Source organism: Brienomyrus brachyistius, chromosome 23, assembly GCF_023856365.1.
Source record: "Brienomyrus brachyistius isolate T26 chromosome 23, BBRACH_0.4, whole genome shotgun sequence".
Classification (NCBI taxonomy): domain Eukaryota; kingdom Metazoa; phylum Chordata; class Actinopteri; order Osteoglossiformes; family Mormyridae; genus Brienomyrus; species Brienomyrus brachyistius.
The window spans coordinates 21,026,568-21,132,931 of NC_064555.1; the positions used below are offsets into that span (position 1 = coordinate 21,026,568).

General features: G+C 43.5%; 4 protein-coding genes and 1 long non-coding RNA gene across 13 annotated transcripts; 3 read left to right on the forward strand and 2 right to left on the reverse strand.

The window, feature by feature from the left end:
- Positions 1-7,855: 7,855 nt before the first annotated feature.
- LOC125718756 (uncharacterized) lies at positions 7,856-9,069 on the reverse strand. Its single transcript, XR_007384921.1, has 2 exons — positions 8,758-9,069; positions 7,856-8,150 (listed from the first exon to the last, which is right to left on the reverse strand). It is a non-coding gene; the product is annotated as an uncharacterized LOC125718756 (long non-coding RNA).
- Positions 9,070-9,148: 79 nt separating this feature from the next.
- col1a2 (collagen, type I, alpha 2) lies at positions 9,149-32,458 on the forward strand. Its single transcript, XM_048992790.1, has 50 exons — positions 9,149-9,358; positions 10,733-10,734; positions 12,586-12,621; positions 13,220-13,312; positions 14,805-14,861; positions 15,162-15,206; positions 15,317-15,370; positions 15,466-15,519; positions 16,075-16,128; positions 16,535-16,588; positions 17,158-17,211; positions 17,455-17,499; positions 17,688-17,786; positions 18,032-18,085; positions 18,495-18,593; positions 18,695-18,739; positions 19,448-19,546; positions 19,857-19,910; positions 20,001-20,108; positions 20,680-20,733; positions 20,988-21,086; positions 21,216-21,269; positions 21,382-21,480; positions 21,738-21,791; positions 21,904-21,957; positions 22,056-22,109; positions 22,442-22,495; positions 22,719-22,763; positions 23,115-23,213; positions 23,469-23,576; positions 23,780-23,833; positions 23,959-24,012; positions 24,863-24,916; positions 26,061-26,114; positions 26,320-26,427; positions 26,635-26,688; positions 26,781-26,834; positions 27,091-27,252; positions 27,821-27,928; positions 28,026-28,133; positions 28,352-28,405; positions 28,602-28,709; positions 28,824-28,877; positions 28,996-29,103; positions 29,413-29,466; positions 29,575-29,682; positions 29,907-30,153; positions 30,259-30,443; positions 30,708-30,950; positions 31,523-32,458. Exons 1-50 carry the CDS (start codon positions 9,289-9,291, stop codon positions 31,667-31,669), a joined length of 4,068 nt encoding a protein of 1,355 aa, XP_048848747.1. The 5' UTR covers positions 9,149-9,288; the 3' UTR covers positions 31,670-32,458.
- Positions 32,459-35,524: 3,066 nt separating this feature from the next.
- casd1 (CAS1 domain containing 1) lies at positions 35,525-46,486 on the forward strand. The gene is made up of 18 exons (XM_048992882.1): positions 35,525-35,980; positions 37,716-37,812; positions 37,926-38,046; positions 38,135-38,176; positions 38,580-38,642; positions 38,867-38,911; positions 38,999-39,122; positions 39,501-39,709; positions 39,897-40,319; positions 40,807-40,896; positions 40,982-41,101; positions 41,212-41,368; positions 41,553-41,632; positions 41,732-41,833; positions 42,850-42,990; positions 43,185-43,262; positions 43,396-43,488; positions 44,730-46,486. Exons 1-18 carry the CDS (start codon positions 35,647-35,649, stop codon positions 44,988-44,990), a joined length of 2,580 nt encoding a protein of 859 aa, XP_048848839.1. The 5' UTR covers positions 35,525-35,646; the 3' UTR covers positions 44,991-46,486.
- A 1,168-nt stretch (positions 46,487-47,654) lies between these two features.
- On the reverse strand, positions 47,655-59,631 carry sgce (sarcoglycan, epsilon). Of its 4 annotated transcripts, XM_048992883.1 has the most exons (13): positions 59,474-59,630; positions 58,948-59,037; positions 55,669-55,791; positions 54,729-54,886; positions 54,327-54,399; positions 53,443-53,641; positions 51,027-51,189; positions 50,410-50,630; positions 49,679-49,705; positions 48,948-49,136; positions 48,395-48,438; positions 48,156-48,193; positions 47,655-48,019 (listed from the first exon to the last, which is right to left on the reverse strand). In XM_048992883.1, exons 1-13 carry the CDS (start codon positions 59,508-59,510, stop codon positions 47,969-47,971), a joined length of 1,413 nt encoding a protein of 470 aa, XP_048848840.1. In that variant the 5' UTR covers positions 59,511-59,630; the 3' UTR covers positions 47,655-47,968. The 4 variants fall into 4 exon arrangements, with proteins under 4 accessions (XP_048848840.1, XP_048848843.1, XP_048848841.1 ...); XM_048992886.1 differs by lacking the exon at positions 58,948-59,037 and having other exon boundaries at positions 59,474-59,631; XM_048992884.1 differs by lacking the exon at positions 49,679-49,705.
- On the forward strand, positions 57,768-101,389 carry ppp1r9a (protein phosphatase 1, regulatory subunit 9A). 6 transcript variants are annotated; one of them, XM_048992878.1, is made up of 21 exons: positions 57,768-57,822; positions 58,023-58,152; positions 65,427-66,809; positions 78,182-78,314; positions 78,510-78,630; positions 79,766-79,870; positions 82,172-82,307; positions 86,919-87,071; positions 87,566-87,619; positions 88,854-89,083; positions 89,560-89,656; positions 90,461-90,581; positions 92,066-92,223; positions 93,902-93,992; positions 94,430-94,505; positions 97,224-97,272; positions 97,456-97,500; positions 99,620-99,733; positions 100,038-100,061; positions 100,558-100,755; positions 100,950-101,389. In XM_048992878.1, exons 3-21 carry the CDS (start codon positions 65,520-65,522, stop codon positions 101,157-101,159), a joined length of 3,405 nt encoding a protein of 1,134 aa, XP_048848835.1. In that variant the 5' UTR covers positions 57,768-57,822; positions 58,023-58,152; positions 65,427-65,519; the 3' UTR covers positions 101,160-101,389. The 6 variants fall into 6 exon arrangements, with proteins under 6 accessions (XP_048848835.1, XP_048848834.1, XP_048848832.1 ...); XM_048992877.1 differs by having other exon boundaries at positions 57,806-58,152; XM_048992875.1 differs by lacking the exons at positions 57,768-57,822; positions 58,023-58,152 and adding an exon at positions 63,647-63,876.
- Positions 101,390-106,364: the final 4,975 nt, after the last annotated feature.

Consider the following 106,364-nt stretch of genomic DNA (forward strand, 5'->3'; position numbering starts at 1 on the left):
AAATGACCCAATATACCCTAAAGAAACATTTCATTAGATGATATGCTTATTTAGTGTTGCTTCTAATCTCTGCTAACACTTAACTCTAACCCAGAATGCATTTATGCTTAACTCGTGTGCTTTTAATGATTACTCTCGAATGTTTCAGGTATATTGCATTTTTGCAATGTGTTTCGTAATGTATCGCTGCTCCGTATCTCACTGCCGTCTCTTCTGTCTCTCTGCTGCCGTCTTCCCTCAGACTTGACGAATTGTATGGAAAGTTCATTACCGAAGGGTCCAGCCAGTAAAAGGATATGTATCTGCCTGCAAGCACAGCCTGTAATTTCAAAACCTCAGGTTCCCCAGACTTTGTGTGTGCGTGTGTGTGTGTGCGTGTGTGTGTGTGTGCGTAACTTTTTTTTTCTCCTGACTGCCGTCAGTGAAACGAGTCCTAAATTAGGGAGCGGGTGCTCCTCCTGTCTAATAGCCTGCTTCCACAGGCCTGGCTCCGCCAAGTGCTAAACGGCTCACATCAGTCGGAGCTCAAACGACCCCAGAATTCACCTTCTTCATGTGCAACTGAGCTCAGCAGAGATACTGCAGACAAAGAGTTTCTAAAGTGAAGATGAAAAGTGCAACACTGTCTTAAGCATGGCTAAGATTTCATAGAAGAAACCCAGAGCTTTTCCTTATTTACACTTTAAAAGTGCCGGCTAGCAATGTTTTCTAGGGTCTATTGAGGGTCATTTTCAATGTCTATGCTCCCAAATCCATTCACTATGAACGTTGTCCTTCAACAGACACTCATTTGATTTAGTCATTTTTATAAACAAACAAAAAGAAGACGTGTAAAATACTAAAGCCAACTTTTTTATAATAAAAGAAATTCTTCCACTACACTATCATCATAATTGTTTCATGCAAAACTTCCGTGCAGAAACGAAGAGCTCCACAGCACGCAGCAGAAAAATGCTACTTGTGAAGTACTTTCCCTGGGCGTGTCAGTCTGGCAGTGACCAGAGTGCATCGGAGTTCGCTTTCCCTAACCTCGAAATTCTGAGAATGGTCTGCTCCATGCTTCAACATAGATATTATTCATCTGGGGCATCTTCTGGGGGAGGGGGTTATCACTAGCCGACCCTCCTCCCCAGTAAAGATCTTTTTTCCATCACCCATATTACCGGTTTTTACTTACTGACAAAGTAAAATAAAGCGGTGAACTTTGCCGGGGAGTAGGGGCAGTGGTGAAGCTTGCATAGGGGTCCACATAGACTTTAAGGCCCTGATTTTCACAAGGACTTTAGGGCCCTGATTTTCACAAGGATTTTAAGGCCCTGATTTTCACAAGGATTTTAAGGCCCTGATTTTCACAAGGATTTTAGGGCCCTGATTTTCACAAGGACTTTAGGGCCCTGATTTTCACAAGGACTTTAAGGCCCTGATTTTCACAAGGACTTTAAGGCTATAATTTTCACATGGACTTTAGGGCTCTGATTTTCATAAGGACTTTAAGGCCCTGATTTTCACAAGGACTTTAAGGCTCTAATTTTCACAAGGACTTTAAAGCCCTGATTTTCACAAGGACTTTAAGGCTCTGATTTTCACATGGACTTTAAGGCTCTAATTTTCACATGGACTTTAGGGCTCTGATTTTCATAAGGACTTTAAGGCCCTGATTTTCACAAGGACTTTAAGGCTCTGATTTTCACATGGACTTTAAGGCTCTAATTTTCACATGGACTTTAGGGCTCTGATTTTCATAAGGACTTTAAGGCCCTGATTTTCACATGGACTTTAAGGCTCTGATTTTCACATGGACTTCAGGGCCCTGATTTTCACAAGGACTTTAAGGCCCTGATTTTCACATGGACTTTAAGGCTCTAATTTTCACATGGACTTTAGGGCCCTGATTTTCACATGGACTTCAAGGCTCTAATTTTCACATGGACTTCAGGGCCCTGATTTTCACATGGACTTTAAGGCTCTGATTTTCACATGGACTTTAGGGCCCTGATTTTCACATGGACTTCAGGGCCCTGATTTTCACATGGACTTCAGGGCCCTGATTTTCACAAGGACTTTAAGGCTCTGATTTTCACATGGACTTCAGGGCCCTGATTTTCACAAGGACTTTAAGGCCCTGATTTTCACATAGACTTTAAGGCTCTGATTTTCACAAGGACTTTAAGGCCCTGATTTTCACAAGGACTTTAAGGCCCTGATTTTCACAAGGACTTTAAGGCCCTGATTTTCACAAGGACTTTAAGGCCCTGATTTTCACAAGGACTTTAAGGCCCTGATTTTCACAAGGACTTTAAGGCCCTGATTTTCACAAGGACTTTAAGGCTATAATTTTCACATGGACTTTAGGGCTCTGATTTTCATAAGGACTTTAAGGCCCTGATTTTCACAAGGACTTTAAGGCTCTAATTTTCACAAGGACTTTAAGGCTCTAATTTTCACATGGACTTTAGGGCTCTGATTTTCATAAGGACTTTAAGGCCCTGATTTTCACATGGACTTTAAGGCTCTGATTTTCACATGGACTTCAGGGCCCTGATTTTCACAAGGACTTTAAGGCCCTGATTTTCACATGGACTTTAGGGCCCTGATTTTCACATGGACTTTAAGGCTCTAATTTTCACATGGACTTCAGGGCCCTGATTTTCACATGGACTTTAAGGCTCTGATTTTCACATGGACTTTAGGGCCCTGATTTTCACATGGACTTCAGGGCCCTGATTTTCACATGGACTTCAGGGCCCTGATTTTCACATGGACTTCAGGGCTCTGATTTTCACATGGACTTCAGGGCTCTGATTTTCACATGGACTTCAGGGCCCTGATTTTCACATGGACTTCAGGGCCCTGATTTTCACATGGACTTCAGGGCCCTGATTTTCACATGGACTTCAGGGCCCTGATTTTCACATGGACTTCAGGGCTCTGATTTTCACATGGACTTCAGGGCTCTGATTTTCACATGGACTTCAGGGCCCTGATTTTCACATGGACTTCAGGGCTCTGATTTTCACATGGACTTCAGGGCTCTGATTTTCACAAGGACTTTAAGGCTCTAATTTTCACATGGACTTCAAGGCTCTGATGTTCACATGGACTTCAAAGCCACCAGCCACAATTTTCATTGTGCTGCCGACGACAATCAGACGCACGGCAAAGAGAGATTCTGAGAGGCGTTTTGCTGGCACCGAACGTGCCCAGTCATCAGAGTGCCACCCCCATCTCTGTATTCCGCTTACAAAGTGTGTTTCTCTGTGACACTCATCTCAGAAGAGTGAACCTCTTAGTGCTACATCACATACTTATCCTGACCTTCAACAGCAGATAACCAGCTTTATGGACTTGAATTCTGCAAATGGATACAAAGAAATACAGTCAAACTCATAGCAAATAAATTTATAGTATTTTCACTATTTGTGTACCTTAATAAGCAAGAAAATGTCATATCTTTGATAAATCAAATTAACATCCTCTAGCAGTTATAACAGCAGAGAAAATTCAAGGCATTCTTTCTACAAGGGACATTAAATCCTTCTTTGTTTTTTGGGATGAAACACTTAATTAGTGCATTTAAAGTTAAATGACAGCCTAAAATGTGACTATGCCATCACCGCACAACCAGTTAAAAGGATGTCAGACATGCACTGTTACATACTCTCCATGTCATAAAGGAAACTTATATTTTCATTTATAGTTGTTCAACTTTCCAATGCTTAACAAGAATAACAATTTTATGCAGTTTATGAAATAAATGGAAAAGTGGTAAAAACCTGTCGCGTGCAAAAAAGCCTTTTGACTGGTATTATATAATCTATGTCATGTAAGTTACTGTGGTTATTCAACTAAATAAAGGTGACTCAGCTTTGTATCAATGTGGCCTTTTTATTACCTAAGCAGGTATAAAAATGTATAGATAGTTACTCAGCCCTTTTGTTACAGGGCTGCCAACTATAGTCAGCTGGCTGCAGTGAGATTTTCCAATATGAGACAAGCCTGCACACACATGTACATGTACTGTACGTGAGACTTTTATTACCTGGTAAATTTTCTGTATGGTTTGCAAACTACCCCAATGCTTTTGATGCAGACAATTTTAGGCTTATAATGGAATAACATGGATTTGCCGTAAGACTGAGAGCCTGAAAGCAGGAGGGTCACGCCAGATGCATGAGAATCGGCAGCCCTGCTGTCATATACTTAGTGCCTTCGGCTTATTAAGATTAGCTGGGTTTCCTGAAGACGGCTAGTGGAGCAATGATGAATACGAACTACACTTCCATTCCACAGAGGCCTGACCTCCAGCGCATTCAAACGCACGAGTTCAGCTGGAAGGCAGGTGTACACATGAACATGACTGGCTGTGCGCTGCACTCCTGCAGCCGCCCTGTTCCAGGACATTGTGTGAAAACACAAGGAAGCCAGTCGGAGGTCAGCAGCACCAATCGGATGGAAGCACATCTGGAATCTGACGAATGGCAGAGCTCTGCTGCTTAACCGGGAAACAACTGTGGAAAACAGATTTGTGTAAAATGGCCGACGCAACCCACTCAGTTGTGTGTGTGTGTGTGTGTGTGTGTGTGTATGTGCATTTTTCCTCTGTGGTTCTGAACTCCGCCGTTTAGCAGAAAGAGAGGAGAGTCAGAGTGAGTACTAAGAAAACCAAATCCTTCTGCAGGCCCTGGAGCCTGGGCCCTGTTTAAGAGATGAACCTCTGAGCCGATCTGCCCAACACACTTATATAATCTATCCATGCGGCAAACAGCAGTGATATATTACCAGCAAAGCATTATGTTATTCTCCACATTATACTACCTATGCTGGTATAGCTGTTGTACCATTTTGTCAGTGTGATTCAAAGTATCTTTATTGTGGATGGATGGATGGATGGATGGATGTACAGACAGATGGATGGATGTAAATTATGACATTATTATAATAGCTAAACAACGTAATGGTTTGTATATGCTTGGTTATTTAATGAATAATGTAAATTTATAAAGGCACCGTCCATGTTTAAAACATTGAGCCATCATTTCTGTCATGTTAAATTTCATATGAAATATGCTGTAATCATGGGGGGAGTCTGTCCCCCTGTTGTTCTTAAAAATATATTTATTTCCTACAGTTATATTAATCACATTATATTAATGACATTCTGGATCAAGAAAGAGTTTTAATTTCACAATAAGAAAAATCAATGATGATATAACAGATTTCATTACAATGAATTTCATAACATTTAGACAGTTACGTCGGCTGGCTTTGAAATCGTGGTCCTGTTATAATCATGGGCCACATATTTTGATACATAAATCGACAGGCATCCATTTTTTATTTCTTACGGCCTGGACGGTCTCCCCACCTGGCAAGCTGGACGTATTCGCATCTGCAGAGAACCATACCAGAGCCCTCATTTTGAGAGGTTAGTCTTTGATTCAGATCGGAATCGTTCTCTATGTTTTTTTGCTTGAGACACTTGCTGATGCAGCCTGTTCCCCAGCATCCCCACCGCACCGTTTCCTGTTAATCTGCTCTTCAGTCCCCTCTCTAGTATTGATGAATATTCCTGCTTATTACACAATAGCCGCCTGCAAATGCTGCTTCAAAGTGCTTTCCTATCTACCGTGGCATATTACTGCTGCTACATATTTTCCTTTTTATTAAAACAAATAAAAGTGAGTAGTGTAATGCATGGGACATCTTCCGGTGTTCGCGTTAATCAATGCTTGTTTTTCACAAAGCAGTTTTTCCAGCCTTTCTCGTGCCGAATGCTGGTCTCCCTGATAAACATGTGCTCCTCATAACATTCTGAACTGTAGCCATCCTTAAAACATTTCTTTTTGCCTGTTCTCTCGACTCCGTCTTACAGCAACCCCAGGCAAGATGTTGGCTTGGGCCGTCTGGATAGCTGAGCAGTGACTAATATGTTTCTGGCGTACAGCAGTGTGGGGGGGGTGGGGGGAGTTCAGTACACATGTAGAAAACAAGGGCTGAGAGGCTATTCTTAAGCGTAATATCTCCTTTTTCAAGGTGAATTTAGCGGTTTGTACCTGGGATCAGCAGTCTGCTAAATGCATGGGACAGGCTGGGGGATGACAGGTCCACTGTGGCCGAGGGCCTATTTGCATGGGAGAGGCTGTGGGGTGACAAGTCCACCGTGGCCTGAGGGCCTATTTGCATCGTAGGCAGAAATTTCATTTTTAAATTCAGCAAAACCACCCTCTGAACCAAGATGGAAGATAAATTGCTATTTTCAAAGCAAATGAAAAAGTATGCTTTCTTTTAAAGTACCCTTTCATTTACACCAAACATTATTTCAGACCATTTCCCATTAATGAGTAGTAAAACCGACAAAGACAGCTTGCATTCAGATTGTGTTGCTGCCGCTCACTGTCACTGGCCGAGTGTCGATCACCTTCCCTGTTTCGTCGCACATGGATCTGAGTTCCCCTGCATGCACCTTTACTGGGGAGTTTAAACGCATGAAATGGAAGCATCAATGCTCTTATCCTACAGTGATATTATAATTAGTAGCAAATACCACAAGTTTACTTATTTAAAAAAATCTACCTGGTACAAAAACAAATATCCATCAATAATGTGTGCCCGGTGGCAGGCAGAGTTCTGGAATTCTGAATATATAATTTACAGTTAGGCTGGGATGTATTTTTGAGAATGTTACGTCAAGCATCACCTTAGACTTGGCCAGGCAAGAGGATCCCTGGCTTCATTGTTCCTGTTTCCATATTTAAAAAAATATATATTATTTAGAAGTTGTTTTTCTGTGGGAACCAAAACAAAAGATGTTCCCAAGCTTCCATGTTTTGCAAGGAACAGCAAAAATACCCCCAACATTCTGTTATTTTTCTCTTCACAGACACCCCCATCCCAGTAACCAGTTTGGTAACAGGACACTTTGCATGCAACTCATTGTATTAAAATGAGTGAAATCCAAGGGTAGATTTCTATTAATAATGATTTTTCAAAGGGCAGCCTAACATCAACCCAGCCTCAACAATCAGGAATTACATCCATTCCTGAAATTTCAGAGCGGATTTCACGTTATAGATTTTTATTTCCTCAACTGGGGAATTAAAAACTTGGAGACACACTACAGACACTGGCCTGGATTCAATTATACGCAAACTATGCTTAGTCTTCTAGAACACAAAACACAACAGGGGCTTTTCGTACTTTTGACCAGAACTTTGGTATCTTCGAATGTGATTCTGCGGCTCACTGGCACACAATTAAAAAGTGAGCGCGGAAAAAGCACACAGGCATTTTCCTGCGAAGCAAGCTGGCTGGGTGTATTCAGACCGATCTGTGTCATGACCATCGTGGCAAAGGAGACCCATCTGGGGTCGGTCTGTGTGGGGGAGGGGTGGGAGGGGGGCTGAGTGGGAGGGGGCAGTGAGAGTCATGGAGGTGCTACGTAATCATTAGAGCATAAGCAAAGCGGCTGTACTGTTTATGTGCTGTAATGATCACATCCCCTACGACTAACCCTTCCCTCCCTGGCCAGTAGATGCTGCTTTTCCACTCCTACTTCCTCATAATGATTTACTTCTCTTCAGATTTCAGTACTTTGGTGCAATATTGTGCTAAATTGGCTATATGCTAATTTGTAGCCAGTTGTGTGTCAGCAGATTGTTGTAATATTTATTGTTATGAATGTGTAACTGTGGTACCTGTAGTCACATCAACCCTAATCCCAGCATTTGGGATACCATCCTGAAAATACTTTTAAAATGTTCTACACCGTTGTTTTCCACTTCAGTGTTACTCGTATCTTGTTAGTTGAATGAAATGCCAGATTCCAGTCCATACAAGCAGGAATATTCAAACTCCATAAACTCTTTTGGGCTTTAATGGCAAGAAGCAAGTTCACAAATTGTGCATTTTTGAGATTTTTTGCAGGAAGCGCCGTATGGCATAATTTTCCAATCACTGCAAGAATTAATTGTATGTTTAAAACAATGACAAATTTGACATAATGTGAAATTTATGAATCTGTGATTAATTTCGTTCATTTGCACTGTGGGTTCTGGTAGACTCTGAGGTGGCGTGCCCCTCCGGTTTGAAGCTGCACAAGATGAAATGCCTGGCCTAAAGACATGTCGAGTCCTGCTTCCAGGTAAGCTTCGCTTTGGAGAGAAAGAGAGCTGAAATTAGATCTCACTCACACCTGTCCTTTGCACACTTACTCCAAACCGTCTGCGGCAGAATCTTTCAAATTCCAGCACAAATTGGGGTTTGCCCCAGATTATCTTATTGCGATTTTCACAATATACCCCTCAAAACTGAACCGTGCTGTCATATCAATAAGCATCGGCCCTGATTGTGTTTAATGGGATGCTGTATGTCAATATAGCGTCCAATAATAACATATCAATACAGTCATAAATTGCATTACATATTACGACCTGCCTCATTTTTTTGCGAAAAACTCATAATTTGTATGATTTTCTGAAATATTAATATAACAATATTTTTTCCTTTTATAAAACTTGATTCATTTGAACCCTCAATTCTAAACACAATGTAAATATTTTATGAAAAATACAACGATTTCGGCGTATTATGTAATAAAACATAAAGACAATATGACATATATAACGGTATAAAATATCAAATTAATATATATATTAAAGTATAAAATATATAAATGCCCTAATATCCTTTTCAACGAAAAGTTTTCTTTTTGTAAATCCGACTTATTTCTTTTCGGATCAGGGTTATTCTCGCGCGCACAATCAGAAGCCGGAGTCGCTGGACGGGTGACGGCGACGCTCCTCTAGCAGCTGGACAGCTCCTGCAGTCCGAGCCGGAGAAGCGAGCCTGAGCCACATCCCCATCTGATGAGACCGGAGAAGTCGGAGAAAAAAAAAATAAAAGCTTTTCCCTTTTTAACAGAACGGTACTGTCCACGTCCTCAAAAGAATGGATCTAATTAAAACGTTGCCTTCGTCATCACAGTCCATCCATTGGCAAAGGTCTTGGAGGAGGCTGGAGATAAAGCACCACATGACCATATGAAGTTGTTCTGGGATGGGAGTCATCTAGGATTTCTCTGCTCCTATTGGGCCAGAGGCTGATCCTTGACACGCAGACAAAGGACCCTCCTGCCGTATAAATAGAGCAGAATTGACTTTATTATTCTAGCATCACGGCAGCAGGTTTCTGCTCATTTGGAGTTACTCTTGTCACCAGAACTGTATGTCTACTTGAAGTAGTAAAAAAAAGAGGCACTGCAGCACAAGGAGTCTGCATGTCTGACTAGACATGCTCAGCTTTGTGGATACTCGGATTTTGTTGCTGCTTGCAGTAACTTCATACCTAGGATCATGCCAGTGTAAGTCTGAAATGTGCTTTTGTGTTACGAAGGATTTCAGGGTTTTGTGATGTAACTCTGAGGGATCTGTCTGCGCATAAGCTTGTGTTGATTCTGGGGGACTTGATTGAAAATGTCCAGGACAACTCTGGTTCTGAGGTCTTCCTGTCGCAGCCCGTATAAAAAAAACAGATGGATTCACGTTTTTCACGGATTTTTCATTTGTTCAGAGGATACAAGTTCCTGTAAATATTGATACCTTTGAAATGAGAGACGGGACGTTGAATAACAAATCCTGGTTTTGAGTGTTAAGAACAGTGGAAATGTTAGGATGAAAAGTTTAGGTCTAATGACATTTCTTCCAAGCGATTAAAAGTTTTGGGCGTTGTACCCCTTGCCTGCAGCCCGAAGGGGATGCTTTTTATTATACCGTTACTGAGAAGTGCCCCCTGGTGGCAGCTTCACTAAGAAGTAAATTTAGCAAATTAAACCTTAGGCTAATAAATCAGAGTAACTTTATCGTTACATATATCTTTATAAATGTAGCATACATACATTTACGATATATTTTCTTAGAATCCCTTAAAATGTGTTTTAGTACTATTCTTGTTTGTGTTCTTAATTATATTTAGGACTAAACGTGTAGAAGTAGAATTGGCATAAGACAATTGGCTAGCAATAGATCTGACGTGTCCTTTTAAAATTATTTTAGAATTATTACATTTATAACAACTTATATAACAACTCAAGGTGATTTGAATTGTTTTAATAGCGCCACCTGGTGGCTAAATAGGAATATCGTATAAATGCCACCTCACCGTCTCTTTTAACTCTTCAAAGCACTTGCTTAGCCTACTTTCCACATTATGTAATATTCATTGTTATGAATTTTAGAAATTGATATAAAGCTTATTGTATAAAATGTATGAATGTCGTTTTTTTCTCTTTTTTATCATTTTGGTGATTTATTCATTTTGGTGGTTTTCCTCCAAACAATTATAGGTAGCATAACCGTAATATTATGGGATATGTCTAAATACGGTGGTGACCTAACCATAGATCCAAGCACAGTATCCCTGGCCTGTTATTAAGTGTTAGCCGGAGGATGTGATGTCTTTTCTTTTTAAAGAGAGTGAGTAGCGCTAGACGCTGATTAACCTCTGTGAAGATGTTGTTTAGTGTTTAATTGTACTTGGCGGCTCCACAAAGATCCATGAAATTTCCTTACCACTATTTCAAGCCTTGGATTTGCGCAGATGCTGCTCACTCCTGGAGTCTTTCTGAAGTCCCGAATTAACCCTCGCAGACCCAGAGTTTAAACCTCTAAACTGAAAACAGACAAAGGAGTTAACAGGGCAGGCCTAGACACAAATAGTCTTCTTTTGATTTTCTAAGCCGTGCTGAATAATAGCAAGAAGCCGCACGCCGAGTCATGTTCACGGGACAATGAGCTGAATCCTGGCAGCGAGGATGCCGAGATGTTGACGTCTATGACAGCCAGCTGTCTCTGCCATTAATCATTCCTCTGATTCCTTGCTCCTGTAACTTGTCTAGCTTAACACATTTTGACAGCAATATAGATATTATTGAATAGAACAGCTGGCAACCTGGAGGTTAAGAATACAGATTACCAAGCTGACGCATCAAATCCCAGAGGGCAGAGAGCATCTGCCAAACACCTAATGACTCGTTTTTGCAACTGGTCTAGTTATGTTTATATACAGCTAGTGTGTGGAAACTAACCAGGAAATGAGTCACATGAGTCAGTTTTGTCTTAATGCATTTTTTATTGAAAATGTTATGTTATAGCTTTTAAATAATGAAAATAAGCATAATGTTGTAACTGACTTTGTGCATTTCATTTCTATCAGTGTTATGTCACATATTAAATGACATTTTCCCTTCTCTTCTCTCCTCACATTCATTTTCACAGTGAGACGGGTTAGTACATCAGAGATCATTTTACTTATGAGAATATCATGGCTGAAATGCATTTACCTTTGCTCACGTCTGTCCTTTTGGAATCAGTCCATTGTGATATTCAGTGGCCGATTCTTGCAATCTCAGCAATGAAAGCACTGAAGAAGAAGAAAATTCTGGCCAGCTGCCTTTCTTGCCATGTAGGAGAAAAGCAAATGCTGATTGGCTACAGCGAGTGTCAGTAAACTGAAGTACCACCCACTGATCGTGTCCCTGAGGGTGGGACCAGGCATTTTGAAAAGAATACACCGGACCTTCTAATATGAAATGCCTTGATGGAGATTGCAGAAAACTGTTTATTTGAATATCACAAAAGACTAGTAACAAATTGCAGCTTATAAAGGGGCAAGATACATTTCTGCATGGTTAAGCGACGCATTGCTGCATATGAGTTTTCTAGATTCAGCCACATACGTATTACCCGGGGGTCTCTGACTCTGGTCCTGGGGGGCTACCGTCCAGGAGGTTTTCTATCCTAACTGGTTTCTGATGAGCCACACCTGCTCTCAGGTGAATATCAGGAACAGGTGTGGCTCATCAGAAGCCAAGTGGGACAGAAACCCTACTGGACGGTAGCCCTCCAGGACCGGAGTTGGAGACTCCTGGTGTAACCTATATATCATGCCCCTTGAGGTGTATTTCTGTAATTATATTTGCTTTGGCCTGTACCTGCATATGGCTATAAATACCCAGAGTTTTATTCTGTGCAATGCGATTAATGCATGCATGCTTTTTTGGGTACAAACAGGCTTGCATGGTGAAAGGCGTACATTGCATGTGACAATGGTAAATAACAAGCCAGCATATTCCGTTACATAAGAAATGGGCAAATTAAAACAAGTCACAGTTGTTTCTTTGCCTTTCCTAATAGGATGGATTGATGGTGAGCATTTCTTATGTACAACACAATATGTGAAATATGGCTTGAAAGATAGTAAATATCGTTATGGTGTTGGGGGTATATCATGCGGCCCAAACTAGTATTATGATTGGATATTCCATTTTACCTCCAGTAACTCTAAATCTGAAAGATTTTATGTTTACTGTTGAGGGTAGGATAGCCGCAATATATGAAGTAAATTATGTTGATTAAATGCAGTTCAATTCAAATGAGCAACAGGATGCTACTGAATTTTAACGCATTGGCTGCAGCATGCTAGCATTTAGTCTCTGAACCACAATATGGATTTCATACATTTTTGTTCTTTCTTCTTTATGTGCCATAATGTTCTCTTTTTAATCTAATTATGTATAATTATCCTCTGCAGGGTCCCCGTGGGGACAAAGGTCCTGTAGGTGACAGGGTAAGCATGCAAAAGCCCATTTGCACAATCGCATTACAAGCGAATGAATCATAGCTTGGAATTGTGTCCTTAGTTGATCTCAGCCTGGGGGAAATGTACTCGATTAGGCGTAGCTTAGTCGCGTTTTGTGAGACCTGCAGTGCTATTGGCAGTAACTTAGTAAATGCCTGTGAAATACAGTCCCAGAAAGGACATAAACACACTTAGATTGAGATGATCTTTTCAAGGTTCTAAACAAAAATTGGTTCCACGCCATTGCCTTAACACTGAGCTCTGTCTTTCAAGCTGAGCTTTATAATTGGCTAATTATGTAGCTGAGAACTCGAGTATGTTACGGTTCTTACTTCTGTAGAGTACTGCATTATACTTTTTTGTTCAATAAATCATTGGATTTGCGGATGTGTATTGCCTCAAAATATGCTATAAAAAATATTTATTAGCATATAGAGCAGACTATGGCGATGGATGTTGGTCGCTAAATTCACCACAATGTTTATTTCAGAAAGGAGCTTTAATCACAGGCCTAAAGCAGAAGGAGTTCTGATCATATTGCCTTGGATGTTCTTAAGGTCATTGCTTGTGCACTTCTGCCGTTTAGGGTCCTCAAGGCCCAAATGGAAAAGATGGCAGACCCGGAGATGCTGGCCCTGCTGGCCCCCCTGGCCTCCCTGGCCCCCCCGGCCTAGGCGGAGTGAGTATTTGCAATATGGAGCTTTTACATACAAAAAGGCGTCAAGTGTCTGGATGTAGTCTGCAAAATAAGTAACATATTGTACCGTCCAAAAGAGAATCCCAAGAGCGACCTCTCTGTTTTACCTTTGCTTTTCATCATGTTTAATATGATTATTGTACAAAACAAAACAAAAAATTGTGGGCATGATAAAGAGTTGAGACTCATCCAAGCCTCTGCTGTATCAATAGGGATAATTGTTATTAATTGCTCTAATTTGGACTGTTGCCTATTTTGTGTTTACACTGTAAACCCCTTTGATAGTCATGACAGCTTCTTGACAGCTAGCACTGCGCTGACCTTTATGAACTGGAAGTAGAATTGCTTTTGGCAAGGTCATCACATCCGGTTCACTGTTATTGCCTTTTCCTGTCCTCCATAAGTTCCAGGCCCATCATAATTTGTGACGTGAAGTTTTAGCTGTTTACATCAGCAGTACAATCCTTCCTAAAACTTGGTGCTAGTATATTAATAGGTTTAGGATTGAAACCCAAGTTATGAATGAACCAAACAGGTGGATTTCCTCAGCAAACCATCCAGACACCAACATTATATTATGTCATGACATTACAACTGCGTTTTGTGGGCAGGATCACTGGAGGGCCAGAGCTTATTCCAGGTAGCACAGGGTGCAGTGCAACCTACTCAGCCACCGTAACACTGACTCTAGTCCTGTACTTATTATTCCGACCATTTTATTTCTGTCTTTAACCCATCATCTAATTCGGGGACTGTGTTTGTAGGGTCGTAGGTCTGAAGGTTAATGTGATTTTTTTTTTTCAAAAACATTTTTAAAGCGATTTATAAAAAGTAATATTTTCATAAAGTTGTGCTTCTGTAACATAGGATGTTGATGGGTGCAGAATAACCAAATAAGAATAAATGTCCCTAATGTAGCTATTATGTGACATTATTACTTTTGCAATATGCATATTAATTACATTACTATTATAATTCACACAATTCAGTAATTGCCAAACACATAGGCCCTGGAGGGATGTGGGGGGGAGTGTACCCCGCAATATTTAATTTGGGTTTATTCACCCCCCCCAATAAATAGACATTTGTATTAAAATGATCAAATTGTGTTCCTCCCCCAATATCATATTCCCTCCTACACCATTGGTAGTAGCTGTTATAGACAATTATATGTAGTTGAGATGCAAAGCCATATCAGCTGAACCAACAAGTAAATATATTTGTGTAAAGTTAATTTGAGCTCTGTGATCGGCTTTAAGTATAAGTATTTCTACATAATCCTCCATGCTGGCTAGACTTTTGACCGTAGTGTCAGACAGAATACTGGAAAACGTCATTTAGCAAAGCAAAGTAGTTCTTTGAAGTATGTGACTCGATTTAACAGCAATCAGTAGTCAGGCCGTGGTCATGTGTTAAAATGTGCACTAAATGCATCTGAATAAGGACATCTGCTGATAATCTCCTTCTTTTACAGAACTTCGCTGCTCAGTATGATGCATCAAAAGCGGCTGATCCAGGTCCTGGAGCTCCGGTGAGGTCACACTCAGATAACCTGCTCAGATAACAGTCAGATAACTCGCTTCGGCGGTATTCTTCGTCTTCTTGGCCAACCATCATTTACAATGAGTGAACATTTAAAAGCCCAATTACTAAATACATTTCACTCTGTACTTAAAGCCTTTCATGTTTCTCTTGCAATACTGTAATAAACAAATCACTGCACTATTAGTACTTTATATACATCATAATAACTATGTGTTTGTGTCCAAATCCATATTTAATACTGGTTTGAGAAGTGTCCATCAGCATGCCTTGTAACTGGTATCAACAGGGCCCATCAGGACCAAGAGGTCCATCTGGACCCCCTGGTCAATCTGTGAGTATATAAATATTTTATTTGAACTTTCAGATACAGTTCAAAAGTCTTTACTTAAGCGACATATTTCTCTATGCAATTGTACATACATGTGCTCTCTTCTTTGAAAGGGATCCCAAGGTTTGCAAGGACATGCCGGTGAACCTGGAGAACCAGGCCAGACAGTAAGAGAGACGTTTCCTTCCCTCCTGTTCCCCGGCGTCTCACTCAGCAACCCAGTGAACCCGATAACTGACCTCGGTCTTCTCTCCCTTTCAAGGGCCCCGTTGGTCCCCGAGGGCCCGCAGGACCCCCAGGCAAATCTGGAGAGGATGTAAGTTGACCTTCAGCTATTACCTTTAAAAAACAAAACAGTTGTGTTGTTACTGAAATTCTTTTAGCTGTGACCAGTTCCATGATTTTTAACCCTTTTGCAGGTAATTGTGATAATGAGTGGATGTAGATCAGGGGTCTCCAACTCCGGTCCAGACTACCGTCCAGTAGCTTTTCTATCCTACCTGGCTTCTGATGAGCCACACTTGTGCTCAGGTAAATACCAGGAACAGGTGTGGCTCATCAGTGGGACAGAAAACCTACTGGATAATAGCTCTCCAGGACCGGAGTTGGAGACCCCTGATGTATATAAAGATATTCATCTCTTCAAGTGCTTCCCAACCTGCTCCTCAGGGACCCACAGATGGTCCACATTTTTGCTCCCTCCCAACTCCCTGCCAGGGAGCCCACAATTTTGCTCAAAATGTGGACTGCCTGCGGGCCCCCAAGGACCAGATTGGGGGGCACTGATCTGTCCAGTCAGGCAGCTTCTTCTGATGAGGATCATGGCTGATTACGGCAAAGTGAATCTCATGGCATCATTCTCTTCTTTTAGGGTAACAATGGCAGACCTGGCAAGCCTGGAGACAGAGGAACTCTTGGTGCTCAGGTAACATGCTCCTTCAAACGATGGCACTCATTGTGTGCAACAATAACACAATCTTATTGTTATTTCTTAGATTTGCAGTTTGTAAGGATTGTGTATCTCCATTTTAATTATATTTTTGATTACCATTGTAAAAGGTGTTCGAAAGTACAGTGTGCATTCATATGTAAAATTCTTCGTGGAAATCTTTCAGAGACTTTTACATTTTATCTTTTAGGTAAAAGTCATAAGACGTTTCAATCAGGATATCAATATTTAAAAAGCGAAGTTATGGGGCTGAAATATTAATTGGTCTATCAGTAGATAACTAATACTGAAGGTTGTCAGTTACTTGATGTTAAGACATTGTAAGGTTCTACATGCCCGTGATGGGACGAGCATCTCACTCTCTTCTCTGTTTCCCACCAAGGGTGCTCGTGGTTTCCCTGGTACCCCTGGCCTTCCTGGAATGAAGGGACACAGAGTAAGTATTGTGATTAATTAATGGATTCTGAATAATGAGGTTCCACTATCCCGAAGCAGGTGACCATTGGGGTCCTCAGGTCACATGACAGCTGTGATAGTGAATGAGCGGTGTAGCTGAAAATAGCTTCAAGGGAATGAAGCAGTTTGAATGAACCATGCATCCAGCCATCTTTTATCCACTTATCCAGATCAGGGCCTGGTTAGGGGACTTGAATTTTGTCCCTGACTCCACAGGGCTCAAGGCTGGGGGGCACCTTAGATGGGATAGCAGTCGATTGAACCAGCGAAACTGAAAATGCATGTGTGCGTTAACATTTGACAGGTGCTAAGCAGCCTCATGTCAAAGGAAGCAATCAATCAAATCCTTTATCTGTGCTATAATACGAAGCTCTCTATTGGGCAAGCAGAATAGCAATTGGCGCACAGAATTCAGGATGTTTTTAGTGTTGAATCACTTTAGCAGAAAAACAAAAGCTGTCCATGATTTCCATGCCTGGAATTATTTTGATGAAAAGAGCAGCACATGCTTCTGATGACCCAGACCTATAACTCAGTCTTTCTCCCCAGGGCTACCCTGGTCTTGATGGACGCAAGGGGGAGAATGGTGTTGCAGGTGCTAAGGTGAGGTCATACCCAGGATGCCCCAACTACAAGGCAGAGAAAAGAAAAAGCCTGCCTCAGCTCACTGTGGATGGAGTACAACGTTAAAATGCTTGTTTTATTCTCAACCTTTTAATAATAGGTTCTTATATCATGAATGAAAGGGTCTTATATCAAATTTATAACCAAATTCTGCTTTAAACATTGATATACTGATAAAATTGCCTCTAGACTACTCAAAATACTGTTACTGCTTTGTCACAGGGTGAAACTGGTGCTCATGGTGCAAACGGTACTCCAGGACAGATGGTAAGTTATTTAACATTCTAAATATTTCTGCCTTAGTTTGGCGCCAAGATGGCTTCCCATTACACAATGAATGCAGCTGCATATGGCCATATAATACATGGGCATCCTTTTAAGTGCAGATAATGTTATAATACTATGAATGTGCGTGAGTTTTGCTGGTCGCTGACTTGCGGTGTGTCTTTGCTCAGGGTTCCCGTGGTCTCCCCGGTGAGAGAGGCCGTGTTGGCCCAGCTGGTCCCGCTGGTGCTCGCGGTGCTGATGGTAACACTGGTCCTGCCGGTCCTGCCGTGAGTATCGCTGCTGTTAGACACCATCACATGACGATTAAAATAAAAACAACAGTGGAGACAATTTCTGGAGTAAATTAAAATAACCCATAGATTTTTTTTCATAGCCTTTTTTACTGTAATCCGATTGTTAGGGACAACATGTTGCATCACAGCATAATATTTAAAGATGACATCATGATTAATGTTAAAAGTTCCATGGTCTGGTATGAATGTTGTTGATGATGTTGTTGTATTTTGCGCAGGGTCCTCTGGGATCGGCGGGTCCTCCAGGATTCCCAGGTGCTCCTGGCCCCAAGGTCAGCATCCCCGTGACCATTACCGATTTGAAAACATCAAAATCAAAAGGAGAAAATGCCTACATACATAAAGTCAGCTGGTCATACGCTCTTGATCAGTGTTTCCAAACCGGGTCTTCAGGGACCCTCAGTCGGTCCATGTTTTTGCTCCCTCCCAGCTCCATGTCAGACAGTCTACCTCCTGGTAGGCAAAATTGCAAAAACATGGACTATCTGGGGGTCCCCAAAGCCCGGGTTGGTAAACACTGCTCTAGTTTAATGGATTTAGGTGAACGGTGCCTCTATACTCTATAAAACAATAGGATAAACCTAATAATTGATTGTTTCCTTTTAGTACTATTGTAAATATTAGCTTCTGAATAATGAAGTGCGACTCTGATAATAATAAAGCCCGTCTCATGTCCACTAGGGAGAGATTGGGCCTGTTGGACCCACAGGTCCAAGTGGAGCTCAAGGCCAAAGAGGTGAGCCAGGTTCCAATGGCGCTGTCGGCCCTGTCGGTCCTCCTGTAAGTATCCAACATCGCAGCAGGTATACATTAATTTCCCATCATAGGAATTAAAAATGTTCATATTTTTATGAACATTGCTGTCTTTCTTTCATTTTTAGGGAAACCCCGGTAACAACGGTCTGAATGGTGCCAAGGGTGCCGCTGTGAGTATTATGTCTGTAAAACCAATATTTTTCCCCTTTTTTGGTGAAAATTCTATCCTGTCTCAGTTTTCCTTAGTTTTTATGTTTCCCTGCTAAAAATGTACGAGCTTCCCCAGAATTCCTTCAGTGGAGGGACCGAAATTAATGTAATTGGTTGTAGGTCAGTAAACCTAGCACAAACTTCAAACCTACAGCAAGACATTAACCTTAGGTTTAGGAGAGGTGTGCATAAAATATCACCATTCAAATACTTAATAGGTCATTTATCTGTGAAGAAAAGAGACTAAAAAGAATTTATATACTGAAACAATATTTCATGATCATTATTATTTTATTGTTATTTAAATTATTGTAAGTTTTCTGAATGGTGGAGTGAACAGGTGTTGGTAAAGGTTTGGTTCCTGCCTTCACTAGGGTTCTCCTGAATAGGTGTTGGTAAAGGTTTGGTTCCTGCCTTCACTAGGGTTCTCCTGAATAGGTGTTGGTAAAGGTTTGGTTCCTGCCTTCACTAGGGTTCTCCTGAATAGGTGTTGGTAAAGGTTTGGTTCCTGCCTTCACTAGGGTTCTCCTGAATAGGTGTTGGTAAAGGTTTGGTTCCTGCCTTCACCAGGGTTCTCCTGAATAGGTGTTGGTAAAGGTTTGGTTCCTGCCTTCACTAGGGTTCTCCTGAATAGGTGTTGGTAAAGGTTTGGTTCCTGTCTTCACTAGGGTGCTCCTGGCATTTCTGGTGCCCCCGGATTCCCTGGCCCAAGAGGAGGACCAGGCCCACAAGGTCCTTCTGGTGCCGCTGGGCTCAGAGGCCTCACTGTAAGTAGATGAAGAACATGCCAAATGTCTTTCATGCTTCTGTGAGATTTATGAGACATATTTCCATGAACATAGATTATATTTGTCCTTTTAATGATCCTCAGTCAGCCTTTATTCTTATTTTCTGTGCAATGACTGCTAATATCTAATATCAGAGCCCAAATATTACTTAGCAGCCTCAGGAACATTAGATGTTGGAATAAACCAATTTTGGCATCATTTAGACAAGCAATGTGACATGCTGAAAACTCACAGATCCTCTTTGAGTGTTTGGACGATTCGCCCGTAACTTTTCTGCTTTTCCATGCAGGGAGATCCTGGCCCTGCTGGGATAAAGGGAGAGGCTGGTGTCAAGGGTGAGACTGTAAGTGCTTAGTTTCTCTGCCTTTGCTTATGGATGCAACCCCATCGACCAACTGTCATGGCTAAAATGAGCCCCCTGCTTCCCATACAGGGCTCTGCTGGTCTCCAAGGTAGTCCTGGCCCGGCTGGCGAGGAGGGCAAGAGAGGTCCCACTGGCGAGCCCGGGCCTTCGGGTGTTTCCGGAGAGCGTGGCGAGAGAGTGAGTGTGAAGCTTAGATGGAACATCAGAAAATCGGCTGCAGATAAATTGTTATTAATTACCATGGCCGTAGCTAAGATACATTGATGAGAAGTGACTCAAATACAGGCAGTCCTTGGGTTAAGAACGTTTGACTTATAGACAGATGGCCATAAAGTCTATTACATGAGAAATTCTGGTTAAATACGATGGCTTGCGATAATGGACCCACGCACTGCTTGGTGATGCTTGTCAAAACATTGCACGGCTTCAGTGCTTCGTCAGCTCGAGGTTCAAGACAGTACTGTTTGTAGTTACTTATTTAATTACCGTATAATTATTATTATGTGCTGTATTTTTCTGACATACCCGCTAATTCAGCTTAAAGACACACTTAGGGAAAGGATTTCATTCCTAACTTAGGGTTCTCCTGTAATGACTGACTTAATATGATATATAAGCTGAGAACTGTAATCACACAGATGTTCTAGGTGAAGCAGGCACCGCAATCCATGAACTGACCAAGCACTGCGGTTTGGTACGCTAGGCTGAGGGACCTGATTGGACCCATGAACTGTTTTTCTTTCTGCAGGGTGTTTCTGGGGTCCGTGGTGGTCCTGGTGCTGAGGGCAGAGCTGGACCCATGGTAAGATGCTGAGAACATGTAAATTGTTTCATAGAGTCCTAGTTAAACTGCAATCCCTGAAGGGTTTGATGTCAAGAGGCTTCAGCTCCATTGCCTACATGTAACGTGACAAGAAAATAAGATATTGCAGCAAGTTGGTAAATTTGGATTATTCTGTATTAGTAGAATCATATTTGCCTACAGGAGGTGGAAATGTAAGTGACATTCTGTAGATCAGGCACGCGGCGCGGTTTGACGGTCCTTCTCTCCTCCAGGGAATGCCTGGAAGCCGCGGCCCAACCGGCGGCCCTGGCGCCCGCGGTCCCCCCGGTGATGCTGGTCGCGCTGGCGAGCCTGGCCTCGTAGGCCCAAGAGTGAGTACCAGCCTTTGACTTTTATAGGACACATATATTATCCGGTGTGTTGATTTCTGCTAATGGGAATGATCCTTTTAATGTTTATTCTAAAAATGTGCCCAAATTTAAATGCTGCTCTCTCATCAGGGTCTTCCTGGCAGTCCGGGAAGCGGCGGTCCCCCTGGAAAGGAGGGTCCTTCTGTAAGTGTCCCCACATTTTGGCACCACGGCTTTCAGCATGAGAAATGAACCTATAGCAATGCACCAGAGCTGTAACTCTCTGACCAGGGTTGCTTTGTGTCCTCGGATATAGGGGGCTCCTGGTCTGGATGGCCGCACTGGCCCCCCCGGCCCCTCTGGACCCAGAGGACAGCCTGGTAACATCGGATTCCCTGGACCTAAGGGCCCCTCCGTAAGTACAAGCTTGTGACACATTACAGTCACGAACTCACCCATAAAACAACGATTATAAACATATCGGAATGATGACAGATATGATTTTTTTTTTTAACCATATTATTTTCCCACATATACGTCATTTGTGAATCATCGTATTAATTAATTCTGAAGACTAGTTCTAAAGCAACACATATACTGTAGATTCCGAGATGCTGCTTATGTTTTGCGGTTCTCATAGTTACCGCCGATGCCTTTTTATCTCCTCTTTAGGGCGAACCCGGCAAACCTGGGGACAAGGGATCTGTTGGCCCAACTGGTTTAAGAGTAGGTACCTTCATTTGTGTAGCACATGCACGTCCTATGACATCAAAAGCAGATGGAAAATTTCTAAATATTGACAAAATAATCTACAATTCCTCCTTCTCTCTCTGTTCAGGGTCCTCCTGGTCCTGACGGTAACAATGGTGCTGCTGGTCTACCCGGACCTAATGTAAGTACTAACACCAGAACCGCCGTGTCTCTCACAGACAGCAATTAAACTGAAAGGAAAATAGCTTTTTGGTTCCTGACACACTTGTTCCTTTGCAGGGTAATGCTGGTGAGAAAGGAGAACAGGGTCCTTCTGGTGCTCCGGGGTTCCAGGTTAGTTTGAGCACACAGCATACAAACAGCATCTAAAGCAGAGGTCCGCAATCAGCAACACAAAGTAAATGTCCTCTGAATCCGGAAAAAATAGTCGACCGGGTGTAATGATCCCCAATGATTTAATTTTCCAACTGGGGTAGGGGGGGTCGATCATGCTTTTGGATGTGGATCGGAGATCCCCGGTTGGTGATCGACAGTGAAGAGTAATTCTACTTCGTGAAGCACAGGATGACTGTTAACCATTGTTATATTATCACCCGTTTTGCACTATTAAGTGATGGATTCGTGCATTTTGTTGCCAGATAATTCAGTTTATTCTGCATTCCTAGGGTCTCCCTGGACCTGCAGGACCAGTTGGTGAAGCTGGCAAACCTGGTGACCGAGTGAGTGATCCTCAGAACACAATAATCAGACACCCCCTCCCAAACCGAAATGTCCAAAAATGTTATGTTTTAGTAGTTAGTTTCCCAACCTCATGGTGGCAGACAGTACAGATAAATACCATCAGTGCTATATGAGTAAGAAAAATATAAGTGAGACCTCTATTTAATCTTAACTCTTTCACATGAAAAAACAGCAACACCAATAGCTTGGTTCTCTGTTTAGGGCATTCCCGGTGACTCCGGACTTCCCGGACCTGCCGGCCCAAGGGTAAGTCATCTTTCGTCATCTTTCATTTTATCTCTCAATGACTCCTTTTGATTATTTTGTACTCTACAAATAAATTTACTTGGTTTTTGTAGGAAATGTAACACATGTAAGCCCTATAATCAGCAGCATAGCTTTGGAGCCGAGCGTAACATGGAATCCTAGAATTTATACAGCCACTGTAGTCTGACAGTACATTTTTTTTTTTGATAGTTTTCCTGCACACCTCTCAATCAATTACATAAGATATCTGGAATGCTGTAAATCGTTGATTCAGCAAAGTAGGAAGGAACATGCATCAAAATATAGCTCGTGTAAAGCCTAATTTTTAAGTGCCACCCCATTTCATCCTAGGGAGAGCGTGGTACTCCTGGCCCTGCAGGTGCATCTGGTCCTCAGGGTCCCATGGGAATCCGTGGACCCTCTGGAACTCCTGGACCTGATGGAACTAAGGTAAAAACCATTAACATCCAGCAGTATGTACTTGTAATATACACTATACTATACTATACTATACTATTGTTCTGTACAGTGCTGTACTACACTGTACAATACTATATTACAATATATACAGCATATAAAATAATAGATATTATAAAAAAACTCTTTCATTTAAAGAAACCTGTATAATATTACAAATTTCATAGAGTCCATTTAAAAAGGCCTATATTTTTTGCTTTTTTGCAATATTGGGATTTTGCCCCTTAGGGTGAGCCTGGAGCTGTTGGACCTGCCGGCCCTGCCGGTCACCAGGGGCCCTCTGGCATGCCCGGTGAGCGTGGTACGGGTGGTACTCCTGGACCCAAAGGCGAGAAGGTATGAAAACTCCAACCAAAGAGCACAGATGACCTTTAGTCTGCAAGTGGTAATCAGTGTAGAGCATTAATCATGCAATTTCAACTGTTAAACTAATTTAACTCACCTGTCCATAGCCACAAAGACAGCATGTGATCAGTTTTAGATGTAGCTGGTTGTCGCAAATAATGCACACAGGCTGAATTTCTTTGCCCTGTGTTTAGGGTGAGACTGGACACAGAGGTCCCGATGGTAACATGGGCAGAGATGGTGCTCGCGTAAGTATTTCTGTTCTCAGATTGCATTCTTCTTCTATTATTATTATTACTATTATAATTTTTTTATTATTATTATTACTCATTGTAGCAGTAGTATTAATGAAATTTTGTGTTTTATTCCATAGGGTGGTCCTGGACCCAGCGGACCCCCCGGGCCTGCTGGTGCTAACGGTGACAAGGTAACTTAGTATAATGTGCATAATAAATTTTCTGGAAAATTAGACGATATTTAACAAGCGTTTATATATATATATATATATATATATATATATATATATATATATATATATATATATATATATATATATATATATATATATATAATTATCCCAGCAAAGCCTGAGAGAAAATGCAGAGAAAACCCAATATATTCCAGTCTAGCCTCTGCTAGCAGCATTTATTGGATTCCCTTCAGTTTAAAAACCATACCAACATTCTTCAAATGCGTTTCATGTCTAGGGAGAGTAAACCTGTATTGGGATTCTATTATAGTTGTATTTTTGTAGCAGAAATGCCAGATAAGAAAGATGAGTACAGATCTGGGGTGAGTCCACGTGGGTGTATTGAAGCAGCACCAGTCTCAATAAAATGGGTCTGGAAATTAGCCAACAGTGTCCTCCCAACTGGTGCCTTTGAAAAGGAGTCTGTGTAGTTTACTGTACATGGTGTCCAATCAAGGAAAGGCTTAATAGCTATTAATTACACAAAATTAGTAATTTTCCAGCCCTGTGTCTTTGACATTAAAGCACAGTTCTTCACTGCAACATCAGAAACACACAGTGGCATTTTGTACTCGGAACTATTTTATCAGCACCAGAATCTCTGCTCGCAAATGTGAACACGTCTATTCCCTTTAACCGCAACCCTTACTACCATTACATTGTTACTGTGCCATAGCGCGCAGGTGCCCAGATTCCAGCTCATCAACATGACAAATGACTCTGTTGGCTGTGATGTCTCTGATCACAGAAGAAGGAGAAAAGCGCTTGAATCTTGTGTCATCCCAGTAAAACATCCCTCCTTTTTCAGGGTGAGACTGGTTCCTCTGGTCCTTCTGGTCCCTCTGGTGTCCGTGGTCCTTCTGTAAGTATCCTGATCCGTCGCAGTTTTGTATCGCAGTGTATTAAACTGAAGTCGATTTAGCTGGTGATTCTTCGGTGTATGTGAGCCAGTGGTTTTTATGGCGTACGGCATTCATCATAAGACGTACTGCATGCATCACAGATGCACAGTCTCAGTGCAGTGTATTGAAAACTATGGAACCATTTCTACATTTTGTTTTGTTACACCTGACAGACACTGAATTAAAAATATATGTACTACCTAAACGTAAATACTGTAAATACATTAACTCTGCAAATTCTTCGCCAAATTAGACAGCGGTTGTATCTGTGGACAGAAGTTTCCCAGTCATACTGCAGATTTCATTTCCAAAGCTACTCAGCTGGGCCGTTCCATATTACTTTTTAAACCGTCGGTAGTTTGAGATTTGTGTTGTGCGTCATAGTTCTGCTGTAGCATGAATCTGAACCTCTAAACATAGCTTTCTTACCGAGTGCAAGAAATGGTGCTGCAGGAGGCTGTAAGTGGTCCCGCCCACATTGCCGTTAATGGCCTCAGATTCCTGCTGACACAGTGTCACCATACCAGGACACTTTAGATGAAAGTACTTCGTTGAAATGTGGCTGCTTTTGGTTTGCACCAATTACAGAGTGTTGCTTTCAGCGCCGAAGAGCTCAAAACGTTAATTTCTACAAGCCATGAAATCTTTTCTGTTTGTCTGGAACTCTGCCAGATAGCTTTTCGATTTTGCTGAAGCTCCTTGGCTTTGGCAATATTTACATCCCGTGCTTATATATTCTACTTGTATACTTATATACTTACACACTCAACTCTTTGCCTTCTATTTAACTTATAAAATAATAGTTACTTTGTCTTTGTCACTGGTGTGATATGCAGTTTGACTTATGGGACCTTACAGTGTTAGTGGTAGTAATACTCAGGTCATGCAGAACACAAATGGAAGCCAGATTAAGAACAGTAGACCTTGTTTAGGTTTTCATGTGATCTCTAATCAGAATATACCAGGTCCTGTTTGGGTTTCTAGTACAATGAGTGGGGGTGGGTTACTTTTCAGTTTGTCATAAAAAAAAATCCCAAAAAAAAATTTTTCTTTATTTTTAAACTATAGAGTTGCTTGTGACATGTGACTTTGTGACTGCTTTAGGGGGAGCGTGGTGAGTCAGGCCCTGCTGGGCCCCCCGGACCCGCCGGACCCCCTGTGAGTACATACATCTTGTGCAGTGGTTATATAAATAAAAAAGATTAAAAAGATACCAAAGATGAATTTGACTAGTCTTAGACTAACTGTGGAGGACAACACACTGTGTTAGTAGATCCTAACAGAAACCCTTACCTCCTTGTCAGTGCGTGTTACGTTGTGTAAACCTTCACCTGGATCTAATCTACACGTGGATTTATTTCAGGGTGCTGATGGCCAGACTGGTGCCAAAGGAGAGAAGGGCCCCGCAGGAGCTAAGGGAGATTCTGGGCCCCCTGGTCTTTCTGGTCTTTCTGGGAACTCTGGCCCCCCTGTGAGTTTCCTTGGCGTCATTGAAGACAGACAGTTTTAATCTAGTATTGATTTATAAATCTTCATTCAATTAGAAAGCAGTTATGTTTGAGGATGGCAATACTGATCATTTCCAAAGCTACTTAGCTGGTTCATAGACGACAGCCTTTATATAATATTAATTTATGAATAAAAATGTGCCCTATAACCTGTTTCTCTCATTTTGAAGGGCGCCGCTGGTCCTGGCGGCCCCCCTGGTATCCGTGGTGACGGCGGCCCCCCTGTAAGTATTCTTCCTGAGTAGGGATTTGGCACTGCATCACACATTTATGCGGTGAACTTGCTCTGAATGTGACGTTTCTGTCTCGGAGACAGGGCCTGCCTGGTTTCCCTGGTGCTGCTGGCCGCATGGGAGCTGCCGGACCTGCTGTGAGTATCTGCTTATCTCCCTCATGGTCCTCACCAGTCAACAGGGAACGGAAAGAAACTTCACGCTTAATTAACCTTTTTGTCATGATATACTAAACGAGATGCAAGGACATGAAAGTGCGAAGTCTGCGAAGCCGTCTTACTTGGTGTTAGATTTAGTAGTTTAGTCAATCCAAGGTTTGCTCCTGTCCAGCACCATCCATACTACTTTCACCATTTCACCCTCATAGTTGATGCTTCTCTTTTGCATCTGCAGGGCATCGGTGGTCCACCTGGCCCCTCTGGCTTCCAAGGAAAGGACGGTCCTCGTGGTCCCAGAGGTGATTCTGGCCCTGTTGGACCTCAGGGAGAGTCAGGCATAGTTGGTCCCCTTGGACCTCCTGGAGACAAGGGCTCCCCTGGAGAGACTGGTGCTGCTGTAAGTCTGCCGTCTATGTGTATCCTTCATGGGTGTCGCAAGGGGAGGGATGGGGGTGACACCCCCCGTTTTCTCTGAAACGATTCTAACCCCCCACTTTTCTGTTGGATTACTATGTAATAGTAGGACAAGATGTTTTTAGCATGTCACGGTACAAAGTCACATCGTACACCAATACGTGATGTAATTTACATGCTACTAATGTAACGGAAACGTAGAAATGTAGGAAGCTAAATATGGTCTGGTAATTTTTTTTCAAGGGGAACTCACTCGCCTCCTTCTCCTAGAACCTGAAAAGGTTGACTTGCCCCTGGTTTCCACAGAGAGATTGCAGCTTAAATAACTGCGTCTAACTATCTGAAAAAGGATGGAGAGAGGAAAAAAGTATCTGTAATAAAATAAGCAATTCTTCAAGCCTTCGTTAGTGTCATTACGTTGAAAATATCTGACTCGATTACTCTATGCTGATTTATCTTTTGCAAAGATATACAAGAAGTCTTTCCTTCAGTCATATTGAGAAAGGCCTTCAAAGTGGCAGTCATCTGAAGTAAGTTTCCCGTGTTTGCAGGGTCCACCTGGCGCCGCTGGACTCCAAGGTCCACTTGGACTTCAAGGTTTCATTGGTCTTCCTGGTTCCAGAGGTGACCGCGGTCTTCCTGGTGGTACTGGCGGTTCTGTAAGTGCGTCGATCTACTCATCCACGCTGTCGACAGTGATGGTGGAGGCTCACCTTGATGCTGTCCTTAACTCCAGGACCGTTCTGTTTCACCCAGGGCGAGTCTGGAAAGCTGGGACCCTCAGGAGCCCCCGGTCCCCGTGGTGTTGCCGGAAACATCGGAATGCCTGGCATGACTGGCCCCGCAGGAGAAGCTGGACGTGAGGTCAGTGTGGGCCCTTGAGAATGCCGCTGTTTCTTTATTTATTTTGACCTTATTGTTCTCATGTCTTCTTGCTGACAGTTTATGAAAACCCATGAATATCTGCAGAACTTTTAACAGGAAATAAAAGTCTTATTATAAACCTCATTCGCCTCGCAAGAAATATTGATTATGATCATGCCAATTGTAAAATTAAAATGAACTGCTTACTTCATTCACAGGGTAGCCCTGGCAATGATGGACCTCCTGGCCGTCCTGGTGCTGCTGGCTTCAAGGTACCACTCACTGATTGGCTGTGTGATTTGCTTACCCACTCACTGATTGGCTGTGTGATTTGCTGACTCATCACTATCATTATCAACAAGATGGTTCACTTCAGCATCTGTAAATAAGCTCTGTTTTAAGTATTTACTAGAATTCTACCACATTGATAGGCAAGTAAGAATATTGCCTGTTACTGCTCATTTTCAGGGTGATCGTGGTGAGCCTGGATCTCCTGGTCCTCTTGGAGGTGCTGGTGCTCCAGGACCCAACGGGCCCACTGGTGCAGTGGGTCGTCCTGGAAACCGTGGTGAGACTGTAAGTGTTCTCTATTACTTAACTGTAGAACTTGCAGCGAAGTATTCAAGGACAAATCAGCAGAACTCTGCCCTTCCCATTTATACTAATCAATAAACCAATGGTTCTCTATAGGGTCCTTCAGGTTCTGTTGGTCCAGCTGGTCCTGCTGGTGCAAGAGGTGCTGTTGTAAGTATACACTTTGGCACACGTTTGACCAGCGGGAGTGCAGTTCAAGACACATTGGCCTTCTGGGAGTTTTCATTATCACTTGGTGACAGGTCCTCATGGTTGATGCTTTCTATAGGGCTCTGCTGGTTCTCGTGGTGAGAAGGGTGTTGCTGGAGAGAAGGGTGAAAGAGGTATGAAGGGTCTGCGTGGACATGGTGGACTCCAGGGAATGCCAGGACCCAGTGTAAGTACAGCACACCGTCTCCTAGCATCAATGCAAGAGCACCCAGGAAATACTCAAAAATCTTTGTATATTTAAAGAATTTGAGTATATTCGTCAAAGAAGAATATGTATGCTTGCATAAGATTTTCTCCTGTTCACTAAAACTTTAGGCCAACCAAGGACGTAATACACACGCATACATACTATAGATGTCTGTCTTGCTTCCATTATCAAAACCATTTGCAGTATATTTATATTAAATTGTATGCATGGCCTATTCAGGACTCATTTATTTTCTATTCCTATTGTAAACCTGATTCTTTCATATAGGGTCCTCCTGGTGACCAAGGTTCTGCTGGTCTTGCTGGTCCATCTGGTCCTAGAGTGAGTACCATTCCACAAGCACTTCATATGGGTATATGAGTATACTCTGCATAATGTTGTGCAGAAGAACAACATCTGCAACATCTCCTGCTATCTCCTACCTGACAGGGCCCAGCTGGTCCTCACGGTCCTCCTGGAAAGGATGGAAACAGTGGTCAGCATGGTGCAGCTGGACCTGTGGGCCACCGTGGACCTCCCGGCTTTGTTGGTCCCGCTGTGAGTATGCTCTTCATATCGGTGAACTTCACAATTTCGCCTTACCAGACTTGCCGTAGGCCTGTAAGTGTATTATACAAGAATTGTGTATAATGGATCCAGAGAATTGCAGTAGTATTCATTTCAATGTAGCTATTTAAAATATCTTGGTTTCTACATCATGTAAAAGCTGTATAAAATGACAGCACATGTGTCTGACCCATCATGGTTGTGGTTGATTCCAGGGTCCTCCTGGACCTCCCGGTCCACCTGGCCCCCCTGGTCCATCTGGTGGCGGATATGATGTCTCTGGTGGCTACGACGATTACAGGGCCGACCAGGCTGCTCTCAGGGCAAAGGACTATGAGGTGGACGCCACTATCAAGTCCCTGAACACGCAGATTGACAACCTGCTCACACCTGAGGGCTCCAAGAAGAATCCAGCCCGTACCTGCCGTGACATCAGGCTGAGCCACGCAGACTGGAGCAGCGGTGAGTGCCTGCGCTGCCCAGAAAACAAGCAACGGCTAAACTAACACAGGGAGCTACTGGCTTACACACGCTGGGTTTAATGATGCGGTTTGTCGCCACCTACAGGCTATTACTGGATCGACCCCAACCAGGGCTGCATCATGGATGCCATCAAGGTTTACTGTGACTTCACCACGGGACACACCTGCATCTACCCCAATCCTAGCAGCATTGCCCACAAGAACTGGTACAGGAGCTCTCAGGAGAAGAAGCATGTCTGGTTTGGAGAGACCATCAATGGTGGCACTGAGGTAAGCTTAGAAAATGGGCGTATGACCTTGAAAGAATTATTATTAGCATGCATACATTGATTTAGATGCTTTTCCTAATGTGGACTTTATTAATAGCAATAAAATTCTGTAGAATATAATACAGTATAACAGTGGATCTATTAGCACGTGCTAAAATATTTGAGCTGTCGCTCACCAATGGCATCTTGCCAGTAAGATCCAGTATATCAGCCTGGTGGTGTGTGTAAGCATAACCTCAGACCCCGCGCCTTATTCCCTTCTCAGTTTGGCTACAACGATGACAGCATTAGCCCTCAGACCATGGCCACTCAGCTGGCCTTCATGCGCCTGCTGGCTAACCAGGCCACCCAGAACATCACCTACCACTGCAAGAACAGCATCGCCTACATGGACGCCGAGAATGGCAACCTGAAGAAGGCAGTGCTGCTGCAGGGCTCTAACGACGTGGAGCTGAGGGCCGAGGGCAACAGTCGCTTCACGTTCAGTGTGCTGGAGGACGGGTGCACAGTAAGGGCCTCGCGACGTTCTCCGCCGAGTCGAGCTGGCCCGGGCCGAGCGGCACCGGCAGTTCTGCATGGACTAACATTCACCTTAGATCCGGGCTGAAGTTACAAGACAGAACCTGTTACAGTAACCCTGACAGTCCTATTTAGTCTGTGGTTTGTCTTGGATTATGAACATTTTCTAAAACGGACTCAATCAAGATTAAATCCTTGACCCTAAATATATGTTCTTTACTATTATAGATACTATTTAATCTAATTTACTTCACATTTTTGGTCCGTCTGCTACAGCAGTGGTCTGGATGCCCTCCGAAAAAAATTTATCAAGGCACAAAATTTGCCAAATCGTTACAGGGTTCTCCCGTTATATAATTTCTCAAAAGAAGCATGTGTCGATAAAAAAATGATCTTACAACCCCAGGGGTTATTTGCCGACCCCCTGGGGAGTAGCTTCTCACAGTTTGTGAGCCACAGTGCTACAGTATGCCCTGATTATTCCGTTACAGTAATCACTCCAGTTCGACTCAAGTGGTGTCCTGCGTCTTTTCAAAACACTGGCTTCTTCTTCCCTTGCAGAGACACACAGGCCAGTGGGGCAAGACAGTCATCGAATACAGGACGACGAAACCATCTCGCCTGCCCATCCTCGACATTGCACCTTTGGACATTGGTGGAGCTGATCAAGAATTTGGCTTGGACATTGGCCCAGTCTGTTTCAAATAAATAGACTCATGATAAATTAAAAAAGAGAAAGAAAAAAAAAGAATCTCTGCCCTTTCTGTTTTTATACTGAATGCTGATTTCTTCCGCTCATCCACTTGCTTAAGCTGGGACCTATCGGAGAAGACAATGGACTGAATGGAGCATTGTGCAATGCAAATTAATACAGAGGCCCAAGACACAATGGGAAACACCTTGTTATCGGACGTGTCACCATTTGTAAAAATAACAAAGTGTAATAAAAACCCTGAAAGTATGCATCACTTGTGGTCTTTGTATATCTTCCAAAGAGGAGGTTTAAAACCACAGCTTCCAAAGGTTTAAACTACCTCATGCTTGTATTAAAACCTGATCCACATCCTAATGTTTCAGTCAGGAGGCTTCAAGATCACTCCTGTGTCAAAGGTGCTCAAGTACTTGAAGCAGTAATATGGTGCTATACATGCAACTGCAGAGGAAACCACTTTACTGTATTACTTTGTATTGTCTCGTAGATGGTGTCTTGCTCATTCTCACTGATATGCCCCTGTTAAGCAGGTGGAACGCTCCTCAATCTAATGTTTGTTCGGTTAACCTTTGTCTGGTTTTATTTTCGTTTAATTTTGTTTGCCCCCCCCCCCTTTTTTTCAGTCCCAGTGTTCGTGCTTTCCGCCACGTTTCATCCATTTGAATGAGAGGCCTCTTTCTCAACAGAACAACAAAGTTTATTGTACCTATTTTGTATATGTGAGATGTTTAAATAAATTGTGAAAAGTTCTGAAATAAAGCATGTTCCAATGTTCCAAAACACAACACTAAGCGAGTTAAGTGATTTTATGCTTATGCACGTAGCGATGCTGGATGTGCGAAATTAGCTACAATTATATGTTGACTGTTACTATATTTACATTTAAAGACTAACTCTAAGTGATACCACGAAAGAACATCCTTCTGGTCCTAGAAAGTAAGAGCATACAAATCTGCTTGAACTCTTTATGCACAGTCAATGCTACAAGCCTGTTTTTTAAAAGAGTATCTCAGTTTAAATATTGGGTAAATTCTCTTCAGGTTAGTAATGGTTTTAGTTTGCTTGTCCTATTAAAGTCTAGCCTCCTGCTAGAATTCAAAATTACTTTTTGTGGGTTTCTTTTATCTTTCATTCTTAATTTTCTCATTCCCCTTTTTGGGATATTTTTTTAAATCTATCATTGTTCAATGTTATATACTGTTACAATAAAAAAAAAACAACAAAGAAGGTGACTTGTTTTCCTGGAAAAATATTAAATAGTATCTTCCTGCACACAAACATGTAGATCATTTTGTACAATTTCTTCATAAATAATGTATAATGCATTATAACACAATAGTACATTGAGTATTTACCAATTTTTAGTGTTAATGATTTTTATATAATTAAATAGGTCTGTTAACAGAGAAGTATGTTAAATCTTCTCATACCTCCAGGGCTGGGGATCTAAATCCTGTTCTTTGCGTGTGTGGTCACCCTGATTACTCAGGCAGTCCAAAAACATGCAACCAGGTGAATTCCCCATTCTATGTTTTTATGCCCAGCAATCAACAGCAGCAAAAATGCGTCCAAAATGTAACATGTTAAATGGAAAATCCTTTTTTTGCCAAATATGAGCAGGAATCACATTCATTCTTAAATCAGATTTGAAAATTGCTTAAATACTTCTTCAAGTCCACCAAAGAATCCATAAAGCCATGCTAGATTCTGAGGTTCAGTGTCAAAGCTATTAATTTTAATGTGAAATAGCCTACTTAGCTGTTAAAACATTAAACTATAACCATAAATCATATTTCAGTTGCTGTAACTATTTGCATTATATTTTACATGCCAGAATATATAGAATATAAACTCTGATAAATGTTGATTTTAATGACTTGCATAAATAATATTAGTCTATTTAATTAAATAATTTAATGAAAAAACCTTCTTAAGCCACTCCTCCACTGTAGGATACATCAGCAATCAGAGTACAGAGGACTAAGTAAAGGACTTCATCTTGTGGTGCAGGAAGAACAACCTGCAGCTCATTATCAGTAAGATAAAGGAGTTTGTGATGAAGTTCCTGGCTGTCCAGGAGCCCTGAGAACAGTCCCCATCCGGGGGGAGGGAGTGGAGGTGGTGCAGGGATACAAGTACCAGGGTGTCCGTCTGAACAGCACCTCTGAACTAATGTCCGGTGCTACATTTTTAATAGAATTTAAATCATCCTTTAATTTATTTCCATTCACTTCCTCAATAATCCTTTTTAGGACATTCGGTTTATTCATACCGGGTGCTTTTGAAAAAATATTTGCATTGTTTATTTGTTTGTACTATGTGCGCCTTAATTTGCACTTTGTCTTGTCTTGTACTATATGTTTGTTTGTGTGCACTTTACCTACCTACCTTGCTGTTGTATGTACAATAATTTCCCCTTGAATTCAATAACATTTTATCTTAAACAATATTTGGTCACATATCGCCACCTAGCGGAAATAGTACTCTGTGTATTAAAGTTTTCGAACTATTATATCGACAAATCCAAGACAAAGAAATGGTAATACAGTATGCTGCCTTGCATGCATTGTCTTGTTCTGTTCATTAAATCGATTATCGCAAGATACAAGGTAAATTTTTATTTACGGATTACACGGCGCTTGTATTATCTGAACAACGTGCTGCACATGAACGTTGCTCATAGACAATAAGCAGACTTTCATCACAACTATGTGAAAAGTAGTATTCAGTTGGTTCCAGTACTGGTATATGGGCAAAAAATACTTGTCTTCAGTCTTCACTCAGTAACCCTTGACCGTGACAAATTTACTACCCATGTGATTGATTGCAGCACGTCCTTCATTTATGGACTTAAAGCAAATATGCTACTTCCCAAATGTAAAACATTTTTGTAAAACAATACAAAGAAGAAAGGAATATGGATGATAGAAAAAATAAAATAAAGAATACGTGTGTTACACACACATACATAGAGGTTGGCCAATGAAACTGAAACACCTGGTTTAAGATCACAATAATTTATTAATATGGCCTCTTTCTGCGAGATACAGCATTAATTCATCTTAGCAATAACAGACACAAGTCCTGCACAGTGGCCAGAGGGATTTTGAGCCATTCCTCTCGCAGAACACTCTGAAACACTCAAAAGTGGCTCATTAATATCCAGACCAGGTAACTTTGCGGACCATGGGAGATGTTCAATTTCACGTTCATGTTCATTGAACCACTCTGTCACCAGTCTTGCCGCGTGTATCGGTGAGGTATATTTCTGATACACAGTACCATCTTCAGGCTATATGTTTGAACCATTGGGTGAACACGGTCCTCCATAATGGTTCAGTAGTACTTAGCAGTGAGGCATCCATCAAGAGGTGGGCCTACAGAATGCCATGATATTGCAGCCCAAACCATTACTGATCCACACCCGTGCTGCACTAAAGGTCTACGACTGTTTTTTAAATCATTAATTACTATTAACTGGTTTTCTGCCCAAGATGACAAACCCACCTGATTTGATCCTCAGCTGTCAACTGTAACTTACACCTAGTTATAGTTCAGTTTCACTTTACATTTTACTTGAAAACTGGCGTTATAAGCAAATGCAGATGAACGTATTCGTACTAGTACTGCTAAATTAATTTCTTTGTGTTAATCGAAAGTCCGGGTTCCAACCATCTCCTAAACAATTGTTGTGTAGTTTGTTTCGTTATCAAGTTAAGAAATCTGAAATACAACTAAAACCGTAAAACAATATAGAGTGCCTCTGAGTCTTTGAGCTGACAGTTTTAAAACTATTCGAGGACTTCGTTCCATAACCCGCACCTTCTTGTTTACAGTTTGGGAATGGCGCAGTTCTGTAATTTGGGAGGACAATGTTGACTTTCTCCCCCTTTATTGGTCGACAAACCTGAAACGCAAGTTAGTAAACTACAAAAAGCAAAGAGGCAGGTCCGCCAGTCTGCTTTCGGAGTATATGGCAGAGCACGAGTTCCTCGAGCGCGTCGGACTACCGGCGCGTGTCCCCGCAGCACGAGGAGCAGCATCGCAAAGCGGCGAGCAGCCAATGCGCCCCGCGGCAGCAGCGGCGGACGGCGGACGCGACGGCGCACCGGCGCCCTCTCCCTTGCACTCCGCCGCGGTTCGCCTGTCTGCCTGTTGTCATGGAGGAGCCAAGATGGCGGTCCTGGCCTACAGCCTAGGCAAACGGGAAATAAACCACTATTTCAGCATCAGGAATGCGAAGCTGCTGTCGTTCGCCGCCGTCGTGCTGCTGGTCGGCTTCCACTCACTGTCGCGATATTATGGCGGTAAGGTGGACGGACTGTTCGCCCCGGGGTGACTGGAGTGATCAGCGCCGCTTTCAGCGGGACGCGCGGCTCGGCGAGCTTCCCTTGTTCCGCGCTGCGGGGCAGGAGCCGCCTAACGCTGCGGACAAAACATTTTGTGCAAATTAACGAGTTGCAGGCAAAGCTTTATTTGTTGTGCAGTGTCGTGCTGGGGATATGTTTTTAAGATCGCCCGACTAGTGAGCTGAATGCATTCCAGCTTATCTACCTTGGCAGGTGTAGTGCAATTAAAGACAACAGCGCGTTACTCAGATTAATGTAACCGGATTTTCTAGTTTCCAATGAACCAAATGAATGCATAACATTCGTTTCCATGGCTGATTATGTTTTTTGACTACGTGCTGTTGCATTTTAGTCATGAAAAATATGCGCGTGGTTTCGGTTAGTACAGTAAGTCCTGCATTGTGTGTATAGCACGATATGTACATCTGATATAAATTTTACACTTAACCCGTATATTCCAAAAATGTGAAAATGCTGGACAGCATGTTCTCGTTGTTACGATAACCATAATCTATATTCTTAAATAACAGGAAACGGAAATCAAGTTCAGTTGGTGATATGTTTAGCAATTCGTTTTGCAAAGGGTGATTTAAACGTGTTGATTTTATTTACTGGTGTTTGACAATAGATGAATGAAAAGCGAAATAAGCAGATGCTAATCCGTCATTTTAAAATGGTTTTGCACATCATGCAAAATGCACAGATGAACTGAGTTTAACATTACCAAGGTAGCACATATCTCGAAGAATAACCCGTAAGGATGGGCCAGCAGCGCAATAAAACTTAACCATGCTGTTCCGGGGGAAAAAGGCAATGAAATGTATTTTGAAGAAACTGGTTAAAAAAAAGTAATAATCCAAATCCGTTAATTCGATCAATAATCATCTCATCCCTTGGCAAGTATGAAAGTTGTTGTTCATACTACTTATGAAGTCAAGCAATTTGTTTATACTCTATAGGGAAACTTTCGATTACAATAACTGAATCATTAACTGTATCGATTACTTTCTGCCGTTGTGCTTTATTTGTCAGTGGCCTGTGGCTCAGTGACTCACTGGGGATCATTGTTCTATCATGTTGCACTCTTCATGCTTAGTTTGCGGATTCACCCTTTTTTGTGCATTTCCTTTTCTCTGAGCTGCCTATGTAAATAAGTGACTCGTTTTCACATAATATGACTGTCAGTGTGTTTGAGTGTCCTGGTTAAACTCATTTATGCTTCTGTGCATAGAATCTGGTTCATCACAATCCTTTAATGAATAGTTGTTGATAATAGCTAGCTGTTTTTTTAGTATGACAGCCCAGAGCTGAGTTTACAGGCCTATTGGTTGATGATCTGATCATTTTATTTGCTGCTCTTTCTCATGGGTTGCTGATTGTCATTCTTAATCCCCATTGCTCCTGGGGTGCTGGATGCTGGGTGATCCCGTGCTCTGACTCAAAAACTTGCTCTCATTCATATATGTGTCTGTATCTCATGCTGAGCAAGACGGGGTTGATGGGGGGGGAAAAACAGTTTTACATTAAGCTAAACCTCATACAGGCTTTTTAGTGTTTGGCAATTGTAGACCTTCGTTATGTGCTTGTTTGAGTCTGATTTCCATTTTTGCTCTTGCGGTCGCTCCAGTTTACACACCGAGGCGAATGACCTGTGATTCCATAGCTGTACTTTATCCGCCTGCCTCCTTCCCAGGTGAGGACAGCTGTGACTGGCTACAGTCCAGCGGCCGGTTCTTGGGGGACAACGTTTGGCAGCCCTATGGCTGCATGATGCATAAATATAGAAGCAGGTGAGTACTGCCCGTCACTGTAGCTGTACAGGTGGGCTGTAAGGTTTTTGTAAATAAGAAAACATCAACGATTAATGTTGCTGTAACCTACATGTCTGGTGTTTTTTTTCCAGTGAAGCAAAAACCTGTTTGGGGAAGAAGAAAGTGGCATTTGTGGGGGACTCTAGAATTAGGCAGTTTTTTTATTCTCTGGTCAAAATAATCAACCCTGAGGTGAAAGAAGAAGGCAGTAAGGTTTGTGTTCCTTATGCTGCTTGTAGTTTGAACCCACATGATGCCAATTAATAAGACTCGCAGCTGATTAAGTTATTCTCCTCCTTAGCATCAGAATATCGTTTTTGATGATGGTTCATCAGTCAACGTGGTGAGTTTTTTTTTCCCAAATTCTTCCTTTTTTTTGCACCATATGTAACCACAGTGATTGCGTGTTTTTGCCAGAAAAATCCAAAAGCTTTATTTAATGCTCTTATTATTTTACTCATATGCAATGACTCGAGGGTCTCGTTGGAGGTAATCATTGGCTAAACAAGCATGAATGTGTTAATTTTACCCTCTAATGCCGGTTGATTGGCTATGGATGACATCATGATAATCTGAAGTGGAACTCTGGACCTTGCTTTGCTGTGATTGACATAAACTGGATGTGAAAGAGTATTCTTAAAAATAAAATGAAGAAGCAGGGGGACTGCATCAGTGATGTGTTGACTTCAGAATGCCACAGATCTATTGAGACTATATTTTGTTGTTGATGCGGTCTTTGCATGAAGGACTTCCTATGGTATCCGGAGGTCAACAACTCCCTGAAAGAGCTGTTAATGTCATGGACTGAGGTAAGCAACAAGCACGACGGCAGAATATCATCGTTTTCTGCGATAAGTGATGCAGTCGAACTAGAGGTGTTCACCTTGTGTCACTGTAACCAGTTTGATAGAACCGATTATTCTTATGTCTATGGAAAGGAAAGCAAAATACTAATGATGGCGTTATCCATGGGAATGTGTACGCTAAGTTTGTTGTGTGATATTTTTTTCAACACATACTTTGCCCACTGCAGGGTAGCTTGGCAAAGCCAGATGTCATCGTCATGGGCGCCGCTACTGTAAGTCGAAGGAGAACTTCATCACTTGCATGGTCGGCCTGCACCTACCCTGGCAGCCTTCTGCTGACACCGTGCTCTCTTTCCTAGTGGTCCATCAAGCTGAACGGCGGCAGCATGGAAGCTCTCAATCAGTACAGGAGCAACCTTTCGGCCATGGCCAACCTTCTGCAGAAACTGGCCCAGGGAAGCGATGTCTACTGGGTCCTGCAGGGTAATGTATTTTTATTGCTGGTCATTTGGGTGACGATCACAGTGTAGTTATGCCTAAATGTAGCTTGACTGTGGATATGTTCTGGGGTAATGGTACGGATGCTGACAGAAGTGAGAGTCTTAGCATACCGGTAGCTACTTAATTGCTAATAATAAATGGCAGGGGCTTAGTGGGTACCAGGGAGGGCTCATATCAGCTATGGCTGTGATAACTACCCTGTTTGCACATTCTCACCTTGAGTTCATGAGGTTCTTCCAACACTTCAGAACTTATCAGTATGTGTGTGGATGTGTGCCCTGAACTGCTTGGCATTGGATACAAAGACCAAATTAAATCTTTGAGCACGATGTAATTTCTGGTATGTCTCCTTGGCCTTAGAACCAGTATATGAGGAGAAGCTGAGTGACAATCGGAAGATGATCACCAATGAGCAGATCGTCCTCTACAACGAGGCCGCAGTGAGTTCCCTCAATGGCAGCAAGAAGAACTTCAGGGTGAAGATACTCGGTGCAGCCCGACAGGCTGCGACGGAGACCATCTCCGAGTCAGAGGACGGTCTTCATGTGCCTCAGAGTGCCAGGAATGTGGTAGGTGTATCGGGGCCATCTTAACAATACTGCAACTCACTCTATCCGTTTATGACATCTGTAGGAATATAGTGGAGATCCCTCCTCTGTACTATAAAGTAAGGCGGAGCTATTAGCTTCTGATATTAGGACATGGTCATAGGTAATAATTAAACTTTTTTAAAATTTTAAATTTCTTCCATTTCAGGGGGCCATGGTTTTGATGAACTCCGTGTGCAACAGGGTCCTAAAGCCTATTGACGGCTCCTGCTGCTATCCGCTGCCCCCACCGAACCTCCTGCAGCTGCTGACTGGCTGTTTCTTCCTGGGCGCCGCCATCTGCTTCCTGGTGCTGCATGTGCTCGGCCACAACCGGCACCACAAGAGCAAGCTGGCCGCCGACGTGGAGAGCGGAGAGGAGAGGAAACCGGCGCTGGCCGGCCCGGGGGGCAACCTGGGGACACCGCTCCTGGCCGTCTGCAAGATGGGCCTCATCATGGCCTACTTCTACCTGTGCGACCGGGCCGACCTCTTCATGAAGGAGCAGAAGTTCTACTCGCATTCGGCCTTCTTTATACCTCTCATTTATATTTTTGTCCTGGGAATATTCTACAGTGAAAACTGTAAAGAGGTAACCATGATATTCTCAATACCCTTCACCCCCCCCACATGCGCTTCCTTTGTAAAGCAGGGGTGGGCAATCTTATCTGCACAGGGCCAGTGTGTGGGGAGGGTTTTGGGATAACCTTTAGGTCAGCTCTCCAAACCCATGTGAGAGGACTCTTCAGACAATCAGTCCTCTAATTAGTAACGATTAGTAACACAGCGGCCCTATCTGGATAAGACTGGCCACACCTGATGTAAATCTTGAACTTTTGTCGCATTGGGGATAGACCAGGGGCCTGTACTACGAAGCGGGGTTACTGGCTTATCGGGGTAACTTCTCGGATTTGCAGTACCACAGTTTAAATGGACTTCATATTCGTTCACTTACATTTTGCCCGGACTACCTTAAATCCGACAAGTTACCCCGATAAGCCAGTAACCGCGCTTCGTAGCACAGGCCCCAGGAGAGGCACTCCTATTTCAGGACACTGTTGTTTACTTTTGCATTTTAGACTAAAGTACTTAACCGGGAGCAAACCGATGAGTGGAAAGGGTGGATGCAGCTGGTCATCCTGATTTACCACATATCGGGGGCTAGTGCTGTGAGTACTCTTCAGGAAATCCGCTTCAGGTGGTGCCCTGCTGTCTTAAAGCGTGCCTGTTCTAAATGTCCGCTTTCTTTTTCAGTTCATACCGGTCTATATGCATGTTCGGGTCCTGGTAGCAGCGTATCTCTTTCAAACAGGCTATGGGCATTTTTCCTTCTTCTGGCTGAAGGGCGATTTTGGGCTGTATAGAGTTTGCCAGGTAATTCTTAGTGGCACCGCATTTGAGTTGTATTTCTTAACTGATTAAGTGCTGTGTGGGCTGGCTCTTTGTTTCATACTTCTGATTTGCTTCTTTTGTGTTTTCTTCAGGTCCTTTTCCGTTTGAACTTCTTAGTGGTCATACTCTGTCTAGTAATGGACCGTCCCTACCAGTTCTACTACTTTGTGCCCTTGGTGACTTTCTGGTTTGCGGTCATCTACGGCACGTTGGCCATGTGGCCCCAGATTCTCCAGAAGAAAGCCAGCGGTAATAACCGGACCCTCCCCTTGTCACTTGGTTGTCTGTCTGCAGCACCGTGGTCCTCGGGGAATGTCGTCTCATGCCTGTATAGCTCTGTAGGAATGGTATGACGGCGATGCACGTCTGATTCAAGGAATGACAAACAGGTCTTGTAGTCTGAGGAAGAATGTTTGTTTGTTTGTTTTGGCAGGGAGTGGAATCTGGCACCTGGGGATTCTGGTCAAACTGCTTTGCTTGCTGTTGGGAATATGCTGCTTTGCATATTCCAGGGTAAGTTGTTTTGTTCTGTTTTGATGACGATCGCCCTGCCGATTTTGTTTGTCTGTCTGACCGTTTCCCTCCCAGTAACCCATGCTGATCTGGTTTCAGGGCCTGTTTGAGAGCGTATTCTCCATGTGGCCGGTGTCGACGCTCTTCGAGCTGCAGGGCAGCATACACGAGTGGTGGTTCCGCTGGAGTTTGGACAGATTCGTAAGTTAACGAAGCCTTTTGGCGACCAGTTTCCGTATTCCCCACCACCGTGGATGTGATGACACTTGGCATTACACCTGTCATCTTTAGAGGGAGTGTTTATGTGCCCCGGAACCCTGGGTGCTGTTATATTTCGTTGTATAAATACACTCACTCGCAACTTCATTGGCTGCACCTGCTAGTTTATTCCGCTGTTTGCATTTACACAGCATGTCGGCAGAGTCAAGTTACTGCGGGGGCTACACATTAGAACAGCTGGGAGGCATGGTCTAAATCACAGGTGTCAAACTCCAGTCCTGGGGGGCCAGACCCCTGCACATTTTTGGGTTTCCCCTCATTTAACACACCTGATTCAACTCCTTGTGCTAATTACCACACAGCTCTTGAGCTGAATCACTTGTGGTGGAACAAGGAAAGAATTAAGCTACACAGGGCTCTGGCCCCCCAGGACTAAATAATGATAAAGATTGTCGGTGTCGGACGCGGCAGAAACGGCCCACCCTCCTGGGATTTTCATACCATGCTGGGTCCAAAGCAGGGGTCTCCGACTCCGGTCCTGGCAAGCTAGTATCAAGTAAGTTTTCTATCATACCTGGCCTCTGATTGGCCACACCTGTTCCTGGTATTTACCTGAGAGCAGGTGTGGCTCATCCGTAGCCAGGGAGGATAAATAAACCTACTGGAGGGTAGCTCTTCTCGACTTGGAGATGCCTGCTCCAGAGGATGAGAAAATAGTGTGCTTGACAAACGAAACACCCCCAGTGGCAGTTATATGGGGAAAAAAATATCTTAAGAGAATATTAAGATTCAAAGTCATTCAAAGCTAACAAGTGGAGCTCTGTCAGAGGCAGAAAGTAACCCTCCGAATGCCATCTCATCAAACCTTGCAGCATTTCTGGAAACATAAGGGGCACCTCAATGATGCATACAGGAAGTGGTGGCTAAATGCATGTTGTTCTTATAACATTAGATAAAGCTGTTTCTATACAGAGACTCTTGTGTTGCCCATTTTACAGGCCATCATCTACGGCATGGTATTCGCCTTCGTTTACCTGGTCCTTCAGAAGTGCCAGGTTCTGTCAGAAGGCAAAGGAGAGGCTCTCTTCTCCAACAAGATCTCAAACTGCCTGCTGTTTGTGTCCGTGGTGGCATTTCTGGTAAGGAAGCCTTTCACCGCTAATACTAGTGAATTAGAACGGCAGGGTAGCATTTATTTGCGTATCTGTTGGCACAAGTGGGTGCATTTGGCAAATGGGGGGTTGCGTGTGGCAGCTGGGCGTTCTCTCAGAATAGTTATTGTCCTACTGTGAAGTGCTTTTGGGATAAAAAAATACCCTGAATTCTCTTACAGACTTACTCCATATGGGCAAGCAGCTGTAAAAATAAGAGTGAATGCAATGAGTTGCATCCTTACATTTCAGCAGTGCAGGTAAATACCTCACCACAGTCGTCCGTTAAACTGATTTCTGTATTAAAATGTATCTTTCTAATACTTTTATTTTGCTAAAATTTGCTGAACTGTTTTTCATTATGTGCTATATGTTTCTTCTGTGTTTCCGCAGATACTGGCTTTTGTTCTAATCAGGAATATTCCTGGTTACGTTCGCTCATTATATAGTTCATTCTTCTCGTGGTTTGGCAGGATATCCTTAGAGGTGAGGAACACCTGGGCCGTCGTCGGTGTCGCGCTCGTTTGTGAGGATGTGCTGCTGGAAGTGATTTTTTTTTTTACGCACTGAGGAACCCTACAGCGTGTAGCCTAGTTTTACGCAGATGGAAACAGAACCTTTTTGCTTGATTAGTTGCATTTTACTTCCAAATGCTGAAGAATTTGACTTGCTTTTTTTTTTTTTTTCAATGTGTGACCTGACAAAATGCAAAAACATGAAGTATTGGGGAGCAGTGACTGAAGACGAAACATTAGGGATGTACACTCAACTCGCGATTCGATTCGGTTGAACGATGCGATTTCCTCACGATTCCTTTAACAGAATGAGCTGCGGACAAATTTATAAAAATATTTTTCTTTATCTTTCTGAACTGTGCAAAACGCTTCCTTTTTCTTAACAGGGCAACTGAAATTGAATAAAATAAAATACCAAATCAAAAAAAAAAATATTCAAATAAACGGCAACATTAACTGCACCTTCATAATGCTTATATTGCATTCATAAAACGTTCAGAAATCATTCATAAACATCATGCATGTATACCTTTACATCCTAACGTCCCTTAACAGCTGTAATATACATTAATAACAAACATTGTATAATAACAAACATTATAATTGTATAATCATGTAATGTTTATTAATGTATATTAAAGCTGTTACGGGATGTTAGGATGTTAGTGTACTTGCATACTGCTTATGAATGTTCTATGAATGCATTATGAAGGTGTACTGAATGTCCTATACCTGCATAATGAATGCATTATGAAGCTGCACTTTAATATAAAGCCTTACCAAATAAACTAAGGCTTGCATGTGCAGCTTTTTAGCATGCTTTGCCCTTTTAATAATCTTGGTGAATTGAGCTCACTGTGGTGCCGGTGGACATGCTGAAGCATGTTCATTGTGCTACTTGTGTATGTTATCAGTCTTTTACAGTGTTTGCACGCAGTTTTTGTCTTGTCTCTGCTTTTCTCGCCGTTTTCGTTTGATTACCGGAAAGCTAAAAAGCTGCCACACTGCGGGGGGGTGGGGGGTGGGGGTGTTCTGTATTCCAAATGCGCTCGCCATCTCACGATTCACGATTCCTCGTTACATGCCTACAACACATGCTTGAAATAAGGATGGATGGATGGATATTCCTCTCATTGAAGGTTTGATCCAGCTCCTTTTAAATGAATAAACTGCAGCGAACCCTGACAAGCTGTGTCTCCTGTCCCCTTGCAGCTGTTCATCTGCCAGTACCACATCTGGCTGGCCGCGGACACCAAGGGCATCCTGGTGCTCATCCCTGGCAGCCCCATGCTCAACGTCATCATCAGCACCTTCATTTTCGTGTGCGTGGCCCACGAGATCTCGCAGATCACCAACGAGCTGGCGCAGCTGGCCATCCCCAAGGAGAGCGGCACCCTGCTCCGGAGGCTCCTGGGCGTGGCCGCCTTCCTGCTGGCCGTACTCTTGTTGTCCACGAAGCGGAGTCCGCACTGAAGGCAAGAGGAGCGGTCCAGGTCGGACAGGATGGGGAGGGGGGACGCTGAGAGCGGCCGTGTCCCTGCGGTACCAGATTGATAGTACCTTCTTGTGGTGGCAGGAACCGGCCCCCGTGCTCCATGACATTTTCACAGACAGGAAGCCGAACATTGAAGGAGAAACTTTAGCACTGACAGTTTACCGCTGGGGCTGAACCCCCTCCCCTCATTTATCGTCGGAATTGTCCTTCGGCAGAATGCAGATGACGATGCCCGCACAAAGGCCGCGCAACTGAGCCAGCTTATCTGTGTGCCAGCGCCGGTGCCCCCGCGGAGGAGCGCCACGGCTCCCAACAGACCCCGCACATCCAAAGCAGCAATACCTCTGCCCCCGTACCGATTTCACGCAGCGACTGTGTCAAACGTGCTCGGCCACGTTGTTTCTCCCTGTGGCAATTGGAGCAATGCCGAATTTCTGAAGCAACATGTTGGGTGCACTGTATTTAATTATTTAGATCATTGTATTTTATACAGGGTTCCCCCCCATGTTTAAATGTATGCCCAAGACTGCTTTTGTGAATGTATAGGCTTAGCAAACTTCCTTTTTTAAGTGCAATCTTGTCGGACCACACATGAAATGCACTTTGATTTAAGGTATTTTAAAGTTCCTTACTGGTTTGTTCTGACACTGTGTAAAGGGTACTACTACTGCTTTTGTGTGCGTGTGTGAGTGCATCTTCTCTGGAGCCTTCCTCCCTGCCCCTGAATAAGGCTCCAGTTTAATCAGTACTTGGGCTGTAGTGCTTTTCCGACCCTTCGATGCCTTTTAATTTCTGGTATCCTGACTGCTGTGTCAGAGGAACACCCCAAACCAGGAAGGCACCTTCGGTTTGGTATTTCACTTAGGAATACCGTGTGTTAACTCAGTACTTTTAGGTGCACCTCATTTATACAGTCGTATACCATTTGCATTTTCTATGCTTCTTACATTTTGCTGCCTTATTTCGTACCTGTGTCACGACCTTTTCCCAATCCGTTTGACGCTTTTCAATCTCTCGTAGCTTTCAGATCTCCCCGTTTCCATAGCTACCTTTTTGTGAAATAACTCTGAGTACATGAAGACGAGTTGCGTGAACGTCATGTCAGCGTTATGTGAATGTCGTGAAGTTACCTCATCGGGCTGTAAGAAATGTCGCTCCATTTCCCTATAGTGCTTTTACTCATCCTTAAGCTACGACATTTTGTAAAGTAGACGCAATGAGAGCAGATGAATTTCATTACCTGTAAATAGGTATACTTACTGATGTGCCATATGTTAGTCGCGGCACAGGTTTCATTTTTTTAATGTGGTGTCGATGATAATGTGGGGAAGGAGTTTACATGGAGAGAACGCGGATGAAGGAAGCTTAACTCCCCAGCCCGTGACTGCCTGGGTGCGGCAGAATGGAAGTCACGTCAGTCCCTTAATACAGTGTTTCCCGGTCTAGTCCTTGGGGACCCCTGGGCGGGAGCAGAAATGGGGACTGTCTAGGGGTCCCCCGAGGACTGGGTTGGGAAACTCTGCATTAATGTATTTTGCTGAATTCAGTTGATAATCAGTGTCTGCGCAGTCAAAGGTCCAAGGTTCCCATTCGTGGGGGAAGGAGGGGGGTGTCATGTGACTGATCCATCAGAATGAGGATGGTTTAAGATATGTTTGTCCCAATTAACATCCAGCTGCACACACTAAGTGTGGCACTAATGCAGAGTAGGGTGTGAGGACTTATTGGTGATTGGATCACAGTTTTTTTTTGGACAGTCTTGGACAAAGTTTGACTACCACAGGTCTGAATGGCAAATGGGTCAAAGTCGATCCTAGAAGTGTCCCAGTTAGCAGAGACACCTGATATTTTAAGCACTGCAAAATTGTGGCATTTAGTCCACGGAAATTTTGAACTGGTATTATTGGTTTGTAATTAGGACTAAATGTACTGAATTTTTTACAGTTTTTTTTTTTACCGAATTGACATTTATTTTTAACGTGATGTATGCTTGTCCTGATTTACATCGCAGTCACACATTACCTTATTGTGACCAAAGGGTAATGCAGTTTTTTGTACAGTTGGTTCATTTTGGTCATTCTATTTAAAGCAGCAACAACTAAATGTTTATAACTTTTTATTCCAACGGCTTTCAGTAGAACTGTTGAATGTAAGTTTGTGATGTCTTACTGTGACGTTTCACCTTTTTTTATTTATAAATGCTTCCATTTTGTTTGTTCTTTATAAACACTTGTTAAAACGTGTCTGACGCAGAGTCTGTCCCACACAGCTTTTCCTGGCCTCCCTGCGCTTGGAGAGTGTAGATCAGCAGATACCATTGCAGTGGCATCACAGAATTTGGCATTAAGAACTCGGCAGTGATGGTTTCCCGGGCGTGGCTGCACTCATGGTCTGTAAATGGCTTTTCCTGCATCCAGTCATCTTTGGTGCACAGCTTTTTACATTTTTAGATTGTTGAGGTTTTGTAGCAGTTAGAGATTTTCTCAGAAAGCATAAAGTGCATTATAAATACAATTTATTATTATTATAACAAGGGGACCTGCAGTATGGGACAGGGTCCGTCTCCCTCATAGACATACTGTACAGTAGCAGACTATTATAGTGATCAGGTTCAGTGTGTGTGAAGTAAAACAAGGCAGAAGTATCCAAACATCTTTACTTTCATTATGTGGCAGAATAACAAACAGATACAAGGCTAACAGCTGTTAAACTGAAGGACACGACGCTGAGAGCTACACCTGTTCTCTCTCCACTTTGCCTGGAAACACACTTGTCCATAACGTAAAGGTCGTAACCTGCATCGCTTCTCTCTGACAAATAAGGATCCTCGAAATACTTCTGAAGTGTTTTTTTTTTTCCCAAAAGGCAACTTATTAGTCTATATATTATTTACATGTTCGCCGTAGCACTGTGCTCGATGTCCGCATGGGCTTTGCATGAATTATCTATGACCGCATCACAGATTCTGGGCTTCAGCCACCTTCCTCTCTTCAGGAATACCATTTACCTAAAGTGGAAAGAACATGAGAGATCGGTGAAACCCACAGAGGTTTAACATGTATTTTTTTTTTTAGTTACAATAGACCCGGATTTCGTTTGAATAAAACTTCCAGACACTACTTAGAGCGAAACGTTATACTTGCCTCCAGCCTTCGAAAAGTTGACATACAGTAATTATCTCCTTTTGTAAGCAGTAAGTGGATAAACAGAATGTGCCGTTACCCCAAGTGACAGAGACAAAATCGGTCTCATTCATCACGTGCACTAGAGGGCACCTTACACAAGTGGGCTGCCGTGTTTGAAGGAGTCATTCGTTATTACCATCAGTTTTGGTTTGATTTAGCATTTTTGGGTACCAAAGAATAAAATTATAAAATAATACCTGCTGGCTGTTGCCGTGGAATCTGCATCTGATTCTGAAGGTTACTGTAAAAAAAAAAAATATATATAAATGTTTAAAGCAATGTAAAATAATTCAGGCTTCACTTGCGTGCTTTAAAAAATTATGTAAATGTGCTCGACTTCTCCTCATTAGATATCAGCCTCATCAGGAGGATCCTTAAGAAAACGCACAAGCCCTCGTTTTACTGTCATTTAATGAATCCTGCAGTGAGCAGCCGGCCCAGGATCTCATGACCTCTATCCCTCTACACTTCCTGTTATCCGCAATTCTGGTTTCTGATGTGTTGAAGGACATGAAATATCAAGCAAAAATATGATTGAAGTCCCATTTTGTATAAATGGAGCCTTTGTAATATTTATCTATATTTTCTCCATCTTCCAACCACTAGTCCTGGTCAGGGCTGAGGGTGCATTTTACCTCTCTGTCTTGTTTTATAGTATAAAACCTACAGGATACCTGTAATGAATGAAGTGGGGAGTGGAAGTGAGGGGGGGGGGGGTCGAGCTCACACTGGAACCCTATAAACACTCACGTCTGCGTCTGCATCAGCGGCATGCTTGTGGTTTCGTAGCTCTCCGGGTGGAGGGGCGGAACCACCTCCCCGCTCACGGGGTGGAAGACGGGCAGCGTGGACAGCGGCCAGGAAATCTCCCGGTTCTTCGACATGCTGCGCAGCTCCTTGGTGGACTTCTGGATGGAGCTGTGGTGGACCAGCTGGATGCTGGAGGAGGAGCGAGAGCAGTGTGTTTCACAAGCCCCCCCCGGGAGCTCTCTGCCGCCCCCTGGCGAGTAAGAGGCGGCGGTGCACGCGAGGAGAGGATACAAGCGCCTTAAGCTGTCAAGGTGTCTTACGAAAGCTACTGAAATATAGTATCGAAAGTCGGAAACATGCCCGCCACAGCTGTACAACGCTTGAAAACAGCCGTCTGCCCGGATTTACACCGCATTCGATTTTGCGATGAGGGGATTAAGAGGTCAGCCTCTGGAAAACACCACCCCCACACGCATAGAGTTTATAACCCAGAAGAGGGGCTGGGGGAGGAGGGGGGTACCCCATTTAACCTTTCCCTGAGTTTTAGCAGCTTCCCCCTGTGGACTGGAATGACACAGATGGCCTCGCGGACAGACCGTGTGTGGAAAGGCGTCGCCATGATGGGATGGGCGGGAAAAAGGGAGAAAAGAAGAGACATGGAAATGGAAAAGTATTCCTGGATAGGTAAAGGAAAGCAAAAGGAAAATAAACACAGGAGAGAAGACACTTACTCTGGTGTTTGCATGTTTCTTTTTTCCCTAGAAACAAAACAAAATGAATGAATTAAATACTAATATTAATAGTTACAGACATCCACACACAAGCAGATGGGGTCAGTCAGGCCCGGGAACTTTTTCAGTTCCGGGAGATCTAAGGAGGGCAGACACTCATGGTGATGATGATGATGATGAGGATGATGATGATGATGACTGCTACCAGGGTGATTTTGGGGGAAAATTAAAAGAAGAGAAATTGTCCCAGCTAGTGTGCGGACTGATGAATGGCACATATATAGAGCAGAGGGAGCTGAAGGAGCTGCTGTTTCTCGTACGGAGGTTACCCCAGTCCCCTCGATGCCAAAAAAGGGGCAACTCACATGCCACTCACTACTTTAATGTAGAAAACAGCTTTTTTTTGCAGAACAGAATGTCCCAGAACTGGGATTCTGAACTTCCAGCTACAGACACCCCCCCCCCCCCCCCCAAAGGTGATTACAGCAGGTTACAGACCTAGTGAAGCACCAAAGGAGACATGAGGAACGTGTCTTTTGTAACTGTAAAACTCTGTAAGCAATCCTGGCCTCCCAACACTGAAAAAAACACATCTCCTATTCTCCTGTTACGATATTCCCGCATTCCCTGCCTCACCCACCCCCCTGCCAGCCACCACCCGTCCCCCCGTCAGCCCCCACCCACCCCTGTAATTCAGACGCCGGACACTAGGGGGCGAGCTGCACACTTACACCCCTTCGCGGCGGCAGCACATGGCATAACCCAGGATGATGAAGAGAACCAGGGCAATGGCGGAGGGCACGGCCAGCGTGATCACGAAGTCGGAGAAGTAGTCCCTGCCCTGCAGCTCCTCGGAAGGGGGCTGGTACTCGCCGATGTCTGGCAGCACGCCAGGGCCGAACGCTGGCCTCTCCCGGAGCCTCTCCCCGTGGCTCGCTTTGGTGACTTCCACCTGTTGGGGGGGGGGGGGGGGGGAGCAACTGAACAACCGCTAGCTGCTACTGCCTGTGCGACTCCATGGTGACAACCAAAGCTTCAGGTCCCAGGGTCATACCATTGTACCTTAGACAGGAACTTAAAAATCACGTATCTCAGTTAAATATACAGCTATATAAAAGCATAAACCCCACACCCAAGCAATAAAATAATAAGCTGAATCATATTGGAATGTGTCTGGACCACAGAGGCAGACTGCAGCTGCGATCAGCATAACAAGCTCTTCGCCGACCACCTCAATATCCTCTAATAAAAGCACATCTCCCGGCTGCTTGAGACTGATGTTCTCCATTTCTCACTTCCAAGGCCGCCTGTCAGTAGGGTCCCACCTGCCCCCGCCCCCCTTGCTCACCAGGGAGATCTTGCACCAGTCGATGTGGAACTGCGCCCGGAACTTCTTATCGCAGCTGATGACGGGTTCCATCTCCTGGCTGCAGCGCAGCTGGTTCTGCGGCGTCTCTACCTCACGCAGGCAGGACGAGAACGGCACATCGGCACCCACCTTGACGTACACCCTGCGGGCGCAGCGGCAGCGCGATTTGCGGCATGTCGTAAAGCTACGTTTTCACATCATATCGATATATCTTCAATCAAGATACAGGATGAGGCAATACCATTTATTGACTTTTGTTGTGCTTCAAAATAGTATGAGCAAAAACTTTAAAGACAGATCAATAGTATTCCATTCTGATTATAAACAATATAAGAGCTTCAGTTATGATGTTGCAAAGAATCCCAGAATTCACAGCGAAAATCAAAACATTCAGTTAGCGACAATACACAGGAAAGCTGATGGACAGCAAAGGCAAGGAAACACTCACGATGTCTACATGCACACTAAGAAAATTGAATTATTATGTTAGTCCGACTAAAACCAGACTTTAAAAGTACATGTCAACATGTCAGTCCGGTGGCAATCGTACTAAATCAAATTAAATTGTGAAGCTGTCCAATTCACCGCTCAACTAAAGGGTGCTTTTCGACCGCGCCAGGTACCATACTTTTGGTACTTCAAAAAAGGTACCAAAAGTACGCTACTTCAAGATTTTGGTTTTCCACTGGCATAAAAACACCAAATGACATCACAAAGTGAGGCGAGGTATTTTGTAATGAATTCGAAAAATGGCTGTAGTAGGACTGGACGACGTGCAAAATTAATACCAACATCCCATGTTATGCACATGCAATTCTTACATCGCTAGTCAGCTAGATTAAAATCAGGCTTTTTGCTTACCTTCGATTTGATACAAATATTATAGCATAGGGAGTTTAAGAAAAAAGACCTAGCAATGATTTTAATGATTATTCCTTTTCAGGATTACCTAGTACGTATTTAAGAATCAGCTTAAAGTTTACCTCCGAGTGCTGCATGTCTTCTCCAAGACAATCATAATCATTTACATCCCTGCTGTTGACGGGTTTGTGAGAAATTTATGCTGAACCCATGTTTTGTTTCATAAACCCCCCAATTATAACAGAATCACATTATAATATGAAAACTTTCCAATACTGTGCTTCCATAGTATATTACACAAAGTATTTTACTTCTTGTCACGCCACCCAGATCTTCTTGTATCTGTTCTGACCAGATCGCAATTAAAGTTTGTCACTTCATTTGTCCACGCATCCATTAATATTATTTTTATTATTTTTTTACGTCTGAGGCATAATAGGTCAACCAGAAAACGCCCAATATTAACAAGCTGAAAGGAGCCGTATCGCCACCTATCGTAGCGGAGTTGGACATACTGTGGTCAATAAATTAATTCCCCTCCTGTGCATGTATACTGGGGCAAGGACAGTAGTCTGATTAATTGGCATAGTCGAGCTGTAACCGTAGCTCATCTCAGCTGTACATGTAAACATACTGGCCTTAAATTGGTTCGTTTAGTTTGAGAAAAAGTGCCAGATGACTCAGAAGTTCAAAATATTGCAACTTGCAATATTTATTTTATTGAAGCTAATACCTTAAAATGATAAAAAGTCCATTATAAAGTGGATTTTTTACTTTAATGCTTGTCAGGCGTCTGTTTGAGCCATTTGCCAAAAAGGATTTAGATTTAGTTTGTAGTTCATAAGCATTCACCTTCAGTTTTGAGAGTAATGTCATAAACTGAGGGGAAAAAGGAGTCAGTTGCTGGGCATAGTGGAGAGAAATGCTTTTATGTCGGAGCTGTTTTATTTGACCCATGCAACACAGATATAAGTGTAATTAATTCTTAATTTTGAGATTTCTGCTTGGAATAAACAACTTACTGGATAGAGTAGTTTGAAATACATTTGAAAACTGCATTTGCACTTTGTTTTGACCACACTCTGTTTTAATAAATGCTTGTGACGGCTCGCATGCGTCTTTGACTTACAACTAGACATTCATCCTGCTTCATAGAAATACCAAGATATATATCATATATTTCTGTTCTGCCTAAAAATACCATGGTTGTTGGTTCATATCATCCAGCCCTACAAGTCCCTATACTTCATTTTAAACTTAATGGCTCAGATCCAACACATGGATGGATGTCATCAAGTAAATCAAGGTACAAAGGTATTATTTAGGTTTTAAAATTATTTTTTAAAATTGCTCCTTTTAAGGGGTATCTGTCAAAATGAATGACATTATTTTACAGCTGATTATTGGGATAATAAAGCTGATGTCTGCATTGATGTGCCTTGATCTGACTCAAACCAGTGTGAATCTAGTCCTTCAACCCCCTTCACCAGTCTCTGAAAGGACCAACAGGATGACAACCTGGCCAGAGACTCACCCCTCCTTAAGGTCGTTGATGGGCAGGGGGACGCGGCCGCCCCTGTCCAGCGCTGATGTAATGTTGATGGCGTTGAGGCGTTCGGGTTGCCAGACGTTCTTCACGGCACCCAGGAAGTCTCCCAGCACCTCGCTGGCCAACATTTCCTCCACATTCATGTTCTTGATGAAAAACTCGGCCTGGTACGGCAGGGGAAAATCTGGTGGGGGGGTGGGCACAGAAGTACTGAGTGACCCAGGAACGGACCGACCGATGCAGGACCGGTGAGGAGGTAAGAAAAATCTTCCGTACCAACCTCTGATCCATAATGACAAGCAAGAAACCAACTCATAATGTCTTATATCTCGCCCTATTCCAGTTGATGCCACATAAATGTCATCTTAAAATGAAGAATAACCTGATGCATTTTTAAGACATCCGCTGAGAGTATGTAAAAAAAAAAACAAGCTTCCCAGGAGACCATATGAAAATATTGTTGCTTTCATTTAAACTGAGGCATCTGTTACAGAGAAATGTTCTGTCCGTTGTAACAAGTATGAAATATCGGCTGCTGTTCCCAGCAGGCTGGAAATTGTTGAGCTCAGTGTTACAAGATTCACTACAAGTGTCTTGTATTATTTATCAAGAGGCTACAAAACAAATTTTGTGATCAACTGAAATTTTTGGTGGTGGTGCGAGTTGTGGGATTCATCTCTTTTGGTTTATATCACGTCTCATGCCATTTGGGATGAATACATTTAAAAAATAATATCAGTGTTTATGTAAAATGACAATGCTGAGTGTTGCTGGTTTAATTTTATTGGCTATCCAGGTCTACAGCGGCTAAAGAGGATTTTCATAGGGGAAGGTCATTGTGTAAAACAAAGTGCTTGCCCCCTTCTTACCTTCTGTAGAGATGATGTTGATGACCAGATTGTGCCTGGCAGTTTCGAACGTTCGCCTGTTATAGGCCGTAATCTGCAGGGCGTAAAGATGGAAGCTGATACCTGCATCAAGACGGCTAGTCCACTGCGTTTGCCTGAATGAGATTCAGACACAACTAGGAATGTCGAGCAGTGCTCAGGTTGCATAAATATAGGAAGCGACTACAGGGGACAGAAATGCCATTACTGCAGTTCTAAACCTTAAGCTGTGCTCTGATTGGTCCAATTGATAAACATGTGCTTCAGAAAAATCAAGAATGTGACACAAGTGAACAATCACTTCATTAAATGCCATGACGTATCACACAGATACGGCTGCCATGTTTGGATCTTCATGAATTTTCTGTGAATGAAGGGGAGTACCTCGATAACGGTGAGCTTTCCCACGTGCTCCGCTGTGGGAGATCCGTAGAGGACCCCGTCGCTGTGAGGAGTCCTCTGGATGTAGCGAAGCCACCCTGGTCTGTCCGGGTAGCCCATCAGATTCGTGTTAAAGGTGATGGGGTCATTGCTGGCATCGCCTGACCCATGCAGCAAAGAAGCACAGAAACACAAACTCATTTATGGCCAGTGCATCATAACTCAGCCTTCAAGATAACATTGCCTCTTTGTCATATATACAAAGCAGACTGACTTCATAGCCATTGTCATTTCTTTGAAGATGTATACGAAAATGTGCATGTACGATACATTACAGACAAAAGTATTGGGACACCTGGCCATTACACTTACAGGAACTTTTATGACATCACACTCTCAATGTATAGGTATCAATATGGAGTTGCTCCCCCCTCTGCAGCTATAACAGCTTCCACTCCTCTGGGAAGCCTTTCCACAAGACTTCAGAGTGTATCTGTGGGAATTTGTGAGGTCATGCACAGATGTTGAGTGTGAAGGACTGTCTCCAGTTCATCCTAAATGTGTTTGATGGGTCTGAGGTCAGGGCTCGGTGTTGGCCAGTCAAGTTCTCCCACACCGAACTTACCCAACCATGTCATTATGGACCTTGCTTTGTGCACTGGGGCACAGTCATGCTGGGACAGAAAAGGGCCTTCCTTCCCCAAACTGTCCCCACAAAGTTAGAAGCATGGAATTGTCCAAAATGTCTTAACATGCATATGTATGCATGTATTTATGCATGTAGTAGTGAGATATAAGAAGCATGAGAAGATAAGCTGCAGGGTGACCTGCAATAAATAATCAGGTGCGGCTATAAATGTCGCCATTCAGTTTCCTCATGACTGATAAGACGAGGAGCTTAGCTAATGAGGCAACCGAAACGAGAGCGGTTAGGGCATCATACCCGGCTTGGGGTAAGGAGGAAACTCCCCCTTGAAGTATTCTCGTTCCAGAACATGGACGAACAGGACCCCCGCCGAGGGGTACACGTTGCGGTCCGCGTGCGACTTTGAAAGGATGGTGACCACTGTCGGGGAGAGAGTGAGTGAGAGAGAGAGAGAGTGAGAGAGAGAGAGAGAGAGGCGTCAACATGCTCTCTCAAACGTGCAGAGATTTTTTTCTTTTTACGAACTGCGTCCTGGGAATTTGGCCTCACGCTGCTTTCCGGGTTCGGATTCAGAACCAGCGTGTGGCTCGTCCCTGCTGCCGGATTTGGAAAGAGGGCCTTTTTTCATTTTATTTTTTTATTTCCAGCCCGCTATGCGCGGCTCAGGAAGTGGGCGGTATTATTATGCGTGAGACGCTGGGCATTCCGTGAGAGCTGATGACAGCGGCCCGGCGAGGCACACTGCTCACATTCCACAGCCGGGACGCCCCCACGTAATGTGCACCCTCCCTCCTTGCACTGTAAATGTACCCTGTGTTTCACTCACTGCACACACTCAAAGGAGGTCCATTCTGCTATGTCTCGTGACAACATTATAATAGATTATGGATTAACAGTATAACATACATCAGTAATACGGCAGGATAGAGACCGAGAGACACACTGCATTGTCTGACCAGGATGCTAATTCCCTCAGACATATTATACGGAGCAAAGTGCGTCACTGCACGCCTGTTCACAACCACACTGTGCTGACACACAAGCAGAATGTCATTATATGAGTGAGGAGGTAATATTCAGTATTCCCACAAGATTAGTGCACACTATGGTTAAGAAAAGCAAGTATTGATTAATTAAAGAAAAAAATAAACTAGTCACAGAATACATTTCACATCCCACATATGCTTTTAATTGCATATTTTTATGCAAAAATTTAAATTAATAACATTCTGGATATATTTTTTTTGGGGGGGGGGGGTTCAGTTCATAAAATTAATGCAATGACCAGCCCAGCAGTTTCCCATCAAACGTCTCACAGATTGTGGGCGTCATACATGCAGCGCCATGGTTCCAAACACAATGTGTGTCGGGTGACAGTCACAGACTGTGACAAGAGGCAGCAGGTACATCCCGGTCCAAAGGTTTAACCAGATCTGTTACTCTAATGAGGGGACGATGGCAGAACAGTAACTGCGTTCGCTTGTGACACCACATGGGAAATAACCAAGGCAGCACGCAGAAACGTAAGGCAGCGAGAGCGCGGACGGGCCAACAGCCCCCACCCCCCACCAACAGCAGAGTCAAATCCGCTTCACTTGGTACCGGAGGATTCTAACCAACCTGGAGAAATGCAGTTACTGCCCAGATCAGAGCCAAGAATGCATTATGAATGAAAACTACAACAGCCAATCAGAGGCATCTAAATGCTCAGATTAATCCAAAGACAGGTTCGATTCCCAACCACTGTAAATACAAAACAAGGAATGACTTAAAGCCTCAAATAATCAAAATATGTCTATTCACAACTGCCAAACATCACTTATACAACATATTCGGCAGATATAAAAACAGTGACTTATCTTAGTCTCTCCATACATTCTGTCCCCTACATGGATGCTATTTCATGCCAAAACTTCAAAAACCGCAAAGGTGCAGCAAAAGCATCCAAATACATGATTAAAGTGGATAGTACTTACTTTTGTTTTGTTTAGAATTCAGCTTTTAATAATCTACTTTTTTCCCCATAAGACCCTATGTGTCCTGATAAGACCTACCGCAAAGGTCAACTGATCTGTACTTCCACCATCAGCGTACCTGCCCCCCCCGACCCACCCCCCATATTAGCAATACTGCTGCTGGACGACCTCAAGCAACCGAGAGGCCTGTTCCAAAATCTCACCACAGACCACAGCAGCTCCCCTACCTAAGCGAGCATCCTGTTACCTCGCCAGCTCAGAAACAGATGAAAAGCCAAGTCTGGGTACGACTGTATCACATCTGCTCATATTGCAGTCTTTGTATACAATACGGCCTAAGCTTCATGACTTTGTTTTAATATATTATCCATTAAAGGTTAATGCTAAACTCCACCATCCCTCTTCAGTGTTTTTCTTTTTTGCCATGTTGCAGCTACACCACTGAAGTGTTGCGACGAGATTTAAACAAATTTGGGTGAGCACTGTATGAGGACAGACCGGCCTTTACGATTTATTAGAAGCTGAAGAAGCTGCATCTCAGCTTTTAACAAGGAGACTCTTTAAACAGCTGGAGTGGTTTATAATTCCTGTTGAGTTAGGAGCATTCGAGCACTTACCCGACAGTAAGCTCACACTTGCGTATATTATAGTTGGCCTTTGGTCTCCCTGTTCTAGGCGCTCCTTCTCTGCCGGGAACTTTCAGGAGCTTTCTTATCATGAAAAGGCATCAAGCCGTCCGGAACGGGGACTAGGGGACACTCACCGCTCCCGAACCGGATGGACTGGCAGCGATCGCGGCACCAAGGTAAAGCGATCTCCCCAGCAGCCCAAGCGAGCACCACCAGCGAGGTGGACCTCGTTACAGTTTCGTAACAACAATCTCATCTAGAACAAGACTTAACTTTATATTGAGATGGGTCAGCAGAAAAAGGTCGATCCATCTTAACTGCAACTTACATTGTTAACTGGGTAAAAATATTTCTATGCACTTCAAGACATTTTATAATTGTAGTATGTTCAATATGACTTTCTGCAATGGCTATAAATAGAATTACTATATTGCCATTACAGATTTTGTTTTGCTACTTTCTGCGGTTTCAAACGACCAAACATTGTTAAATTATATAACAGTATACGTTGCATGTCTGCACAGAGCAGTTTTATGAATTGGTCTACATATGTAACTACGGTTCTGTTTGTTTTCATAATTGCTGCAGACAAATACTTTGCAAAGACTCCCACACCGTTATGAGGAGAGGGGTAGTTGCAACTCTTCCTCAGCTCCACATCCCCAAAAAGAGAAACTTTGACGTGTTTTTTTAAATCAGCTGGTCTTCGAAATCTATGATGTTTTATTCTTTTTCCATGAATGGCACGGAGGATTTTTCCGTCAGCCGCTATCGCTCAAACCAGCCTGGTGAATAATCGCGCATCGGTACTTCACACATCGCGGGGCTGGAAAACAGGCACAGACTAAATTAAGTGCATATTATTAATGCATAAATGGGGAAGTTGGGGGGGGGGGATTAACGGCAGCATTAGGAAATCGCGGTTAGCCGGCGTGTTAGAGGTTGTTTGCTCCTCGCATGTTCTCACTCACCGTTTCCCTGTACGGCGGATCTCAGCTTAGGGCCGTAATAACGCTGCCTTTGGCTACGTCCCCTGCCACCAGCGGGACGTACTAAATAAGCTTTCGTTGCAAAACAGAACAAAAGCAAATAAATGAAGAGTGATTCATGCATTTTATCGCCTCCACCGCCAGTCTGCCAATCTCCCAGGCAGCCGATAGTTCGGCAGCACTTACCGCATCTTTCTCCACCACACCGCTGCGTGTCCGACAGTAAAGGCCGTCTACAGCAGTGTGTACACCCTTTTTAAACAAACAAGTGGTCTATATATTTAAAAAATAATAATACCATTAAGAATGATTGTCCTAATCATAAAACTCGATATGCTGCGGGTGATCGAGCTTAGTAACATATTTAATGTATAATAGAGCATGTAATGTATGACTGATGCATCGGTAATGCTCCCTATTCCGCCGACAGCGTCGTGTTTTCCATCTCGGTCCGATGAAGTTGCCGCTAGCTAGCTTATGCCACATTTTCAGAACGGATAATACATACCGACGGAGAGCCATGCGAGGACACCGATGGCGTCCATGGCAGCCGATGCTCCGTGCTACGCGGTGATCGCTGGCGCTACGGCGGCTCCAGGCATCCCCCACCCCGCCCGCGTTACATTCCACCCCGCTCCATCCTTAGCAGCGGCCCGCAGAAGGCTCGACGGGATCTGGTTGGTGGGAGGGTCCGAGCATCTGGCACAGATGCTGGAAAATGGGGTGCCATGTTTAAAAGAGGGGGGCTGCTGCAGGGCCAGGGGAATGTGCGAAACATACGAGCACCCAGCAGTTTTTAATGAAACCTAGTTATACATTTCAGTTTGCACTGGAAAACGTTTTACAATATCCACATATTCTTGTTAATAAGAAGGACATCCTGAAAGTATACCTAAATCACATCAATCTATCGTATTGCAATTAAATAACCTTAACTCCTATATGCTCCTGGAGCAATTCATATTTAGTTAACTTTAATGATAGCTTAGCAAACGTGTCTCTAGGCAGCTTTCAGACTGCCATGCTAATTGCTACACAGCAAAAAATAAACTGCAGGATTTGTAGCTTATTGTTCTTGCCACCGCATCAAATCACTGGTCTATACAGAAGTGAATACCGGCAATCAAGCTAAAAGCTTAACGCTATTATTCGTTTTTTGCCTTCCCGGTGTGCATTAACATGCAATTTACCTAAGCTTCGTTTACAAATGCATTCCATCGGCATTATTGTATGTTAAGATGAGATACACACAGAACGCATGCAATCATTTTATTATCAGAAGTCACATTATGCAATAAACCAATAGAGATAGTGGATTTTAAACTTGCATGAACAAGATTTTAAAATGATTTACTTTTTATGCCTGTCAAATACGCTGAAATAAATTGTAGGAAGAGTTTCAAAGATTGATTCTGTATTGCTGCAATGTTAGAGACTATATTAAAAACTTTGGTATTCTAAATTATTTCAGTGAAGACTGGCTTGGAAGCTAGTTTCAATATGATAGCATATAGCCATCACCCAACCACCAAGTAGCTAACTATTTCTAGAGTCATACCAATGACCGCCATCTGGCGTGACACTCACGCTTTCGGACTCTCACGCAAGAAATCTTACAGCAAATCTGTATCATTCCATTATAAACCTAAAATTAGCTACACCAAAAGCATTGGGATAGTTCACAAACCCTACAGACTATTTATAAGGTATTACAACTGCTACATGCATGTAAATGAGTGTGCATGCGTGTGCAGACTTCTCTTGAATTGAAAATCTCATGCCAGCCAGCTAACCAAAGTTGGCAGCCCTGCCACCAGCTGCTACTGTAAGACCTTGAGTTCCAAGACTAACATCTACTGCAACTATCGAGGGAGAACAAGTAGTGTGTGATTTGCTATACACTCTAGTACTTGAGTTTTGTTTTTGGCTTGATATTGCAACTCCATTTGCCTCAGTCTGGTACAGGATGATATTGGCACAGGCAAGGCGACACCAGTTCCTCAGAAGACCCTTCTCTAGCCTGACCTCAAGGAACCTGAGGAACGAGATGGTAGACATGGCTGCAGCTAGAATATTTCAACGGGCTGGCAGCCTCTAGGACTCACTCCCCTGCTGTCCTCGAGAGAGAGAGATGGGTCAGCGCACTCTTACATGGACTATAGATGGCTCAAAGCAGTGACTCAGAAGGTTTTGTGTCCTGTGCAAGCGTAGTTTAGCTTCTGACCTTAGAAACGACTACTGCCAGGTGGGTCTGGTACCAGCGGTGCAGCCCAGGACTGCTCTCAGCATTAGACAGGAAGTGTTGTCATTTAGCCGCTGTAACAGTCGTCTTTTGAAGTTTGATGTTGTCACCTTAATCACATCTTCGTGCACACCTCCTAAATTGAGGAGTATATATAACCCGTGTTGAGTGCTAAGGCGTCTATTCCATAATCTGAAGGTCTTGATGGTTGAAGGAATTGAGTGACTCCACTGGAAGAGACTTCACTGCCTTGAAGCCACAATCATTTGTGGTGAAGGCCAGCTTGCCGAACAACAGGAGCCTGGATTTACAAGGGAAGCTGTAGTTTGTCACCCCAACCTCCCTTTGGGCCAAGTGGAGAGTTGTGTCATTGGAAGTATTTCTGTGGTATATGTCTGTATGAGGGAGCCAAGGGTGGATTAGGGAACGTCTTTTATGGTAAATGAGTTTGTGTCTCTGTGGTCGGAGGTAGTTGTTGATTATGTCAGACGTCACACTGAATTTTTCACTTCATTTCTTTTCAATTTGCAATTTTTTTCTAACAATTGTGGAGGGCTTTCCAACCAAACTGCACTAATTTTGAGAGATCCACCCTTGTTCTTAATGCTGCGATTGCATATTACATCTCGGCTCTTTGGAAAGCCGATGATAGCGTGTCTGGTCTCTAACTGCAGTCTCTCTGCCCCCACACTGAACAGCAGCGCAGGCAGGTAGCTATGCGGGTATTACACAAAACGATGAATGTGCTCTTCTGGCACAAGAAAGGGCTGCTTTGCATTGTCTTTTTAAAAACGGTATTTAATGGGTAACACTCTTGTACTTGCATTATTTCAACCACATGAATCTGAAAATGATTGTACTGTTCTGCTATCACACAATATGCCTCGATTATTATTTTTCTCCATTTGAGGCACAAACGTGCTATTTTTCTGTTATTTTGCAGTAATCAAATCTTGAAGGGGGGATAGATATAACGGCATCTTTCTCGTTCTGCAGAGGCATTACATACAGGTTTTTGAAAAAAGATTATTTTTAGGTTGCTTAGCAACATTGACAGACTCTGGAGCTGTTAAGTCAAGCAGAATACTAGGGGATTCCTTAAATGCTGTCAGCTTTAAATGCTGACACTTGTCAATAGTATATTGATAGGAATATATGGATGGTTATTAAATGATCAATGTATCATTTACTCTGATTGGTGATTTATTAGTGATTTTGTTATGGCTACACTTAATATCATGAATTTAAGTGCAAGAAAATAAAACAAATTTTTCAGATCTTCGTTTTGGGACCCCTTTAATCTCACTCACTTGCCACGTCCCAAACATGCAGAATATATCTATTCTCAACGATCCTAGAAATGCATCATAATGTGACCTTCAATAGTACAGTATGTTCACTTTGTTCCTATGCCCGTAATAGCTGCAGGCTTGTAGTTCTCTAAGTGGTTTATTTATTTACATAAAGTTTCCTTTCACATATGCCCCTTACTGTGCAGTCCTCTAAAATATTTCTAGTTTTCCAGCCACTCTTCAGTATTCTTCACAGTCTGTTAGTGTCGAGCTTGGTCATCAAAATAAAACTTTAATATAACCTATAATTATATATAAGCCTTATAACATGTATAATGCGACTTTTTCATAGACATAACAGGCTTGCTTTCAGTCTGGCAAACATTTGGTGGAAAAAATATTAATAGAGTTTACTTTAGTATTACGGTTAGTTGGGAATAGCAACTACTTTTGCACATATGCTGCATAAATCGCTATATATGTTCATTAGAGCGTTTTACGAATATTATTTTATTATTATTAGTGGTAGTAGTATTATTATTTACTTCGAAACCTTAGTCTATAGCCCGTTTCGTTAAGATTAAAAGCAAATTGCTTGCCCACAATATTTAGATATTTACTTACTAATAATTATGCATTATGTAAAATGCCGTTATAGCCGACAACAGTAAAGGTGAGAATGGTTTAATATTGGGCGTTCGAAAAAACCATATACGGTAATTAAAAAAAATCAGTTTCAACTGCGATAACACCACACATCTGGTTATGCAAGGCGATGTATTAAAACATAAATTGCATAGAAAAATATCTAAAAAAAAAACAAACATCAGTATATGACCACTATGTTTATCACAGCAGTTAAATTGTTCTGATATTTATCCCAGACCGCAGTTTATAAAAACACCCTCTTGTGCAGCTTATTGGGTTAAACCATTGTCATTTAAGGTGAAAAATGTATCGAATGCGAATTGCTGTGGGGACAAAACTATAATCGTTGGCCAAATAAGTGAGAATGTTTATACATATGATCTTGTAAGAGTACAAATAGCATTTTTTTATGCTTGTTAGTTTATTTATCTATACCGAATCAAGTGATTCATTATCAAAACACCCCTATTGTGCGTGTGGCGGCGTCAACCGTAGCCTGCAATGGCGTTGTCTAGCGGTGTGCAGCGTTGCTCTTCTATGTTAAATTGTCTCAATAGGCGGAGTACTGGACTACGGCTTGTGGTGGATTACAGGCAAGGCTGAATGAAGATGTGGGCTCTGGGTAGGGGTCTTATGAGCGCTGTCTATGTAAGGTGAATCTTACACCAGATATGCCACATGGAATATTAGATATTTGTCATAGCATCTTTTATCAACGATGCAAGGCACGTAAGTGACTCTTTTGTTTTGTACATTGTAGCAACAGCTTATGAGTGTAGCTATAGTTAACTTCTGCTTTTTTTGCTGACATTCTGCAGAATGCTTCCATGTGCGTTCACTACACATTTTCACCATAAAACATAACCTATAGTTTGTTTGAGACTTAAATTATATGGTTGTTTTAAAACTGACATTTAATACGCTGAATGGCGGTCGCTTTTTGCTCGGTCTGGTGCTTATTCACTGTGCCGTACTTCAGTACGCAATTTTCATCCATAAATCGAAAGTTCACTCACAGTGTGGCATCTACCGAATAATATGCTGGGTGGTGGTTCCATATACAACATACCCGTGGTGACTTCAGGTCATCCTTTATCTATGTAGTCGATAATAACGGTATCGATGGGTGTAGAATTATGTACCATCTATAGACTTGAGTGTAATAAACGGCATTATTAAAGCATGGACAGCAGGATTCATCAGCAGTGTCGGAATTGATGCATGTTATATATATATATATTTATATAGTTGACGATATAGCCTAATGTTAACGGGGTATCGAAAATAGAGATAGGGATGTGTTCAGGTGCATCGGTAGAACAGCTCGATGCTTATTTACCACCTATCAGCTACTTCATTGAAATGTCAACGTGAACGTACTAACTATTATATCCGAGATATGCATGGTCGACCTTTATTGACGCTGTATTACGCAGTATCGAAACATGCACGCGAAATGTTTAAACGTATTAGGCTACTGGTGCTGCACGGTTATTGAAACTGCAGTGTGCAAACGGAGGTGCGCTTAGTTGTATATGTCTGTCTACCCGGATTACACTGACAGACGGGCGCGTTTGCGATCGGTATCGGAGGGGTGGATGATGCAGAATATCGTCCATGAGATACGGGTTACGGGGTCTCAGACGGCTCTGACGAGAGAAATGGCTCTGCAGCTAATACAATACAACACATTCACCTTTATCTCTGCGTGTTCATCATATTTATTCGTGAAACAAATGCTTATGGTTACATTAAGTGTATTAATTGACTTATGGACGACATATGTCTTTCACTTTTATATAAATATCTGATACAAGTATGTCAGGTCACACAAGGAATTTTTCTGAGTCACTGCTTTGACCCTTCTATAGTAGACTGTATTTCAAGTTAGATAGACAATATACAGACAATGAACATATAATTAACAGACAATACACAATATACACGCCATATGGTGTATATATATATATATATATATATATATATATATATATATATATATATATGTAGTCAGACAGCTTTCAGTTAATGCTTCAGTTATTTAAATGCATACTGTTAAAAAAAACAGTTGCACCTGTTTATTACTGTATTTTAGAATTTTTTTCTCTGAATGATTGACTTAAACATTGTATTTGGACAGTTACTTAATTTTGACTGAATTGTAACAGTGTTAAGTCTGTATTTTAGAACTGGTGGAGTGCAAAATGAGTTCACGTCCATCTGCACTGTTACGCGTTAATATAATTTCATATTTAACCAGAAGTTTCTATCATTACCAGGTGAGTGTCCGATCGGAACGTTGCTTGGGAAATATGGAGAGCATGGAATGAAGGACCAGCAATGGTGAAGTCTTCACCATTCCTTAAACAAGCATGATGAAAACAGAGGGTTCTGGGGAAAGGTCCACCCTGCGGAGTGCTTCTCCCCATCGGAACGCCTACCGAGCCGAGTTCCAGGCCCTGAAGAAGGCCTTCGACCAGCCCAGGCAGGATGGAGAACATAAACACAAGGACCCAGAAAGGGCCAAGCAGCCGAGAGGTCGGCAGTATGGCAGCCACGTCAGCCGGATTAAGGACATGTTCATGCAGATGGGGACAGATAACGCCGGACCGGCCTGCAAGAGCAAAGTACAGGACGAGCCTTCGCCACAGAAGATCACCAAACCCACCAACTTCGTCAACAGAGCCGACGGCTCCGTGGTCAAACTGCAGCCCGCGCTCGTTGAACGCACCGCCAAGTTCACGGAGGCCAGGAAGATCTTCGAGCAGAGCACCCGCGAGACATCGCAGTCGCCGGTGTACTGCTCCGGCCGTGAGAAGAGAAGCCTGCAGGACCATGCGGAAGAGTGGAGGGGCACGCGCTCAAACCGGGGAAGCACGGACTCCCTGGACAGCCTGTGCTCGAGGACGGAGGCCGCGTCCCCCACCGTGAGCCAGCTGAGTGCCGTCTTCGAGAATGCCGACCAGCAGCAGGCCGTGGGACTCAGGAGGAGCACCGGGCGCGCTCTATACTCCCCCGATGGCTTCCACCGACACGCCGAGCTCAGCGAAGACGACGCCAGCTCCCGTCAGTCGCCGTCTCGCGGCAGCCACAGACACCGCGGCGGTAAGCAGACCATTCCCCCATCATCATCCTCGGAGGATCTGCTCAGTCCCAGTCCCCTGTCAGAGGTGGCCGATGGTGGCCAGGCTGTCCCGGATGGTCCCCGGCAGAAGGAGGAGGAGCCGAATGAAACAGAAGCAGATCAGGGAGACAGCGAAGGTGTAGGTGAGGGAGAGCGGCCGCAGAATCTGCAGAAGCAGGTGGGCACCTTGACTGAGGCCGTGGGAGTAAGCACAGAGGCGGTGGTTTGTGACGCTGTCGCCGAGAATGCTCCAGACGCAGTGGCCAACGAAGTCGAGCGAGACAGGCAAGGTCACGCCGCGCAAGGCCAGGCGAAAGATCCCGACGAGGACTACACCGGCAACGAGAGGGTGATTTACAACGCGGATGGCGATGCTTGTTACCAAGGCTGGGGAGAGAGCTGCACAGACCCTGAGGATGACGAGGACACATGCTACGACCCGGGCCCCGAGATCACGGAAATCCCCGGCTTGCCGGAAGAACCGGAAGACGAGATCCCCAAAAGGAGGAAAATCAGATTCAGTACTGCGCCAATGACGGTCAGTTTCTCATTATTCTGAACAATGATGTTACACGAGGTGAACCTTTAAATCAGTGGTTCTCAGTCTTGTTCTTGGTGCCTCCCGCCAGAATGATTCCATTCCAACCCAACCTTAATCAGGCTTAAATGGTCCTTAATGGTTAATAATGATGGAAGTTGAAAGCAGTGTGGGTTGGAATGAAAACATTCTAACATTCTGGGTGGGAAGGGGTGTGCAGGAGCCAGATTGAGAACTACTGATTTAGGTGCCCTTAAACGTAAGCTTTTTTTTCCTGGCAACACAAGCATAACTGTAATGCATCTACCTGCAATTGTATTCGATATTTAAATGACCCTGAGAAAGATTCTCTTATTCCAAGGTACGTTATTTGTCATGAAGAGACCTTGAATTGGAAACTCACTTCATGAAGCTTACTGAATACGATTATTGGATTACAGTGCATGGCACATTAATTACCGTATGGCTTTTATCCCGTTACCTGTTTCTAATGGACCCTTAAAACGGAAAGAGAACAAACTGTCTGAGCAAGTTGCATGCTGGTTAAGGACACGGCACTGAAGGACTTCGTCTTCACATGTGGCCGTGCTGCCGTTCCCCCGAGGAAGGTGCTTAACAGAAATTTCTCCGGTAAAATACTGTGCCTTTAAAAAAAAAAAAAGCTGTAAGTCACTCTGGATGAAAGATTTAGCTAAGCTAAAGAAAATAGCAATTAAATTGCATGATTACCGGCAAACCACTTGAACATTTCAAGGTCTGATGGGTTTTGCTATGAAATGGTAGCTAAATTTCTAGTATGTTAAAAGGAAATGTGCTCTTTAATGCGTGACAGACGTGTGTTATAGTCCCTACGAATGATGCAGTACATTTCACCTGGCTGTACTGTTTGAAGGCAGCCAGGTACTAATGAATATGCATTGAGTGTGAGCTGTGACCTGTATTGGAGCGATTTTCACCTTAACGTTCATGAATCTCATCTTAACTTCGTGATGCTGGATCTGGGCCTTGTACCTCCACCGTGTCTCTTGATAATGTGAGGTGATAATAACGATTTCCCAGTTATTTATGCTGATGAACCTAGTGGACTGTGATGGCAGGAATGCCGAAGGTTAATGTGCATTATAGTGTAGCTAAAGCACTCATGATTGTTTGGGGTAAGTGGTCAGCTCACGTAGGGGAAGAATTTAGAATTTGGACCAACCCGTTTGTGGTTGGTTCCTATACTTGTGTGCTGTTTTATATCACCTGGGTTTCTCAGTGTCAAGAATGACAAGAACTATTTGCGAGACTCGCCGGCGGATCGGCTAACGGAGTCATGCGATTTTGGGAGGGAATGGGAGCTTTATTTGGGAACGGGAGTTAAGCGGGGAGGAAGAATGAAAATAGGCGGCTGCAGTTCGGGTGTCAGTGCAGGGGATACTCAGATATGGGATGGCATCAGGTCATGGGATGGATGCAGCTGCAGGCCAGGTTGGGCATTAGTCCATGAAGACCACGTGTGCCCCCCCCCCCAAAATACCCCTGTTCCTATTATTATCTGAACTCCTACAATCAGTGTATATGTAGTCAGCTAAAATTTCAGTAGCTAAATCAGTCAGTTGTTTTAATTATCCATCCATCCATCCATCCTCTAACAGCTTATCCTGATCAGGGTCATGGGCTGCTTTAATTATTCTTCGCAGTATATGCTACGCTTACATTTCATTAATCAAAATCCATTCCATGCTATGCTCAATTTAGTTTCGCTTTTGGGCTCACGGTTATTTATATCTGGGCTGTATCCTCTATTGTAGCACGACGTATTTAGATTTTTAAATAAAGGATTAACCTACTGCATGGTACGGTGCATAGGGTGTGTACAGTTCTGCAGACGGAGCTTACAGCCGCATGTTAGGAACACCTTATTATTTGCGTGTGTCCAGTCCAATGAATGCAGAAAATTAAGAGGAATTATGAGGTAATTGGTCTATTGAAGTTCGGGAAGCTGTTCAGGTGCTCTTTAGATAGTTCTTGAGTCCTTTATGTTTCAGACAGCAGAAGGCCACTGTTCATTAATCATGCTGAATGTTTAACTGGATCTGCACTTTTGCGGAGCAGAAACCTCAGCCAGGCCATTCCTCTAGCGTCCTGACAGCAACCGGGGAGTGACAGAGGACGCCAGCCACCCTTTGCTATTCACGGCACGTTTTGCCGTTCAGCACTCTCTATGATAATGGAGGTTCTTGTTTGATTATGAAAAGACAATGTGAAGTTGGATCGTAACCCGAGTGTGGTGTGTCTGACCCCCGGAATCATGGCCGCCGCAGATCTTCAACATGACCGGCTGCAATTTTCCCATCGTCGCTACCTGTATCTCATTTCCTGTGTGCCCACTGAAATACCCCAATAACCTCGCTGTGAGGTATTGTGAGTTAGTCTCCTTACCGAGTGCCTCTCCAGTGATTTCTCCTGCCTGTCCTGTTTAAAATCACCAACCCAGTGCTTGCTTTCCCGAATCTGTATTTGGGTAACCATTCTGCTGTTGTTCTGTCCTGGCTAAGGCTGCATGATATCGGAAAAATATCAATAATGGCGATGTGATTTTAGTTTTTTGCGATAAATATTGCGATATTTATAAAGCAGAAAAGGAGCTCAAAATGTACCTAAAATAAACAATAGCCAAACAGAACTTATCTACCAATAGAATCAAATAAGTTGCTGGTGTTGCAAGTTGTGTTGACAGATGATTGGCTTTGCTGAATGTCATCTCTGTGTAATACAAAATGTTTCAGTGCAACGGAAGGCAGATGGATTTTAGTGGCTAGATCCTATTTGCTTTGCTCCTCCCCTCTCATTTTGTTAAATCTGTCATTAATGCTTCTACCAGTGGTTTAAACAGCTGAGAAAGCACATGCAGAGCTCATGTAAAAGCAGCAGCATTAAGCATTACGGAGATTTTTTTTGTATATATATACAGTGGTACCTTGACCCACAAACTTAATTCGGTCGAGAACTTCAGAAGAAGTCGAGAAGTTCGGTCGAGAATTGACCTGAATCAATTTTTCCCATTTAAAATAATGTAAATACAAATAATTCGTTCAAATCTCAGAAACACTGAATTTTTTTCCATTTTTGATGTTTTTCTGCTACCAAGAATTAAAATAACCTTAATTATACATGAATAATGCTAAATTAAACAAAACAGTATATCAGAGCATACGCTTGTTGGTGGGCTGGTCGCTCGAAATACCCCAAAACGTAAAAAGAATTAACCACAAAACATCCCCCCCCCCCCCAAAAAATACAAATAACATTAAAAGACTGAGTAACAGTAAAAAAAATACAGTAATTTTGAAAATGTGATTTTTTTTATTATACTGTACATTATTTTCATATGCCTAAAATTTTTATGTACATTTCATGATGCCATGCGCTGTATGACGATATACTTCTTTCTTTGTACAGTAAACAAACAATACGCATTTGCCACTATGTGTGAATGGAGAATATAACACTTAAATAGCAGTAACTTAATAATTTATGTTATTAATGAAGTGGTGTAATTTTATGTATAGATACGTGACTGTTAAAAATCATCATAAACACGTTTATCAATCACTTAAAGGTACCGCTATAACAGAACGTTCTCTCTCTCTCATTTTTTTTTCTTTTTTCAGATATTCGACCTCTGAAGAGACATAGTAAAGACATACATCTACAAGTTTTTTATACATTCCACAGCCGTTCTTGGGCATAATGTACACTTCTTCGTGTTTCGGGTTGTTCTTTGGGGCGCTTTTGGGGGATGTTTGTGTGTTCACAGCCTGAAACACGGTTCGCGAACCGGTACGAAAACCTTTCTAATATCTGGTTCGTAACCCGATTTGTTCGTGAACAGGACTGTTCGTGGGTCGAGGAACCACTGTACTAGATTATCTTGAAAAGGAAAAAATCATTCAAATCGCAACGCTTGATAAGTTTTATTTTCTATGACAGAGTAAAAATGTTTCAGTAAAACTTAACTCCTCCACCCAAGGTATGAAAAAACCTGACGTCTACCCAGCTGAGTATAACGGTCCTTGCCATGTGAGAATTGCACGTGCATAACATGCAGTGTCAATATTAATATCGCACATCGTCCAGCCCAAGTCCCAGCAGTTTCTGGTGAATTGTTTGGATAACAGTTTTTGGATTACATTTTGGCTTTCTGGGGAAAATTACCTATGGATCGGCGTACACATGGACATTCGTATGATTTCGTATTGGGATTAATGAAATTCTTATGTGTCAAACCGCTCGTGACAACCAACAGACCGTATTTTGCCTTTTATGATGATGCAGCAATCAAGACTTATCACAGTCTGCGCACATAGTACAGTAGAAAGAAAAATCACATGCAGGACTCTTAAATGAATAGACTTTGCTTAATTTTACTTGAGATTGGTTGTCATAAGTGATACGATAAATCTTCTCCCCATCCAGGCTGCTCAACTTTAATTAATCTTGGGAGTCTTTGAGGATGTAATCCAGGCTTCCTCACAGCGTTTGGCTTTTACTTGCGATGACTCCTGAGGAGTTACACTTAGTCATTCTCCACACTCTCGGGACAGAAGCCTTTGTGATGTCGACAGTCAGGTTGTAGAAGCCGACCTTGCATTTCTGCCAGTCATCGGGGCATATGGCACCTTTAAGCTGCGCACTTCTCAGGAAAGATGGTTTATGTTTTAGTAATACCTTGCTTTTTGTGTTATGTTCACATTATGATTGTCCAGTATAGGCGAACGCTGGCAAATGAGCCCAAATCAACCTTTCAGTTGATGTGTAACACTCATCATTCACCGTCTGCCCGTCGTATTGCAAGGCTTGGGTCTCAGGACCTGACTCACAGCCCTGCTGATGCACCCAGCTGAGCGGCCCTCACTCTCTGTCTGCGCCAGACAGCCATGGGCCGCCGCTAAGCAGGAAGGTGGACGGTCAGTGATGTAACACAGGGAGTGCAGGATGCACGTGGTTCAGGTTGTCATTCTCACCTTCCTTACCGAAAACGGAAGTTAAAATGTGTTCCTCTGCAACACTCTGGGCAACAGCTGTCTGCTTATGAAACAGCATCAGTTCCCATCTTATAGAATGCATTGTGGTATCTAATTACTGTAATAAGTATTTAAAGCTTTGATTTTGTTGGGATTTTAGTGGGATGTAAAACACTTATACTGTAATAGACATGGAATAACAATGAATGTCTTTATTGGTTAATTTTTGGATTTTATCAGAAAATTATCACATGAAAACTAAAATTATGACATGAAATAAATCTCCCTCTTTAAAATCCTAATAATGTAAGCCTGGTTTCCAATGACATCGTTAGCTGTGTAACTTTAAACATTCAGATCTCTTCTTATAAATTCTTAGAGATCTGCAAGCAAATGTCAACCTTCTTAGCTATAAAGGCAGCATGAGTTAGTTTTAAATTCAAATGATTTCAGACTCTCTGTACATTTAGCAGTGAATTTGGCTGAAGTTAAATCATGAAGATATTGTGCAATGTTACCATTCCAGCACTTACAGTTTCGAAAAGAAGTTAAACTGCTCTTACGAAAGACTGTCAAGCAAGGCACTTTTCCCTGGAAAAGGTCATCGAGGCACCAACAGCAGTTCTCACACGGCTCTTTTGGAACTCAAACAGGCATTTTGATGCCAGCTACAATAGGCAGATTGATTGCTTGTATATTATTCACGAGTCAGTATTTTCGTGCGCTTTATGTTGTTGACACCTGATCTTCTTGAACTGAATTTTTAAAGGATTGCAGGGGGCACAACTTGGCGATTCCCTCTGCTTGTGTCAGGCACTCAGGTCTCCTCCAGTGACCTTGTTTTGGTCATGTGTTCCTCATTGTTCTCATTCCCATTCCATAGCAACTGGGAGCATTCAGAGGAGACACAATGCCTTGCATTGTTCTTGGACGCTTTACGACGGAGCGGCTGCAAACATAGCCATGCTAACTGCAGTTTGCCTGCGCTGACATGCTGCACACGGCGATGAAACAATGAAATAACCAACGTGTTTCGAAGCCCAGTTATGTAATGTGTGACTAATTCCGCATTTTATATGAAAGCACTAGTGCGGACCATCTACATGACACGGGCCCTTGTAACGCTCAGCTCGCTTCGCTAATGAGCGCTGTAAAATTTTGCAAGGCCTCGCACTGTTCTGCTAGGTTCATAAAGAGGCTAAAGTAACTGGGCGCTTCCCATTTTTGGAACATTTTACTTGAGGCTGCCAAGGAGAAGGAGGGTCATCTTCCTGGCAGTCTGCAGGCTGCTCATAAGGAAAAGCTGGACCAATCATTAGCTTTTCGCTACTGCAGATGACATTCCTGGCTAGATAAGTTGTACACGTAGCCAGATATGTCTTTCATGAGGAAAATATGACTTATATCTCGATGCTGTAATCAAATCGGGGATCCGGATGTCACCGCTCTTTCACCTGAAAGTATACGGCCGTCGTTATGATCCGGCAATAACAGAAGCCTCGTAAACAATCGTCTTAATTTTCATGATTACTATCACATCAAAGTGCAAAAGCCAGGGGGAGTTTATAACACTTAGAGTGGAGACAGACGTTAATAGTAGCCAGGGCTTACTGTTGAGCACACGCATGGCGGAGTTTATTGATGGTTAATTGCCGTCGCCATGGTGACGACAGGGCCGGCAGCGCATAATTCAGAACGATGAAGACGTGGGCAGGCTCGGCTCAGACAGGGATGCGGGGAGTCACGGTTTCTCGCTCCTTCCGAATAGCGATGCTAGGCAGGGCCGCTGATTCGCTGCCAGGCTCCTGATCGTCAGCCACGGCAGCCACTGACGAAGATGAACCGGTCGCCTCTCTCTGGCGTGGCCAAACCAAAGTGGTGTTTAATAGAATCAGCAAGTAGCTGGCAGCTTCCTGGGCTCCATGCGGTGTCGTCAGGGACCACTCTCCCCCTTCATCCTCCCGTCCTTCCTCCGAGCGGCCCCCACCAGCCCGCCCGGCCGCAGCGCTTAGCCGAGAGCCAGTCGGGCGAATGCGCCGCATATTAAACGCACAGCGGCGTGTTCCGTGGCGCAGCAGGAAGCTGCTCTGACTCGCATGCGTGATGTGACTGTGGAAGGAAAGCGCCGCAGCCGATGGGGGAAACTTTAACCGCAGCGAAAGTGCCATACGTTTGCTTTGCATGATTCCGTTTTCGAACCTCCTACCTACTAGCGTCCATTACGGGTTATTTTTAAAATATACAGACACCCAAAACTCTTTAACTCTATAAATTGTGCATTTTTTTAAGTGTGAGAAGTTGCCTGGAAGATCTATTTTGTGTTTTGTCAGTGCTAAAGACCTGTGAATTTGACGTCATGCCAAACAGCGGCATTTGTTAACTAAATATTAAATAGCGAAGCATGCAATTCTGTATCATTGCGTTTTTTAATAAAAGCATTAACACTAAAATGCTGGTGGCAGAGAGTAGTGCTGTTGGCACTGTCGTGCATTAGTGGCATGCCGTTATCTAGCCTTTGGATCGTTACGCGGAGCTGTGAGAGGAAAAGTGATCCTATGCCTGCCGGATAGATCGAATGGAAACCTAAGGAGCCACAAAACCATAAGAGCGCTTTTGGTCGGCTCTGGGGCAGCTGATGGTATCGGGCATCGATATTTGTCTCACTGTGGAACATCTCAGTCACTAACATCTTTTTATAAGCAAAGTTTACCATCACTGATGGTCTGCAATTATTATGCTGTTTGTTTAAACTTAGATGAAGGGAATATTATCCAGACCTCTATTGAACAATATGAGTTCATCAGTATCAGTACTCCAAAATCACACGGGCATCCAGGCTAGTCTGTCTAAATGCTTTTCGATGAGACACTGTTTATTTCCAGTTAACTGATTAACTGTTAACTGTTCTAGAGACAGTTTGTTGACAGTTTTACTCTGAGCTTTCCATGCTTGACATTAAGTGTTGTTTTGAAGGGTACAGTTCCACAGTGTGCTGATTAATCACAGTTAACCTAACTGAGGTTGCCTGTGGTATACATTGACATACCTTATGAATTCTTTATGAAAGATTATTCTGGAAGTGTTTTTATAATTGCCCAGCCATTCATCTTTTAACTGCTTTTCCTGGTCAAGGTTGTTGGGGCGTGGGGGGGCAGCATAGAGTAGAACAATGGGGTACATCTTGGATGGGGTGCCAGTCCGTTGTAACACACAGACACAAAATGTTGAGCACAGACGTCAGTTAGTATTCAAAGTTAGCAGCACGAGAGCTAAAGACATAACTACTAAAATAATAGAGATGACTGCATTGGACCATCAGTTGTTTTTCACAGTGGAGGACGAGGGATTCTGCCAGCTCATTCACCACTTAGATCCTCACTACAGTCTCCCAAGTCGACACTTCTTTGCTGACTTCTCACTCCCTGCGTTATATCATGTTACTGATACACGCATTTAAGCCCTATTTTAACACACCTGATACAGATATTCAGACGCTTCAGTAGTATCTCAGTAACAGCCAGCTTAGCTTCAGCATTGCTGGCTCCAATGCTGAGATGCTACTGAATGGCCTGATTATCTGTAGCAGGTGTGTTATCAGGATCTCCCCTTATAATATGGGACACAACGGTTCTTCCAATATGGGATGATCCCATAATATAAGGGACGGGTGGTAACCCTTTCTGTGGAACTCAGACGTTAGCTGGCTGCCGGGTTGGTTATCGGTACTGGTAGGGTTAGGGTTGTACTGATCTGATATTCGGGATCAGTATTGGCGCCGATTCATACCTATTAGATGGCGGAGGTATCAGACAGCTCTACTGTCTGAAACACCTTTGGGGAAAAAGATAACCTCCTATTTCTTGTTTAATCGATTTATACAATCAATCGTGCGTCTGCTCTTTCCTATTGTAGATGTGTTTTTTTTTGGCGGCATTCAAGCTGAACACTAACGTTGCCACTCAGTTTTTCTGCCTCTCGGTGGGTGTGAGCACAATGACTTTCTCCTACTGTGACGTCATGCGCATACCCTTTGTAGTACGAGGAGCGTAAGAACATCAGATAAGAGGGTGATGATCTGGAAGTCTCTTACACTCTTAACAGCAACTAGTAGCACAGCGATTTACAATCGTTGTAAAAACAAAGTTTTGAGAGGCGAGAGTAGCGTTTAGTGGAAAATCCCACTGAACAAAGTGCAGGCGATTATGCCTGACAACACAAGTAACATGAAAGAAGGAGTGGGTGATCTGGGAGTCGCTAGCTTGGGCTGTTTCGCATGCTCTCTACAGCTTATGATACAAAAGGGGCTGCTATGGCAAGGAAGTGTAAGTAACGATGCTCCCAGAGGGAGAAAAATTGTGGGGCATTTTAAGCTTTCGCCACTAGCGTACACTCTCTTGGAAGATATTGAAATTGAACTGCAAAATGCCTCAAAAATGCTTAAAACAAGGTGTACAAACGAGGTGGAACAGCATGTTATATATGTTCCTAGTAGCCTAATTAGTAGCCTAAGATGTTTTGGCATACAATTATCTGTCATTTGTATTTACTAATGAAAAAATATCAATATGTGTATAAGTATAGATATTTATATTATATATAATATTATATTAAAATATTACAGTAGCTCTTGTATCGGTATCTGGTATATCGGAATCGCATCGGAATTGAAAAGATCTGGACCAACCCATCCCTATGTAGCACTTGAGAAAAATGTATCGATTATCGGAATTAGCCAAAATTATTACATCGGTGTGCCACTAAAAGACTGATGCATGTTAATTAGGCTGCATTGACGTGAACTGTTTTGTTTGTAAAGATGCTACAGTAATGTACCCTCTCACACCACTCTCTGTCTAAAACAAATGTGGAAGTTTAATCATGCTTAACACATCACAATTAATTTGTTGACTGGTTAGAGCGATAGCCAGAATATATTATTTTTGGGAGGAAAATTATCACAGAGGAAGGGCATTCAGGTCCCAGCTGTAGCTGCTTCATAATAAGAAGAAATGAAAAAAGCGTTATATTAGAAACAAATGCCAATCAGTCTGCAGTTGTGAGTTAATTCACAAGGATGTGTGAATATGGCTTGCAGCAGGTGTCCCTGTCCATGACCTCTGGGGTGCAGCACTGAGTGGGAATCAGGCTCCATCTGATATCTTTCAGAATGCAGATCCTCCAGGTTTCTAGCAGAAAGGAAAGAGCGGTTGAGTCGCTACATGGTCACCAGGAGCCATGGGCTCCACGCATGGTGTCTGAGTCCCCTCATTAGAGGAACCGTCAGCTGTTCACTTCCTCTGAGGTGTACCCTGCAGGCAGGAAGTCACATGACCTGCAGCCCTTTGGCGCATCGCCGTCTGTACTGTTGTTGTCAAAGAGCCATAGAGGTCGTTTCCACGACGACTTTTTCTTACGGCGCTTTTTCCTGCCAGGAAATAATGAGCCTTTTGGCCGCGTTTCCTCTTGCGAGCGGTAAGTGGCCGCTTGCGAGGATAATGCGTCTAAAGTTCGTCTCTCCTGCATCAGCGCTGTGGTCAGTGTGACTGTTTAAAGCACGAGTCTCGTCCCAGAATCCATTGCAGATCCTTGTGGCTGTTCTTGACACACCGGCTTACTTGTGTTTTACGCAGTGTAGAATGACTTAACAATAGCATTGTATCACATCGTTAAGCTTTGGCGGCAGGAAATCCTGCTTGGTGGTCATTTATACCCCCCCCCCCCCCCCCCCCCCCCAAAAGAAACGTCAGGTTTTTTTGATGATCTTCCCAGGAATTTGGCATTATATCTCATGTCACTTCTGCGAATGCAATTGACTGCCGAGCAGCAAGGTTTCTGCACATTCGTCAGTCGGGAACGCTTACAGCCCTGATGATGATCGCCCCCTGAAGATACCACCGCCCCCAGTGTTTCCCCAAAGGTGTTTAAGACAGTACAGTTGCCTTCCCCGACTGCCGTTAATGGTACAGTCTGACCGGAAAAATCGGGACAGGGACTTACTGTCGCCTAATTAGAGGCCCTGTGTTTCATCATCATTCCCACCTCGGTCCTCTGGGACCCCCCAGCATGTTTTTGCTCCCTCTCTGCTCCCTGACAGACAGTCCACATTTTTGCTCTCTTTCAACTCCATGCCAGACAGTCTGCATTTTTGCTCCCTCCTATCAACTGGTAGGAGCAAATATGTGGACTGTCTGGGGGGCCTCGACGAATTGGTTTGAGAAACACTGCTGATCCACACCGGTGAAGCCATTTAGCACAGGGCATCATCAGACTGGATGCGCAGTAGTTAAACTGTCTTTAAAAAAAATACTTACAGTAAAACTTTTAAGGTCAGTAGTGACTAATAGCCTTTTTTCCTGTATCCAGGTGTTCAACACGTACTCAAATGAGGATTACGACCGGAGAAATGAGGAGGTCGACCCAGTGGCTTCCTCTGCGGAATACGAGCTGGAGAAGAGAGTGGAAAAGCTGGAACTTTTCCAAGTTGAGCTGGAAAAAGGTGAATCCCCATTTCTGTCGAACTTTTGAAGATGGTTGGTGTAGCGATGCTTCCAGAATTAGATGTGTCTTCTTTGAAGACCAACATATTGATTTGACTTCAATCATGTATCTTTTTAACATTCGCCCATTTTCACGCCACTGCTTTCGAGCAGCCGAGGCTGCCCCATTCATCGGCGCATTCTGTGCATTTCAGACGATGACGGCCTGGGAATCAGCATCATCGGGATGGGAGTTGGTGCTGATGCAGGCCTGGAGAAGCTGGGCATCTTCGTCAAGACTGTCATTGAAAAGGGGGCCGCGGAGAGGGATGGCAGGTAATGGGATTTGCTGGCAGGCTGCGTCCGCCCCCCCCAGGGAGAGAGATTAAAAGGGTGGAGGATTAGAAGGTGGGGTGGTGGTGAAGAGAAAAGCTAGTGACTTCAACCAGAGGTCCAGAGACCAAAGTAGGTAACATCCACACTGACGTGTGACATAAAAACAGGAAAGACCCCAAATCACCAAGAAACAGCAACGGGACATGGTTACCAGTAAGAGAAAACCAGTAAGTCAGATTTACTGGTGATGGGGATGCCATGGTGATCCACATCTGGTGTCTGTGTTCTGGCAGGAGGTAGTATGTGGAGAGCAGAGGTGGCAGTATTTGCTGGGAGAAAACAAAGAGACTTGGGACGGGATTCTTTACTGTAAAGTCTGTTTTCGGCTGACGGAGACTCGCGCCCATACCTCCTCCGTTTCTCCTTTCACTGGCATCTCTGCTATTTCGAGTCGTTGCAGTTACTTGACTGCCAACAGGATAACCCAATTTCTCCCACGCACAGGGCTGTCACAAGATATGAGGGGACGTGCTTCGCGCTCTGGCGGATGTGATGGCCCGAAAAATGATTTCTTTATGTTGGGCGCGAGCCTGCGAGCGATTCCCAGCACATCTGGGGTCACAGATACAAAACACAAACAAGCCATTTTAGTTTAAAAGAAGCTACTTTATGAAGAGCTGACGATTTCAGGGTTTCCTTACTAATTTGCATGCTTTTACCGAAGCAATTCAAGTTAAATTACTCAAGGGTTTTACAGTAAAGCTACTATTAGGACTCGTAAGTTTTTGGTTACTGGTTCTTAACCAGTGCGCCATCTACTGACCAAACCATTGAAAGTTGTCACTGATGCTCCATCAGGTTTCTCAGAGGCTCAGCCGTGGAAGGGCCACTATCCCCCCGTAATCCTGCTGTCCGTCCTTTGGGTGACCCCCTCCGCCACCCTACTCAATCGACCTCTTAATAATGAAGCAGTGGTTCTCAGTTCCAGTCTTGGGGACCCACTGTTATTGGCCGACTGAGAGATCATCGCAAAAATCCACACCTCCATGTATCAGATTCCCCACCCTGTCCCGTAAGGTGCTACACCCCCAGCTGTCTCCATAGCTAAGCCCGAATGTGATCTCCTCTTCCTCAGAATCAAGGTTAACGACCAGATCGTGGAGGTGGACGGGACCAGCCTGGTGGGGGTGACCCAGAGCTTCGCTGCGTCCGTCCTGAGGAACACCCAGGGCGTGGTCAGGTGAGACGCCTCAGTGACTGAAAGTGACCTTGTGCCGGGTCTCCAGTGACAGCTTTGGCTCCTGTTTCTCATCAAGGCTTGGAGTTCACAGCGTGTCACCAGCCCCAAAGTCAGATTTGAGGTGCTAAGGCGAGCTCCGTGAAGCCCTGCCTGGCTTTTTGGAAAGCCTCATAATGCACACCTCCTGTACTGGCGGTATTAATGCACCGCGACTGTCCATGGAGATATTTTTAACCGTTTTAATCCAGATTTGAAAAGGCAGATTTTCGTTTTGTTCCAAAGAGCCAGATAAACAACTGCCTTTTCTAGCACTGTGTTCATTCTGCTGCCCACAGCATCCAAAATGTGTCGTACTAACATTGGTGCCCTGCTTGGCACAGACTGTATGTATATATCATGGTATATGCAGCCCATAGAGAATAATAGCTTTTAATGTATCTTTCTCAGAAAAGCTCTGATGGGTTGGGACTCCACCCTGGCTTATTCCCTGCCTTGTGCCCATAGCTTCTGGGCTATGAAAAATGGATGGATTTCTCTGAAAAAGAATGTTGATAAATATAGCATTAGGGCTTTAGTAAGAGAAATCCTTTATTTTTCAACAATTCGCACGTTCTCAATGATTTTATTTTGATATTAGTATTATCTCCACGGAACTACACCCCACACGCTGTCTGTGAAATGAATAGGCGGTGTGGTCATAGTTTCCAGGCCAGTTCCTCGTTGGGACAGTGGTGCGAGAGGGCGGGAGGCATGGTGATATTTATGCGGGGTGCTATCCGAGCTAGCCTGCGCGTCCTGATTGGGGGATGTTACTGGCAGGCTCCCTCCTGCAGCGGCTGGATTGGCCAGCAGGTCAGGACACTATGCCGCTAATTGGACTGTTGCCAGTTCAAATCCCGTGGTTGGCCGAGTGATTTTGCTGTGAGGCCGTTCAGCGAGGCCCTTAACCTCAATTGCTTCAGGGGCTGTCTGACCCTGAGCTGTCAATTGTATGGTACTTCAGATACAAATGGCTGCTAAATATATAAGATTTAATATTAAATGTGGCAATGACATTCAGCTTCATGCATCTGCAAATCAATATTTTACTAGCATTTAATCTTACAAATTTAGATGTAAATTCTCAGGATTATACTATTTAAATTGTAGGAATTAAAAAAGAACAAAAACCTCAAACTTCCCTTTTTTGTATGTATGTGCTCTCAGGATCAACATTCTGTAATCCGTGCAATTAAAAATTAGTCCCTGTGCATATCAAAGAAACACACTGAACTTGTTTTTATTTAGAGAAAATGGTTACTGGCAAATTTGAAAACTTCACACACACAGACACATGTAGGGTATACCTATTCTTATGGGACCCACTCATTCGCTTGTATTTGAAAAATGCTTACACTAACTATGACCGTAACCCCCACCCAGCCCTAACCATAACCATAAGGGAAAAAAACGGATATTTATCACGTTATGGGGACATTGTGTCCCCATAAGGATAGGTATACTCACTCACACACACACACACACACACACACACATACACACACATATATAAATAAGCGCAGGTCGTAGGTGTCCGCTCATTGCATCCATGCCCACCGTCCCCATCTCCACCCTGCCCCCCTCCCTCATATCCAGGTACAGTGTCAGCAACTTACTCCCTTATAGGCAAAGACATGTTTGTTCATAGTCTTACAGGTCAGTCTAAAATCTTCTAACTAGTCACTGATTTTTGGTGCTAAGTTTATATTACTAAGCGATTAGTCTCTAATGACCTGAGATAGTGTTTTGAGTGTCTGAGTCCTTTTGAGAGCCTTGTGAAGCATTTACTCCCCTAACAGCAGTTAATTGGCACTCTAACTGCCCCCCCCCCCTCCCTCCCCCAGCAGTCCCAGTGCATGATGAACTGGGCGCCAGGCATCCGTCACATCGGTCAGGTTAAGGGGCTGTCACTGGGAGGCGGCGGCGTCGGACACGATCGCGTCCCTGTGAAAACAGGAAGTCATCGCTGTGTCGGGTGCAGCAGAATGGCCTCTGCTTAATCAGATACTTGGAAAGACTCTAGAGGCTTTGCGGAGCCTGTAATTTAGTGCCTCTGCAGAAGAATCATTCTCCTCCATGTGATTTACAGTGGATACATGGCCCCCGAAACATTGCTGCTAGGGAACAGTATTATTTTAGGGATGCCAGGGACATAGCAATTATGGACACATACAGCCCTGATGGTAATTGGGTAAAAATCATTTCTGCACATGAATGTCGGCAGATGTAAGGGATTATAAGGCCCTGACATATGGTTTCCAGGTTTGTGATTGGCCGAGAGCGGCCCGGCCAGGTGAGCGAAGTCGCCCAGCTGATCAGCCAGACGCTGGAGCAGGAGCGGCGGCAGCGGGAGATGATGGAGCAGCAATATGGGCAGTACGACGCAGACGACGACGAGGTGAGGCCCCCCCGCAGCTTGACGCGCATGCTCAGAGCTCTTTACGAGGTTGTGTCCCGTGCACCGGCATGCTAAGGCCCCCTTGCAGCTTGACGCGCATGCTCAGAGCACTTTATGAGGGTGTGTCCCGTTCACCGGCATGCTAAGGCCCCCTTGCAGCCTGACGCGCATGCTCAGACCACTTTATGAGGGTGTGTCCTGTTCACCAGCATGCTAAGGCCCCCTTGCAGCCTGACGCGCATGCTCAGAGCACTTTATGAGGGTGTGTCCCGTTCACCGGCATGCTAAGGCCCCCTTGCAGCCTGACACACATGCTCAGAGCACTTTATGAGGGTGTGTCCCGTTCACCGGCATGCTATGGCCCCCTTGCAGCCTGACGCGCATGCTCAGAGCACTTTATGAGGGTGTGTCCTGTTCACCGGCATGCTATGGCCCCCTTGCAGCCTGACGCGCATGCTCAGAGCACTTTACGAGGGTGTGTCCCGGTCACCGAGACGGTCGATGCTCTGGGGAGCCAAGCACGGGAGTCGCATTGCTGAGAAGGTCACTCTAAATCAGCCATCGCTGTAGTAATTAAGGAACACAAACCCTCCACTTTTCACTCTTGCCCTCCAGACCGTGATACTGTAACATCGCCGTGATTGGAAATAACTGACATTTATCTTTATCAAATTGTTTTTCTTTGAAGCCTGTTTTAAAGGTTCTCTCGCTGTGTGTATCTCTCTGCTACGGCTCAGTGATGCCCTGACTGTCCCTCCAGAGCTCAGAAAATGAGACACGCTGTTTTTTCCGTGTGATGTTGGTACAATTTACCGCAATCAGCTGCTGGAGGCATCTCCAGGTTTAAAAACAAGGCTGTCGGCAGCTCTGTGTGCTGCATTTCCCACCTATTCTCATGTCGTGATAATGATGCCTTCTCTTCGGCGATGTTTTCATGTTGTGTTCCATGTTACCAAGGTTCCGACAAATTCTCCTCTAGTATTAATTAAAGACAGGTATGAAGGTCAAGTTAATCAGCCTCTGCTGCAATAATTACATCATTAAAATTTATCTTCACAGCAGAATAGGTTACATGTCTTGGCACTGATGTGATACAAGCGATATTGAAAATATAATTAAATCTGTTGTTTGCACTTATCCATTTATCTTCGAATTGCTTATCCTAGTTAAATTTTGGGGGTGGGAGGTGGGGGGGGATTTGGAGCCTCTCTCAGGCAGCATAGGACACAAGGGTGGGGTACACCCTGGAAGGAAAACCAGTCCTGCATATATGTGCAGTAGGGGTGTAACGATATCGCTCGGTATGTACAGCAGTTTTGGGGGCATGGAAACGGTAAGTTTTCTGTATCCTTATATTTAAAAAAATACCCTTTAGTTAAACAATGAACTCTTTATTCTTCCAAATAATCATATATTCAGTTATTAGGAATATGTTTACATACCCAGTAGGGGTATCATGGTACATAACATTTAATGCAACCATTCGTTATGATACCAAGTGTCTTTTCCATGTTTGTACTTGTGAAAATATAAGATGGTGTTTTTGGCCAAAAAAAAATTCATCTAAACAACTCGGGTCGTATTTTCGAGGGGCAGAATTGAAATGTCATTGTACAACAGCAGGTGGCGCACCGAACGGTTTGACAATATAGGGAACTGCGACATGTATCGGACGAAATGTATCGTTCCTCCCCTAATGTGCAGTTCAGCGGATTGTGGTCGGCAGAATCATCACATTGCTGTTGGGCTCGTCAGCAAGACCCTTAACCCCCCAGAAACGGCCCAGGGGCGCCGCTCAGAGCCCGCCATTACCTCTCACCTATTTATGTAGGTGCCTCTTAAGAAATGGAGAGCAAGAAGAGATGTGCACAAAGCAAAGGAATCCCTGTGTACCTGCATTCGTAAACATGGCAAATAAAGCATCCTTTTATCTAGATTACGGGGACCGTTCAAGCACAGTTCCATAATACCTGTCTTGCTAACATACGTTTTGTCATCATATTTTTTTTCTGTTCAGTCACTTGTATGGAAATGTCTATGAATAGCATCATTGTGATCAGGCTGGCAGCGTGCTGTTTAATTAAAGTAACGCCGAGTGGAACAGAAGGACATGGGGACCCGTCTCATGGCAACATGGCGGCCAGTTTAATTATCCTCCCAATGCTGGGTGCCAGGGACACCTCAGACGAATGTCGGTATCACGAGGCGAGGTATACAGACCCCCGGCTGGGCTACACCGGGCCTGAGGCCGCGGCAGACCGGGCACCTCTCTGGAAGGGTGTTAACGATGCTCGTTTCGCCGTAGACAGTCGGAAAGTGCGATGTGCAGGAACACCGGAGGATGTCTTGCAGACGGGCTGCCTCCACCCCTGGCGACCCGTCCGCTGCCGCTTATGTCTGCTGGAAACGGTGCCGTCATGCAGGGTGGCTTTTAGTGCCCTTTTCCCAGCCTCCTCCGCTCGATTTACGAGCGTCCCGTGACTTTGTTGAAACTGCACGCGGGTGGCTTTCGTGTCGAGCGATTTATGGCTCTGTTGATTTCTGTGCCGTGTGTTTGTTTGCACTGTAATGAATGCCGCTTTTTCTTTATGGAGGTAAATAGAGACTAGTCGTTCATCTCAGGTATCCAGAGACGATGAGAGTCGAAAATGGCGATCGGTACGGGGGGGAGGGGGGACTTGGCCACGTGTCACGGCGCGTGGTCTTTACTGGAAATCAAACATGACATCAGCATTTAACTGCCCTTGAAATTGAAAGCAAGCATTCGATATGGGAATATGAGGTGCCATATTAAGTTTTACACAACATACAGCCCAACGTTTATGCTGCGTGTGCGTCACGCCCCTCAAACTGTTGCCAGTGGCTGTTGGGAGTTCCCCCCATCCCCGTGGATGTAGTGGATGCACGCGCCCCCACCTATAGTTATTCCAGCAGGTCTCGACGCAGAATCTATGACAGACTGAGAAAGAGTGTGTAGAGAGCTTAGCTAAACAAAAGGATCAGCCAGTGGCTTAGTGATTAAGGACTGGGACTCAAAGGTTGTCAGTTCAAGTCCCAAAAGGGCCTCTGATCTGGTCTGATTGAAAAATGTACTCACCCTGAATTGCCATAGCTCGATATTCGCATTATAAATGGCTTAAAACGGAGTAAAACACCAGCTAAGTAGTGACAGACAGGAGAACATTGAAGATTAACAGGGAGCAGTTAAAAACGCAATGTGAGTCAGACAAGAAAGCACAGAGCTTGGACATTGAAGAAAGTCTCAAGTCCTAAGCATTATTCTGCTCAAAGTGCCACGGAAATTGAATTCATGGGAGATGCTTTTGGTGGGAAATCGTCTGCGTTGTGCTGTCGCTCTGCTGTCTCTCTGCTGTCGCTGGGCAGGCTTCACACATGGAGCCAGAAGTGGGGTTTAGAGGGCAGGTCCTGATATTTCACCAAGAATCGGGCTTTTCATATTTTATAGAAACTTTTAAAGTTATCTGGCTGTCTAAACTTTGTGGAGTAGCCCCTTATAAGGGAAACTGAGTTTGTCTCGATTAGCTAACGCTATCTAATCATCCCCCACTTTGTAGAACACAATGTTCATCATCATGGATGGTTTTTAATAAATGCTGGCAAAAACTTTACAGTTGCACAGAATATAAATTAATGGTGCCAGATATTTAATTGGTGAGTAGTCAATACAGTTTAAAACTGCAACAGCCGCAAATCACTGTGTTGGATCCCGTATTTGCAGTGATCTACAGTATTTGCTTCTCTTTTCTGTAGTTTCTGGCAGTTGTAAACTAGTTTGTACAATCAGTCATACAACAGCTCTTTCCCATTTTAGATGTGTTGTCACAGCATCCCAGCTGAACGCTAACGCTGCCACTCAGTCTTTTTTGCCACTCAGTGGGTGTGAGCGCAGTGACTTCAACCTGCTGTGACGTCATGCGCATTCCCTCTATTATGATACCTACTAACCCACCATCTATACAGCTATGTCACCCAATTCACAGACACACGTCTGGGATCAGCAGGATGAAGCCTTGCAGGAATGGGAATCTGAGGAGAATTATAAAACATAAAATGGCTTCTGTATCTGCAGGACTGGTCTGCTGTCCTGAAAGAGCTTTGCTGGTTGGCTTCAACCCTGGTTACTTACAGCAGTGCATTTCATAACCTAGCAGCCATTATAATGAACACTCCTGCTCTACAGGAAGTACATAATAGTAATAATAATTATTATATAGTAATAATACGTGTAACTACATACAGTACTGTATCTCAAGCTGACGAACCGTTGAAGCCGTGCAATTTTTTCACGATCATCACAAAGTAATGTGTGTGTTCATTATAAACCATTGAATTTAATCCAAATAATTTTAAATAATAGGCTTTAAGGCATGTTCATAAATATGAGTTATTTGACTTTCTTAACCCAGGGACTGCCTGTACTGATTTTTTAAGACCATGTTTTAACTTTTTCCAGCAATGCAGTTTTGTGCATCATGAATGGGAATCATGAACTTGATTGGATCTGAACATTAGGTAGTGACTGTTTCCCTCCTTTTCTTATGGGATATCTATAAATATCTATGAAATATTTTCCTGGTCGATATTTTGCAGACAGGGGAATACGCCACGGATGAGGACGAGGAGGCAGGCCGGGCCCTAACGGGCGGGGAGATGACCATCGAGGTGTTCGACTTGCCAGAAACCGAGGACATGTATTCGCCCTCAGAGGCGGACGCCACCAAACTCTCGCAGAAGTTCCGTGAGGTAGGAATGACCCACATGTGAGTGATACTCCGGCAGAGAGGTTTCAAAAGGCATCCATACCGCCTGATGTGTATTCTCAGCTCTGTGGGGCGACAATACGCCTGTTGCCTTCTTTCTATTTGGAATTATATTTCAAGGAATACTTATTATCATAATTTCAGATTGGTGGCATTAATCCATTTGGGCAACACTTCTGGGGTGATTTTTATTTATTAACTAAATGCATCCCTCAGAATTCAAAAAGACTCAATAAACATTAGCGTCAGATTCTCTGTGTATCCATAGTTTTAATCGCAGTCCATTTTTCATGTCAGAAATACTACTGAAAACTGCAGGTACGCCAGTTCTTGTCTGTGGGAGTATACCCCCCCCCCCCCCCCCCCATGAGCACAGGGTGGGCTATGCGTGAGAGACAGTGTGATTAATAACGTGCCTGTGCACGCGGCTGCAGGGCGGCCCCTCCCCTGGCTGATTCCGTCTCTTTGTGTGTGCAGCTGCAGATCAAGCACACCGTTACTGAGGTAGAGATACAGAAGCTTAAAAACAAGGTAAGCAGATCCTCTCTGGGAACCTTTCTACAGGAACAGCAGCAGAGCCGACCCAAGCTGTGCATTGCAGCCAAAAGTTGGTGGCCAACTCGCTAGATCACTAAACTGAGATCCGAAGCAGTCAGCAAACACAGACCTCATCCCTTAATACTGCTTGTGTTTGAAGGCTAACGTTTTACTGTCACTGTAGTTTTCCACTGATGCACATACATCCCTGTCTGTTTTTATGGAGAAGATGTTCACTGGGCCACGGCTTTGTGCCCAGTCTGCTGTCGGGACACTGGTCAAGCACCCAGAGTCTCAGTTCTGTGTCCTGCTAAGCACTGATTTTTCCATACAGCTGAATTCTCATTTAATTAGGGTTTATTGAGCTATTGATGAAATGAACTGATTAATATTGTTACTGAAGGCTCATTTAATTTAATCATTTTAATTAAATTAATTTAATCCAATATTGGTGTGGTTAGGAATAATTACTATGATAAAAAGAAAAAGATGCATTTCAAAATATCGTTGGTTTTTCCATTTAAAATGAACGAGACGGTGTTCATTATTTCTGTGAATCAGTGATTATTTATTCATAACCCCACAGCAATAAACTAAGAACCTGATAAACGTAAATACAATGTATTAGAATTACAGGCTAATCGGGTTTGGTAAAGTTTCACTAATTATCAAATAATGGGAATGTTTTGTGTGATACAATTGAAAACTGCAGCAAGATGTTTCATGATATTAATTAAATTGTATTATGGTTTAAATTTAAATCTTAATCCCATTAATTAATTCATCAGCAGGACATAATATTGACATGCAGAGCAGGCTGTCAGACCTGAGAAACGGTGGGCTGTCTTGCTTTTGACATGAGGGACATTTTATTGGTGTTACCATGGTGTTTTTAAGACTGACAGTGTGATGAGCCAATCAGCATTTGTCTTACGGCCGATGGCTAAGGAAGCTTTCAAAATGCTGCAAACAGCCTTGTGTTTTTTTAGTTTTTTTCATAACGATATTCTCTACCTGTCAGAACGTCACCGTATTTTAACCCGTGTGGGCGAATGCTATTCTGAGCTTGCGTTTACAACACTGCCCTGACGCTCTGGCACCATGTCAGTGTTGTCGTGCTCGAGACGTTCTTAGTGGCTGATTCCTAACCAAGTGTGTGAGCTTCTGTTTCCGCATCAGAGGTTCTGTTTTTGAACTCGCCGACCCGCATGTCTGTCCCGGGCTCCAGCTCCAGGCTGTGGAGAAGGAGAAGCAGCGCTGGGAGAAGGAGAAGGCCCAGCTGAGGCAGAGCATAGAAGACAACAAAGAGAGGATGATGAAGCTGGAGGGCTACTGGATCGAGGCACAGACACTCTGCCACACGGTCAACGAGCACCTGAAGGAGACCCAGAGCCAGTACCAGGCCCTGGAGAAGAAATACAACAAGGCCAAGAAGCTGATTAAAGATTTCCAGCAGAAGTGAGTTAGGCTCTGAAGAGTGACTCTTTTGGAAATCCGTAGATTGTTGCTTATGATTCAGCAGCTCAAAGTTCTGTTCCAACGGGGTGACTTTGATTTGTGTCTGAAAGCAAGCATTGTGATTAAACATTGGTTCCCTTTATCTTTTATGGGGAAAACCCACCTTAAAGCAATATATTTGGAATTTACAGATGATTCCTTGGTTCTTAAGACTTGCAGTTGCATTGAAGGCTTTCCATCTAATTTGCATTAAGCATAAACCAACCATTAGAGCAATGTTTTACAACTCTTGATTTGTGCCTTCTCTCGATCTGTTAACTGGCCATCATTTTTGCCCAGTCTAGCACTGGGGAGTCACTGGCCGGGTCTTTCACAGAGCTCCAGACTGTCACCATTGCAGATATAACCAGTGAGGCAGCTCAGCCTAATGATTCCTCTCCACCCCCACACTCCACAACCCTGAATTTTCCTGCTAGGGAGCTCGAATTTGGCCAGAAAGAGGAGGCTGAGAGGAAGAAGCTGGAGGACGCTGACAAGGCTCATTTGATAGAGATCCAAGGATTGCAACAGAGGGTAATTATACAATAATACAATTCCCTCCCGTTGCAGGGCACTTCATTTCAGCCACTGCTGTCAGCCTTCAGATGCTTCCAAAGGGGACAAACAGAGCAGGAAACATCCTGTAGATACAATCAATTTCGCTTTTACCCGTCATCGATCTAAAATAGCACAACATGCACTAATGTCACGTAAAATAAACTTTATTGTCTATAAGGCTATTTCATCAAGAATTCGGACTGATGTCAAGGATTTGATGTTTAACAGCAGCACACAAACAGCTTCATGTATCATGCGGCCTTACTGCTTATTGCAGTTGTTGGGAAGCATGTCTGCTCATTAGCGCTATTCTGGTTACTGTCGCGGGGGAAGTGCAGTGTATCACTAGGACAGCCTGCTGCTTGAAGCTAAAATGCTGACGGCCTTTTTTTTTTATCCCAATAATGGGCCGCAACATGCTTCTCAGCGATTTTACAGAGAGGATCTTGGGTGCAGTATGTCAGTCTGGGTGTGCTGGTCTTAGATGTGCATTTCTGAGACTCGCTGTCCTTGAGAGCCCCTTATTCCTGCAGGAAGATGTCTATAGGAGAAGTGGGGTCAGTGTGTAGTGATACCTCTCTAATACAGACTTATCAGCGTCCAACATTTATAGTAGTTGATATTAGCCGCTGTGGTGCATTGGGAGCTTAATTGACGTATTCATCCACAAACGGTTTCTTCGTGACCTTTTCTGCGGAGGCCAGGCCACGGAGAAACAGTGCGAGGCGAGTCTCTGTCTTTGTTGACCTCTGTATGACCAGTGGCAAACGGCTGTCCTAGATCTCAGAGCTGGAAGCAGAGCTGGGGCAACTGATAAAGCAAAATGGCACCCAGGTGAACAGCAACAACAACAACAACAGTGTGAGGAGCTCCGAGGGTCAACAGAGGCCCTCACAGACTGGTGAGTCTCAGAAAGGTATCCAGCAGCTTCCATTCAACCTTCCCGTTCAGATCATCAGTCGGGCTACAGAAACAACGTTATTGAAGACTGATGTATTTTACAGTATATTAAATTAGATTAGATTCCTTTGTTGTCACTGTACAGAGTACAAGTACATTTTGCAACATTCCAAACCATGCATTCACACATAACAAGTAATTAAAAATGTAAAGTAAGGTATATCTGGAGTGCAGTATAAAAAAAAATTGACATATGAAAAATTTTGGACACAAGACATCACACAGGACATAATCACACCATATCCTGGATGGACATGAAATACCGTGACTAGAGGAGGTACTGCACTGAGGTTGCTACCTGATATTGATATTGCCCAAACATTGTAGTATCGGATCACGTACAAGGTGCAGTAAATGCAATCAGCAGTGCAAGTAATACAGATAAGGTGCAGTTATGGGAACATTTACAGTGTTGTTTTAGTGACTATAGTGACAAAAATTGACATATGAACTCTGTTGAACATAGGACATCACACAAGACATGACATAATAACACAATAAACCATGTATGGACATGAAGTACCATAGATAGTTGAGCAATAGCACTGAGGTTGCAATAAACCCACAGGTCATTGTCATTTTTATATACCGCCTACATTTAGTAAACACAGATTATTGCCTATAGATTTTAGTATTGATTTGCATGTGGGTGGATGTGGGTTGTTGCATATTGTGCATTGTCTAGTGAACAAGAGGCCCAAGGTCTGGTCCTGCAGCTGCTGGTTGATAGATGCTGCCCAGTGTTTCACCTTCTGCAGATACTTAGCTCTGCTATCCCATCTTTCTGAGGTGAAAATGATCTTAATGACTAGTTAATTCTGGTGGAATGCCATCATGCACCAAGTTGCTCACTAAGTCATGTGACATTGTTTCGATTTTCAAAAAATGCGTAGCTGTGGCACAAGATCTTAAGCCTATGCATGAGTTCAGCATTAATGTTAAAGATAGATTGTCACATCTGTTTACCCCAAAATTATGCTTTTTAGTGTAATTTTTCAAGCCTAACCTGATCTTTCTAACCTAAATGAAATAATAGCTTGATAAAAAAAAACAGTCAGTTCCAAAGAAGATATGAATTGTTGTGCCTGAATGGGGTGACTTAGTGACATTATCATCACTGAGACCTCTTCACCCCTGGAGAAATATCAAGAGATTCAGCTTAGAGAGCGGTCAACGGGGTCATAGATGAGTGTCACAGAAATCATAGGTACCATTATGTCAATAACCAGTTTACAGCAACATTCAGAAACCACTTATGCTTGGGAACATTTTTTAACGTGATCCAACAGCATATTCCAAAGCCTGGTTTAGTCAACAAAATATTCCAGATGATGAGAACGATCTGGAAAACAGCTTGTCTCAGATGGTTTTCCGTGAGAAGCTCGCCCTGCACACCTGGTGACCGCGGGCAGCCCTGTTTGTCAGTTCTCAGCCAGGCGATTCCGGAGGCACGGCGGTCAGGCAGCGAGGTCCCCAAGGCTCACATCCAGCTTCCGGCAAAGACCTACGGGCAGAGATTCCCCAGAGTCCCAGGGAGAGGCAGCGCCAGCTACACAGAGGGGAACGATGACTGTGAGATGAAGGTGAGTGTGCCAGCCTCATGTGCACACACACACACACACACACGCGCACACACACACATTAGGTATCTAAATGACTGTGGGGAATCTCCATTCATTTCTCTAGGCATAACCTTAACCCTAATTATGCCAGCCTTACCCCCTACCCAGCCCATAACCATAAGTAACCAAACAAAATACAAGACTTTTGGCATTTTTACTTTTTTGATTGCGTTCACAGATTTTTATAAAATGGAGTTCCCCCTTGTGACATGTTTCCACAAGGTTTTTTGCCACATTATGGGGACATTTGGTCCCCCCAATGTAATTCATACATAAACACCCCCAGCAGATCTGCTCAAAATGGTGGGAGTGAGCCTGAGTCTGAGAGAAACACGATAACAGTGACACTCACACACACTCACACACACAGTCAGTCCAAACGGCACTTTGCTTAGATGCTTCAAAGGCTCCACTTCAACATAAAAAGTTGGTAGAGGAAACAACATGTTATTAACCAAGAATCCCAACATGTTATTAACTGACAGTCCTGACATGCAGTTCTGAGTTATTTAGAGATTTTCTTGTCCTAAGTGCCAATCTGGAATAGAAATTTCCATAGATTCGCATAATTTGTTCTTCACAGTGAGTCACATGTTCCTCCGATCTGGCTACCTACAGCTATTTTTTAACGTTAGTTTGTTGCGTAATGGTTATGTAACACAGTCATTTTCCTCTGTCCTGTGGCACACATTTGACCTCCAGCAGTGTTATTACTACTGTCAGGTTTTGTCTATTCAATACACACAATTAATTTGAGTCGCTATTAATATAAAATGTTCTGTAAACCTTTTCACCTTTTGGAGCTTATACGTAGTTTAATTTCTAAAATGTATGTTTAAATTGTGCCAACATATTATATACAGCTTATATAAAGATTTATAAATATAGATACTGTATCCCATAACATCTGTATAAGGCTTCAGATGAGTTTGTTACACACTGTCAGAAAAAAAGGGTATAGCCCAGGTACAGTTTTGTACAAGGTACAAACAACATTAACGTATACCCAATGGTAGAAAAATGTACAAGGTACAAACAACATTAACATATACCCAATGGTACAAAAATGTACAAGGTACAAACAACATTAACGTATACCCAATGGTACAAAAATGTACAAGGTACAAACAACATTAACATATACCCAATGGTACAAAAATGTACAAGTTACAAACAACATTAACGTATACCCAATGGTACAAAAATGTACAAGGTACAAACAACATTAACATATGCCCAATGGTACAAAAATGTTCCCCAGAGTCTATTTCTGTACCTCAAATTAGACAAAAAAATACATTTACCTACAGCTGGGGTACTGACAATGTTGCATGGATGGATGGATCGAGGGATTGATGGATAGATGGATGGATGGAATATCCATGAAGCTTCATTCTCTTAGCAAATACCCATTTTTCACAAACTGCACTCTGAATATAACATAAAAATGAGAGCATTAGCCTAGGACAGACTGTGCGGACAGGTCTTCAGCACTAACATGCCCCTGGTCGTATGGAAAGGCCCTCTGCTAAGGGCTTTCTCCCATGTCCCCCAAGCACGTCAGTCGCTATGAACTCACCGGCCAGATGAACTGTAACTTGAATCGTGAGTGCAGGGTGACGGCTGACTCTCTCCCCAGGCGTCTGAAGGGTGCAGCAACAATACCTCCGGACCCAGAGCCCAGTCGGCAGGTTCAGCGCCGGATGCAGCTAGGGAGAGCCGTGAACAAGGTCATGAGACAACCGTCCTGATTAATGGGTTTTATTTAAATAATGAATTATCCCCAGTCGTCGACGCAGCTCGATGAGCCGGAGAAACATTTTGTGCTTGGCAGGAACTTACAGTGTAGTCACTTCTATTTTATTTAAATGCACTTTAAAAACCAAACAATTAAGGAGGTTTCACTGTCGCAGTCATATGACAGATAGATTATATTTGAATACAGTGTATCACAGAACCCTTATTCCCTCTATACGCAAGGATTAATTTCAGCTGATGATCTACAGCCTCAGTTAGAGCCTTTGAGAGTTTTTCTATTGAATGTCTGTTTTTTAACTCAAGTGTCAGTAGTAGATGCATTAAAGTCCTGTCGTACTCTAGGGACTGAACAAAGAAATTGATGGCTGGTGGTCTTGAGCTGACTGGGAATGTGCCTGATTCTTTGCAGGCTGTCAGTCCCGGAAGGGTTCTAGCTCGTCGCTGGTCCAGGGGGAGAAAGCCAGCAGGAGAATCCTCAATCTCAGGTAGGATGAAGGACCACATGGATGTCTTTGATTACACTGAAGTAAAAAAGGCTGACATTTTAGGTTCTTGTCTGTTATGTTTATTTTTTATATATTTACCTGTCTTATGTCCAGATTTTGTTTACTCATCCATGAGGTGTTGAGAGCAGCCAGTAATTTGCATGCACCCTCCATGAGGTATTTAGCCCAGCCAGTTAAGGTTCTCTTCTCTCCGGCTGGATCCTTAAACATATGTTTTGGCACTTAGGACCACAGCTGGTTTAGACTCGAAGCACAGTGGAGTCTTAATTGCTTCTCTTGTGTCTCACACCTTGAACAAATGTGTACTCTGGAGCTGAGAAGTTATCATTGGCTGAATGGAAAAAAGACAAGACATAGTTAGAGCTTTTTAATATTAATTAAATATTTAATATTTAATATAATGGAGCGTGTGACTGGCCCATGATATTGGTCGGCTGGGAGATGGCTGGCTGGGTGGACGCGGTTGTTTCATTGTTGTGTACCGTACCACATGAACTATGAATTACATGAAACCAACTGGAACTTTTAAAAGTATATGGGCTGAAATTAATGTCAATGTAAATACAGTTTCATGCTCCCCGGTCGCCCAGAGGAGGATGGGGTCCCCTTCCGAGTCTCGGTTCCTCTCAAGGTTTCTTCCTGCTAGAGGGAGTTTTTTCTTGCCACTGTCGCCTCAGACTTGCTTGGTGGGGGTTTGGGCCGGTTATAAAGCACTATATAAATAAAATTGAATTGAATTGAATTGAATTGAATTGATTTGAATTGAATTGAATTGAATTGAATTGAATTGAATTGAATTGAAGTGAATTGAAGTGAATTGAATTGAACTGAAGTGAATTGAAGACTGATTTTTATAAAATCAGCTCTGCGTTCAGGGGAAGCAAAAGAAAGGAGCCCAAGCTGCCATCAGAGAACAGGTATGGGGATTAAAGGAGTGGGAGAGCGAGCTTCCCGACAGTCATGGTCCCTAGTCAGACCCTTGTACATTTAGAATTTAATTTCATTTATATTGATTTGTATTTATGCCACGCATGTGACAGAACTTGGTGGCGTCTGTGGAATACCTTCATTACACCGCGACATAAAGTCCTCCTTTCTCTGGGAAGTTCTGGAATGTATATTTAGACATCTATCTACAGCAACCAAGGGCATAACTTTGAGTTGAGCATTGGGGGGTGGGTTGTATTTACTGATTTTAATTATGAGGAGGGGTTACAACCCTCTCATCCCCCTCGCCCGTAATTTACGCCCATGACAGCAACCCTCTTTGGAAAATACTGACCATCACTTTGCTTCAATGTTTTGTTGCCTTTCCCTTGTGCCCTGGGCAGTGCCTTGTTAAATGTTTGTGTATGTATGTATCACACAGTCTGCTGTTCTGCTTCACGACTTTCCGTTCTGCATCATTGCGGTTTTGATATATCGCATGGTCAGCATAAGACATTAATTCCGAATTCTTCGTAAGTTTTTGGCAGTTTTTTGTGAAAGCTACATGCGAAGGCCAGCAGATGACACACAAAAAGTTTAGTAACTCAGAAATGCAGAAAATGCTTAAGCTCAAAGCTGCAGGGATTTTAGGAACTGAAGCAGCTTGGATCGAAAACTGGTTAACAGACAGGAAGCAGCGAGTAGTTATTAGAGGCACAATGTCACAGTGGGCCTGTGTTCATAGTGGGGTACAGCAGGGTTCAATTTTAGGACCATTACTGCTCCTAATTTACATTAATGATATTGACTCCAATGCATACAGTAAACTGGTTAAATTTGCAGACAACCCCAAGGTGGGTGGTGTAGCAGATACTGATCTAGCAGCACACAGGCTACAACGGGATCTTGATTTAAATGGCGACTGGGCTGATACCTGGCAGATGAAATTTAACATAGATAAATGTAAGGTAATCCATGCAGGGAGCAGAAATATAAAGTACAGTTATTTTATGGGTTTCACTGAAATAAAGGTAGCTGATTATGAGAAAGATCTCGGTGTGTATTTTGATGCTTCCATGTCCCACTCTTGCCAGTGTGGGGAAGCAATAAAAAAGGCCAATAGGATGTTAGGTTACATCTCTAGGTGTGTGGAGTTTAAGACAAGGGAGGTGATGCTGATTATATAATTCCTTGGTAAGACCCCACTTAGAATGTTGTGTGCAGGTTTGGTCACCACACCATAAGAATGACATTGCTGCCTTGGAAAGGGGGCAACGTAGGGCTACAAGAATGATTCCTGGTCTTAGAGGAATGTCTTATGAGGAGAGGTTAGCTGAGCTGAATCTGTTTAGCCTCGAGCAAAGGAGACTAAGGGGGGACATGATCCAGGTATATAAGATTCTAACAGGTCTGGATGCTGTTAAGCCAAATGGCTACTTCAATATTAGTTTAAATACTAGAACTTGGCAAATAGCGGGAGAACATTTCAAATGAATTTCAGGAAGCACTTCTTTACACAGCATGTAGTTAGAGTATGGAATAGTCTTCCTGCTAGTGCAGCGCAAACTAAACCCTGGGTTCCTTTAAATCAGAGCTAAATAAGATTTTAACAACTCTGAGCTATTAGTTAAGTTCTCCCCAAACGAGCTCGTTTGTAAATTTCTTATGTTCTAACTGCAGTTCCGTCTTCCTCGTCCCCCTCCAGTCACCCTCTCTTTCTTGCCACTGACCCAAAGCCGTTTTACTCTGTAACTGATGTCTTTCTGGCAGCTCCACAGAGCCCTCAGCAGAGAGCAGCCCGGAGAGACACAGGAACAAGGTACAGTGTGGGCAGCCTCTGGGGCACTATGACCTTATGTATGTGTTATGTATGAGGGCTGCACCTTTGCAGAATTTAAATTACGTAACAATGAATCTCTTACATTCAGGAGTTGACTTCTCCATAATAATGGCTTATTTCTCAAGTACAAACAACTTCTCTCGGCGCACTTCTGTTCAACAGAAATACCTGTCGTGGCCCAATTTCTTCTCTTATTCATATAATGTGGTATTGTATTTTTTTTTTTATAAAGTCACAATACATAATATAAAATCAAGTCTGCATGTTTTGCCAATGACAATGCCTGCAATATAAATAAAGGTATTAAAATAAGGTAGATATAAATTTTAATATTGTTATTAATCAAAATGATTCACAGAATGTATTATGTAATTACAGATTAATCCAAGAAAAGAATGAATCTTTTATTTATATATATATATATATATATATATATATATATATATATATATATGTGTGTGTGTGTATATATATATATATATAGATATATATAGATATATATATGTGTGTGTGTGTGTGTGTGTGTGTGTATATATATGTGTGTGTGTGTGTGTGTATATATATATATATATATATATATATATATATAAACAAAACTCATACGGGAATTGCAATATCAGCTTTGCTATCAGACTATCAAAGCAAAATATTTGTGGATAATTCTGCCAGCTGATATCCTCACGGACAGTCAGGCTGACCTATAGCGGCACTTTCCTGCGAAAGGTCTGTCATGGAGGCTCCCCGGTGAACATGTGGGGTGCTGTCTGTCGTCTCTCTAAAACACGACCCCCAAAAGGGCAGCGCCAGAGACTCGCGATCCCCACTAACTTTATCCATTCAGATAATTATGCATCGGTATACGTTATTTGCATTATTTTATCTTCTTTAACACTTATGGTTAAAAAAATAATCAAAATATATATTTTTAACGTTTCTAGATTTTATACACACCTCTGTAAATCATCTCGTGAATCCCCCCCCCCCCCCCCACAGGCACTTATCCTTGGGTGCTGGTTCAGTAGGTGGCGCCATTACTGGCCTTTCTGTGGGTGGACTTTGCATGACCTCCCTGTATTCATGCAGGTTTCCTCCTGCTGGGCCTCCTATCTGTCTCCAAGGTGCCCTTAGCATGTAGCTTGTGATGGACTGGCACACAATCCGTTTCCCAATCCGGTCCTTGGGGACCCACAGCCAATCCAGTCCATGTTTCTGCTCCCTCCACGCTCCCTACCAGACAGTCCGTATTTTTGCTCCTGGTAGGGAACTGTGGGGGGAGCAAAAACATGAATTACCTGTGGCCCCCCAAGGACTGGATTGGGAAACAGTGGGTTAGGGAAATAGATGAATGTTGTGCTTGTTCTGTACATAGCACTGTTGCCTTGGCGAGGTACCTCATCATGGGTCTCTTGTGCTAATACAAAGCCGGAAGAAATGCTGTTTAACACAAAACAGCCAGGCGGAATAAAAATAGAATTTTCCCCTGTTCCTCTTTGGATAATTGTATAAATGTAAAAGGACAAATAAGCAGAGGCATAGTTTACACAAATAGCCTTCCAGCGGTGGGGACAGAGACGCTGCCGGTTTGGCAGCCGCGCAGCGGACATGCGGGGCACAGCCCTTCACACGGAGAAGCAAAAACACCCAACGGCACCATCATTTAAAAACTGAGTCTAGAGGCAGCAGCGTTTCATCACAGTGCGGGGGGTCCAGTTGAGTCAAAGTGACCTGCCCAGATGTGCAGCATGGAGACGGGGGGCTACTGTGGCCCATCGGCCCCCCTCAAGGCCCAGCCCTGTGCTGAACAGACGTGTCCCTCGGAGGGGTTCAGGCGGGCTGACTCTGTGTCCTTGGCGATGCCCCCGACATCGGTGTCAAACGAAACGGCACACACCAACACACACTGCCTGGTTCTAGAAAGCGTGACTGGGGTGATGGTCCATACGAGGTCTCAGGAAGCCGTGAGGGAGGGCTACCCTGCCATAAATCAGCCCCAGCCAGCCAACCCCCCCTCCTCACGGGAATGACTCAGCACTGCAATGACTGTCACATTGTGGGACCCTAGCAGTTGCCATGGCAACAAGAACCGGAAGTGTGGTGCCCGGTCTGGTCGGCCCTGTAGCGAAACACATTACCAGCCATCAGACCTTCCTTTTGCAGGACAGTGCTCGCTCCTGATTGGCCTCATTTGTGTTCGGAGATGAACGTTACCTAATCAGTCACATAGATGAATTGATTTGCCCATGATTGAGTCTGCTCCAGAAGAAGATGGCTGATTTGAAGACGGCAGGTGTACATATGTGTCTGCCACACGTCTGTGTTCCCGCAGAGCTCGGTTCAGAACGAGGACCCCGGTAATATGGACTCGGTGGATTTCAGAGGGCCAGTGGCTGAACCCAAAAGTCTGGGACGCTCACACGCCTCACCGCTGTCATCAGATGAGGTGAGACACCCTCCCTCTGCCATTTACTGGACACATCAGCATGTCTGCCTAAAAAATGTTTTTTTTTTGTAAATTTTATCCATGTAAAATAATTCAATTTCAAAGGAAATCAAAGAACCATTAACTGTAATTTTAATCATTTAGTGGAAATGGTGACCAATCAAATGATATAGTATTATTGCTCTTCCTGAATAAACGTTCATTTCACTCTCTTTCTGTAGATGGCGCCAGAGTTGTTGCTTGTAATGTGTGTTCTCTCTAACAAACTTGCATTTCCCATTATCTCCTGAACCCCATTTGTCAGAGCTTGGATATGATGGACAACGAGGTGAGACATTCTTAACAGCATGGTCTTTATCCGTGTGTCACCGTGTCATAAATATTTGCAAGCACTTAGCACTCAGCAAAATGAGGCCAAAGAGTTTCCTTCCAGAAACTTCTGTTGCATTTTGTTAGGGTCTGCATGCCATTAAGTTAATTGAGTTGGATTTTGGTGTTTAACAAAATACAGTGATCTCCAGCTATATTGCGGTTCAGCTATCGCGCCCCCGCTATATTGAGGATTTTTCCCCGACGCATCACAGTTCTCTGCGTATCGCGTACCTTGCTTGTGGTCCAATTGTTGTGAGCAAACTTTTTGTGAACTTTTCACTACGATTTTAGGGTTAAACTATAAATGTTTGTTTATATGGTTTTTCTACATTGCGGATTTTCACCTATCACTGATTGGTCTGGAACGTAACTTCCATGATAGGCGGAGGAGGATCATTGTAACGCGGTTCATAATAGTTAGCAAGCAAACTGCCTGTTGTGTTGTGGTTGAGGAGGTGGTCGAGAAGATATTGGAGGAAGACCAGTCCCCCAAAGACCACCACTGGCAGAATCGCAGTGTCCTGGAGTGGAATTGCCAGCAGGTATCCCATTGGCTGATGGGCCTCAGCCTGGAGCAGTATGTCCCAGCATTCACTGCCAAGAACATAGATGGAGAGCACCTTCTACAGATGGACAGCAGCGGCCTTAAGGTACAGTAAGTCCTTCACACGCTGATTGACTCATTTTATACCATGATTTCTGTGTCTGTTTTCGAATGTTCTGATGAAATATGGAAGCAAGGCTCTTTAGGAGCCAGTTACTATTCCCTTATGTCCATATTTCAGCAGAGCTGCAGGTCATCCACAAACGCACAAGATCTCAGCACGGTGTCTTTGCTTTCCAGGACCTGGGTGTGGTGTCTTCTCAAGACCGTGCTCTGATCAAAAGGAAGGTGAGGGACCTCAAAGCTATCATGGAGAAGGCTCGGAAGAGCCGGGAGAAGCTGGAGAAGCACATGGAGAAGCTACGCAGGAAGAAGACGGAGCAGACGCAGAAGCTGGCGTGGAAAGGCGGCGGGCCCTCTGCAGCGCCAGCAGAGGGCGCCGTCGAGTAGCCTGCCAAGGCTTGCGTGTTCCTCAAAGCAGCACTCCCTACTGTATGGAGACAGAGCAAGACCTTTGCTAAAGAAAAACTACTTTCAAGTATTACTTTCAAAAGGCTGCTGATGGCGAGGGGAAGAGCCAGAGTCCTACGCCTGGATGTGACTGGAGACGCTGGACCCTTTCCTTGTTGCACTCGTCCTTCAGTTTTAGGGAGTTCCCTCATCGTTCACTCCTTTTTTGAGGGGGGGAGGGTGGGTGGGGTGTTTGGAAGCCTGTATTTTAGTGGTGACGTTTTTCGTCAGTCTCCCAAGATGTAAAGAAATCCTACGTGCCATTTTTATTATGAGAAACATATATATCCTGAGCAGAAACACTGATTTACTAAATCACCTCATGTTCTGTGCTGTGCTGGGTCAGGCTTTGTTTCCAGCATACGTTAAGTGTATTAATGTGTTTCATTTAGTTGCTGCTTTTATCTAATCCAAACTGGAGACCTTAGTGACCTCCACAGTTTGTGCTCATCGTTTACATGGCTGACGTCGCATGACCCGCCAGGGGACCGTCCCACTAGGCCAGGCGAGTGGCTTTTATGCGGGGAAGAAGTGGGCAGGTATAGATGAGGTCACTGAGTAAGCCGCGGAGTGGGTCAGATGGAGCGGGTGTGTCCTGCCAGCGGCCAATCAGAATGACACAAGGAGTTGAGCGTAATCACCTCTGGTTTCTGTCCAGGGGGGAAAGGCACTGCCAGCTGGTTGGAACACTGGGAACCTCGGTGGGCATTTAGTGAACAAATCTAGGAGTGTTTCAGATACAATAACACGACACTCTGATATTAGAGAACTATCTTGGAAGTTTATGGGCCCTTAAAACAACTATATATATATATATATATATATATATAAAATAGTATTTATGTTAAGTATTCACAGCAGAAATCATGCAACTCAGTGAAAAAACAGTGTAGAGTGTAGTAAAGATGGTGAAAAGGATGGCTATTTGATTTAGCACTGCATCATGTGACGTGTGAGGTCTGCACTGTATGGAAAAGATCCGCAGCAGTCACAGTAGTCGGTCACACTGGATTCTCTGCTTGTCACTCACTGCACATGCTCTGAGTACCAAGGGTGGGTTTGTTGTTTTCTGGGGTCCAAGTCACTTTGGGCCGCCCTAGTGTAGTGACTGTTTGTGGCCAACAGGGGGCCCCCAAGGCAAATGTGTGGTTCGAGTGGTGGTGAACATCGCCTCTGCAGGTCAGTTTGATTTATTTGTCACCCGTGCGTGGAGCAGAGCTGTAGACCTGAGACGTTTTCAGATGTTCTGTGATTTCTGTGCAGAGTGCGGCCTCTGTCCTGCAGTCATATCCAGAACACGGCAGCATGTCTGCCTGACATTCCTTTGTGTCTTAACACTGGTTGAATGTCCATGAGTGCATGTTCATCCTTGTGCATCCTGACCGTGTCCGTCGGTTCATTTTTATCGTGTTTGGTTTTTGGAAGGATCAGGTTTTTTTTTCTCTTAGACTTCCAAAGCTTTGGACCGTTCCGGTGTTTAACCAAAGGCACAAACACGCATATAAGTATTTACAAAATAGCTGCTTTCCAGGACGCAGGAAAGAAATGACCTCTAGCTTGTCTAAATGTGGGCAAAATATCCATCAAGCTGTGACCCCAAACCCATGTGAAAATGCAAAGATTATAAAGTATATCCTGTTCTTTATGGCAAAAGTTCATAAATGTTTGCTTCTTAATTATAAATTATACTTAGAAATTAACATGCTTTTATTTTCCTTTACAGTTTTCTATAATCTCCTTTTTTTCTATATATCAGATGATTATCAAAGTCATTTTAGATGACACGCAATTTTGATTCTTGTATAATTTAATGATATCTAATATGAAGAACTGTTTAGCAATTCCGTCTGCAATAGCAATTACTGCTCACGCTGTGTCTTGTACAGCACCGACGAGTGTTTTAGCATCAAAAGACAGAGGGTCCTACAAGTGATTCTTCAAGGCAGAAAAGCGTTTCCACGCACTGGACCTCCTGACACAGTGGCCTCTGGAGACGGAAGCAAACGCAACGAGCATGTCAGAGAGGATCCGTCCGCTTTGCCCTTAGCCGGCGCTCAGTGGTTTTGTAAATGTGGAAAGCAATACGACTTTGAAACGCCTTGTTTTATACTATCGAATTCGGCACATAGGGATGGATGTGAGGGTTATAGGAGCAGGAACGTAATCACAGATCAGGCCATAAGACACAGGCGAACGGCATTGTCCAGTCTGCTTTATGTGTGCTCTGTTTTGTTCCGGTAATTCTTGGCCGTGTGTGTGATCGTTCTCACATACTAATTAACTGGAAAGGGCAGCTAACAGTCTCACTGAAGGAATTGTATTAAACCACTGTTTTATCGGTCCATTATACTGTATCAGCCATACAGTAGAAGTCTAATGTAGGTACAACCTTGGCAATTAGCATGTGAAAGTTGTAGCTTCTGTTTGTATATTTTCTTATATTATACCTGCATGAAGGACCCCCTAGGTGCCATGTCTGTGTAAAGCAGGGTGACCTCTACTTCCTGTTTTGTTATTAAACAATAAAAGGACACGGCTGCTGGGAGGCGTGGTGGCTCCTCAGCTCCCCTTGCTTGGTAAATACACCGTATACCACTGAGTAACCTATCAGAGAAATACAGGCAAATTTAATTCCCAGTGTATTGTGGGTATTTTTTTCATTGCGCTCCCTCCATCTTTTTGTCTCAGTGGGTGTTTTTCAATACCACGAACACGAAGATTGTACTTGTGGCCTGGACATAAAACCGGTCTTGCTAACTTACCTCCCAAGAGTGAACTTGGGGGTGCAATGAATCATGGGATTGGTTTTGTTTGGCAAGGATGTAGCCGATGTGTCCTTCGTATTTGGGGTGGAGCAAGACCAGCATCCGGGTATTTTTACCATCCACTTCTGTTCTGGAGAATTGGAACCGGTCTTTAGCACTGGAAGATGAAGTAAAATGGGTACAGGAGAACGCAAGTACAGTCAAGTAAGCATGTTGAGAAACACCCTCTGTCTTTCTCTTAACCGTGCTGTGGCATGGGGACAAGCAGCACCAGGAGAGAAAAGGATCACGGAAAAGCTTTGATGGTCATCCACAAGGATTTTTCTATGACTGTTTCCGGATGTTTTAATTTGTGTGATCTATCAACGTGACAGAAAAACTTATCGTAGGAACACATTATAATGGCAAACAAATGGCCATTAATGAGACAAGAACACTTTCAATCATGATGAAGGAGGTCACAGCATTTTAAATAAGAGTTTTATTATTCTGAACTGAAAGAATAAAATTATAGCTAGATAAATCTTATCAGTTCTCCTGAAAAGTTCTACAGGGAACAGAGATTAGAACACAGACAGCAGACCGTACAATACAATTACAAACACTGCTAGGTCTTCTGACCTGGAACTATGAAAGTACATTTTCTGCTTGTAAAAAAAAAAAATAAATGCACTCCAAAGGGTAGTATTTCTGTAATATTTTTTATGAAGAATAATTGCTCGTTTTAAAATGGAACAACTTTCCATTCATGACCAGTGGGCTTCAGCCACTTGTGAGACCAGTGAACAGAAAATTTAACCGACACTGTGGCATTAGTGAACATTTGCTAACAAGCTGTTGCAGTAGTGGATTTCAGAATTCAAAAGATTTTTGACAGGGATCCCCTACAGCTGATATATTTGTCCGGTATGTGGATACTCTTGTCACAGCCATGGAGTAGGGCCTGTCCCTCCTCTTCATACACTACTTGTTGTATCTGTTATTTGATTTATGCTTTCATCCCAGAATGGACATATCATATTGCCCTATAATTATCCAGAGTATGAGTCAGTAATGCAAAGGGGGTCAAAGTTCATCTGATAGCCAGACATTCCTCCTCAGCATTTGACTCCCACGCTAACACGTCACAGCTGATGTGTGAAATCTCTTTCTGTGGGCTGGCTTCTCTTGCGACAGCCCTGAGTCTGTGCTTATTCTGTTTGTACAGTAAACATAAAAAAGTCTGGAAGGCCTACAAGAGAGTCAGATGAGTCAGCAGTTCATGCATCGCCACACAAGCACTGCATTCCCCAGGAAAGTGCAAAATCTGCCCCAAATCCAGTGAGCCGCTTCCAGGTTTGTAGAACATTTCGGACATGAACTTTAGTTTGGTCAATGGAAAAAGAAGGTGTCAATTTGGACACACCTACAAGCTCCCCGAATCAACTATGGGGATGAATGCCACTTTGAAGACCTGCCACAGGGAAGATGACCACGGCACCCACAAATAATCAGAAGGTTAGTCACTTAATGTGCCTGAAATCACACCACGGTAAATGCAGGTCACACCTAACTAAATCAAGTGAAATGAAAGGAACCATTGATCAGGAGTTTGACAAGAGTGCCTTGCTTCTTAGAATAGAATGAATGGAATAGAATGTCTTTTATTATCATTGCTCAGATGTCCAATAAAGTATAATAATGACAGAATCTTCAGACAGACTTAACACATACAAATGCCCTGCATATGGAGCTACACACACATAACAAAGTAAAAACACATGGCCTTTACACCCTGGTCATGCTTCAAAGCCGTCTATAGGAAGAGGTCTGAGAAGCTAGCATGAGGTCACACATTGGCCCTGGGAGGGACTCACTGTTGACACTGAGCTGAGCCATGCCAGGTGGCTCATGTACTGTGTGCAAAGGCTGCCTCGGGGCAGGGTGATGAGTGGGCTGGGGAACTGAGATAACACTGTGAAAAATCAACCCGCTAGGAACACAAGTACTGCAGTCCCTCCCTCGATAAACACAGCTTCACCGATACATCACCCAGCCGAATGTATGGGAGTGAGGGTCTAACAGTTGAGGGGTGCCGCATGGCCGCTAATGTGTTTTCAGGAACATTTTCATTACAAAGGGAGGTTTTAAATGACTAGCTCTGCACCTGTGTGAAGGAGATAGACCTCATACAGGTGAGGTGAAGCTTTGTCAAAGATCGATCAAAGATGTGGAGAAGAACTGCCCAAAAGAACTTAAAACGACATCAAATCGAGGCTGCGACCAACAATCAAGAGTGTAATTATTAAAGTGAGAATCACTAAAAGAGAACACGCTTACAGCATTAATCCCATAACAACGCTGATGTGCACAGGGTGGAAAACTGCTTAACATACTATGA

Bases quoted from the DNA above. Each gene is read 5' to 3' on its own strand.
- casd1 (XM_048992882.1), top strand. From the start codon at position 35,647: ATGGCAGAGCACGAGTTCCTCGAGCGCGTCGGACTACCGGCGCGTGTC. The intron at 39,123-39,500 runs GTAATGTATTTT...CCTTGGCCTTAG, and splicing joins TGTCTACTGGGTCCTGCAGG to AACCAGTATATGAGGAGAAG. The intron at 40,897-40,981 runs GTGAGTACTCTT...TTTCTTTTTCAG, and splicing joins ACATATCGGGGGCTAGTGCT to TTCATACCGGTCTATATGCA.
- col1a2 (XM_048992790.1), top strand. From the start codon at position 9,289: ATGCTCAGCTTTGTGGATACTCGGATTTTGTTGCTGCTTGCAGTAACT. The intron at 26,428-26,634 runs GTGAGTTTCCTT...CTCATTTTGAAG, and splicing joins CTGGGAACTCTGGCCCCCCT to GGCGCCGCTGGTCCTGGCGG. The intron at 29,467-29,574 runs GTGAGTACCATT...CCTACCTGACAG, and splicing joins CTGGTCCATCTGGTCCTAGA to GGCCCAGCTGGTCCTCACGG.
- ppp1r9a (XM_048992878.1), top strand. From the start codon at position 65,520: ATGATGAAAACAGAGGGTTCTGGGGAAAGGTCCACCCTGCGGAGTGCT. The intron at 79,871-82,171 runs GTGAGACGCCTC...TATGGTTTCCAG, and splicing joins AACACCCAGGGCGTGGTCAG to GTTTGTGATTGGCCGAGAGC. The intron at 93,993-94,429 runs GTCATGAGACAA...GATTCTTTGCAG, and splicing joins TAGGGAGAGCCGTGAACAAG to GCTGTCAGTCCCGGAAGGGT.
- sgce (XM_048992883.1), bottom strand. From the start codon at position 59,510: ATGGACGCCATCGGTGTCCTCGCATGGCTCTCCGTCG. The intron at 48,439-48,947 runs GTGAGTGTTTAT...TTTTTTTTACAG, and splicing joins CCGCTGATGCAGACGCAGAC to TAACCTTCAGAATCAGATGC. The intron at 48,020-48,155 runs GCAAGTATAACG...TTTCCACTTTAG, and splicing joins CAACTTTTCGAAGGCTGGAG to GTAAATGGTATTCCTGAAGA.